Consider the following 131,883-nt stretch of genomic DNA (forward strand, 5'->3'; position numbering starts at 1 on the left):
GGATTGTGTGTCTCCATTCAAGGCCACTAGCTGTTACAAGCTATTAGAACTGGATTGAGACCATGGTGTGTGTGTTTGCGGGGGTGGGGTGGGGGTGGTGAGTTTTGGCAATTAGGCCATTGTTCTTTCCCACTGTCTACTGTTGTGAAGGACCAGACTCAGTATTGTGACCCTGTAGCAGAGGGATGATTTCTCCTCTGATCATCCTCCACTCGTCTTTCTGCCCTCATCTCCTGATATATTCCTGCCTGTGACTCTTATTTCTTCAACTCAACTACCCTAACATAAACAAACACCTCCACTCTTTCTACCTTGCTGTTAGTTATGTCTGGAGCTCTGATCTATCTGATCTGATGCCACCTGTCCTTTAAATCCTTTGTCAAACCCTACTTTTTCCACAAAGCTTTTGGCTTCACTTTTAACAGGCCTCACCCACTACAGAAATTAAAGCTTTATTTACTTTTTCATAGGTTCTCTCCCCTCCCATTCACTCTTTCTGTAGTCCCCCTGCCTCTTGAAAAGATTGTATACTTCTCAGGGCAGGGGCCTGTCTTTTTTACTTATAGTATTCTGTGATGCAACATATATATTGATGTCACTATAATCCTATAGGACATTACTTTATGTGTGTGTGTGTATGGTTTATTTATTTAATAAATTTGTATACTGCCCACTTCCAAGATCTCTAGGTAGTTTACAGCATAAAACAAACCAAGAATAAAACAAAGCAAGATTTTAACAGTTAAAAAACTGCCCAGAGACGCAGGTTTTGGGTGGTATTTTAAAAAAAATGTCAAACAAACGAACAAACAAACAAACACATAAAAATCAGATTAAATGTTTATAAAAACACACCAACTAAAAAGCTTGGCTGAAGAGATGTCTTTAGTTGTTTGCAGGCATGTATGTGTTGTTCTGTGTTCTGTGTACATGCATTCATTCATTTTCAAAGTAGACCTGGGTGTGCAGTCCCCCTCAAATGCAGGGTACGTATAGGAAGTGCATAGTTTATGTGCGTTATATGTGTGAATAATTGTATGCTAGCACACTATACACATTGTACATGAGTTAAATGTAACATGTGAATAGAATATATAAAGTGACAAACAAATATATAGACAGTTTTCCTATGCATGCAATGACTTCTGCTTTTTGCAGTAATTGTCTATCATGGTTAAGTCTTCTAGGAATTAGTTGCATCATTAAGTTTATCTGTGCGACATAGATCTACTTCCTCCCTTAATCCACTTGAGCTATAAATTGGATCCCATGCTCCAGTGTATTGGGCTATCTGCTGATCCAAAGACAGGGCTTGGTGTCTTCTGGAAAAGATAAATAAAAATTAAGGCCTAAGGCAGGGGTCCCAGCCTTGGATCCCCAGATGTTGATGGACTACAATTTCCATCATCTCCACCACAGTTGTTGAAGGCTGCTGTGGTTGGGGATGGTGGGAGTTGTAGCAACATCAGGGGCCTCAAGGGTGAGAACCTCTGATCTAAGGAAACCCAAACGTGTACATTCAGAATAGACTGTACAGATTGTATGGAATGTGGTGATGGCCACTAGCTTGGATGGCTTTAAAAGGGGCTTAGACAAATGAAAGACAGGTCTATCAACGGCCACTTCTAGCCTCAGTGGCGATGCCTCCAAATACCAGTTGCAGAGGAGCAACAGCAGGAGAGGGGGCATGCCCTCCCCTCTTGCCTGTGGGCTTCTCAGAGGCATCTGGTGGTTCACTGTGGGAAACAGAATGCTGGACTGCATAGGCATTGGGCCTGACCCACCAGGGCTGTTCTTGTTGTACAGCTGAAAACAACAGTTGCAGAATTTAGTCTTGTGCCTAATTTGTGGTATGCAGAGTTTGAAGTTGTTTTACCAAGACAAGAGTGACAGAGAGCAAGAAAGGAAGAAAAGTGTGGGCAGGCCACCAGGAGCAATTGGAAAAGCAAAGCGCTGGGCAGATACCAGGTCACTAGAATCTAAACTTGAGACTCCTTTTCTGGGATTTCCTCTTCCCCATCCGGCACTATGATGGCTAGAAATTGAATTTTCTCATAAAAACCAAGCAGGGTTTATCCAGAATACCAAATTCAACAGCAGCTAGAATACAGATTGTATAATGTACGACAAATTGTATATTGCAGGGTTTCTTCACCTTGGACCCCCAGATGTTGTTGGACTAAAACTCCCATCATCCTCAGCCACAAAGGGCATGTATGGGGATGATGGGAGTTGTAGTCCAACAACATCTGGGGGCCCAAGGTGAAGAAACCCTGGTATATTGCATCCTTGGGGATGACTAGAAATACACAGCCCTAGGCATATTGATCTCTGTCTCTTTTCTTGCAGGCTGGTTGGTATAGTTGACCAGACACCTTGCCTCCACCTAAGGCTGATATCTTTTTTTCCTAACAGTGCACCTGTGCCTTTGACAGCTCTGTAAGGGGTAGACACTGACAGTGGCAACTTTCTCCATCATTGCATCTCTATGCCTGGTTCTGATGACTTGCCTGATGGCCTTTCAAGGTCTTGTGGATTCCAGATTTTCCATCTTGATTTGGTATGTAATTTTCAGAAGACTGCTTCATAAAGCCCCCTATATTCATTTCATTTCTGTCCTACTCCCATTTACACAGTACAGGAAGCACTAGAATCTTCTTCCTAGAGAAGAACTGCCAGACTACCTAAAGGGGTGCTTCCTCCCCTAAGGTTGCCAGCCTTTAAGCCAAACACTGTAGCTCAACAGCAGCTTGATGTGGACGCCCATTTCCATACCCTGAAAAGCTTTGCCTGATCATCCCTGCCGATCAAGTTGTATAACCAGGCCAGGACACTTTCTTCTCTGCTTGTTGGTAGCCCTATCCTCCACCCTTGAAATAGGGTAGTACTCCCCAGAAGCAGCTTAGAAAACGGTGTTAAGAGATTTTTCCAGTTGCAATGGGAGTAATCAAGCAATAAGCATATCACATTTTAACCTTTCTTGAATTGATAGCTATTGTATTTAAATGATAAGGAGCCTCCATTTGAGAAAGCCAATCTTTGAGAGTTTGTTTACATAATCAAGTACTGACTGATAATCTGCTTGGTGCCAGATTCTTATTACTTCCCAGCCATTCTTTTAAACTCTCCATCCATGTCCATCAGTGGATAAAGTTAAATAGGTTTACAAGCAAGGCCAGTAATTTGTTGCAAATGACACATACCATTGAGGGGTGCCAGTCCCACATGGTATGTAAAGAACAGTATCCTTGTTTCCACTGGTAAATTCTGGATGCTTGAGGAACTCCTGAACAGCCCAAGATGCGGGCAGATGCTAGCTTATGACCTTTTAGTAGAGGCCAAACACAATGACTGCAGCATTTGATTAAAATCCTCCCACAGAAATGAGGACAGGTAGAGTAATTGTGCAAGGACAGGCTAGGTGCTTCTGTTAAAGTGTACATTTAATCTTTGCTGTCATTTGGTTTTAGAAATGCGAGCGGTCTGGTGGATTTGTTCTAATGATCATGACTTAGTGGTGCCCAGACTGAGGCACAATGGTTATCATACAACCTCATTTCTTCCTTCAGTAGTGGGTGGATCCTCATGGCTTGGGAGCAACTGAAGGACCTCTTTCCTCGGGGATGGACTGGGGAGCAGCAAACAGCAGTGAAGAATCAAGAGAGCCAGGGAGCAGGGATAAATCCAAAGGGTGTCTGTTCTTGTGGTGAAACCAGGTCTAGGTGGCGGCGAGGAGGGCTGTGCAGAATGCAGATCGGATCCCTTGCTAGGGATCCGATCTAGGGCCTGGAAGCAAGAGTGGCCCGCAGAACAAAACACAGCCAAGTGGTATGGCAAGTGTCTGCTGCAGCGTCCAAGTAACTGGTGACTCCAAAATGTGGAAACCAAGTGAGGGACACTGGAGTCTGGAGACCAAGGGGAGCACACTGGCTCAAGAATCCAGGGGCAGTTAAAACCCAAAATGTGTTTGGAGGGGACATTCCAGTTGACCTTCTTTCTTGACTAGGGCAGTTCTGGGGAATATCAAAAGATCCAATTGTCTCCTGTGCTGCTCTACAACACATTAAGGCTGTCCACATGGGCAGTGTGGAGAGCCTTAGAGGGTTCTTCAGAGAGAGTGGGTTTGGCCTGCATTTCCTGCAGATGAGCAGAGACCCCATACTGGGTGGCCAGATTGGCCGCCCAAACGATTACCGGCTCCGTCACAGAGCCGGTTGGGGTGGTGGGGATTGGGGGTGGGGCATTCTGGGGAGCCCCCCAATGCCGGGAGGCTTGTTGTAGCCTCCCTGTAGGGGGTCTCTGTGTGAGTCATCGCAGCATGGAGCCGCACTGTGGTGATTCACAATCACAAAAACGGAGTTAGCGGAGCACTCAGTCAGCTAACCTTGTTTTTTGGGGGGGGGGGAATTAAGTGGGCTCACTGGTTCACATGTGTGCAGGAAACTGGGCTGGGCTCCCTTAGCCTGGTTTCTTGTGCATGTGAAAATAGCCTCAGTGTGTGAATAGGTTAATGCAAGTGGAGTGACTGGATGTGCAAACCCAGGAACTCTTTTTGGTTGGAAAAACCTAGTAAACTAATCAGTGTTTTAATGGGTGCATCTCTGAGTTCCTATCACCCGTTCTAGCCTTCTTTTGATAAGGAGGGAATACACGTTTTCAGAGCCTTATCTGATTTCCCTGCTGAGGTAATTAGTTTTTAGCTCATTTGAGGTAAACCAAAGGAGGGTCAATTGTGCAGAGAGACCATGAATGGAAAATTAACTGTTGTGAGTTAACTTTGGGAGTCTACTTAAGTATCCCAGCATGGGGAAGGCAGGAGGCTAGTTCCCCTTCAATTTGTCTTTGGCCACTGCTAAATCTGGGGATAACTGTCCCACTGACTGCAAAGTGACTGTTCCACAACATGCCAGCAAACAGAGGACTCGCAATGCTGTGAGGCTCCTGAGCATGCCAAAAGTGAGACCAATACACCTGCAGTCTCAAACATAAGCAGAGAGGCTTCTGGGAGCCGGCAGAAAAGCAGTACTAGCAACAGACAGGCCTTCTCTGTTGCTGCCCCTGAGCTTTGGAATGCACTCTCTGTTGAAATACCACCCCATCTCTGTCAACTTTTAAAAGCCACTGAAGACACATTTGTTCACCCAGGCTTTTAATTTGATTTACAATTTTAATACTTTTAATGTTAGTGTAGTGACCACCATCTCCACCCTCTAAAGAGTTTACAGAAAGTGAACCGTTGTCTTGACTGACAGGCTGGCAAACTCCAGGGTTCAATCAATCAGTCGACCAGGTGGGTGGGACATGAGAGTTGCAGGGGGAATTCTGCGAAGAAGAAAGGAAGTCTGGGCAGAGAGTGCAGACTAGCATGAGGTCAGATGCCTCATGGTAGAGCCGCAGGATAATCTCTCAAGGTAAGAGATCTGCAGGAGGCTTGATTCTCATCAGGAGTTTGGTGAGTTCAAGGTAAAAGTAGCCAGGGCTTCGGCTTCGGGAATTTAGTCTAGGGAAAAGTTTATTTAGTCAGGCTTTGAGTTAAGGATTTCATTTTGCTTTCTGTGTAATGCTTTGCAATTCCAAATATCTGTTCTTTGCAACTGAGTAACTAAGATTTTGATGTGAGCAGCCCCAAAAGAACTGGGGTGCTTTTGAAGTTTTTTTGTAACCAACTAAGTATTTTTAAGTGCTTCTAAAAAGCTAAAAGCCTTAGACAGAACCAGTCTGTAGGAACTGAATAACAGTTTTCTCTGTTCTTTTTACAAGCCCCAGAAGGTTGGTTATTACCCAGCAAGTGGGGGGGGGGGGCGGCTATAAGGGGGGATTTCTCTGGTGCACAACACATCTCAAGATGAGCTCGGCCAATTAATAATTAACTCCATGTGCAGGCAAAATGCACGGGTGGGAAAGGTTTTATTCTTGCCTATTAGCAATGGGGAGCATATTCTTTTGTATTTGTCCAATTCCCAGTTACAGAGAGACTCTAGACTAAAGAACTCTAGTCCAAAAGTTGGATTATCTGAAAGCCTTAGAGTGCTTGGTGGCAGCAGTAACCTACCAGACCTTCTGGGCTTACCAGAATCTTTTTCTTAGCATTCTGGGTTTTGAAAGCTAAAGACTTGTAATCATCTGTAGGCACTTTCTCTGAACACACTGCGGAAATGACTTATCGCTGACAAGGAGTCATTCCTGAGCTAGTTGACTGAGAAAGCTGCTAAGAGCTGGTTAAAACTGGTTTAGCCAGTTTATTCATTAACTGACCTGAGTCAGGAAAGGAAATTCCCACACAGCAGTCTGCCACAGTTGGGTTCTAAATGATTTTAATGCTTTAAACACTTCTGATTTTGTTCCATTTGTATTGTTTTTTGTATGTGCGTGCACTGCCCAGAGATGTATGTTTTGGGTATATAAATTTTAAATTTTATATATATATATATATATATATATATATATATATATATATATATATATATTCCCCCAAGAGACACAGGCAGCTGGAGGGGGAAGGCGGGATCACTGAAAATTGCACACACACACACATACACACACCGAGCATGTGGGAAAGTGTTTCCTGCACTCAACTCTTTGTATGGATGTAGGCCATTATGACCAGCAGTGCATCATATGCAATAACTATTTCTTTATGAATGAATGAAAGATAGACATTCTTCAGGAGTCAGGCTGCAGATCAGTGCAAACTAAATGAAAGTCTTCCAAGGTGCTCAGAGAGTAGGACTCTGCAGATGGTTTTCCAGTCAGGCACTGCTCATGGCTCTCAGGGCTACATGCCCATAACTTCAGCAGCTGAACTTTATCACTGGCCTGCAGACCATTTTCTGAGCCATGATATCATTTAGATCTTTCTCCACTGTAAGAGGAAACCTTTGCATGTGCATCAGTGCCACATAAGCAATCTAGTCTCATCCACCACTTTTCTACCTCTTAATTACAGGCTTTCTATATAAAGCCCACGTGTCCTCAAGATTTCAGATCTCAACAACCTAATCGCCATGCTTCCTATGGAAGATTCCCCATCTCTAGCTATTGCCCCTGTTTCCTGTGTGTTATTACTTCTCCAAAAGCCAGTCTTTCCTGCTGAGCCAATTAAAGCTCTCTCAGCACTAGTCTGAGGGGATCCTGCATTCCAGACAGTGATGCATTTGAGTGGAGAAGGAACCGCAGTATCTGGTGCCAGTTTAAATCCCCAACCAGATGTTATTGCAATCAAGGGCCTCCTCCAGCTGTGCAGTTGTAGCTGCTCTGGAAAGTGGCTTTCACAGGAAAGGGCCCATCTTTTTTGGCTACTGAGAAGTGCTTCTTTCATTAGAATATTCTTTCTTTTTGAATTATCAATTCTTGTTTATGGCACTGTGAGTGTCTGGGGGTTATTCTTAAGTTTGGGGTTTTTATTAAAGTGCTGGTTCAGGATCTATAACTTAGGAACATTATTCCCACACACAGAAAACTTTTTTTTTAAAAAAAAATTCTGGATCTGATTTTTTATTTTATTTTCCTGGACCCCTGCTAACTGGGCAAAGAGGCACCTTTGAAAGTGGTGGCTTTCTTATATTTATCAGGGGAAGAACAAATGTCCTCATTTGTGCACAGCGTTCTACGAGTGGCTACCTCTGGTGTCTACCTCCAGACTATGAGCCCCTTTAGAAAAGAGAACCATCTTTTCACTTTTTCTGCTATGTAAATCACTTTGTCAATTTTTTGTGTGTTGAAAAGCTGCTTATAAATACTGTATTCTGAATAGAAATGACCTGTAATGCAAATGTAAAACCAAGATTTAAAATTTACTGTCCTGAATGAAAAACATTATTTCATTTTTTTGCCCAGAGGATATGCACTCTAACAGCCAGACTCGCCCACTGTCACTACCATTAAAAACATTTATATTGCACACTAACAAAGTAAAACAGGCTCAACATTTCGTTTGGTGTCATGGATGAAAACTCTCAGAGATTTGTATTGGATCATTGGCAAGACTCTGATCTCAGTTCCCTGCTTTAAAACAAGGGTAGAGATGGCCAATTCACATGGTATATCTGGCAGTTCTCCATGTGGACTGGAGCACAGGCCTGCACACAAGGAATGATGTACAAGTAGAAATGTTACCAAATGTTATATATGCTAGATTAGGTAGCTGATTCTCCACTCTGCTTTGACAGATTCCCCAACAAATTGGACAGGAATTTAATGGAATCTGATGCCACTTCCAGAAAGTTCCTCTCTCACCCCACCCGAAACAGGCACACAGACACAGAAGACCTTTGTGCAGGGAGCCTCTATGCATATGCAAAGACCTACATAGGTTGGAGATGTCAACCTTTCTCTCTATGTGGAGAAAGGTCTGTGGCTGCTCTGTTTTGGAGGCTGGATGGCAATTCTGGCTGGGGACAAGGAATGAGAATTCACTAGACCCTGGATGTAAAACCCCAGAACTAATTCCAGAGCAGAACCTTGCAGCTCTATGTATCTCTAGTAGAAAATGACATGTGAGTGGAACATTCAAGCAAACATTTATACCTCAATTTTCATGTCTTCATACTCCTTTCTGATTTTGAATCATGGAAATTGAGAAAATCCCACATAGAAATGTATGTACATGTAACTGATTTGCATGTGAATTCATGTGCAGACCGTGTCCCTCTTCACATATTGAATTTCTAGATGTTCCAATATGTGAACTGACTCTACATGTGCACCTCTTATTTGGCTAAGTGTGCATTTTTGTTGGCTTGCATTGTCATTGCACAATGCCTAACACCCTGGTATGCTCAACTGTGGAAGGAGTTTATCCGGAGTTAGATGTTCAGTTCCAGGAATTACAGTTCAAAAAAGATGTTGACAAATTGGAAAAAGATTCTGGACAGACTTGAGGATAATAAAAGGTCTAAAAGACAAATCATATAAGCAGACATTGCACAAACTTGGTATGTGTTGCCTGCTGAAAAGCAGCAGGATGAGAGATGCAGCTTTACAGCTTTCAACGTGTTTATAAGACTGTCAGAAGAAGAAGGGGAAACAGTTGCTCATTGTATCCGTTGACAGTAAGATAAGGAGCATTGCCCTTAATCCAAAATGTGGCTGTAGTTCAGCGGTAAAACATCTGCTTTGCATGCATGCAGAAGGTCCCAGGACTCCCAGGTCCGATCTCTGACATCTTTAGGTAGAAAGGGGAGAGCTGGTCTTGTGGTAGCAAGCATGACATGTCCCCTTAGCTAAGCAGGGTCCACCCCTAGTTGCATATGAATGGGAGGAGAAGGTTCCAAGTTCCCTCCCTGGCTTCTCCAAGATAGGGCTGAGAAATATTCCTGCCTGCAACCTTGGAGAAGCGGCTGCCAGTCTGCGAAGACAATACTGAGCTAGATGGAACAACGGTCTGACTTGGTATATGGCAGCTTCCTATATTCCTATGTGAAGTCTGGGAGACACTCTTGCCTGAAACTTTGGAGAGCTGTTGTCAGTCCGTGCAGACAATATTGAGCTAGGACGACCAATAGTTTGACTTGGTATAAGGCAGCTTCCTACGCAGGGCAGGGGAATTTAAATTGGGGGGATGGAGCTGTAGATAAGTGGTAGAGCTTCTCCTGTGCATTCAGAAGTTCTCTGGTCCCTAGTAACTTCTTCAGGTAGGGCTGGGAAAGAGCCTTCTCTGTTCTGCAATGCTGCAAGTCAAAGGAGACAATACTGAGCTAGATGGACGATGGTCTGACTCCGTAGAGGACAGCTTTGTAGGTTCATAAGCTTCTCAGCAACTCACAGAACATTGTTTGAGGAGTACACATCTAAAGGAAGGGCGGCCTTTGGGGATGGGGCCCTCACTCAGTGGCCGAGCATCTGCTTGGCATGCCAAAGTTCCCAGGTCTAATCTCTGGAAGAATCTCCAAGTAGTGCTGGGGGAAACTCCTGCCTGAAACCTTGGAGAGTTGCTGATGGTCAGTTTAGAAAATATTGAGCTAGACAGACCAATGGCCTGACTCAGTAGAAGGCAGCTTCCTTTGTTCCTGTGTTCCAGAAATGTGTGGGATGGATCCATGTGTGCAGCAGGGCTTTCTTTCTCTCCCATGTAGCACAGTGAAATGCTTTTCAACTTTCCCAACAACAGCTATTTAAATAAGATAGGCAAAAGCCTCTTTGTCCTCTCAGATGCTCATGTCCAGCTGTAAAAGGGTCTCCTGGATTGCTGCCCTTGTGGTTTCAATGGGAAGGAAGCCGATTAGGGCTCTAGTGATATGCACAATTAGGTTGCTTCCAAATTATAAGCCTTTAGCATTGTGCCTGAGGCATTGCTTTCCCACAATTAGCTGCAAGTAAAATTAAAACCAAGGTTCCACACAGTACTTCATATAGTACTTATGCAGTACGGTATATAAATATGCATAGTAGTAGTACTATATTATCTAGCCATGCTCGGACAGAGATGCTTACTCAAATAATTCACATTCATCATATGTCCTTTCCAGTGTTAATGAATAGCTTCCTGTTTACATATCCTGCCCATTTTATTGCCTTGATCATGGCTGGGAGATGAGTGATTAATTGCCCCTGAGTCAACTTCTGTTCTAGAGGTGGGCTTTAATTACTGGATTCCATACATCATTTATTTATTTTATAGCTAAATAGTGCTATTCCACTAGAAAAGAAATGGGGCGGGGGGGATAACACAAGGAAACCAGTAATGAAATCCTCTGCCCCTGGAACAAATATGATTAAGGGAAAGGAAAAGGACAATAAATCACTAATCTCTCAGTTGTGATCAAAAGGAAGCAATACTACAATCAGGACCTGCAAGCAGGAAGCTTTTAATTGAAGGAAAAATAGCCCTAAAAAGCTTCAATAGTCCTTTTCCTGTCCATGTGGGACAGGCTGGCATGGCAATTATTTTCTTGCCAAAAAAACCAAAGCCAGGTTTGAAAAAGCAATCACCACAAACCAGGCTAGGAAAACACATAAAACATTGGAATGCAACAGTCTGTCAGTGATACCATCTGGCTCTCTGTCAAAACTGAATGAACACATGATGACAATTCCAGGGGAGAAAGCTAATGTTGAAGCAACCTTACTTGGGAGAAAGTCCCTTTGACCTTGGTGGGACTTACTTCTAAGCAGGGCTGGTACCTGGTGCTTTGGGTCACGGGACAAAGCCTGGCTCTGCTCTTCTCCCATGATGTGCAAGCACAACCCCACAGCTCAGTGAGCAGGCAGCAATAGGAGTACTGGATCTCCTCCTCATCCTCCCTTAGTGCTTAGAGTTGGAGGCCTTTAGCAGTGAGTCCAAGCCCTGCCCCTCCCACTGGCCAGTAGCTTTCCCCAAAAGGCGCTTGTATGATCACAAGATTCTGGGGGAAAGCCCACGAGCCAGTGAGGATGAGACAAGCAGGAGTTGCTGCACAAGTTGCATATACAGAATAGAAAATTTAGTCCTGTGGTTACCATATTTTCTCATCTCTGCATGAGAGTCACATAAAAAGATGATACAAGAATAAGCCACTGCTTGGCTATACGTATATGTGGCTCATGTGGCAGCTCCTCCATTGTGAAGGGGTTGGGTTGGAGCCTGAGTGAGTCCTTGAATAAGCCCAATTCTCCCCCCTCCCCCCATGGCACCAGCCAGGGGCGTAGCTAGAGGAGAGGTGGCCCGTGTTCAGCACTCTCTCTGGCGGCCCCCCAGTGTGAGGGAGATAATGCAGAAAATAGGGAGGCGTGGATCTGGAGGGCCTTCAGGAGCTGGGGGCCCGTGTTCTTTGAACCCTTTCGTTCAATTATAGCTACACCCCTGGCACCAGCCTTGTTTCTAAGTAACGATGCACAGGAGCAGTCATCAGGCTTGAAGCCACATGGCACTCCGGAGGGTTTAGGGATGTATAATACAAGTCATATGCTGGGGCTTTTGAGGGGCAAGGTGTTAGACTAGATCAGGAGTTCCCAACCTGGGTTCCTCCAGATGTTGCTGAACTTCAACTCCCAGCATCCCCAGCCATTGGACTAGATGATCATGTGTGCGTGCTATCATGAGTCTTTGAAACATCTAGACTTTACAATAAGTAGCATAATATAAATACATAATATTGTAATAATAATTAGCATAATATAACAGAAAGGAGGACGGCATTCTTCCATTCTTCTCAAACCTGCAAGTAAAAAGGCAGCCTGACACCAATTCAAATATTATATTCCCCAACTTAAAATACCAATACTCTTAAAATAATATTATTAAATGTATTTTAAACAAAATGTTGTTGTTAAAAATCTTGCCTGTGTTCCATTTCTATACTTGCCCTGTGGTGGTTTGGCTGCTGTGGCTTCATTTACAGTCTGAGGATCCTTTATTTATAAGAGTGTGAACAGGGGCGTAGCCAGACCCCTGGGGGCCCAGAGACAAAAGCTTTGTAGGCCCCCCCCATTGCATGCACAAAGTGTACATGCCCCAAGCCACACCCCCTCCGTCTGACATCAGACGCAAGGAGCCAGGCAGCAAACATCTAGTCCCCACTGCTGCCCCTGCCCTGGCACTGCCCTTGCCCCCCCCCCCGCCCCCTCTTCTTATCTTTGTCCCTGTGATGGCAGCGGGAATGCAACTTCCATGGTCGAACTGCGCAGGCATGCAGTTCAGCTGGCCGGCAAGAGTGAGAGAGACACACTAGCCACAACTCCTGCTGCTGCACGGGGGTAAAGGTAAGAAGTGGTGATGTGCAGGGTCAGGGGTGGCAGGATGGTCTGCTTGGGGGCCCCCTGACCCTCTGGGCCCAGGGACTTTTGTCTCTGCTTCTCTAATGGTCGCTACACCCATGAGTGTGAATTTAAGAAGGAAAAAGGCATGTCTAATGCATGTGGCATGTAAGAATAAAGAATAAGCGGTGGGCTAAATGGGAGACAGCCCTCTGCACGGAATGCCTTCCTGTTTCACTTGCTTCCAGCTTTCTATGGATGACATCTGGACAAAACATCAGCATTAGCCAGTTGTCTGCCTTAAAACTACCTTCGAGGACATCTTGCTATGTCAAAGACAGTCTCTTGCTTACTTAGCAGAGCCACAAATTCCCTCCCTCCCTATTTTTCCCTTTAATACTGCAGTTTTCAAGGGCAACAGAGGGAATATTATCATCATCCTGTTTCTAGTACCAGCCAGGGTTGTTTTAAGTGGAGCCCGGGGACTGGGATATATTTACCCCAATATATATGGGGGTCCTTAACAGGGACCCCATGCTGCAGCACGGCAACAGGGACTCTTCTAGTTGTGGCAGGGAGAGAAATACGGATTCCCCCGACCCGGGGCCCCCCACACATTACTTTTGTTCTAGACCCCGCACAAGATATAGCCAGTCGGCTCTGGGGCGGGCCCAGTGACATTTTATAGCAATTGTGCACCCATCGTTAGAAGAACCCTCCTATTTATTCAAGGGCTAGGTTACTAAATCCTTGTACATTTTTTTAAAAAAGAGCTTTAGTGGCACAGAAGGGCTCTAGTGCCACTAAACGATTAATATATCTAAATCGTATATGGGAAGCGATCACTGCAGAAGAACCGCAGCAGCAGTAGGATTCCAAACGCTAGAGCGCTACTGGAAGGAAAGACAGGTAAGGAAGTGAAGGCGGGTTGTAAAGGCTTCTCGGCGGAACGCGGGCCGTCCGCACTCGGGTGCTGCGCAGAACTGAAGCGGGTAGGAGGGAGGGAGATCATGTGATTCTCCGCTGCGCTGGGTTTGCACGTGCATCTTTGCGAGGGGGGAGGCGGCTTCGGCTTCCGAGAGGTCACGTGACGCCCCCCCCCGCTCCCCTTCCCCACCAGCTGCAGAGACAGCCAAGCAGCTGGCTGGGAGGATTTCCAGCGAATACCGCAGCGGAGCTGGGAGGAAAAAGGAAGGGAGAAGCAGGTTGGCGGCCGCCTCCGCCGCCCCAGGTCGATCGTAGCCTGCAAGCTTTGCCTTGTCGCTGGAGATCGATGGCTGCGCCGTCCTCCTTGTAAGGCTCTCTGGGCAACGTCCCTGGAATTGGTGGCAGAGCCACGATGTGGAGGGGGTAAGTAGTAGTCTGGAATTAATTTCCAGCCGGGACATATGCCTGTGTCGGTGGGAGATACTTCCCCGGTTCTCTTGGCTTATGTTCTTTTTTCCTTACCTTCGAGATGGGCGGAATCATTCACTTTCCTCGGAGCCCTCCGTAAGTCAGTCCTCATTTCAGCGACCAGACCACCTACTCCCAAGTAAGCGTGCCTAGGATTGCAGTAGCGGGAGTGGGTTCAAGCGCTGGGGCTGAGTGATAGCTGAGTGACATCCCCCCCCCGAAGCTGTGTCTTCTTGAGGCTTTCTTCTGCTGTCCTCTCTTCTCCTTCCCTGCCCTTCGTGCATCAGGCTCTCCTGCAAACTTTCTCCAGGATATGCTGGCCAGGAATTTGGGGGAGAGGCAAAGGGGTAAACAAGAAAATGATCTGGATGGGGTACTTGGTGTGACTGCCTTCGAGTTTCCAGGATGTTACAAGTAGGAAGTCATTCACAACCCTATCTCCCAGAAGTTTTAATATGTTTGATGGGTGGTGGTTGTTTTTTTTAAAGGAAAGAAGGGCTTCCCAATAACCCTGTAAGGTATGCTACTGCTATTCCCATTTTATGGAGAGGGACCTGTGTGGCCGAGAGGAGGATGACCTGTCCAAGACCACTGAACTGCTTCATCCATGGTCACTGAGGACAGGAGTTACTGAGTTTAAAGTGGCGGGGGTGGGGGGAGGGTGTAGTTAGATTCAGTATTAGGAAACAGCTGTACTAATGATGAGAACTGTGTGTTACTTGAGGAGGCTCTAGAGACTTTCCCTTTTGAGATAATCAGAGGAGAATCAAGGGTATAAGGAGCTGTCTTGTACGGAGGAGCTACTGCCTCAGGGGCATAGCTGGGGAGAGGGGGCTGTTCGCCCCTCTCCCTGGAGGCCCCTCGGAGTGAGGGAAATAAGGAAGAAAATAGTGTGGGGTGGAGCTGGGGCCCCCAAGTTCTTTGATCCCATCCACTCAATTATAGCAACACCCCTGTACTGTATTGTCTGTCCTTAGTAGTGGTTTTCCCAATGTGTAGGAAAAAGGCTGGTGCAGCATAGTGGGGCTGGAGCTGTCGGTCAGTGGAAGAGCATCTGCTTTAGGAACATAGGAATCTGCCATATACTGAGTCAGACCATTGGTCTATCTAGCTCAGTATTGTCTTCACAGACTGGCAGCGGCTTCTCCAAGGTTGCAGGCAGGAATCTCTCTCAGCCCTATCTTGGAGAAGCCAGGGAGGGAACTTGGAACCTTCTGATCTTCCTGGAGCGGCTCCATCCCCTAAGGGGAATATCTTGCAGTGCTCACACTTCTTGTCTCCCATTCATATGCAACCAGGGCAGACCCTGCTTAGCTAAGCGGACAAGTCATGCTTGCTACCACAAGACCAGCTCTCCTCTCAGTTTGCTTTGCTTGCCAATGGCCAGGTTCCGTATGGGGCATCTCCGGGTAGGGCTGGGAGAGACTCCTGCCTGAAACCTTGGAGAGCTGCTGCCAGTCAGTGTAGACTAGACACTAGACCAGGGATTCTCATCGTTGGGTCCCCAGATGTTATCGGACTTCAAGTCCAGTGGCCTTTGGCTGGGGATTATGGGAGTTAATAACATCAAGTCCAATAACATCTGGGGACCCAACGCTGAGAATCCCTGCACTAGACAGTACTGAGCTAGATGGACCAATGGTCTGACTCATAAGGCAGCTGCCTATGTTCCTATAAAGGCTGAGCTGTGAACTGGGACTTCCCCAGTTCAGTCTCACCTCTGCTAGGTGGCCTTAGGCAAGCCCCTCCCACTCAGCCCCCCCCCCAATTCAATATGAAAATTTACCATGCAGGGTGGTTGTTGTGGATTACAAAAAAGATAATACATGTGAAGTGTTTTGAATGCTCAAAAGCGCTATACAAATATCACGTATTCTGTCTTGCCTAGTCTAGCTACCCAAGATCCTTTTTGGAAGATTTGTCTTCATTTATATAACATAATTGGTGTGCATGGTGCTTTAAAGAGGAATTTAGGCTTAAAGGAAAAGTTAGGTCTCTGCCCCAAGGAGTTTGCGATCTGGGTCTTGATGCTGTGTTTGTGTTGGGCAGCAGGGGTGGCATGTGTGGGACAGAGGGCAACAGGCAGAGGGAAGGGAAGGGATAGAGAAAGGTAACACAGGATGGATGTGAATAATAGTTTTATTTATTTATTTGATTTATATACCACTCTTCCAAAGGTGGCTCAGAGTTTTACATTAAAATCAAAAATACCTAACAATTAAAATTTAAAAAACCCAATTAAAAGCAGATTAAAATTACAATTAAAACTAGGTAACATTAAAGCATATAAACAGAGGCTTCATTTCAGTCATGGAGGAAGACTTCAGTGGCTAATCGAAGACCTTCAGCATACCCACGTTCTACTGGTGAAGCATGGAACTTTCCAAAGGCTGCACATGTCTGTCAGGGTTACGTGAGGTACAAGGTATCGTGCCTTTATTAGGCAATCACTCGGGTCTTTCAGCTGGAGTCCTGCTCCAGTCCAAGACGGTCTCCCACTGTTCATAACATTTTAGAGCTCAAAGGGACCCTGGAGGTCTTCTAGCCCACCCTCCCTGCTCAGTGCAGAAATCTGTTACAGCACAGCAGTCCTGAAGTCATGTTGACCGGTTGGTAGTTTTCTGACTCCCCCTCCTCCCCCACTTTTGAATATAGTAATAGTTGCATGTCCTCAGACTTTTTGCACCTCCTCCATTCTCCAGGAATTCTCAAAGATGACAGACAGTGCAGATCATCTCTGCAAGGTCCTCCAGTACTTGGGGATGTAAATCATCTGGCCCTGAAGACTTAAATTCGCCTAGAGGTAGCTAGGTGTTTTCTTACTATCTCTTTACCTATCTTGAGATATGATTCCCTTCTTTCTTAGTTAGTGCACTCTTGCCACAATGGGCCACCTTTCCCTTGTTGGAAAAGACATGTGTGAAGCAGGCATTAAGCAGCTTTGCTTTCTCTCTATCACCAGTTACTATTTTACCATTGTTTTCAGCGCAGCAGACCGCTCCCTTACCTTTCCTCTTGTTTTGGACCTATCAGAAACAAAACCATCCCGCAACGTCTTTATTGTTTTTTGGCACAATAAGGGCTTCAGGTTATTGTGAGCCTCCTGACATCATCCCTCCAGGTTTGGGTCACTCTTTTGTATGCTTATATGCCCTTCTTTCCATTTCCTAAATATGCCCCTTTTGCTTCTCAGCCATTCAGAGAACTCTCTGTGTATCCGCAGTGGTTTTTAAAAGATGTCTGCCAAGTTTCCTTCTAATGGTAATTGCTTGTGAATGTTGCTTCAGTATTTCACGAATCAGATTCTCCCATCCCTCTTGCACTTTTTTCTCCTTTAGGATTTGTAGCCCTGGAATCCTACCTCATTTTCCTCTGATCTCACTAAAATCAGCTTCTCTGAAATCCAGGATACATGATCTGACTATCCGTAGTTTCTCCTTCCCTTGATATCATGAATTCCAAGATGATGTGGTCACTTTCCAGAAGTTTTCACCACTTTTCCGTCAATACATTCTTTTCTGTTGGTAAGCAAGGTTGCCAGAACCTAAGGGGTATACTCATGGGTCAAATGGGCCGTAAGCCAGAATTTGGCTTTTTAAAAGCCAAATCTGGCCACCTAGTTGGTAAGGATTAAGTATAGAAGAACTGACCCTATAGTTTCTCCTTCCACCTTCTGAAAGATGAAGTATGCAGCAAGGGAAGTCAAGATTGTATTGGATATCCCACTCTTAGCTCACTTCCACGGATGTCAGGATAGCTGAAGTCCTCCATTGTTCCTATAGTTTATCTCATTTTGTCTTTTAAGAAGGTATTTTAAAAGCAGAAAGATGGGGAGGAAGGTTGTAGTTGTGCAACCTCAAGATCAGCTGTTCAGAGAACTCTCTGAGCAAGATCTGTGCAGCTTGGAGTCTCTTGGGCTGGCTTCTTCATTGGGTCCCTCATCTCCTTGGAGTCCAGGTCTTTTTCCACCAACAGACTAGACAACACTGAGGTTCTTCACATGATGAGGGAAAATTGGGCTAGTGGAGGCTAGCCCAATGTTCTCCCATTGTGAGAACCACCGGGCTCGGCTGCGAGCTCGGTGGTTCTTAAGCGGGTCACCCGCTTAAGTAGCCCTGCCCTTAAACCAGGTTTGCGGAGTGAGCACTCCACAAACCCGGTTTTTCTAATGGTGTGTTGCTGTGGTGCAGCAACTCACGGGTAGACCCCTGACCAGGAGGTTCAAAAGCTGCCTCCCGGCTCGGGGGTCTCCCCAGCATGTCCTACGCACTTGCGCAGGGTGTACTGGAACTTCTGGAGGCCGCGCAGGCCCCGATCCCCCCTAGCCCCCGCCGGCTCCGTAATGGAGCCGGCAGTCGTATGGTGGCCGGTTCGGTTGCCCGGAGCAGACTGACTGCTCGTGTGCGGAGAGAGTGGGCTAAGCCCGCTCTCCCCGCTAACCCTCCCGAGGCAGGTCTCCTTAATCATGAGACCCGCCTCAGTGACTCTCAAAAGAAGGCTACAGGTCTACTTTGCTCCCATAAAATGTCAGGTTAGTTGTGCTATCAATTTTGCTTGAGCATACTCTTATACATTTGGTGCTTAAATCAATCCATAATATGAATGTGCAACTTTCACTGGCTAGGACATGCATGATGTGACTTCTCTTCTTGCTTTTTGTCACATGTTAACAACATTCATATGTGGCAAAATGTTTGCATCTGAGAGAGGCTGAAAGGTGCTTTTAAAAATGTTTGGTGTAAAAACAGCCTCGGTCTAGATCATCCAAGCATTTCAGTGGCATTCTCAGGGGTTGTGTCCAAAAATTGCTTAGAACAAAGGTTCTGTTGGGATCTGGCATAAGGAAAGGACCACATTCTGCTCTTATTAAGGACAGAATTTTAGTGTGGACCAGGATTCAAACAACAAGGTTTTTACTGCACACGACAAGCTGTTTGTCTCTGGGAGAGGAGCTTGTTGCTGTGTCGGAACTTCATGCTCAGGACTGCAAAGTGTGGGTTAAACTCAGTGGTTGTCATCCTGACCAACAAAGCATTGGTGTAATGGAGGAAGCACCAGTACTTCTGAAGAATTCCACTAATGCTGCGTGTGTGTGTATGGTTTTAACTATCTCCCCTTTTCCTGGAAGCTCTGTGTCACCCAAAAACATGTTCCTGTGGGCTGCACTACCCTCAGGGACATGTTTTTGGGTGGCACAGAGTGATTCCTGGGGAAGAAGAGGCTGTTCATAATCATTTTATTTACGGCTGTAAACCAAACAAATTTAAAACTTTAGACAGTTACAATAGATAAATATACAGCATAAAATAACTAAAAGATACACAATCAGCCTCATAAAACCCCATGACGAGAGATCAGTTTCATAGCCTCATATAAAAATTTAGCAACCAGTTTAGTAATACCCACATTAACATCAGCAAGACATAAATTAAGATAAAATGAGTCAGGCCTGCCTGGGAACTGATCAAATGGGGGGGTCATAATTCTTTCCTTGAGTCACAAAACAGGGGGCAGTATAAAAGCACATGAGCAACTGTTTCTAAACAGTCCTCTCCACAAGAACATAGCCCCGAAACAGGGGAATCTTTGCAAAACCTTCTAAGGAGCAAGGCAGAGAGTAAAACATTCAGCCTGGCTCTTGCAAAGGCTGACCTCAGTTTAACCATGTGGAGTGTGGAGAGATATTTAGCAGGATGATTTTGAGCAGGGAGGGAAATTCCAAGATATATGGGAGAACAGCATCTATTCGCTAAGGAGACAAGGTGTTGATACTCAATGTCTCTAAGACGTTGGATCATAATAGCCTTAGCGCTGGTAAAACACAGAGACAATAAACTGGAGGGTGAAAGATTCTTGAAATTTGTTCACTGAGCCAACAGGGTTTCTTAGGTTAACTTGTTCACCAGTTGCACTGATGCACTGATTCTGTCTCCAGGGAGGAAAATGAAGGTTCTAAATATCAATTTCTACAGCTTTGCATCCTAGAGACCTGTTTCTTTTCTTGTCTCATCACATTCATTTTAGTATCTGTTGATTCATTCTACAGTCACAGTGCTCAGTTTAAGTTAAGGTGCCAAAAGGTCCTTGTGCAAAACTCTGTTTTTGTTATCTGGTGATGATTATCTTGCCTTTGCAAGACTGTGAAATGTGCAAGAGCAAAAGTTTTGAGAAGCAATTTGATGACTGAATTTAAAACGTTGCAGAGAGCCATGGGACTGTGTATTTGTATAAGAAAGAAGGTGAAGCTATGCAGTTTCCCAGCTTAAAAACGTCTTCTGCAGGTAAGTGTAAGAGAGAATGCATTACATGCTGCAAATGGCAAAGAGAGTTCATCTTTTTCATCAACTTAGAAATATTTCTGTTCCTGCTCCACAATGCTGCAGCAGCAAATTCAATGCTGATTTGGGGGAGAAATGATAAGACTCTGGCTCAGTCTCCCTGCAGAATTCTGCTGAAACAGACCCACAGGCATTTCATACAGGAAACAGCCCTGTCAGATCAGCTCCACAGGAAATTGGCAGGGCCCTTTGGTAAAAGTGCGGATCCTGCATATCCTTTTCCCTATTTTGACAGAATCTGATTTTTTTCTTCTTTTCTTAAAAAAAAAAAAAAAAATCTAACTCCTACTTCCCATTGTGAAGAGACTTATGATTCAGGCTGGCTTCCCCAATTAGTTTTGCAGAAAACTGGCTCAGGCTTCTTCCAAAGAGTAAGAGTAGCAACAGTCCAATGTGTGAACGTGCATCCTTTTCTTTCATTTGGCTGCTTCTGCCTAGTGAGAGTCATACAAGCAACTGATCATGTTCAGTAGATGCAAAATGGGTAGAGAACTGGAGCCGGGGTGACTTGCTATCATGCCATGCAAGGACAGTGAACTGTCTCGGCCATATATATTGGGAGCAGACGCATGAGCATTCGAGGCTGGCAGGCAAGGTCCACTCCCATTTAATTCATTGGGGCCCCCAGGTAAATGGGTGTAGGATTGCATCCTGTGCTGCCCCCCCCCCCCCGAAAAAGACAGCAGAACAAGGTGGATTTGTTCCAACTGCCTGATGCAGGTTAGTAACATAGCCTGCTGGCACAAAGTACTTTGTGCAAGGTGCACTTAAATGCCTGTAAGTGAGTGATGCACAAACAAGCTGGTGATGCCTCTCTTTCTGTCTCTAACTCTGTGCTGCTTCATCTCAAAAATGAGATCAAATTTCCAAAGATAAAATCCAAAACTTTATTTTGTGTTTCTTTGTTGCAACCAACTTGAGTTGTCAGATACTTCAATGTTCCTCTTGAGCTTTAAGAAAGCTCTCAAGTGCATGTGTGTGGGTGTATACTTGTTTCTAGAGCCCTAGCCTGTATGGCAGGCTTGGTTTTTTTTTATTCAGAACTGGGACAGCACTGGTGAACCAGTGTCTGGATGTGGTCTGGTTTATGATGTACGGGTCTAATGTTGTGATAATATAGAAAGTTATATATAAGCAGTCTAGCTCTAGACTCCTCTATCAGTGCTTCCGGAGTTCTTGGACCTTCATGTATTTTAATGACTCCCCAACTTCTCAAAGCGTGAGGGGGCCTTCGCAGCAAAGGAAGGGCTAAAGGTATAAACATGGGGTAGGGAAGAAGCAGGAGGGATTTGAAGGAAGACAGGGAAATATCACCATAAAAAGAAGGCAAGAAAGAGAGAATGTTTTTGGAGGCACAGGAACACTTCTTAAAACTAACCCAAGGATGGCTCCTTAAGGAAGGATTGGCTCCTATTTCAGGCCACCTTGAAAGTTCTCTGAGGTGGTCTATAAATAGATTAGATAAATAAATAGAAAGATAGGATGGCTTAATAAGACTTGGGAGCAGTTGATGCTGGTGAAATCAATAGCTTCTCAAACACCAGCAATTAAACACCAAGATGTGTAATTCAAATGTGACAACCTTCGTTATGGTGAATAAGCTTTCCATCTCAAGTGGTAATCAAGGTTTCATGAATTTGCAATGAAGTGTTACTTCCCTTTGTAGTTTAAAGTTTTGTTTATGTGCTTTTTTACAAAGCTGTCCTGCTCATATAAAGATTAAGTGTGTCGTCGAGTCAGTGTCGACTCCTGGCAACCACAGAGCCCTGTGGTTCTCTTTGGTAGAATACAGGAGGGGTTTACCATTGCCTCCTCCCTTGCAGTATGAGATGATGCCTTTCAGCATGTTCTTATATTGCTGCTTTTGAACTGGCAACCTCTGACTTGCTAATCAAGTCATTTCCCTGCTGCTCATATAGGGTTTGCATACATACTTTTTAATGGTAACCATAATAATTCTTCAACTTTCCACCTTTAAAAAAAACAACCACAGCCTTTTATTTTATTGTTACTGTATTTACCTCAATCCAAGACTAGTTCCCCCCCCCCGCCCAAATTCTTTGATATTAGAAATCAGGAGGTCATCTTAAATTCAGAGTCTTGTTCCTTTCAAGTAAATGCAGTTTACTGTATAACCTGTACGTAACCTCTACTTTTCAAGAGGATCATCTTCAATTCAGTCGTCTTTGATTCGGGTAAATATGGTACTTGAGGAAAGCAAACACCCCCACACATAAGGGGCTCAGAATGACACTGGTTTTCAGATTCCCACTTTTCTGTCAATGCTAAGTTGGTTAGAAAGAGTTTCTACCACAAATGTTCATCCTCTGCTTATTAGCAGTGTAACACCTATCCTGGAATATGGACCCTTAGTTGCAAATGTTGCATATGGAGCAGGGCAGGCAGCAGAGGGTAAGAAGCAGCGTTTAAGTATTCCCAGAGAATTGGCAGTGAAGTTGGTGTGGGAATGGATGGAAAATTTTCAGTACAACCTCTTTCTTTCCAGCTTTGCTATAGGAAGTGATTGGGACCTTAGCTATTTTGCTTAGCTGGCAGTGCTGCACAGTTAGGGTTTTGCTATTCCAGTTTCTTTGGAATAAATGGTGGGGCTTTCCTGTCTCTGCAAGCTGTGAAGAATGTGTGTTGCATGTGAGTCCAAGTTTAACCGTTTTCTCCCCTTACTTGGGATCACCTAAAACTGCCCTGCCTTAAATCGGTTAGACGTGATCTCTAGAAATCTCTCAGCAGCAGCAAGACTTGGTGGTTTGGGCTCTGAGTTAGGAATTTGCTTTGTAGAGATTATCTGCATCTAGACTTCAAGGTTGAAATTTGTAAGAGAGAACAGAAGCGATTGGCTGGATGATCATGGGTATGGCATGCTCTGTTGCAGACTCAGGATGGAGATGCAAACATGGGAATAATAATAATAATTCCCCAATGGGATCTCTAAAAGAGTTTTTTTAAAGGCATGCTGACTCAAACACTATTATTATTATTATTATTTTTACATTTATATCCCGCTCTTCCTCCAAGGAGCCCAGAGCGGTGTACTACATCCTTGAGTTTCTATTATTATCCATTATATGTGCACCTGTCGTGATACGTGTGTGGGAGCAGTTGTCTGCACATATGTTTGTGTGAATTACTTGTATTACCCTGCTAACTTGGCAAAGAGGCACCTTTTAACATGGTGATTCTCTTTATTTAGCAGGGGGAGAGTAACTGGCCCTATCCACCCCCAGCACAGTACTTCCAGTGACTGTTGCTGGTGTGTATCTTATGTTTCTTTTAGATTGTGAGCCCTTTGGGGACAGGGATCCATCTTATTTATTTATTATTTCTCTATGTAAACTGCCCTAAGCCATTTTTGGAAGGGAGGTATAGAAATCGAATTATTCTTATTCTTATTATTCTTATTCTTATTATATGCATTCTTTTAAAAACTGAGTCTGAGTGAAGGCCCCTTCCAAGGGATGATACAGATAGGAAGTGTACTACTGTATTATTATTTTATTTAATGTATTTGTATACCACCCAAAATGCAAGTCTCTGTGTGGTTTACAACATAACAATACAAACACCAAATAAAAAGGTTACAACATTACAATAATTTAAGATTTAAACAGCTTTAAAATTATTAAAAATAACCAAACTATTAAAACAGTATCTAATTAAAAGCCCGGGTGAACAAAGTCTTGACTGCCTTTTTAAAAGTTGTAAGAAATAGGGAGGCTCTTATTTCAGCAGGGAGCATGTTCCAAAGCCTTGGGGCAGCAATGGAGAAGGCCCATCCCCGAGTAACCACCAGATGAGCCAGTGGCAACTGCAGATGAACCTCTCCAGATGGTCTCAGTGGGCAGTGGGGCTCATAGCAAAGAGGTCAGTCTCTTAAATACCCAGGGCCCAAGCTGTTTAGGGCTTTATAGGTTATAACCAAGACCTTGTATTTTGCCCGGAAACTTATCGGCAACCAGTGTAGATCTCTTAAGATAGGAGTGATATGGTCTCTTCTAGATGATCCAGAGACCATCCTGGCTGCCGCATTCTGGACCAACTGTAGTTTCCGGACTACATACAAGGGCAGCGCCACATAGAATGCATTGAAGTAGTCCAGTCTGGAGGTTACCATCAGATGTACTACTGTTCTGAGCAGAGGAGCTGAGAAGTGGAGCACTTACTTTTGGGGGCCTCCTATGCCTGCCCTGCCACGTGGATCGTTCATTAAAAAAATATCTTCCAGCTGCCGCGTGGTTGAGGGGTGGCTGCTGGGAGCTGCTAGCAGTCTTTCTCACCCCACCCTCCGCTGGCAATGGCAGCGGCGACCAGAGAGTGATGTTGGCCTGCCGTTCGGCCCCACGTCTCTAATGAACTGCAAGGTGCGCCTGCGCAGTTTTGAGAGCTTGTCAGAAGCCTGTGACATCACGGGCTTGCAACAAGCTCTCACAACTTCACAGGTGCGCCTTGCAGTTCATTAGAGATGCGGGGCCAAATGGCAGGCCAATCAATCAATCAATTTTATTATTACAGCTTTAAGCCAACCAGGAAGAAAAATGATAGGAAGATTATACAGAGGTACAATAAATATCAAGAATGTAAAAACAAGCATGCAAATAAAGCTAAAAATACATTATAGAAAACCATGGCGGGATGTCTGTCTCATAGCCCCATAAATGAATTAGCTACTATTTTGGTGACTTCATCATTAGTGTCAGCCAAGCAGTAGTTAAGATAAAAGGAGTCAGGCCTGCCAGGGAACTGCTCTAAGATTGGGGACAATAATTCTCTCCTAGAATCACGATATAGGGGACAAGATAGCAAGATGTGAATGACAGTTTCAAGGCTACCCTCTCCACATGAACACAGCCCCAAATGGCAGGCCCAGCATCACTCTCCAGTCGCTACTGCCATTGCCAGCGGGGGATGGGGGGTGAAGGACTGGGGGACTACTGCAAGCAGTGCAGCCTGCTATGGCAGTGGAGGGAGGGAGTGTTTGGAGGCCCCCCCCCCAGGCAACGAGGACTGGGTCAGATCTCCGTGGCCCGGTCCTAAGAGCGCCTCTGGTTCTGAGGTCATTTATCTCAAGAAACGGACTGCGTACCTGTTCCTTCTGGGGAAGTGTGACCTCATCCAAAACTGGCAGATCAAAATCATCACCCAAATTGTATGTGTGTTGAACATAGAGGGCTGCTTTAAATCGTACTTTGGCTGCCAGCCTGACCACATGTAATAAGGATGTGTGCATGCTGTGAGTGCACATGTCCTTTCTCCTCCTGAAGCACCAGGGTGCCTTTCCTAATTGCGTGGAAGGGCATTTCTTCTGAACCACTCCTCTACACATGCTGTTAATACTTTGTCCATTGGCTAGCCATACTTGTATCCTCCGAACCAGCCCCGTATGTGAATAACTGTATGTATGTACAGATCTGTGCATTGAACATAGGGTTTCAGCATTCCTGGCAACTGCAAGCTGCTACGGTGCTAAATTTGCCAAGGCGAAGTTTGTCTGGGAGCAGCCTACCACACAGGGTTTCTAGAAGAAGAATCATTAGATCAATCCATTAGGGATTAGATTGCTTTTGCTGTAAACTAATTGGATAAAGCAGCACCTTTTAAAGAGGAGACTCTTTTATATTTAGCAGGGAGTTAGCAATTGTCCCCATTTGGCCTATCAAAGCATATCTTCCTTGAGCTGGTTTGGATGATATTGTTCAGGTTCACACAATTAAAGACACATTGAGAGTGCACCTGTCGTGATGTCTCTCGTGGACTTCCTGACACGGTCCCAGCACCTTCCTTTGTTGCATGGAGAGGCAGATACTGTAATATACACCACCACCACCACCACCACCACCACCACTCTGCCTGTAGTCCCAGTTTCGGTTTGGACAATCCACCTTGCTTTCGTGATAAAGGAACATGCTGGGACAGCAGCAGGATGTCCAAGAAAGACAGCATGGCAGGTGTGCTCTCAGTGGGTCTCCCTTTTAATTGAATGGGCTGGTCCTGGGGGTGGGCAGTGGGGTCTGAACCAGCCCCTTTTCTTTTCTCTCTCTTTTTCTTTCTGAGTATGAGCCCTTTTTGAGCAGGAAACTGTGTTTCATTTCTCTACTACATAAACAACTTCATGAACTCTGTTGAAAAGCAGTATGCAAATACTGGGCGGGATCCAGACTAAGTAACTTAAGTCCCATTACTTTTGGGACTAGAGTTAGTCATGACTCACTTACTTCACTGGAGTTTAGGCATGACTAATTTAATCAGGATTGTGCCTGATGATGATGATGATGATAGATTATTAATTTAAACAGCAGTGAAGATGGGGAGGGGGACTTGATTTCAGGAGGGGAGGGGCTGCTCCTGATCTAATTGATGTTAAGGAATTGGCCCTGTGAAGTGTCAGCGGATATACTAGCCCCAAGTATCAATATCTGTCATATGTTGGCTGTATCCTTCTTAGCAACAGGCTCAAAATCCATGAGCTACACATTCTGCTGTGATTTGGATGTCTACCATTTGTTCTCCAACTCATCCTGTTTGGCTGCCTCGCGTGCTGTTTTACTTGGAACTGAAGTTGGATTTGTAGGGCGAGTCTTGCCATATTACATTTCATACTCCTTTTTGCAAAACTAGTTCCCCTGATTACTTCCTTTCCTATTTGATGCATAGAAAATGATCCTGCTGTTCATCTTAAACATAACTGCCACTTACCTGCCTCTCTGCAGTTCCTATCGGTTAAACCCCATCTCACATCTTCCAAGAGATCTATTTACCTGTTTGTAAGAATCAACTGCTGCTTAAACAAGATGCTTCTGATGGTCTTGGACTTGGGACGTGTGAATTTGAAGTCATTAATTCAGCAGAGATGTCCAGCTGCTTGGTCTGTGATCAGGATCGTGAAGGTGGTTATATGCATACCACATGCTTGCCTGCTCCAGACCTTCTTTTTCAAGGTCTGATCTAATTTGGGCCATAATCTGACAAAAGCACAACCTGTATGTTTGTATAGATGCCAACTGAATAGCTTACCTTTCTTCCATACCCAAGTCTATGGCTGAGCTGTACACATGTTGTTTCTCTTGACAGAAACCACCATGTCTTCTGTTCTTCAAGCCTCTTCCCTATGGACCCCCCCCCCCCCGCCACGCCGCTCTCTAGGCATATTGCAGTGAATGTATTGTTGCTAACTACCTGGGTAGCACTAGTTTTGCAAACTTTGTGGTGTTTGCCTTTGAATTTATCCTGCAAAAAAGCCTGTACAATCATTCTAATCCCTGGATGGAAATCTGGGTCTGAGAAAGTCTGGCATTCTAGGCCAAAGAGGTGTTTCTTTTCAGGTTGCTCTGGCCAAGTCCAACATTCCATCCCTGTAGCCTTCTCTACAGAAGGATCTTCTGAGTCGTGGCTCAGTTTTGTCTTCCATCTCATTTACATGAGATTTTTAAAAAATCATACATATTTATAGTGCGTGCACACGCGCGCGCACACACACACACACACACACACGGACTAGGATGTTTTATTGGGAGTTGGCTGCAACAAGATCAGGCTCTGTACATATCCAGGGCCTTGTATGGTCACTCAAAGGTGCACTCCTAAACACACTGAATAAGGAGAAACGGATATGAATACGACGGAAATTTATATACCGCTTTTCAATAGAAGTTCCAAAAGCGGTTTACATAGATATAAATAAAATGGCTCCTTGTCTCCAAAGGGCTCACAATCTAAAAAAGAAGTATAAGAGAGACATTAGCAACAGCCACTGGAGGGATGCTGTGCTGAGGATGGATAGGGCCAGTTGCTCTCCCCCTGCTAAATAAAGAGAATCACCACTTTTAAAAGGTGCCTCTTTCCTCTTTCAGCAGGGATTAGAAAGCCTCACTGGAGATGATGGCACTTGCATCCAAGTGAACATGGAACTACACATTTGCATTCCTCTTTTGGCAGCCCTTATCTATGCCCCACAAACCTTGCAAAGGCCATGTGCTACTTATCGGCCTGTGTTTCCCCCACCCTCTCCACCCCTTTATAGAACATATCCTGCTTCTAAAAAACAAACAGAAATTAGGATTTGCTGTCTGCTGATGCCAACAATGTTCAGAGCTAGTTGTGCCCCATTTATCTGGGAGGAGAGCTGGTCTTGTGGTAGAAAACATGAATTGTCCCCGTTTCTAAGCAGGGCCTGACCTGGCTTGCATTTGAATGGGAGACTACATATGAAAGCAATGCAGATATTCATCTTAGGGGATGAGGCCAGAGGTGCTCTTACCCCTGGGCTTCTGGGGTGAAGTCCAGGGCCCCCATAGCCCCTGGGCCCCCCCAAATCCTCTTTAGTCTGACTCGGGTGGTGTGATTGCTTGACTGAGCATGATGATACTTAATTTGCAGGGGAGGGGCCTTTAGATCGAGGCTCCAAAATTACCTAGGTGCACCTCTGGATGGGGCCACTCTGGGAAGTTTCTGCTTACATGCAGAAGGTTCCAATTTCCCTCCCTGGCAGCATCTCCAAGACAGGGCTGAGAGAGATTCCTGCCTGTAACCTTCGAGAAGTCACTGCCAGTCTGTGTAGACAATACTGAGCTAGATGGACCAGTGGTCTGACTCAATATATGGCAGCTTTCTATGTTCATCTGTTTTACGTACCTTATTTTGACGCCTTTTTTCTTTATTTCTTGGGTGAATCAATTTGTTCTTCCTGCCAATCCATTCTTCCAAGGCCCCACTGAGGCGGACATCCTAAGGTATAGTTCTGACCAAGGGCAGATAATGTAGCAAACCTGTGCCTGCCCAGGACCACTTTAGACCAGAAGGGGAGTCTCCTATGATTAAATACTCCTCCATACAAAATAATATCCCTCCACATACCAAGAAGAAGAGGCAGTCTTGCCTTCTCCTTGACATGCTAGTTTTATTATATGCAGCGAATCTATGTGGAGGAGTACTCCATCATATGAGTATTTAAACATGGGAGCCTCCCCTACCTGCAGTCTGAAGCGGTACACATGTGCCACCTCATCTCCTGTTTGTGAGGACTAGATAGAAGAATTGGGGCTTAGTTTCCGATAACTGTCCCTACCATTCAAGCAGCAAGTGCTTGTTGTCGCCCGCCTTAACTTCAGCTGCTCTTCCATCATGAGAAATAACACAGAAAAACAGAGTTCTCCCTTCATTCTGGGGTGTGTAGTACCAATCAGTGCTGTGGATGGATATTTACATCTTTTCTTCCACTGACTGTTTCCAGTCTTTCGGCGCCATACTGAAGCCAGTCTGAGCCAAGATAGTCTTGCCCAGTGGGATATTTGCCACAATGCATTGGATCAAGTCATGCCGAATATTGTCCAGTAATTTCCCTTGGTTGCTCCCATCTCCATAGCCAAACACAATTTTGGAAACCTGTCCCATATTCCCTAGAAAGGAGAAACAGATACAACAAACTGGGTGGACCTTCTAGGATTTATTAGTGTGTTTTAGCATTCATGTGGAACTGCAGACTCCCCAGAATTTGGACCATTTCCAGCCCTAAATACAGGATTGGAAAATTTAGAGGGAGACACCCATCCTGTCCAGCTGTGTGTGCATGTGTGTAATTTATATGCAAAGTTCTCTGATCTGAGATGGTGGGGGTGGGGGGTTGTTATGCATATGCCAGATAAAGAATGGAAAGCAACTGGCTAGAGTACCTCTTTAGATGAGGAAACAATGAGCTGTTATAACTATATTAAGAGATCTCTTGCATCCACAGACTTTCTAATGGCCAGCCAGGTGTGCAGGTGTCCTGAGCATGTAGACTCAGGGACAGAAAATCTGGACATCAGAATGCAATTTGATTTCCTAATAGCTTGTACTAGGCCTGTGCAAATTCAGATTCAAAAATTTGGATTTTATCTGAAATTGCCCCAAATTGGTGAAAATAGGAATCCAAATTCAATCTTTTTTTGAAAATCAGATCAGTAAAGTTGGAATTAATTCCAAAATATTGAAATGAATTTCAGAAATACTTTGGAATTTCAGAATTTGCAAAATGATGCCATTTCACTCCATAGAGGTAAATGGGAAATTTAAAAAAATCACTGGTTGGTACTAGAGCCTTGACACTTGCTACACAAGTGGGGAAAGAGGTCAGAGACCCCTGTAGTGAATTTGAAAAGAACTGGTCAATTCTCTTTTGTAAAATTCTGGCTTAAAGCAAGTCAGATTTCACCATTTTTGAGCCATTTACATTTTTCAAAAAATTACTAAAAATCAGAAGAGTGACCCAGAGCTTTGTCGGGGAAAAGATAACACAGAGTTCTGCCAGTGTGGACTAATGTGCCAGATTTCTTAACTGTATGCTCATCCATTCTGGAAATCTAAAGAGGGGACGGCAGGTGGAATGATGATCCAAGGAGGGGCTGTAGATACAGAACTTTTTTTTTTGTAAAGTTCTGACTTCCCTCTAGTCAATTTTATTATGGTTATTAATCCCATCCCCCAAAAGCAAGTAAAATAAGTAAATATCAATAAGACATAAAATCCAATAAATCCAACAAACAAGTAATTAAAGGGAATTAAATTACAATTAACATTAGTAGAATGCAAAATAACTAGCTAAGAATCCTATCAACAATGTAACAAAATTTGGCAACTAGTTAAAAGAAAGGATAAATATGAGTTATCATCTGAGGCTGGGTATGAGACAAGTTCCGGGAAGATAAGCTCAGATCTAACGTCATTGTAAAACTGGCAGTGTAAAATAACATGGGCTGTATTTTCATTCTCTCCTGAGCCACAAGGGCACACACGGTCTTCCCGGGGGATACCATAAAACCTCCCTTCTAGCACCACTGTATGCAAAGCATTGCAATGGGCTAAAGGAGGTTCTGACTTAAAATATGCCAAATTTCACCATTTTAAGCCATTAAAAAAATAATAATTCAGAATTTCACCAAATATTGGGGAATTGACCAATTATCTTCAAATTCACTACAAGGGCCCTGACCTCCTTCCCCACATGTGTGTCAAGTTTCAAGTCTCTAAGATTGACAGGTGATCCCTTCCACCCTGACTTCCTCATTGACCACTATGGGGAGAAATCTGCATTTAACTTGGAATTTGGATTCAGATTCTGAATCCGTCCTGATATCTGACATTGCCATAGCCCATAGAATCTGAATCCAAAATTGCCTAAGTCAGATTGGGCTGAATTAGAATCTGAATTTTCTGAAGGCGCACAGAGTACCAATTCTTCCAAGCAGTGAGAGTGACTTCCACCCTTGGGGCAATGGCTGTGTTAGTCCTGATCTTGCAAAAGTAGTGTGATAACACCACCAGTCCAACCTGGCAGAGGCTACTGCAGTGTTGAGCCTTGCATAGGAGAGGGAACTAATTGTTTTCTAAAAATTAAAAAGATCTGTGCAGTCTAGAGCTAGAGTGGGAGGATGGACATCCCCTCTCTCAGATGAACGCATTCTAGAAATGTTGGCAACTGGCAACTTCCAAAGAGACAGTCATGCTAGTCTGTTGCAGCAAAAACAGCCCACAATTTTGTGGCACTTCAATGCCTAACAAATCTAGTATGGCGTAAGTGTTCATCGATGAGAGCCCACTCCAGCAGATGCATAAAGTGTTATACTCTGTTGGTAGGTGTTTGTAAGAAGGGAGAAAAACAATGTGGTCTGATGGCCATGAAATGCAAGAGAACAATCTGTAACAATTCTATGTGGGACATATATGTCTATAAGATTACCAGTGACAGTTCACAGCAGCAGTAATTGATGACAGCACAGTTTTTCTAGCTAGTGGAGCATTTTGTGCTGACAGAAGAATAGTCTTGAAGAATTTTTTGTTTGAAGGATCTCTCTAAAGTTTTTATCGTGTGCAGGTAGAGAGAAACAAGATCAGTTCCACATCAACAATAGTGTACTGTATGTACAGAATTCCTCTTTCTTGGAGGTGGTGTGAGGAGGGGAGGAGTTGTTAGCCCTCATAACTGCAGGAATAGTTTTAAAATGTGAGAGTAGTGTCTGCCGAACGTTTAGGAACTCAAGAGGCATTCATCAACGGAAGGTTGTCTGTTTACAAACACATGTCTGATTTGGTTTTATAGTTGTTTCATTGGTACCCTGCCCTTCCTCCAAGGTGCTCTGGGTGATGTGCATTGCCATTGAGCTCATGGCTGAGCAGGAATCTGAACCTGGGTTCTCCCGTCCTAGTCTGACACTCTACATGCCTTCCTTGGCTTTTCCTTGCTGCCCTCTTCGCCACCTGCCTGCAGATTTCGTTGGCCAGCCACCGCCACTATCTGCCCGGTGGCTGGGCCATGTTTCCTTTTGGCCGGCCAGTAGGCGGGCTGTAGAGGGAGTGCACTGCCCTCTCTGCCTCCAGCTTGCCGCCGCAGTAGTATTCTCACCCACCTGCTGCCACCTTCTTCCTCCACCCCCACCTGCCCAGTGCTGCTGGGTTTTTTCGCCTGCCGGCTGCCAGCCACCACTATTTGCTGTCGTTTTCCCCCAGCTGGGCAGCCAGCTGCCACCACCGTTTTCTTCCCCCGCCCCCACCCGACGCTATCTGGCAGCTGCTCGTGAACTCTTGCGAGAGCTGCCACACATCAGATTAGCAACGGGTATGCCTTAGAGAAATATATATAAAGAGGCGAGAGAGAGAGAGTGTGTTGCTCTGATAAATCTTTAAAAGTTCAGTTCAGACTTAATACAGAGTTTGGATTTTTCACTGAATGTCTGTTATTACTTTGAAGAAAAATACTCCCGTGCTAATTATCATCAGCCTCCTTGATGCCCTGATCAAGGGAAATGTGCGAGTTCACTGGAGGCGGCTTCCTTCAAGAGCACCCATATGATGGCCTCCCCCTCCTCATAGGAGTATGCTCTCCATTTGGCATTAGACACTGGCAGAAAGGGGGCTCTTTGGGAGAAAACTACAATTTGACCCCATACCATTATCTGCTTGGTTTCTGATCCTGTCATCTCTGCCCACCCATACTAGTGACTTTTTAAAAGTTCGTTTTTCAGATTGTTTCTTTACTTTGGAAAATGAGAATGTATTTTCCATGTGTTGAAAGTCGCCTTAAGTCATCCAGAGCTCATAAGTCTGTCTTCCACAGCCAGGCCCAGTTTGAGGAGACCAGGCAACAGTTCCAAAAGCACCCAGTGGTGGGGCAATGGAAGCCACTTGCAACTGCCAGCAGAGGCCAGGAGCTGCAGCAGCCAGAGCCCTCTGCCACGGACTTGGGAGGTGGGGATGAGAACCAGTCCGTGGCTCAGCTGAATGTCTCCCGCTTGCGCAGCTCTTCTGTGGAGATCCGGGAGAAAGGCTCTGAGTTCCTGAAGGAGGAGCTCCACAGAGCTCAGAAGGTAAGGTTGCTGGTGGGGAAAGGGAGGGCAGCAAAGTTGCATATCAATGCCACTGTAAACCCCAAGCATTTATTGGCAAATACAATGTACAGGCTTGTATACCTGTGGCAAGGTGAGTTTATGAGCTTCTTCTCAACTGCTCACTGATAAATGTTCTGCATGTTTATACTGGTGTGCATTAGGATATTGTTTTGTGGGGAAATTGACTTTTTTTGTCATACAGTCCTGCTTGCCTTCAGAGTCTTACAACACACTAGAAGCTAGTTTATGTCAATTCACAAAGAAGGCAGTTGCTGAGCAAGTGAAAGATCAGCATCCAATTGGTGATAAAGAACATCCAAGTTACCTATAGTGATAGGTTTAAGGGAGGACTAGGCCTTGGTTAGGGGCAGGGTTTACTGGACAACAGCCTATAGAGTAGTAGGGGAAGTGTGTGTTAAGAGTGCAGTTCTTCCCTAGAGGCCTCAGAGTGAGGTCTAATCTGCAGCTACCTTAGGGAAAGGGGAGAGTAACAGCCTTGTGCTAGGAATCAATTGGAAGTTCCTTACCTGGAAGTAAGTAGGAAGGTTAGGGACTAGTTTAGCTAGACACAGCAGGGAATTTATTTTTATGTGCTTGGATCTGACTGCATGGTTCTTGTAGTTCCTGGGGAAGGATTTTACTTGAATGGAAGCAGCAATTGTTGATGCCTCTCTAGTTTTCCTTATCATCCAATTATTAATATATCCTTATTATACTCTTTATCTTGACCTAGTCACAAGCTCTTGAAGGCCTATGATTGCTCAAGCCTTTCTTGTAGGGAGGGGTTTCCTACTTTACTCTCCCAGAATATTCCCCTGGAAGGGTGAATCTGCTCATATAAAAAATAGATGGTGGCAGCCCAGGACTCCTCACAGCTAGAGGAGGGATTTTGTGTCCCCCCACCCTTTTGATCATTACTTATCCTGAACTTTAAAAGGTAATGTAAGTTTCTGTGCCCTGCATCATGTGCCCACAGGCAATATAAGAGTACATTTTATATTTCTGATCATTCTTGCTGGTCTTTATGTCTAGTACCTGTGGCAATTTCCTTTTTTTGTTTGGCTTTTTATGTGAACATTTTGCTATTCCTTTAATTATAATCTTGTTGTTGCTTGTCAGTAAAATAAGGTTGTTACAGCTGGGTAATCATTTACTTCTCTCTGTTGCTTAAAAATAGTTTTGAGAAATGTGTAGGCAACAGTGCTAATTGGTCATGAGGGTCAAAAATGAAAACTCCATTTTCAAAGGCAGTCTGCTCCCGATTACCAAGTGCTGGGGACAATCGGCAGGGTATGATTGTTGCTATCATGCCCTATGTGAACTTCTCTGGTTGGCCACTGCTGGAGATGGTACTGAACTACACAGGGCCTTGGTCTCCTCCTGCAGGGCAGTCTATATGTTTTTCTGCGGCAGAGCTAGCAAACCATGCTGTTGGTGTTTTCATAACAAAATATCAGCATTGGCTTTCAGGATGTGACAGACTTCCCTGAGGAGGTGGAAGATGTGTTAGGGTAGAGGTGAGCTCTGATCTTGCTCTCCCGCTATCTCTTGCAGGTTTAGAGTGATGTTTCCTTTCTCTAGGCCAAGAGTGATGTTTAATACGGCCAGTTGAGCATTTTGGTTTCGTTCATGGTTGCATTTGAGGAAGCCCACTGATATATAGCCACCATGTCTGGTCCAAACAACACTATTCTTATTAACAAGGGCAACATCCATCTTGTGGAGCATAGCTGTGCTCACAAACTGAAGAAAAACACACTGAGCATGCTCAGCCCACCATACAAAGAGAACCTCGCTGAACATGCTCAACAACCCAAGTAAGTTAGGCTGCTAGCAGTCTAGAGGTAAGACTCCTAAACTACAAAAACACTACACCCACATTAGGGTAGGATTCTTATTTTCATGAGGACACCATCTTAGAATCCTTGAATCAGTAGTAGTAGGGAAGAGTCATAGTTCATAGTGAAGCCAAACTTTCTGCATATAAAAGCTGTTGCCTATTTCAGTGAAAAAGGACTTTGGTAGTAGACCTATGAAAACCTTTGGTTGACATTGTAAAGCTGCTGCCAGAGGGATGGGAGTATCCTAGGGTAGATGGACTATCAGTGTGGTTCTGTACAAGGCAATTCTTTTTACAATTGAAGTGAACACTATTATATATGGGGACAGAGGTGCTCTTACCCCTGGATTTCTGGGCCGATGTCCAGGGCCTCCACCCCCCCTGCCACCCCCACCCCCCACAATCCTCTTTAGAGACAGAGGAGGGAGTGGGGAAAGAAACATGTTAAGTTATGTGTTGAAATGTTTCTTCTAATGCGTATTTGCATATGTATACCTGTTCTAGATTCACTCATTCTTGTGAATTCAGTTGCTGTTTGTGCCCTCAAGAACCTGTGTGTTAAAAATAGAGGTGTGTGTGTGTGTGTAGGGGGATGATGCTTAACTTGCAGCAGGGGTGGGGGGCTGAGGCTCCAAAGGCCTTTAGGTCCAGACTCCAAAATTACCTATGTGCAGCTCTGTATGGGGAGTCTTTGTCTCATATGTGCAGTTTCACTTTGTCATGTGTTGCCCTCTGCAGGAGTTGAAGTTGAAGGATGAAGAATGTGAGAGACTTTCAAAAGTCAGAGAACAGCTGGAACAGGAACTGGAGGAGTTAACAGCAAGTTTATTTGAGGTATTGTTCCCCTTCTAACTGGAGATCAGTGCCTGAATCCCAAGGATGGTGGTGGTGTTCTTTGGGAGTTTAGTTCAAGGCCTCTCTCTCAAGCAACCAGCATACACATTGGGTGTATGTCTTTGTGCATGCACATGCACATGTGCATAAACACTCATTGTTGCTCTTGGACCCTTTTAGGACAGACTTTTGAATGAAGTTGACAATCTAATCCTCTACGTCAGGCATCCCCAAACTGCGGCCCTCCAGATGTTGCTGAACTACAACTCCCAGCATCCCTAGACACAATTTTCTGTGGCTGGGTATGCTGGAAGTTGTAGTTCAGCAACATCTGGAGGGCCGCAGTTTAGGGATGCCTGTTCTACGTGGTTAATTATAAGGCTAAGGCTCCTAACATTAAGAAAAATACCTAAGGGGGAAATGCTAATTGAATGTCATCTGTGATAATTTAGCTCAGTCCGAACCCCCTCCTCCAAATCCTGAGGTCTTCCATAGCAACTGGGGAGGTGCCAGCTCTGGCACTCACCTTTTAAGCAGCAGGAGGGATGCACACATGCGTCGGGCACTTCAGGTTTGACGCTGACCGGCGTGGCAAGGAGGTACGTTGCTGCACCGTGCCAGCAGTTTTGGTGAGACCGCTGGTGGTGGGAACGTGGTGGTGGTGGTGTGTGTGTCTGTGTTTAAGGACACCCTCCCTGCTCCTTAAAGGAAACCCCCACTGCTGCTGAACCGGCCGAACGCTGGATCGGTCTGGAAGTCCGGAAGAGACTTCTGAACTGGTTCATGCACATCCCTAATAGTAACACTCCTCTGGATCTAGGTTCTTTAAATAGAAAACCTTCTCCCACCATCTCTTTGTTTGCTTTGTTTTGTTTAATTTCTGCTGGGTATAAACTCCCAGAATGGCACAGAACAAAGAGCCTTCAGGAAGGGGAAAGGGAATGGTTAGAATATGTCAACTGAGAATACATAGAAAAAGTTCAAAGAAAAATGTTAATATATTACCAAAACTCACTAGCTCACATCCTGACTAAATTACTCAAGGGAAGTCCTATTGAAATTAAGTAATCCTTTGGGTAACTCCTACTTAGTACTATTGAGTAACTTAGTCGGGATGTCAGCCTCTTAACTTAATGATACTTATATCATCAATAAAAGCACAACACTTCTGGAGATATCTATATAGGTGCATGTTTTGGAACAGAAATGTTATGGCATTAAAGAATTGGATCTTAATTCAAATTTTTTAAAGTTACTTTTTATTGTTTGAAATATGATTCAAGGGCTCACTTTCATTAAGGTGGGGTTTTTTTGGTGTTTTTTTTGGTACCCAGCAACATAATATATTGGTGTAATTCTCTCTGTCTCTCTCTGCTACAGGAAGCCCACAAGATGGTGCGGGAAGCAAACACAAAACAGGCAGCCTCGGAGAAACAGCTGAGGGAAGCACGAGGAAAAGTGAGTCCAATTGACATATTTTCTGGTGTGTGAGGCACATAACTACAGGTAGTACCTTTTTATTGAGCCAGGTCTTCTATTTTTTTATTTTTTTTAAAGGGGGAAAATATTTTGGAATCGTACAATTAATAATCTTTGTTAGCTGCCCCATAACAAATTGTCCTCTGGACAGCTCACAACAAAGGATTGAAATATACAATAAAAACACATAACACATTAAATCATAACAGGGGGGAAAAGGTAAAAAGAAAATACAAAAGCAGCTTAAAAACTCATTTTAAAGTTAGTTAAAAATCAGAACAAATTTAAAAACCCTAATTTAAAAGACCTGTGTGAACAAAAAGGCCTTTACAAGGCATCTAAAAGAACAAAGTGATGAAGCCAGGCAAACCTCACTGGGGAGGTATTCCACACTTGGGGTGCAACCATCAAAAAGGCCCTCTCCCTAGTAGCCACCTGCCTCATCTCATTTGACAGGGGCACCCAGAGCAGGGCCTCCGAAGAAGATCTTAAGGTACGGGTAGGGACATATGGGGCAAGGAGCTCTCTCAGGAAACCCAGTCCCAAGCCATTTAGGGCTTTAAAGGTTAAAACCAGCACTTTGAATTGGGCCCAGAAATGGTCCAATGAAAACAAAGATTTTTCCTAGTTTAAAAATTACTATTAAAATATAGCTTTGTCAATCTGTTGCCTCAGTCTCACTCATAAGCCCAGTGGCCAGAGCACAATTTTTAAAAAATCAACTTTGTGTTCTTGCACAAGTAAATAGCCCACCCTGAGGATTTTGCTTTACTCCCCTTCCCCTTTCAAGGACAAAGAATGGGAAGTCAAGAGGCTACTTCTTTATTCCCCCGCCCCGCTTAGCCTATATGAATAGTCCAAACTCAAGAGGTCATTTCAGTTTTCTGCCAGACAAATCTAAATCAGATTCTACATCTTAAGAAAAAGGCTCTAGTTCCTCTAAGCTTTGGGGTTAGGAGTTAATTTTGAGAGGGGAGCGGTGCTTTGGGGAGGGAAGGGGAGTCATTACCTGGCAGTGGCTGCTCTGGAATCAGATCCCAATAACCACTAGCAGGGGTGTAACTACTATTAGGCAAGGGGAGGTGGTTGCCTGGGGGACCCACCGCCTTGGGGGGGGGGCCCAGAGACACCTCACATGACTCCCCATTGCCTCCTGCCCAGCCCCAAGGCCCCTCAGCCACCTGCCCTATTCGCCCTCTCTCCTGCTTGTCCTCCTGGTCGGCAGTCTAAGCAGCAGACAAGCTGCCTGCAAAGAGCTCCTTTTCTCCCCGCATCTCAGCTGATCGGTGGGTGGGTGGGGCTTCCAGGCCTCAGTGAAGCCTGAACTGGAGTAGGCTTGCAGGGAGGCCCCAAGCAAGCCAGGCAGGCAGAGTGGCCCCCACAGCTCTCTGCAGCAGACCCTCTGCCCAGCCCAGCATTTGCCAGGTAGAATGTGAATTCATTTTTGTGGTCACACACCCCACCCGCCGCCCATATATAGGGATCTACTTGCCATAGGGCTTTGATATGGAGGGGGGAGAGACTGAGAAGTCTCTGGATATTTAATTTAAAACAGCTTGGAAAATTTGCTGGCTTAAAAAAAAACTATCTAAAAAGTCCTATAAGTGGCTTGTTTCATGGCAGAAAATTATAAAAACTTCTGGAACAAACAATATTATATTCATTCATTCATTCATTTATAAATGCACTTATGCTCAAGTTGTTTTGTAACCCAGAAGGTCTGAGTGAGAACTGTGAAGCATGTGTGGTGCTTCTATTTTATTTTATTTTTCTTGTGTGTGAACTGCTCCCCAATAACTCGCAAGGACTTCAGGGTCAATCTGGCCAACATGTGAACGCAGCACCTCTATTCCAGAGGAGATGTGTGTTAAAGGGCTTTAAAAGCCTCCTGTGAAAAACCTCCTGCAATCAAACTTTACTGAATTTGTTCAAAATTCTGAGAAAACATACATAGGCTCACACTGCATGGTTGAAAGTCTCCTTTGCTAATCTGCAGCAAGGGGTCCATTTTAATAATTAGTGTTTTTAGTGTGTTCTAGGCATTAAAAGTAGCACAAATATATAGTACTCAATGCATATCACTATATATTGTGAAGTGTGTGTGTGTATTCAGTGAAATGTATTTCTAGGCAGCATACTTATATTGAAATATCAGACTTAAATCCTTGGGGGCCTGGGGTGTGCGGAGGCCCTGGACTTTGAAGGGGGTGGGCCCATTTTAAAATCTCATCTCTGGGCCCACTCCAACCTTGCTACGCCCCTGACCACTAGATTTTGTTTTTTTAAGGTAAGAAAAGGGGGCGCAGCCATTTTTGTTTGATCCAATAGCCCTCCAATTTCACACCTAGCAAAGGCAAATAAAGTTAAGTCTTCATAAAACTTCCTGCACTACTTCTTAAGACTGAAAAATTTCGGACCGGGTGGGGTGGGGGGAGTCTTTCCCATCATGTCCAACTCTGCTTGCCTTCATTCCACACACACATTCCCCATTTTGCTTAACACATTTCCTGATTAAGACTTCTGCAGAACTCAAACGCTTTCTCACTACTTTGCGGTATTTTATTTTATGAGCTAATAAGCATATTGCCTTTCTGTTGGATTTTTATTCTGAAAAGATAGTGTAACTACTGTGTAGATAAATGCTTCATTCAATTGCATTTCCAAGTAGCTTTTTGAAAATGATGAAGTAAGCCTTTTAATAAACATCACTAACTCTATTTCCTTAGGTTCAGTGTATGTTGAATCTGTGTACAATATACACATGCACAGTTCATACATTGTGTTCAATGTGTGTACAGTATTGCACTTCCTAATGAGAAGGCCTATATCCAGGTTCACTGTTAAAATAAACACATGTATAGTCGTTCACACAAAAACATGTACATGTGTACAGACACCTACACATGTACAGTATAATGTCTGAATATGACTTCTGTCTTGGTTCCATTAGATTCACAAAATGCTTCTAAGCCTAGGTATTCTTTTGTCCAACCATGCATTATCTTGCTTGTAAGAATAGAGGTAACTTTGGTGAATGCATTGGGTGGAGAGTGTGGTCAGTGGCTACTGCAGTGTAGCTCCACTCTAAAGTGTCTGTAGAATGTCTATGATGAGAATATCTGCGTGCATATCTGATTGTGACTGTGTGCATGCAACAAATAAAAACCTAGTGAATGCTGTGATAGTCTCTACTCAACCAGTGTGTGGAAGAATGAGGACGACGAATCATTGTTGAAGAGAAGTGATCCTTAATGGATAGAATAATCTTTGCAAACAGTTTCTCAGTTTACGCTGATCCAATAAGCTTATCTAGTACTCAGAGGCCTCTTGTAGGGATGTGCACGTCCGGAGCAGTCCGGACCGGCACCGAAGGGGGGCCTTTCTTTAAGGGCGGGGAGGGCTTGCTTACCCCTCCCGCCTCTTTGCCCCCTCCAGCGCCCGTATTTAACAGACAAACGGGGCGCTGGAAACCAGCCGCCCCGCCCCCCCCGCCGCGAGCAGATTTACCCTTCAAAGCAGCCAATACCCCTGCCGTCGCCCGCCAGCCCTCCCTCCCAGCTGCCCGCCCGCCCGAGGACTCACCCAATGCTTTAGAAAAAACGAGAGGAGCTACCGGACGGAGCTCCTCTCGTTACAAAGGCCTGCTGCATACTGAAGGTGCTTTGCGCGCGCGCACAGGCGCGCGCCACAAAGCACGCCGATCGCCGGAGGCCCGGTCTACCCGCCGGGAAATGGCCGGGTAGACCGGGCCCTTAAAGTAATACCCACCACCCAGACCCGGACCAGCAAGAGCTGAACCGGTCCGGCAGTTTGGCCATTCTTTAGAATGGCCGCCGGACCGGTTCGGACTCACCCCTAGCCTCTTGGTTTCTAAAAGGGATTTGAATGGATTCAGAATGCAATATTAGGATCCCACTGTGATATAGCTACAGCACCATCTGTTGGCAGGGCTTAAGCAATGCACTTGAAGCATTGTTTTTGTTTTTGTTTTTGTTTGACCTTTCAGTCAACCAGATTGGTGAGAACTGCTAAACTTGATAACCAGGTATCTGACATTTTTGTCTTTCCATCTCAGTGGCTTGGGGAGGGGAGCAGAAGGTGGATGGGACTCCATCAACTCAAATATGATGAACACAGAACTATGTTTAAAAAGCGTTTCCAAGAGATACACAGAACACCCCCTCCCCAAGAGATTTTTAGTCTCATTTCAGTTATTTGTGCTACCTTTGAAATGCTTCTCCTGAATGATCTTAAAACCTTGCTTAAGCAAACTTGGGTACTAGCTCTAGCTCCAAGTCTTCCCAGTTTTTTTTCACTATGTAAAGTTTTTTCACCAGTCTCGGACATTTAACAGGACAGATTGGTTGAGGAAGATGACCATGCCAGCCATAGCACAGACTGACTAATAACTCACATAAACATTTTCTGTGGATCCCAGGTAGGGACATTGTTGGGAAACCTGGGACCGACAAAAGGAAGTACTCTTTCACATGGCACATAATTAATCTGTGGAATTCTCTGCCATGGGATATAGTGATGGCCACCGTCTTGGATGGCTTTAAAAGGGGATTAGACAAGTTCATGACCTATCAGTGGCTACTAGTCTGGTGGCTATAGGCCACCTGCAGCCTCAGCGGCAAGATGCCTCTAATTACCAGTTGCAGGAGGAGAGAGGGCATGCCCTCATCTCTTGCCTGTGGGCCCCCCAGAGGTTTTTCGTGGACCACTGTGTGAAACAGGATGCTGGACTAGATAGGCTTTTGGCCTGATCCAGAAGGGCTGTTCTTATGGTCTTATGATGGGTAGGGACCTCCTGTCTCTGCTTTCACCCCTTCTGAGACATTTTTTATTTCTGCCAGTTGCGAGATGGGGCAAAAAAGCTCTGCAGAGCACTGAAGCTCTCATCACAGGAAGCCTTGCTCTGAGCCACCTTTTGACTTCTGAGCTCTCACGAGGCATTGTCCATGTGTGTTCAGTCTGATCTTTGCAGCTTAAAGGGCTGGAAACGTACCTTTTAGAGGAACAAATGGTAAGTTTCGAGACTGCTAGATTCTTCATCCATTATAGATCTCTGCATCTGCATGGAAACCAGGAATATATGCAGTTCGGGGTGCAGAGTTGGAGGCTGCTTAACTGTGCTCTTACCTTCCTCTTCTCTTTAGATAGGAGAACTGGCAAGCCATTATCTGGGATGGCGTAGCAATTAGGTGGGGTACCTGGGCTGCCTTTGAGCACCTGCTTCCTGTTTGGGCCCAGGTCCTCTGAGTATAGAGGCTGGTGTTGGTGACTCCTCCTTGGTCCCCTCAGATTGACATGCTGCAGGCAGAGGTGACAGCCTTGAAGACTCTGGTGATCACGTCGACCCCGTCTTCTCCAAACCGGGAGCTGCACCCGCAGCTCCAAAGCCCGTCCAAAGCAGTCTTCAGGAAAGGGCACGGGCGGAACAAGAGTACCAGCAGCGCTGGTGGTGTGGCTGCTGCCAGCCAGAGCCCTCCCTTGGAACCGGCCAGCAGTGAATTCAAAGAGGTGGGTCATTTACCAGCCTTTTTGCTTGAGGTCATGGGAGGACGGGCTAAGTACCATTGATTTCATCCTTCACATGGGGCAGCAGCATGAGATTCTTCTCTGCTTCATCACAGAAAATGACCAAATGCCCTTCACTGGTGTTCATGGACTGCATGAGCCTGGCCAGCTTCTTCAGCCAGGGTTGTCAGGCTTGGCTCCCCAGATGTGGTTGGCTTACAGCTCCCTCCATCCCCAGCCACAATGGCCAAAGACTGCAGATGATTGATTTATGAATGTATTTCTCGCATATATATACCACCCGCTATGAACTCTCTGGGCGGCTTTACAAATTAAAAACGCGACAACAATTAAAGCCTGAAATCACATAAAGCAAATTAAAATCATCACCAGAACTGTAAAATATGATAAACTAAATGAGGGGAGTTGTAGGCCAACAGCATCTGGGGGACCAAGTTTTAGAATCCCTGAAAGCCGTGACTCTCCTGGCGGTATGAATCGGGACACCTGAAATACAAGTAGGCAAGCACTTGAAAGGTTTCATTAGATGCTGTGCTTCGGATGCTTTAGCTCCTTTATGAATGGGGTCTTCCTCTTCCAAATCTTCTCTCCCTCTCACACCATTTTGCTTTCTCTCCCTGTCCTTCTGTCTCTCTCTCCTTTCCCCCCTTGTCTGCCTGTCTGTCTGATTCTCCCATTCCTCAAAGTCTGGGGTGCCCACTCTCCTCTCCCTGCTCCTCTGTATCGTCCCTGCGAAGGCAATCCACATCACCTATGAGCCAGGCTGGCAGACCCTGGCAACAGATTCTTCCTTCTCTTCTCCCTCACGGCAGGTAATCTCTCTTAACTTGGGGTGGCAAATAGGATGAATTGATGAGTAGGAGGACAGTGCTGCTGCATTTCTGTGTAGAAAAGGAAAGCTGAGCCGGTGTAGCTCCTCACGCAGAAAGGAGAAAAACTCCTGCTGCTACCATGCCTCTTCTGTGTCAACATTACAGGCTTTGGGGGCTCTGTCCTTTCCCCGCATTGGGTCATCCTAAAAGGCTTTGAGGTACTGAGGCTGGGGGAAAGGCAGTAAGGTTTGGATGCAGTAGCCTCTTGCACCTCCAGCCTTTTCCAGTTCTTTCTCTCAATACTAACACCCGCTTTTTTGTTTGTTTCTCTAATTGTTTTGTTTCCCTATTGTGACTCTGAAGTTGCCTCCTGCCATCAGGTGAGCCATCTCTGTAGAATAGTGCTTGTCTGCTGTTTAATCCAGACCTTTCTTGCGGGCTGGACAGCTTCATTCACTCTTATGTGCTCCTCATGCCTGTGGTGGTGGTTGCATACTGAAGAAAAGGCAACCCATTCTGGACTCTGCTGGCTCCTTCCAGATGTCCGCAGGCTCTGCATACTTCAGTAACTCCTGCTGCTAGTGAGCAGTGTGCCTCATATTCTGGGGTTTTCTGGACACGGGGATGGTCTTTTTTTAGAGCAGGGTATGCTGGGAATAGTTGGAGAAGCAAGGTGACAGCTTTCTGTCTGGAAAGAGGGGAACTGGATTTATTTCTGGATTTTGAAACTGAGCCTTTGGTTTAAAAGTGTGTGTGTGTGTGTGTGTGTGTGTGTGTGCTGGTCTGCTGAGTAAAAATCTAAAACTGCCGAAAGGGACCTCTACAAAAGGCAAGCAAGAATGTCTTGTCTGCCCCCCTGCATGGTGAAACCACGGCACATTTGGTCTTGTGAGCCCACTCCTGATTGTCTCTGCCATGTCCCACAAAAGGCCTTTAAGGAAGGGCTCCTTGCATCCTGCTTTTCCCTCCCAGCATACCTAGCCACTAACAAGTCCCATAACCTTCCAAACCCGTGAAAAACTCAGCTGTGAGCTTTTCTGGCATTGGGCCCAAGATCAGCCCGGAAAATGTTCAAAACAAAATTTCCTGAATGGCTTTTTTTTTTTTTTTGGTTCTTGATTTTGGTGACCCTTGTTTGCTAGGATGGGAAGTAGATCCTCGTTTCTGCTCAATGACTGAAATAAAGTATGATGAAGTAGATCCCCTCTGGTTCATGCAGGGTGGCAGGGAACCAGTTGGGGATTCTGGGAGTTGTAGTCATCAACATCTGGGAATCCCTGTTAGAGGGAACATTGGTGGCAGCTAAGCTCATGGTGGCCTAATGTTCCCCTTCCTTTTATGGGATGGCTGTGGAATTCATTCACGTTGTTGCTGTTACTCTTCTGTCTCCCATTAGCGGTTGATGCCGAAAGCAAATACCACAGGGAATTGAGCTTCCATGCATCTTGTGGCACGTTGAGTCCTACCAGCGTGGGCCTTTTACAGGCTTGTGCCTAAAGTTTCTCTTGCTTGTTTGAATTCATTTGGTATTCAGGTGTCTTGGTGGATAGACTCTGTCCTGATATTTTTTTCTCCCTGGCATGGCCCTCACTTCTTCTTGCAGTTAGTGTTATGTGTCGGGAATCTTCCAGATTCCTTGGCCATGTTTGGCCCACAGGTTGCCCTTACACTGCTTGTTCGCCTCACAGGTTGCACAGTGCTTGTTTTGAGGATCTTGTATACTAATGACTGCTGCCCCATTTGGCCCCCCCCTCTTCTGCCCCCCACCTCCCTTCCATATCTCTCTGTTGCTGCAGGTGGATTCCATCTTGTTTGCAGAATTCCAGGCTTGGAAAGAGTCTCCCACTTTGGATAAATCCTGTTCCTTCCTCGCAAGGATTTACCACGAAGATGTTGGGCCTTGTCTGGACTTCACCAAACATGAGGTAAGATTTTTAAAATGTGCGGGCTTCAAAGCCATAGGTGTATAGGAAAGGGCCTTATACTCAGACCACTGCTGTCTCTCGCTCTGGGTTTCCTCCACTGACTGGTGGCACTCTGCAGAGTTTCAGACTCAGGAGTCTTTCCTGCCCTATCTAGAGATGGTGGGGATTCTGCCTGCAAAGCATGTGCTCTTCCACTGAGCTCTGTCCCCAACTCCCCTTGCCATGTTAGGCCTGTTTCCACCAGCAGCTCCCTCTTTGGTCCTTTGCTTTATTAATTTGAATTCTTTGTTTCTTTTGTTTCATTTGCTGCAGTTATCGGAACTGATTCAGGCAGCTGTGGAGCAGAACACACTTAACATTGAACCAGTGGCAACTCAGGCACTGCCTGTGGTGAAGGTGTCGGCCATTGAATGTGGTGGACCAAAGTAAGGGAATATATATTTGGCAAATTTAATTACAGTCTGTAATTAATCTTCATCTTCTCCAAAAGCATTTTATTTCCATTTTTATTATATGTGAAGAAGGTGATTTGTTTGCCATCCATTGAGTCTGTGGAGAAAGTTTCCTGCTCTCTGATTGGGCCTTGTAGTTTTTGTCTATCAAGTGTGGAGCAAAGCTCTGTGTGTGTGTGTGTTTTGAATGGATTAGATTTGCAAAATCTAAAGCCATACCCCATACATTCTTCATTGGACAAGCCCTGGAACTGGCATAAATGACATCTTAGACTTACCTAAATAGTGATGTATAGAATATCACCCCCCCACCCCCCGCATTTCTGAGAAACAACTTTCTGCAAGTGAAGAGTTGCTGTTTACAAGGCAGGAATGTGAACAAGGCTACAGCATTTGGGGATTTTTAGTTTGGAAAAGAGGTGACTATGGGGAGACATGATAGAGGTGTATAACATTATGCATGGAGTAGAGAGAGTGGACAACATCACCTTAAGTGGCTCAGTGGGGAAATTCTTGACTAACAAGCAGAAGGTTGCTGGTTTGAATCCCTGCTGGTACTATATCGAGCAGCAGCGATACAGGAAGATGCTGAAAGGCATCATCTCATACTGTGTGGGAGATGGCAATGGTAAACCCCTCCTGTATTCTTCCAAAGAAAACAGGGCTCTTTGGGCACCAGGAGTCGAAATCAACTTGACAGCACACTTTACTTTACTTAGAGAAATTTTTCTCCCTCTCTCACAACCAGGGGCCATCCCATGAAACTGAATGCCAGGAAATTTAGGACCAACAAAAGGAAGTACTTTTTCACTCGGTGCACAATCAGTCTATGGAATTCTCTGCAATGAGATGTGGTGATGGCCACTAGCCTGGATTGCTTTAAAAGGGGCTTAGATAAATTCATGGAGGACAGGTCTCTCAATGGCTACTAATCTGGTGACTATAGGCCACCTCTAGCCTCAGAGGCAAGATGCCTCTAAATACCAATTGTGGGGAATATGCTCTCACCTCTTGCCTGTGGACTTCTCAGGGGCTTCTGGTGGGCCATTGTGGGAAACAGGATGCTGGATAGATAGGCCTTGGGCTTATCTAATGATGTGACTGCAAGCACCTGAATTTTCATTCTTCTATGCCTGCCCCTTCCCTGCTCCCACTTTTTGACAAAATGCCCAGTTTGTTTTGTTCAGTATCAGCCACACTGTATGTATGCCAATCCCAGGCCAAGAAGAATGCTGCTTGTATTTTTATCCTGATTTTGGTTTCCTCCTCTCTGTTTCTTCTCACAGTGGGTTCCGGTCCCAAATTGTAACGTAAGTGACTTCTAAAGCCAAAGATTAAAGGTTGTCTGCTCCACTAATAAGTTACTAACTGACCTGCTTACTAATGGCTTTGAAGCTGGAACTAGCCATACTCTCCCCCCACCTCTAAAAAAATAAAATTAAAAAAATCGTATGGTTACACCAGTGAAGGCATGAGCTGCCATTCTCAGATGCAGCTGTCTTTGAAACTGGTGGCCTGACTTTCTGTAATACAGGCTATAAAAGCTCAAAGGAGCCTCTGTGGTCTGTCTGTGCTTTTCAGAGTTGTTCTGGAAGTTTCAGTTGCTCGGCTTTGAGATGCTGGTCATTTCCCAAATCATAATGTTTCACTAACATAATTTCAAATCTTGATATAGGAAATGTTGAACTGCCTTAAAAAAAAAAAAAAAAAGTCTTCATGCAGTACAATCCCAAGCATGTTTACTCAAAAGAAAGTACCAAGGAAGTAAGTCCCATTAAACTACTTAGTGTTCTTAGTTAGGATTGCAGTCTTGATAATGTTTAGTCTTCCACGGGATTGGCCCTGTTGTGCAAAGTGTAATGGAAAGAGATGACACTGGATTATGATCTGTCTTGATGAGCAAGGGCTGGTCCTGACTATACTTCGTCTGCCAGCCTGACCACGTACGTGTGTGTGCGTGCATGCATGCACACACCATGAATGTACATCTCATATTCCACACCATCTCACCAGGTCAGGATGCCTTTTCTTAGGCAGTTCATCCAAACCATTTGTCTACACATGTTACAAATTCAAACTACTATTTGTAACATGAGTAGAAGGGTGGTTTAGACAAATTCCCGCCCCCGCACATGTGATTAATGAGTGGTGCCCCTGGTGTGCTGAGAGAGGAGGACGTGCATGCTCATGGCACATACGTGGCTGCTATTGTGTGTGGTCAGGTCAGTATCATCCAAACCAGCCCTGAGTCTCAGATGACACACCCATGAATTCTCCTGAATGCCACAATACTAAAATCCTTTACTTATTCCTGCTTTGGCTTGCAGCTTAGTTTGGTTCCACTATGTTGTCTTCCTTCAAGGAGCCTTCCTCTGTCATTGGTAAACGTGTTGCTTTTGTGTTCTCCATCACCTTCCTTTTTTACAGGAAGTGCGCTCTGAGTGGCCTGTCTCGAGCCTGCAGGCATCGCATAAAACTGGGGGACTCTGGGAATTATTACTACATTTCGCCTTCCTGCAGGGCCAGGGTGAGTCTCAGAGAGCATCTGCCCAGGGGTGGGATTGGAGACCCACAAATGAAACCATCTACTTCTCTGCTTCCATACAGACACATTAGCACTTAGTTTGCTTCTACCTTAGAGCCCCGTAGCAATGTGAAGACACTGCTTTCTTTTTTGCAGTTAGCTGGAAAGGAGGTTAAAATGGAGGATTCATACAGCTTGTTCTTGTTTTCAACAAAACCCCTCTGTGATAACCCCTGCTAACTTGGCAAAGAGGCAACTTTTAACATGGTGGTTCTCTTTATTTAGCAGGGGGAGAGTAACTGGCCCTATCCACCCCTAGCACAGTACCTCCAGTGACTGTTGCTGGTGTCTATCTGATGTTTCGTCTTAGATTGTGAGCCCTTTGGGGACAGGGAGCCATCTTATTTATTTATTATTTCTCTGTGTAAGCTTCCCTGAGCCATTTTTGGAAGGGCGGTATAGAAATCAAATAAATAATGATGATGATGATGATGATGATGTTATCAAAGAGGTTTACATAACATCCCCCACCAAATAAAATCTTCTGATCACCGTATCTCAAAAGGGACATTGTAGGACTGGAAAAGGTATAGAAGAGGGCAATCAAGATGATCAGGGGCCTGGAGCACCTTCATTATGAGGCAGGACTACAACATCTGGGGCTTTTTGGTTTAGAAAAAAGACTGAGGGAACACATGATAGAGGTCTATACAATTATGCATGATTATATAGAGATTATTTTTTCTCCCTCTCTCACAACATTAGAACCAGGGGTCATCTTGAAAAACTGATTGCCAGGAAATTTGGGACCAATAAAAGGAAGTACTTTTTCACACTGCATAATTAATCTATGGAATTCTTTGTCCCAGGATATCTTAATGGTCCCCAGGTTGGATGGCTTTAAAAGTTGCTTAGACATGGCTTAGGTCCATGGAGGACAGGTCTACCAATGGCTACTAGGTCCAAAGACTATCTTCCGGCTCAGAGTCAGGATGCCTCTAAATACCAGTTGCAGGGGAACAACACCAGAAGAGGGTGCGTGCCTTCATCTTTTGTCTGTGGGCTTCCAAGAGGCAGTTGGTGGGCTACTATGTGAAACAGAATGCCGCACTAGATGGGCCTTGGGCCTGATCCAGCAGGGCTGTTCTTATATTCACAGAGGGCTCACAGTCGAAGAAGACTCATAAGGTAGATACCAGCTACAGCCACTAGAGAGATGCTCTGCTGGGGTTGGAAAAGGCCGTTTATTCTCCCCCTGCTAAATATAAGAGAATTGCCACTTTGAAAGGTGCCTCTTGCCCAATTAGCCAGGACTATAGGTTCAGCCAATTTCAATTTCTTCTCTGGTTAGCACAGTTTTAGTACTGAGTTGCCCCTTGTTGAGTCAGCTTTTGTTCCCCTTGGGGGCTGCACAGTTTAACATTCCTAGATTATTGACATTACTCTCCCCCTCCAACCCTCCTTTCTATTGCAATGAAGAGCATAACTTCACTTGCTGGCCTCGTTGGATGATGTCATTCCCTCTGCTTTAGTGCTGGACCTGTTGGTTTTAAAAAATTGAACTCTGTGATAAGGAAGTTCCTCTGGGCTACCTCTCTTCCCTATATAGATACTGGGCCAGTTCAGATACGACTCCAGCTGACCCTCACAAACATGTCGGGGAGGAGCATGTGGTTGTGTCACCTCTCCCCACCTGTTGCGCCATTGCCTAATCACATGGAGGAGTCTTCTGAACCACTCTTCTACACACAGCTCAAGTATTGTAAAGCAATATTGAACTATACATACAAAGGCAGTTTGGATGAACTGGTCCTCTCCCCTGCCCTTGATTAGATGATGATACCCTGGGTCAAGGGAGGAGATATGCACACTTATGCTTCCCTCCACTGATTTGCGAGGGCCAGTCAGAGTTTTGTGAATCAACCCATGGTTCTCTTGTCCTCCCCGTGTTGAGGTCAAGTATTGCAAGAACTACATGAATGTGTAATTCCGTTCTAGAACCCCTTCCCCCCACAAAGAGGTAGACCTACCAGCACTTAGAATTTAAGGAGCTTCTTTCTCTCTTTCAGATTACAGCAGTATGCAACTTCTTCACTTACGTTCGCTACATCCAGCAGGGACTGGTACGGCAGGATGGTAAGTAACCAGTTGGCCTCCCTGCTCCTCACCTTTTGGGCGTGGAAGTCTGGCTGCTCCCTGTTAGCTTTAAAGGCTGCACAACCAGCCCACTTCCTGTCAAGAGGACCACTGCATTAGAGTTGAGCTCACAGCTTTTCATGCAGAGGCTTGGTAAGAAGCTCCCAAGAGGGGAACCTTCTCTTTGCCTCTTGGAAAGTTCACCAGAGGCATGGTGAGGATCAGTGAGTTATACATCTGCTAACTGCGCAAAAAGCCCCCTTTAAAAGTGGCTCTTCTCTTATATTTAGCAGGGGGAGAGCAGCTATCCTTAGCCAGTCCCAGCACAGCATCCATCCTGTGACTGTTGCTGGTGTCTACTTTGTGTTTCTTTTTTAGATTGCGAGTCCTTTGGGAACAGGGAACCATCTTGTTTGTTCTATGTAAACTGCTTTGAGCACTTTTGTTGAAAAGCAGCATATAAATATTTGTAATAGTAGATGAAATGGAGAGAGGATGTTCTTTGCAAGAGGTGGGTGATCTAGATAGACTCCCATTGAAACCAATACCCATGTGTTTATGGTCTTAATTGATTTTAATGTGTTTATATGATTTTATGGAGTTCTTAACTTTTATAAACCGCCTTGATACAAGTTTTATGAAAGGTGGTATATAAACTGAACAATAAATTAATATTGAAGAGAAGATGAAGCAGCAAGTGAAGTTAGGGTGGCTAAAAGTCATCCGGTTTGATCCTGATAGAATCGGGGCCCTTTGTGTTCAAGACCACTCATTAGCCAACAATTGCTATGAAGGTCCGGATCCACAGATACCTACCAAATCAGTGAATGTGCAAGTGTGGGATGGTGACAAGGCATTAGCTAAGGCAAGGAAAGGCATATGCTTAGGCAAAGGAGTTTATGGGTTTGAGTGTAGGGAGGGGGGAAATCTGTGGTGAACGGACTACACCTAGAGCATATTTGGGGTGCTGTGCTGCATTTTTGCCACAGAGTGGCCAAACAGTATAGAACTGTTCCTCTGAGTGGTTCTGAAGAAGTACTTACATTCATTTCTCAGGAAGGAAATATCCCTATATCCACTTCACAAGGGAGACGGCATAGCCAATACCGGGCCTTCCGTAGCTCTGTGGCAGAAGCAAGCTTAACAGGTGCTCCTTCCTGTGTTAATGGGGCACTTCAGGAGGAGACCACTCGCCAAACTTCTGTCTGCTCTGTGGGAACTCTCTGGATCATGTGATGACATTTTCAAAGGGAGGGGGCAAGAGTTTGTCTGCTGCATAGGTCTCTTACTTGCTTCCCTTCTTTTTCTTTTTTCTTTCCAGTGGAACTGATGTACTGGGAAATCATGCGGCTCAGAAAGGAAATGTCCATGGCCAAGCTGGGGTTCTATCCCAGTGAGATGTAGCCAGGGACTGGCACCCTTGAAGGTGATTGCCCTAGAGTCACTCTGCCAGGCAGACTAGTAGCCTTTCTGCTGGGAATGGAAGCTACCTGATGTCAGCTGAAGGTATTAGAAGCACACATTTCTCCACTGAATTATTTGCTGCTCTTCCTGACAGTGCCTACAAAATGCAGATCGGCCCAGGAAATGGCACAACTGAATGAGGACATCTCTGGGCTCTTTTTTCTATGCATCCCACAGCCAGATTAAATTGAGTCTTAAAAAAAATAAATTAAAAAAAATACCAGATCTGCTCTTGCAGCTCCTGAGAGACCTGTGCTGGCCTTCGGGCTCATTCTGCTTGCTGCTTCAAGTTACAATGACTCTCTGAGCATTCCCACACCACAGAGCGAGCTTTGAACTCTACTGCCCAGCTGCTAGCTCCAGCTGTTGCCAGAGTGTGTTTATTCCCCACATGTCAGTGCCATACAAAGACCTTGCTTGATAGTCACGAAGTGTGTGGTCTTCCAGTGTTTTTCCCCTGGCAGCTCTTCCTGAAGAGCCTGCAAGTGTTGGTCAGGGGAAGCAGAGTCACAGAGGATGCTTTTGATTCTGTTTACCAGCTCAGGGTTTGCCTTTTGGGGTTGTCTAATGGATCCCATACCTGTCTTGTGAAGGCAGGCACCTATTCTTGGCCAAAACGTTGATTGGAAACATGATGCAGCAATGAGGAAGTTACATGGCAGACAGTGACCCACAACTGTACCAAAGTCAGCTGTGTCTGGGGCTTTCAATGTTTTCCCCACATTGCAGAGAGGAAAGTGTTGGTTGCCATGTTAGTGCTCCAAGAAACAGCTCTTCTTTATTGACATCATCGTCGCCACTATACGGACTCCTCTACTTGTGCTTTGTTACAGTCTACATACCAGCTTGGAGATTGACCTTTACAGTCTTCCATTGGAATGCTGTGGAGTGTATTTCCACTCTGTTCTAGGGTCCCATTCATACTGACATCTGTCTAAAGATGTTATAAACTCAAGCTCTAAGTATTTGCTCTTTTGCATCATTAATATTAGAACTCAAAGTAATTTGCAACATGAGAATTGAGTTCAAATGGACAAAATCTCGCGAATAAAAATATCCTTTATTAAAGTGGTGGGCATGGGGTAGTAGTTGGATTTCAGCTGTAAGACTAAATGTAGGTTCCAGAATTTCTTTTGGCATTACAAAGAGCAATTGAACATGGATTCTGAATTTGAAAATCACAGATCTGGAAGACCTGTCAAATGCTGACAACACAAAGTCTCTTCTAGCTTTTGACTTGTCTCTTTTCAAAGAGACAGAGAGCTAAAGTTTCTCTTTGGGGCACTGTACTTAATTTCTAAAATGAGAGAAGCTCCAACTGTCTCCTTCCTGGAAGCTTTATCTCCTGTCCTGACAGCCATTCCCCTCTGTTCTCAGATCCATGGGGGAGTGGTTGCTGGCTACTTAGCAGTGAAGGAAAAGTACCTTATCCATGCTCAAAAGCACTCACTGCTGGTCTCTGAGGTTAAGCTCTGGGAACACATCCCAACCCACACCTGGATCCTCCCCCTAAAACAAATGGCATGAAATCATCTTGGCTGCCGTAGTGAGTGGCTTCATTTTCTCCTCAAGTTCCATTTTGCTGTGGCAGGGGGACCTCCCAGCTTGTAGGAAAGTGCTTTGAATACATAATTGCTGCAATTTATCTCTTGATGCCTAGTGCTATGTGATCTCTGTTGAATCTGGCATTCCTGAGTCCTCTCCCTGGAGGAGTGGCATTATATGAGCTTGAGTAGGAGATAATCGCCTTCCTTTGGTACGACATTGGGACTGTGTGCACTTTTAGCCTTTCTTGGATATTGTAGTAGTCTCTCCCGAGTACTACAGGTAAGTATGTCCTGTTGGACCTGGGGAAGGGAGGAAACCTGTATGTTCTTTGCTGCTCTCTCAGTGGTCCTGGCTGCTGTTCCAGGGCTTGGTGTCATCTTTACCACTTCCAGTAGCACTTGCATGCTAAGGATTATAGTAAATATATAAGGATATATATACCAAATAAAAGCTCTTCTCCCCATGGATGTATCTGGGAGAAAAATACTATTGGAATTATGCTTGCAGGAGAACAGATTGCAACCACACTTGCCTCTTCCTCCCCCAGGCAAAGCGTGCTTTAGGTAAAACGCCAAGTAGCACTCAAGTGGATCCCTTCGGCTCAGCTGCAGTGTTTTCATTCCACTTTCCACATCTGCAAGAATGGCCAAAGGCCAAGTAGGGTGGTGCCTAGTGCACCCCTTGCATGAGAATCCTTAGCATCTGAACCTTTCTGATGGGATTCTGAGGATCTGTTTCCTATTCTATACACCTGATTTTAGCATAAATATAAATTACAGCTATTGTCTCATTTCGTGAAACAGTAGTTGGGCAGGCTGAGTGTCATCTCACGTTCATACTCTTGTCATTTTACTAAATGCCAGACGTGTGTGTGTGTGTTGATAGCACAGGGAGAGAGATGCAGATGAACTAAACATCATCTTGCAAATGCTTCAGGGTGGAATGTTCCTGAGTAGTTTAAAATCATGGTCTTAACGCTGTCATGAGTGGACCTGGCCATGATGATTTTTATGGGGACCTCCAATCAGATATGAAATGGTTCCCATCAGTTCTTACCCTGAAAACATTCACTTTCATGAACGTTATGGTGCAGGTGCAGAATAGGAATCAACTCATTCCCAGTGCTCCAACCCATTTCAGCAATGAACTGTAGATACTCTAGAGCACTGCAGTAGGAAATCAAAAGGGACTACCCCAGAAGGTCCATGTGGAAGATGTTTACTTCCTAATAGTACCCCTGCTAACAGGGCAAGAGAGGCACCTTTCAAGGTGGGGTGAGTCTTTTTATATTAAGCAGGAGGAAAGCAACTGGCCGTCCAGCACAGCATCCCTCCAGTTGCTTTTTAGACTGTGAGCCCTTTGGGGACAGTAGATCACTTATTCCTCCTTATTCTTTTTTGAGAACTTTTTGTTGAAAAACAGTATATAAAACATTTTCAGCTCTAGTGGAATAAGATACAGTATCATCCAGTGGCAGGGATGATAGAATATCTTTCAGTCCCAAATTAGAGATTCTGAATAAACTGTATGCCCTTGCAGATGAAAATAGTGGCACTTTTGTGAACTTGTGATACCCCTGTTCTTGCTACAGGGCTCACTGTCTGAGAACCCCTGGTTCAGTTATGCATTTCTGAAGGCTCTTCTGTGCTGTGTGAATTTATTCTGCCTTAGCCAGCTCTGTGTTGCGTTATTAAACTTAATAGTTCAAAATGAGCCTTTCCCTTCATTGTATGTGTAAAGGTAGGCTTTGTTAGGACATAATGCCTTAGCATTCGTGTGCCTGCTTGTGCATCAGAATTTTAAAAAATGCTTCCTTGAAGAGCCAGAGGAAGGGCTGAAATCAGAAGAAAGACCACTCTAGTGCACAAGTGATCACACCAATTCAATGTTTTAAAAAGCTTACCCTCCCCACAAATTCTTCCCAAAAGCAACATAGGGGGAACTTAAGGACAGCTGGAGAGGATGTAATTGTTAGTGGCTGACATGATGTGCATGCTTACAGAGGTATAAAGCTCCCTTGCAGGGCTTCAGCAAAACCAGAAGATAGCCCTGATGCTTTTTTAAAACTGGCAGCTGTACAGGCAGTGTTACCACATCTATTCCCACTCACAACAATGGGGATAATCATGGTAACACTGTTTGAACCAGCCAGCAGTTATTAAAAGGGCCAGGGCTATCTTCCAGCTTGGTTGCAGCCCTGCAAAGGAGCCTTAAGGCTCTGTTAGTGTGCATATCATGTTGGCCACTGTCCCATGTTCAGTAAAGTTAGTGTTTGGGTAGGAAAATGCAAGATGAACAATGGAGAGATTTCTAATCCTTGGTGTCAATTTAATAGGACAGATGCTAGAATCAGGAACCCAGTTGATACTTTAAAAAAAAAATCCTTCAAATCATTCACTGTCCCTTTTCTTCTGCCAGGGGTTTCCCGTCCCTAAGATGTTGGGCTATAACTCTCATAATCCCCACCCACAATGGTCAAAGGGGAGTTGTAGTCTAATTACTCAGACTACAACTCTTGATTGGACCTCAGGTTGGAAACTCCTGGCTTATATGACTAGGAAGTGCCTTCATTGTAGGGATGTGCACGGAACCAGGCGTGCATGCGTGTGCATCTTTTTTTGGGGGGGGGAGGTGCGTTTCCCCCTCCCACCGCATTTCCCGTCAGCACTCCGTTTTGTTAAAGCTCCTTGAGGTGGCAGCATGCCTACCCGTCTCCCCGAAGTGACCGGAAGTAACAAATGCACCTGCGTGTGCCTGTCACACGCACATTGTGTGCACACCCACCTGCAGCATGTGTGCACCCATGCCTGGCACGCACAGGTATGCCTGTTTCTTCTGGTCACTTCCGGGAGACGGAGTGGTGGGGAGGTACGCTGCCACCCCCAGGGGCTTTAACAAAATGGAGTCCAGGTGGGGGAAATGTGGGGGGGAGGTTCCCCCGCCCTTAAAGATGCACCCCCCCTGCCGGTGAACTGGTGGAACTGCCCGCTGATCGAACTGGTTCGGAGGCCCATAAAGGGCCTCCGAACTGGTTCTGTGTACATCCCTATGTGTACATCCCTACGTGATTGCTTTTTACTGCTTGTGCAGAAGGGGCAACTGTTGATCTGTTCTCTTGGGTGCATTACTATCTTCTCTTGACCTGTGTGTTCCTATTTTAATAAAATATACTGATTTCTATTTAATAAATAGATTCCAGTACTGACAGTGAGACTGGTTCTTATTGCCTGTGGGCCGTTTTATTCCTTTTGAAGCCTGCATGTATTTCAGCTGCAAAATAAACAGCACATTTTGAAAGCAGAATTTGGTGGTTTTGTGTCTCTTCCCCCCTCCCCCGCCTAAGGCTCAATCCTTCAGCAGAGTAGAGAGAACCTAGCTCCCTGCAGAGCCAAGGTGTGCCAAGAATTAACTGAAGTACACAATGCACTTGGATCTCCAGTGGGGGTCAGGATTACCTGTCAGCTGGGGCTTGACTTGATTAGGCAGTAATTAACCAATGAAAAGCAGTGCCAGGCTCAAGCTGAGAAATCAAAGGCTTGAGGGTCTGGAGCTGGCAAGCAAACTGACACTTCTGCTTTGGCTAGTTCATGGTTGGGCAAATGGCTAAGAGGCAAACTAGGTGTGAAGTGCAAGTGTGTAATGAAGCCTTGGCAGACTTTTGCAAACATAATGAAAAGCAGCGTTGGAGCAGAAGAATGGGCTGGGTGGCTTAACCTTTCCCCAACCATTTCCCTGTGCAGAGTCCCTTGCTTCTAGCTGCTTCTCCCTTTTCTAGCAGGGTTCTCCAAATGCATCATTTATCCTTGAAGTACACACCTGACTTGTCTATGGAGGGCAGGAAAGCAGCTGGGGGTGTGAGCAGAAAAATGACCTGTAGGCAAAGGGCACAGCATCCTATTTCTCTGCTATCTTCCCCCCCTCTTCATTCAAAATAAGCTGTTCACGACTTTGTTTCATGTATTTTCATGCAAATCTAGTTTCCCTCCCTCATTTACTTTGATGAGGCCATCCATAGGCCTTTCTCTGCCTTGTTTCATTTTAAATATGGCAGACGTTCCTCCCTCACCTGTGTATCTTCTTTTGGAATGGGGAGAGCAGAGTTGGGCTTTTTCTTTGTATGTAATATGTCCCCACTAGTTGACAGCTAGGGGTTCTGCTGCATGGCCACTTACTCCAACTTGAGTGCAAATTCTGACCACAGGTGTAATAAGTTGCCCACCACTTGATGCTCAAGGATGTGTAAGTTTGGAGGTGGAGAGCTGGTCTTGTGGCAACAAGCATGGATTATCCCCTTTGCTAAGTAGGGTCTGTCTTGGTTTGCATTTGGATGGGGACTGCATGTGAGTGCTGTCTGCTGTTAAGGTATTCCCTTTAGGGCAGGGGTAGGCTGTGTGGCTTGCCAGATGTTGCTGAATGACAACTCTCCTTGCCCCCAGCTGAGGAGGATGGGATTGTAGTTTGACAACATCTGGAGAACCACATGTTGCCTCTCCCTGCCTTAGGGGGCGCTGTAGTTCAGTGGTCAGGGCCAGACTGGGGGCACTGAGAGGGCGGTGGAATGTATGTGGGGAGGGTGCCTGGTTTTGAGGAGAATGGGTACTGAAGGGTGGGAGTATTCACTGCGGCCGAGCGCCCCACAGGAATATGCCCTGTGGATCAGTCCGAGCCTGTCAGTGGTAGAGCATCTACTTGCATGCAGCAAGTACCAGGTTCAGTCTCTGGCATCTCTAGGTAGGGCTGGGAAAGATTCCTGCCTGAAACCTTGGAGAAGGACCAATGGCCTGGCTCAGCAGACAGCAGCTGCTTATGTTCCTAAATTCTTAGTGCCATCTGTTGACAATCTGATAAAGCTGTACTGAAAACATTGAACCAACATTGGAAAAAGACACTGCTGTTTCACCGGTTGTCAGGAGATGGCGCTAGGAACCTATGCAACACCCTTGAAAATCATGTGGAGGACTCACTGCACCTCCTGTCAGAATTTGCTCAGAAGTACTCCTGTGGGGAATAGAAAAAGTCTATTTCTATTCCCCACAGGTATTGGGCACAAAGGTTCAACTTCTGGAGGGTCAAAACACACACAACTTCATCTGTGCTCCAGGTGTCTCAGTTTTGATTTGTAATTAGCACATGCAGGGGTGTGCAAATTGGATCCAAAGTGCACTGTGTGGGAGAGTTTAAAACTTTACCTCTGCTACAGTTTCAATTTGGATCCTGCTCCCCTATTTGCATTAAGAAAAAGCTTCCATTGGAGCAATGCAAGGTTTTCCCCAATGAAAATAGTGGCCGACATGATGTGCAGGAGACTGTCGCTCCACCTCAGGGCTTCTGTGGATTTGTAATCAGCCCAGGCAATGTTCAGAATGAGCGGTTGTACAAGAAGAGCCACCACAGTTTTCCCCATTTGCTGCAGTGGGGAAACTTGCAGTAATGCTGCTTGCACAGCATCAAGTCTGTTTACAAGTCTGCAGCAGCCCCAGGGTGGAGCATTATGGCAATGGAGCACCTGCACATCATGTTGGCCAGTATGCATGATCTGTACCAGAAGCATAGTGTGGCTAAGTGTTAAAAGCTCCCAGAAAAGTGCACACACACGTCTGATCTGGTTTGCATGCTTGCATGTTTTTCTTTATATAAGACAATTGAAATATCCAAGATCAATGGATGCATTTAAAGTAACACCTAATTTGATCCTGAGAATCTCAGGCTTCCCTCACCCACCCCCCTTTAAAAAGCAGATTTTGAGCCTGATCTATGGCAACATCTGCTGTTTGTGGTTTCACTGCCATTGACCACTACACTTAAGAGGGGTTCTGATATAATACTGTGGGAGTTCCTGCAACATATGCAGTTAACTCTGGCGCTTTCTAGATTACCTGCTGTTCAGTGGTAGTTTACTTTAGCTTGGCAGAATAGTCTGAGAATTATTTTGATATACTGTAAATAGAGGTTGTTATGCAAAGCCACCAGCAGGGGGAGCAGTCTCTTCTAACTTGTGCGAACCTCCCTGAAACAGGAAAATACAGTTTTTTGGTTTTTCTCGGTTCTTATTGCCAGGGACATCTCCTGGGTTATCCCCTCCCACTAGCTCCGAGACAGGACAGAATCTGATTGGAAGATAGAAAGATACACGCCCACTCGGGGCTGAGGAGGATAACCCCACCCCAGTTCTTTCTGTCCTCGCCTAGCTCCAGACAGCAGTTTTTCCTTCTCCTCAATTCTTTCTCTGAATCCTTTATCATTCCTTATCCTTTATCTATTCCTTGTGTCTTTTCTCCTCGATCTTGTCCTTAGGGGGGGAAAAAAAGAGTTTCCCTGCTTTCGGACTTCCCCCACTTCCCCCCTCCCTGCCCCGCTGTATGGAGTGTGGTTTGAGGGGGAGAGCAGTTTTAGTGCCGAGGGGAAAGCAGCGCATTGGTTTCGGGCCAGGGCTTTCAAGGGCCCTCGGAGCTCCCGCTTCTACAAGCTCTGACAGTGCAGAGGCAAGCTCCGTCCCCGCCGCAACTATCGCTGCCGCCCAGCCGATTCCGGCAAGCCCCACCGATGCCACAACGTTCCCGACCGCTGGGGTGAGGTCTAAGGCTTCCGTTCAGCTGCCCGCTGCTGTGACGGTGACGGCCACCTTGGAGCAGTCCGCGCCGTCCACCGCGGGTATCCTGCCTTTGGGCCGTGAAACTCGCTCCTCAGCGGCCTGGCGAGCAGCCGAGAGGGACACCGGGTCCTCCACTTTCCCCTCAGAGTTCGTGTGCTCCTGGATCCCGTGCGCCAACCCTCCGCCTTCCTCCGCTGAGATAAGAGCAATTTCGGTGGCACAGAAGCGCTGTAGGCGCAAGATGGTGGCAGAGGGCTCAAAAATGGCACGAAATGACGCGGTGGCCATTTTGAGGGACTCTGAGCGAGTTTTGGCGGGCTCCCCGTCTGTGGAGACTTCTCTCAGGGAAGTGACTGGGGCCCCTAAAATGGCGGTTGGGGAGCAGGAGGTGCCTGCAGCCCCAATGGCTATAGCAATACCAAAGACTGTCCTCCCAGAATGGCAGGCTTGGTTTAAAAATGCAATTATCAATACTGTTTATCAGCTTAAACCGCCTAAAAAAGATAAAAAATCCTCTCGTAGGAGGAAGAGGGACCCATCCTCCTCGGATAGTGGTGCCTCTAGTACCTCCGCTAGCCCCCCCCCCCCAAAAGGCCAAAGCAAAGCGAAAGCATCTTAAATCAAAGAAGGTCCTCCCATGTAAGAGTGGCACACATTCTTCTGATATCTCTGACCATGAATCTGGAGACCCAAAGCCACTGGACCCCAGGCCTCTGAGGAAACCTAACGTAACCCCCTCCCAGCCCTTGGAGTCGGAAGGGGAGGAGGGACCCGTCAGGAACAGGGACTCGCCCCAGGATCCCGAACTCCCTGACATAGAGGATGGGGAATGGTCGGGAGGAGAGGAAGGTGAAAATGCTTCTGTCTCCCAAAGACTTTTTGTAGCTGAGGACTTTACTCCCCTAATGACTAGGGTCATAAAGACCATAGGGCTTCACCAGAATGCGAATTCTGACACGCAGGCTTCTGAAAAAGGGGACTGGGTGTTTCCAAGAGCAAAACCTAAAGACATTTTGTTGCCTTTGCCAGATTTATTTGCTGAGGTAGTAAAGCATGAGTGGCAATCTCCGGCAGCTAATAAGAAACCGTTGCCCATTTCTAACCGCTATTATTCTTTCCAAAAGGAGGCTTCTGAAATATTCAAAACGCCTTGCACAGATGTGCCAATCGTGCAGCTAGTGTCAAACTCCCTCGTCCCACGGGACGGAGAGGTCACGCTCAAGGATCCAGCCGACAAGAAAGCAGAAGCAGCCTTTAAATGTGCCCATGATAATTCTGCTCACTTGATCAGAGCAGCAGCAGCTGCATCCATGGCATCAAGGGCTTCTCTGCTATGGTTGGATGATCTGTTAAATGATCCTCCTACAGATAATGTTAGGTTTAGGCAACAATTGGTGAAAATACAGAAAGCACAGGCTTTCATTGCAGACGCTACCTTGGACTCTATAAGATACTCTTCACGGGTAGCGGCGGCGTCAGTACTGGGGAGGAGACACCTGTGGCTTAAAAATTGGGCAGTAGATAACACCTCGAAGAGTAACCTTACGGGGGTGCCCTATGATGCCACGAAACTGTTCGGGGAGGAAGCCTTAAAGGATGTGCTTGTAGAGTCTATGGACAAATGCAAGACCATGCCCACGGCCGTGCGTAAGCCTGACCGGCCACCCTTTAAGAAGAATTTGCAGCAAAATCAGCCCTTTCGAGGATTCCGGTCCTTTAGGGGCCGGGGCAGGGACAGTAGACCGCAAAGAGGCTCCTGGGGTCGTCAACGTGCCTCCTACAGGGGTACAGGGAGTTTCAGACAGTCTTCCACCCAGTCTAAGCCAAAACCCCAGCAATGACTCCCATCCAGTTCAGTTAGGCGGCCGCCTGACAAAATTCCTCCCCGCCTGGGCCTTTTCGGTAACAGACCATTGGGTACTACAGGTAATCCAGTACGGTTACAGGATAGAACTGGATGCTCCTCCTCCCCGCAGGTTTCTTCCAACTCCGAGGTCCCGCTATTGGCAAAAACATTCCGAGGTGCTTCAGGCCATCCATCACCTCTTAGAGATAGGGGCGGTGGAACCAGTTCCAACCTGCCAGGAGGGGAGGGGCGTTTATTCTATACTGTTCACCGTTCCCAAAAAGGACGGCTCAAGAAGGCCGGTGCTGGACTTGAAGTTCTTAAACAAATCCGTCAAAAGAGAGCGATTCCGGATGGAAACACTGAGGTCGATATCAGAAGGCTCGCAACACCGGGACTTCCTAACATCTATTGATCTAAGAGAAGCTTACCTACACATGTCGATACATCCAGAGAGCAGGAGACTGCTACGCTTCAAGTACGCAGGACGCCACTTCCAGTACACAGCACTACCCTTTGGTCTGTCAGCTGCACCCAGGATCTTCACCAAGGTCCTGGCACCTCTAGTGGCGCATCTTCGTCTGCGCAGGATTCATCTTTTTGCATATTTAGACGACTTGCTTCTGAAATCAAGCTCAATGGACCAAGCAAAAAAGGACCTGGAAATGACTATCGCAGAACTGGAGTGCCACGGGTTCCTGATAAACCGTCAAAAAAGTCAGCTAACGCCAAGCCATCATCTTCGCCACCTGGGTGTTGTAATCAACACAGTCGAGAACAGTCTGTTTCTTCCGTGGGATCGTTTCACGACGCTTACTCAGGAAGTAAGGACTATCCTTGTCCCCCCATCTGCCCCCCTGGCATAACTAGCCAGGGTGTTAGGGCTAATGGTGGCAACTATAGAGGTGCTTCCTTGGGCACGCTTTCACCTACGCCCACTTCAATGGTTTCTGCTTCCCTATCAACAAGAGATAGCTCAAAAGAAAAGACTAAGGTTCACCCTTACGCCTCAGCTTCGGGAGGCGCTACGCTGGTGGCTCCGTCCGAGCAACCTGTTCCAGGGAAAAGAGTTTCTGGACCCTCCAAGTGTGCTGATAACCACGGATGCAAGCGACCGGGGCTGGGGGGCGCACTGCCTCCACCTCTCAGCACAAGGCCGTTGGAACAAAGATGAAAGACAGCACAGCATCAACTGGAGAGAGCTTTGGGCCATCCGCTTGGCTCTGGAGGCATTTTAGAACACAGTCCGGGACCGTCACGTCGTCATCAAGATGAACAATGTAACGGCAAAGGCCCACGTGAATCGTCAGGGGGGAACACGATCAAAGTCACTAAGTCTGGAGGCCAACTTGCTGCTCTCATGGGCAGAGAAGAACATCAAGTCCCTCACAGCATACCACCTGAAGGGGGAGCTGAATCGGGTCGCAGATTTGCTCAGCAGGGAAGATATCCATCCCGGGGAATGGACGCTGGACCAAGCCATCTTCAAGCAAGTAACGAAGTGGATGGGCACGCCCATAATAGATCTGTTCGCCACTCCAAAAAATGCACAGCTGGAAAACTTCATGGCAAGGTTTCCCTGAAGGGAAGCAGCGGCAGTAGATGCGCTGTCCAGTCCCTGGCCAAAGGGCCTGTTGTATGCCTACCCACCTACACCCTTGCTGGCCAGGGTCCTCCGAAGGGTGCGGATGTTGGAAGCACACATCATTCTCATAGCACCCTTTTGGCCCAGGAGACCGTGGTTTTCGGAGTTGGTGCACCTTGTGGTCGAACCATCCTGGGAACTGCCGATCAGCGAGAGCCTCCTGTCCCAAGGACCTGTTTCTCACCCCAACCCGGGTTGGTTAAGGCTGACCGCCTGGAAACTGAGAGGGTTCTCCTGAACCAGTTTGGATACTCTTAAGGGATCCTTCGTACTATGTTAGCATTGCGCAGACCATCTACCAACCGCATTTATCAGTATACCTGGTGAGCTTTTCTGCGTTGGACATCAAGGCATTCCATACCTAGGGGCACAGCAACATTGAAGCATCTCCTGCAATTTTTACAGGAAGGCTTGGAGAAGGGGCTGAGACCCAATACCTTGAAACGCCAGGCGGCATCATTGGTCGGTATGGTTTCCAAAGGAGCTCGCTCTTCCTCCCAGGCTGCTGCCCACCTTCAGAGGTTCCTAAGAGGGGCTACCTTGCTGTCACCTCCGGTCGTTCACAGGTTTCCCTCATGGGATTTGCACCTGGTTCTGAAGGCTCTACAACGATCTCCATTCGAACCTATTTTGTCTATACCACTCAAGATCCTGTCCTTTAAGTTAGCCTTCTTGGTGGCAATCACCTCAGCCAGGCATATTTCAGAACTGAGGGCGTTGTCGATTGGAAAATCTTTTTGTGTTTTCTAGAAAGAGGCGGTCCGGCTGATCCCGGACCCATTCGTACGACCAAAAGTTCCATCAATTTTTCATCAATCTCAAGATGTATTCCTACCGTCCTTCTGCCCGCACCCGCTCCACGAGCAAGAAAGGTTATGGCATAAGTTGGACGTTCGCTGGTGTCTGAAGAAGTACATCAGTAGGACTGCGACCTTTCGTACCACTGACTCCTTGTTCATATCGTTCAATCCGCGATCGATGGGGTCAGCAGTTACTTCCTCAACTATAGCTAGATGGATCAGAGCCTGCATTGTGATGGCATATGAGGCACAGCACACTACACCACCAACACATATCATGGCGCATTCTATCAGAGCAGCAGCCACCTCGGCGGCTTTTTCTTCTAACGCCCCAGTGCAGGACATCTGTAGGGCAGCTACCTGGTCTACGCCATCATCATTCACCAGACATTATAAAATTGAATCCTTTGCCACCATCCAGGCGGCCTTTGGCAGAAGGGTTCTACGGTAGGTACTTCCCCAGGAATAATCAGGGGCGCCCCCGCCCGGGGTTGGCCAAGCTGTGGTATGTCCCAGGAGATGTCCCTGGCAACAAGAACCGAGAAAGGAGCGTTGGTTTCACTTACCGTGAAGGCTTCTTCTGGTTCTTGGTGCCAGGGACATCTCGATCCACCCAGCTGGGTGCTTTCTGCCTATTCCTGGTCAAGTTCCTTGTTAGCATGAGTCTGCAATGTTACAGTTCGGTTAACACGTACACATTTTTTCTTCACCTTGAGGGGGTTGAACTGTTACTGTTGTTGTTACCTGTTTTCCTTACCTATGGTGTCAGTCCGTCTCTAAGATCTGTAGAGAACGGCTCGGCCGAAAGAACTGGGGTGGGGTTATCCTCCTCAGCCCCGAGTGGGCGTGTATCTTTTTATCTTCCAATCAGATTCTGTCCTATCTCGGAGCTAGTGGGAGGCGATAACCCAGGAGATGTCCCTGGCACCAAGAACCAGAAGAAGCCTTCATGGTAAGTGAAACCAACGCTCCTTTTTATAATATAGCACTGTATTGCAAAGATAAAACCCGAAATAAGGCATCCAAAATGTGAACGACACCTTACTGATAGTGCAGGGACTGGGATGTAGAAACACAGGCAGTACTGAAGGACACTTTACAGACACGTAGTGGCACTGTTCTGGTGTCCAATCTGGAAATTGCCTCTGCTTTGCAGAACAGAAAAGGGATCTAATTCTCAAAGCATTCTTGGTCTTGGTTAGGACTTGATGAAAAAATCTGATTCATTCCCCATAATTCTTTGGCAAGAATATTTTGTTTTTGTCTTTCTTTTAACTGATGCTGTAGCTACAGATCCAGAGTTGCTGGGATTCCTGAGATGCCTGGGCTGGAGGACAGTGTGGTTCAAGTTAACTAGAGCTGGGCTTCTGGACTTTGTTGGAGTCACCGTGAGGGCAGTTAGCATCACTGGAAATAGCTACATTCTTCCTGCTCCGGGAGCACCTGAAAAACAAGTTGCAAAGGATCAGTCACAGGAGAGGGATGGCTGCTCTAGCATGTTGGGCTCTGAAGATCAGAGAAGCAGGAGTATTTCAGTTCACTTTCTAGTTCAGTCCCAGATTTGGGTCAGCTCAACCTCAGGAACATAATTAAGAAGCTGCCTTCTGTGGACTCAGAGGCAGACCATTAGGCTATCTAGCTCAGTATTCTCAACAATTGGCAGCATCTCTCTAAGGTTTTCGGCAGGAGTTTCTCGCAGCTATACCTGGAGGTGCCAGGGATTGAACCTGGGACCTTCTGCAGGCAAAAGTAATGCTCTAACTCTGAGCTACAGCCCCATCTCAACTTTTGCTATGGTTTGCTGTGAAACATATCCTTAGCAAAGAGAGGATTATAAAAACTACATGTTGGCAGGAGAGGAGAGCTGGTTTTCTGATAGCAAGCATGACTTGTCCACTTAGCTAAGCAGGGTCTGCCCTGGGTGCATATGAATGTGAGCACTGCAAGATATTCCCCTCAGGGGATGGGGCTGTTCTGGGAAGAGCAGAAGGTTCCAAGTTCCCTCCCTGGCTTCTCCAAGATAGAGCTGAGAGAGATTCCTGCCTGCAACCTTGGAGAAGCCGCTGCCAGTCTGTGAAGATAATACTGAGCTAGATGGACCAATGGTCTGACTCAGTATATGGCAACTTCCTACGTTCCAGGGATACATTCTGAGAGAAAGGTGAAAGAATGTTTCTGTGTGAAATCTAATGTTGTGCACTAAATTTACTAAACCAATGCTGAGGTCAATTTACCACAGATGGTGATGTCTAAGGTTGTAAGCTTATGTGGACTCACCAAGGAGTAAGTTCTATTGAACTCTTATGAAACTTACTTCTGAGTAATCATGCTTAGAGGACTGTAAAACATTTTGCACAGTTAAAGCTCATTATAAAAAACGACTCAAAAAATAAAGCGGACACACAGTGATACTGAAATGGGCATTCTTTTTCAAATCTGAAAAGGATTTGTGCAAGGCAAATAATGTCTTGCTCAGGAGTCACTGTATTTGGTCACTGTTCTATAGCATCAGGGGCGTAACTATAATACGGCAAGGGGAGACAGTTGTCTGGGGGCCCACTGCCTTGGGGGACCCCCAGAGGCAAGTCACATGACTGACTCCCTCAGCCGTGCACCCGCCCCGGCTTCCTTCAGTTGCATTCATCCTCCGAAACTGATGTGAGTGTTAAGACCTGGAGCTACCAGAACAGCTTGTCTTTCTCTAGTACCATTAAATGACTTGCATCATCAACAATCTACAAAACCTTTTTTAAAATAATTTAGGATGATGTTCTATTGTGGCACATAGGTTATGTATATATACATTTTACTACGCTTTTTGTTACCACTATTCAGCCTCATTTAAGATTTCTTTACTTCATGAGCTGAGCTTCAGTGAGGCGGGGCCCATTTTAAAATCTTGTCTCTGGGCCCACTCCAACCTTGCTACGCCCCTGTATAGCATAAAGGAGAGAAGAATGAACTGCAATGTGGCTCAGTGTTTGTTTCATGCACAGCACTCTCTGTTTGCAGTATGACAAAGATGCCCTGGTGTCTGCAATAGAACCAGCACTCAATGCAGCTCTGTCAGGCCAGAAAACAAGCACCACTTCTGTTCCTCATGAGCCCTTCAAAGGATCTCTAAACACAACACTTGCTCTTCTCTCTTTTAGGCCCAGAGCAGTAGCCCAACACCTCCACAGTAACACGTAGTTGAAAATGCAATTGCATAACAATCAGAGTTTCCCTGCTTGCAAGAGATGATATGAGACAGAAGCAGGGAACCTGTCTCACTACAAGTTCCTATGCATTACCATGGAGATGTGCGGGAGGTGGGGGGAAGAGAGAGAGAAATGTGAACCGTTGGCAGCCACACATCCCGCATAACATGCAGTTTGAATCTAAGCCTGCAATTTTAAACATAGTGGCTGACATACTTTGCAGAAAAGCACAGGCGTTTGGAGCACCACCTGTTCTGGGGTGTTTGTGCCTGTAAAGACCACCGATGGTGTTGCAGAACAGGCCTCTTGTGCTCCAGCTTAAAGTTGTGCAAATGAGACAGTCATTGAAAACAATCCCCAGGCTTTTCTTTGCATCCCCTGTGGATGAATCTTGCAGGTTTCATCCAAAGAAGGGAGAAGAAATATGTATTTCCTCACTTTGCATGAGAGCAGGCAGTGGGGACAGTGGAAGAGTACATCACTCATGCTTTCCTCAAATATCCAAAGAGGCACAGGTCCATTTAGTTCACTAGGAAAGCCACAGAAGCAGGATATGACTGAAGGGAAATTAAACATAACGAAAATGGAGGATTTCCTTTAGTTAATTCAACCATACCTTCTGTGTAGCATCACAGCTACAGTAATGAGAATAATTGCTCCAGCGACACCGGCTGCAGCTATGGTCAGTGAAGTTACAGTGAAACTTAGACCCCCTAGAACAGAAAAGCAGGAGCATGTTTAGAGTAGGTCTCTGCACCTTTTGAGGGACTCGGTTGAGGGATTCCAGTGGAAAGCCATATGCCCAAACAACTAGGACCCGAATTGTACTGTTGTGTACAGAAGTATGGTCACAATAAATCTAGACTGTGTTGGAAGTGAAGGACTATACGCTGTCTCTTGTCTCAGTGACTATCCCTTTGGAATGTAGATTGCTACTCTGAGGGACACTTCCTTCCTTCCAGCCACTTCCTTCCTCTCTTCCCTTTTTCTTCCTGTTCCTTCTACCTTGCAACATGCAAGCTCCTCTCTCCTGCACCATGTGTGCAGAGATGCAGAATCTATCTGCATCCAGCTAGCTAGATAGATTAGAGATCCTAACTCCTCACTTTCCTGTCTAGAATGGAGTTCTCTAATAAATACTACTTATATTGATTTGAAACTATGAACTGGCTCCAAGTTACTTTACTCTCAGCATACACACATGCCTAACTAAATTCCGCTGTGTTGTGCCTCTGTGCACTCTGCTATAATGAAAAAGGGTTTTCTCCTACCAGAAAGAATTCTCAACAGACTGCAGACAATGTAATGGGGATATTGATAGTTTACACCTGATGACCGGGAAAGTGGGCTTACTGCTCAATCGCTAGTCCTGATGGCATCTCTAAAGGCAGCTGAGCTTTGTAGTTTTTCTCTACATTGTATGCTTCACTTTTCAGAAAGATGCACATTACCATGTCCCTTTTTACCAGCGCACCTCTGCATACCACATCAGCATGTAGTTGTCCTACGCATGCCTTGTGCTGGTACTGTAAAGATAGAAATGTGTGGTCAAAAAGACATGTGGTCTGTTTTGCAGGTGTGCCTCTCTGTGTGGTGTGGAACATTATGCAGAGACAAAATAAGCTCCAAAGTGAACTTGTGATGTCTCCCTAATTCTGGGCCTCTGTCATTGCCACGACTAAGCCAGACTAGCAATTCTGACAATGCAGGTCCTGCATGTTTCTGCTACAGCAGCATTTCCCGGCCAGTGTGCCATGGCACACTTTAGTCTACTCTGGGACACTGTGGTTTTCCGTGCAGACTCACCTCATAATGCAGGGGTTCCCAACCTATGGTACTCCAGATGTTGCTGAACTACAACTCCTATCATCTCCAGCTATGGAGGGGGAGGAGGAGGAGGAAGAGGAAGAGGAAGAATATTTTCAGTGTACTGCTTAGAAGAAAAAAAAGTAAGCGTGTCCCATGTCAGAAAAGGTTGGGAAAGTTTAGAGGAAAAGTCAAGCAATCACTGACCACGATGTCTTTACATATGCAAGAATCTTCTCATCTCAAGGAACAATGGCATTGAATATTATATCACAAATATTTTGAATGAGGATGCTGATATCCACTGAGAAACCTTCCAGGTGACATCCCTGGGTGAGGAAATTAGTTATGCTTAAGTGCTTCATTCCCCAAAGCTTCCAGCTTTCCCCAAATCCAGCCCCTGAACGCAAACCTACTAATGCAGGTGGTGCCATCCTGAGACAGGGTAAGAGAACCTTCACAGGTGCATCTGAAGCCTCCTGGCATGTTCACACAGAGCAGGGAGAAAGGGCATGGGTTCACCCGGCTGGGCTCGCATTCATCAATGTCTGAAATGACATAAGAAACAAGAGAGAAAGAAGAATGGCTTTTAGTACTGCTCATTTGGGAATTTGTGGTGTTTGAAGCCTACTCTGAGAACAGCAGAAGTAGGTAAGCAAGCTTTTCTAAATAAAACAACATCAAGCCTTTTCCCTTCAAATTAACAGGAGGAGGGGGGATTTTGAGGGGCTGGTTTCTCATTAAGGAAGAAGTGTGTGTGTGCTTCTTGCCAGGGCTAGCATTTGCCAGGGCTTGCATTGGGGGCTCTGTGGCACTTAGTTGTTTCTCCCTGCTTGGAGGGGAACAGAGGGAGGAGTCAGCTAGTGCTGTAGTGAGTCATATCTGGTGGGAGGGCCCACATTCCTGTGAGCGATATTCCTGTGTCTCAGTTTGAAGCCTACTCTCTCTAGAAGAGGTGAAGGCCTGAGAGCTTAGCCAACAGGGCATTGGAGTTTTGTGTGGAGTTTAGCAGGGAAGTATGCAGGGGAGCCTGAAATAAGTCCCCTTGATCACAAGGAGCCCAGTGGGAAGAGAAAGTAAGTACTACTCCCTCCTTCATATTCTTGAGAAAGGAAGTTTGAACAGTTAAATAGCTGACCAATACAGCTAAGACCTAACTTTCTAATAAACTATCTCTAAATACAGTGGTCCCTCGACTTACGAACTACTCGACATAAGTATTTTTCGAGTTACAAACGGCAGTTTTAGATCCGGTTTTAGATGCGGTTTTTTCGACTTACAAATTTTTAGATGGGGTTTCCTCGACTTACGAATTTTACATGTGGTTTCCTTGACTTGCCTGCCTGTTTACTGCCTGTTTATTCTTGAAAAGAAATGTTTCTGTGCAGTTTGCAAGCCTTACTGGGGGTCTGGGTCTTTTTTCTAGGCTCCGGAACGCATTAATCCGTTCCCAATGCATTCCTATGGGAAACAGCTTTTCGACTTACGAACTTTTCGACTTACAAATGTGCATTCGGAACGGATTAATTTCGTAAGTAGAGGGACCACTGTACTGTAAACAGCCAACAAAACCAGTTATGATGATAGAAAGCCAGCAGGGGAGGGGGCACTTCCCAGTGTATTGAACAGTGTCGCATGTATGACTATTTGCTCCTTGAGCAGAAGTCATGGGTGGATGCTTGGTGCAAGTTGCTCTTGGCTCTCAGGGAACAAGTTTGTTCCCCTGAGACCAAGATGGCAAAGGGAGGACCTATTTCGCTGCCGTCTCTGCCGGGATGAAAGAGGCCATCCCTCAAGCCCGGCTTACTCACAAATGACACAGAGTGGATAATTTTGGGGCTCTGCGCATGCGCACGTATACGCAAAGGCCTGAAATCGCCCATTCTGAGTCATTTGTGAGTAAGCCAGGCTTGAGGGAGGACCTCTTTCACCACCATTCTCCAGTGCCCAACCTCACCTCCTGTGATGGTTTAGGAGGCGGGTGGAGCCTCCACTGCTATACAGAGGTATTTTTAAAAGGTAGGAAAAAAAGAATTAAGTTTACCTCCAGATGCTGCTCCCCAAGATTTGCTGCCATAGGTGGCTGCCTACATTGCCTATGCGGTAATCTGCCATTGCATAAATGATCTAGATTCTAGAAGTTGGAGTAAGCAGTGAGGTGGCCAAATTTGCAGATGATACCAAACTATTTATGGCAGTGAAATCCAAAACAGATTTTGAGAAGCTCCAAAGGATCTCTACAAACTGGGTGAGTGGGTTCAGTGTTGGCAAGTGTAAAGTGATGCACACTGGGAGAAAAAACCCCAATTTCACATATACGCTAATGGGATCTGAGCTGTCAGTGACTGACCAGGAGAGGGATCTTGGGGTCGTGGTGGACAGCTTGTTGAAAGTGTCGACTCAATGTGCGACAGCTGTGAAAAAGGCCAATTCCATGCTAGGGATCATTAGGAAGGGGATTGAAAATAAAACGGCTAATATAATGCTCTTATACAAAGCTATGGTGCAGCCACACTTGGAGTACTGTGTATAATTCTGGTCATCACATATAAAGAAGGACATTGTAGAACTGGAGAAGGTGCAGAAGAGGGCAACCAAGATGATCACGGGCCTAGAGCACCTTCTTTATGAGGCAAGGCTACAACACCTGGGTCATCCCATGAAATTGATTGCCAGGAAATTTAGGACCAACAAACGGACGTACTTTTTCACACAATGCATAATCAACTTGTGGAATTCTCTGCCACAAGATGTGGTGACAGCCAACAACTTGGATGATTTTAAGAGAGGTTTGGATAACTTCATGGAGGAGAGGTCTATTAACAGCTACTAGTCTGACGGGTATAGGCCACCTCCAACATCAGAGGTAGGATGCCTCTGAATACTAGTTGCAGGGGAGTAACAGCAGGAGAGAGAGCATGCCCTCAACTCCTGCCTGTAGGCTTCCAGTGGCATCTGGTGGGCCACTGTGTAAAACAGGATGCTGGACTAGAAGGGCCTTGGGCTTGATCCAGAAGGGCTGTTCTTATGTTCTTATGATTATGAAACAAGTTGTTGTAGCAAGAACTAATCTGCCTACTTTCCTTTCACTATCTCTACAACTGGACTAAATGTTTGTGCCTCAAACATTCATGTATTCGCCATCTTGAATTGAGGTGGATGGCATCATCATAGACTACATGTTTGAGTTTACTTTCTTCAGGATTCATCTCCCTCCCCAGCAGTGTTCTCTCTAATTTTTTTCATCTGTGTGTGGAATGAGTTTTGTTCTGGGCAGGAATATCAAGGCAGTGTGTGCACATATGCATTAAGAATGGGACCTTCCTTATTCAACCTGAGTGGGATCTAAAATTAACTGAGTGGACATAAAAAATTTTGTGAGCACAGGCATGTGCACATGCCTTAGAGGGAACACTGCTCCCCAGAGTATAGAGAAATTAAATCTCCAAGTGGCTGGGTGACGTCTCTAGTTCACCTGCATGTCAATGGGTGCACAACAGCAATATACCATGCAATGCGCAGCATATAGTGGGTGGAATCCAGTCTTCAGCAATAGTGGGTGGGGGACTTGGGTAGTAGCCCTTAGCATGAAATTGATGGATACAAATGTATCCTTATTTCATTTGCGTGATGTGGGAGCAGGGGCGGTGCCACCATAGAGCGAATGGGTTCAAAGAACCCGGGCCACCATGCTCTGGGGTCGCACTTTGCACCCTAGCCACAGCCCCTGCACCTGATGTCAGACACTGATGTCTGGCGTCAGATGCAGGGGCATGGCTAGGGGTACGCTGGCCTCCCTACGCGCCTGTGGGATGACAATGGCTTGGCTCATCTGCTTTGGTAGTCTGGAATAATGTGTTTTGTGTGCACTTTATCATCTGCTTTCTTTTGGTGTCATGCTTGTAGTCAGAACTGTACACCATGCCTCCCAAGTTGCCTGGCCATGCCTCCTACACATTCACAGGCATGACCCTATTTTTATCAATTAAATGTTGGAGGTTATATAAGATGTGGCCCTTGATTAACAGTGATACTACAAATGAGAATACTCAAACCAGCAGCAGACCGCATCATAAAGCAGTGTGGGTTGCAGGTGGGGATTCCACAGAGGCAGGGTTTTTGCATGCAATGGGTTGTTTTTTGTTTGTTTGTTTTGCATGCAGTCCTTGAACCACAGAAGACTCCTGCACTTTTAATAGCTGCAAAAACATGGAGGAGTTGGATAGAGGATGCTGTGATTGCATATGCTGTGCCAAAAGAACTTCTCCACAACAAATAACTACTAAGGCACACAAGCTAAGCATCAGCAGCCTTGCATGCATCAATCTTCTCATTGCACAGTTTCATAAGGGACCATCCATAAGCTGGGACAGTAAAGTAACAACACAACATAGAAAGGGGCATTCATTAAAAGTGTGAGTGAAAAGCAATGAGGGATTTAAAATGCCATACTTTATGGATAGCCTCCACTGCTTTTCCTGCCATGGTAAGCCTCACCTCGGCAAAAGGGCAACACGGTGCTCCACTCCTGACCCTCAATGTTGCAGGTTATAGAGGAAGGACCCTCCAGTAGGTAACCAGGCTGACACTCAAAGAACACGGAAGCTTTGCACTGAACAAAGAAGGCACCTTCAACCAGAGGGATTGGCCCACAGGGCGTGTCTGTGGAGACAAAAGCATCCAGGAAAAGGACTTGCCAGGAAATGCATCCATCTGAAGGCTGTATCATGTTGGAATTAATTCCCAGATACAGAAATTACTGGATGTTATATAAACGGAATGTATTTCTGAGTTTTATTTTAATGTTAAGAGCAAAATTTTAAAAAATGAAGCCAAGATATGATGACTTCAACCAAGGGCAGTATGTGTGCATGTTGTATTAGATATGCAAAACACAACGCAAAATCATTGCCACTGTGTGTAGGCATATGTTTTTTTTAAAGGACATTTTGTTGAGGCTTTCCAAGTTTCCTACAAAACAAAAGCAGAGTGACAAATAATGATTGCATATATAAGGGACTAACCCCTTCTGTATTCTCCCAAAGAAAAACCCAAGGGCTCTGTGGTCGCCAGGAGTCGACACCGACTCGACAGCATACTTCACCTTTATTCCCACTCAAAGATGCCTGAATGTTGCTGAGAATGGGCTTTCCCTTCTAGTTCAACGAATTGGGTATTCCAGGTTCTACCTGCTGGATCTTCTCTCCATGCAGTCAGGTTCACGCTTGGAATCTGAGGGCTGTTGCAGGATACAAAATCATCCGGGAAGTGACTGTTTGAGAAGACATCTGCAGGGAGGTGGCGAAGGTGGGTATTGTCACAGAGGATCCGGAACAAAGTCACCTTTGCCAATTCTTGTCTCTGGCGAGGAGTGAACACTTCTTCATTCTCCCACCAAAACCTGTAAAAGAAAATGCAGGGAAGCACGATTCTGTGCATGGACATATCACTCAACCACACGATCAGCTTCGCACTGTTACGTTACCTTTGCTAACTGAACAGAGGCACTTTTGAGGGGTCGATTCTCTTAAATTCAGCAGTGGGAGAGCAACTGTCCCTTTCCAGTTTCAGCATAGCGTCCCTCCAGGGGCTGTTGCTGGTGTCTACCTTAAGTTTATTTTTAGATTGTGAAATAAATTTTTTGGGACAGGGAACCTGTTTATATATGTATTTTCTGTGTAAACCGCTTTGAGAACTTTCGTACTAGTAGTAGTAGTTGTAGTAGTCATCATAGTAGTAGTACACTAGCCCAGAAAGTGTATAGGGAGAAGGGACCTTCTCCCTCTCTTTTGAAAGGAGTCATGCAGATTGCAGAGCTGGTGCTGATGCCTTGGCATGATGGGCCTATGTAGCTGCCGAATCCGGGGCCCATTGGGCCCTCTTGCTCAGTACTGACTGCACTGACTGTCAGCAGCTGTCCAGGGGTTCAGGGAGAGGTCTCTCCCAATCCTACCTGAAGACACCAGGGATTGAACCTGGGCCCTTTTGCCTGCAAAGCCTGAGCTCTGCCAATGAGCCATCCCCTTTGGCAATTCCTTTGATGGTGTGGATTGCCAGGACCAGGCAGCCCACCAGCAGCCCTCTGTATGTGTCCTGCCCCACTGAAACCTTTCCAAATGTCCCTGCAGTTGAGCCTGAACACTATGAAGGCTACTGTTTCTCCAGGAGCGGCACCCGTGTGCCATCCAGCTGTGCCACTTGCAAATACGAGGGTTGAAACTGGAGCCTCAGTAATGTGCACAGCTGAGACGGATATCTCTGGGTGAGCTGTGGTATGAATGGCAAGGATAAAGTAGACACTTCCCGGGCCTGTATTCAGGCCATGCTAGTTTTCTCTGTGTGTGGGTCTGTTTTTTTGTTTTTGTATTTTAAATGGAAGAACATTCAATCACAGGAGGCCTCACCTGCAGTCTGGACAGCCCAGACACAAGTGTAGCACCTCAGTGAACTAAACCTGCATCTGTTCATGCATCCCTTGTCTGTCCTTCCTCTCTTTCTGTTGGCTACTCCACTATCAGTTTTAGATTGGAAAGCCCTTGGGGGCAGGGACCTATTCTTCTTTTTTCTTTTTGCATATGTAAAGTACCATATACATTACTGGAACTGTTTAAACAACAATCACCATGTTTATTATTGCTCTCAGAGGGGAACAGTGACGTTATACATATCCAAGTGTCCTGCATCACTGTTGCCAGTGCAAATTGTTCTTCACCAACCCACTATTGCTGCTTTCTAAAGAAAACTACTTTGAATCGATCAGCATTTATTGTGCTACATATGCAAGACTACTGCTTTGAACTCAGCATACATTAATATTGTCCCTGGTTGTGTACTCACATACACCCACATGGTTAAAAGAACACCCCACTTCACTCATAAACATGCATTGTGAGCTAGAGAGAAACCCCTTCTCGCCACTCCCAAGCAACTCTGACTGCCGGCCCTAGAGGAGAACTGCTTTAAGCCCTACCTGTCCCCATCCCGCAGGACCCGGAACTGCCTTCCCAGCAAGCAAGCAAGCAGTTCTCCCACTCGGGCATCAGGCAGGAGGGGTTCTGCTATGGCACCAATCCAGAGATCAATGTTCTCGGGTGTCCCATACAGCTTGAGCAGTTTGTGAGCCAGGTAGCTGCTGTTGAGAATATGTTGTAGGTCAGAGAACGTGTGAGCCTCAGGGAGACCACAGAATCTCCTCCAGGAGTTGTAATCTGTAGGGAGCAGCAGGAAATGGCATTTGAACCACAAGTGTTAGCTCCAAGTCCACTGCCCCTGACAACTTCTTTCTCTCTTACCTGTCCCTGCAATCTCACACACCTGGCAGGCCATGGTCTCGGCCTCTTTGCAGATCCAGTGCAGCCAAGTCAAGAGCCTTCTTGGGATGGAAGAGCTTCTCCGTCAGCTCCTCTGGCATCATCTGAGTGGGCGTTTGGAGCTTTGCGAGGTTGAATATCTCTCCCCTCAGGATAGGGTCAATCCCTCCTAAAGTGGTTGATAAAAGGTGGGACTGAAGTAGGCAGTCATTATGGCAAAGCTCTAGAATGTAGGATATGGATGACTTATCATGGAACATTTTGTATTCTGAGAGAGATATGTACAAAATGAGCAAAATACATTGTATAGGCACCTGTTGCTACAAATCCACCTACGTAGACATTAGGGATGTGCACAATTTTTTATTTTTTGCAATTTCATTCAACCTTGAATTGAATTGCAAAAAGAAAACGAAGAAAGAATCAAATTTGAAATTTGCAAAATATCCGTGAATCGCCCATAGGGAACAATGGGGAAGTTGAATCACCCCACTGTTCCCCATGGGTAAGTCCTAGGGACACAAAGCAAAATAGGGGGGGAAAGTAGATACTTCTGTACAAATGGTGTGATAGAACCAGTACATATAATATCTTAATATGTCATCTTTCAATCTATTAAACCATGTTGCAATAGATTACGGTTTAACAAACAATGTGCAGTAAGTCTAAATAGCTCTAAATCTTGTTTTGTAAGTCTTTTGGAAGATAAATATAAATGTTCAAAGATGATTCTATATGCAATTTTCTGAAAACACAATATTGAATGCCACTTGAAATGACTGCAGAGCTGATAGTTGATGAAAATGGCTGTGAGTTCTTATGGCTGCAAGAGCTGATGAATGTTAGGATAGCTGCGAGTTCTAATGTTTGCAAAACTGGTAGCGCTAATACTCTTTCGTGCAAACTCCTTCAATTACAGTCAAAAACTATTAATACAGTTCTGTGGTCTATCATCTTCTTAAGGCTGTAATGTTTGTTTATTTACTGATTCTCCTGTTATTTTCTTGTAACCTTAAGAGCCTGTAGTTTCTGGAATATGCCAGTCCGGACCTCGGATGGAGGCCATTTTTGTGACCTCAGAGCATGCGCAGAGGCCATTTGCATCACCATGGGCTGCCACGGGCTTTAAATTAGAGATACATTTACTCCCCTCCCCCTGCCCACATGTTAGGGAATCTCCCTTTACTTGTAAAGGGAAATCCTCATTGGATTCCCCTTTACAAATATACCCAAACTGGTCTGCAAACCAGTTCTTAGAACCGGGGGCCAGTCCAGCTCAAACTCAGACTGCCCAAACTGGGCGGGTTCAATGTCAAGCCAACTGCATCCTCCTCCATCTCACTATGCAGCACATGAGGAGCACAGTGTATTGGGGGAGTTCCGACTGCAGAGCACTCTTGCTGTCCAGCTCTGTGGAAGTTCGGGCGGCCAGCACATGACTGGGTGGTGAGGTAGGAGGGTGCACACACCCCTTTCTACCTCGCTTTTAGCCCAGGTAGAAAACCCAGGCTACCCACTGGAGGAATGCCGAGATTGGTCCCAATTCTGGCAGTTCTCATAAGAACAACCCTGCTGGATCAGGCCCAAGGCCCATCAAGTCCAGCATCCCGTTTCACACAGTGGCCCACCAGGTGCCGCTGAGAAGCCCACAGGCAAGAGGTATGTGCATGCCCTCTCTCCTGCTGTTACTCCCCTATAACTGGTATCCAGAGGCATCCTGCCTCTGAGGCTGGAGGTGGTCTATAGCCCTCCAATTATTAGCCATTGATAGACCTCTCCTCCATGAAGTTATCCAGACCCCTCTTAAAGCCATCCAGGTTGTTGGCTGTCACCAGAGGTGCACTTAGGTACTTTTGGAACCTGGACCTAAAGGCCTTTGAAGCCCCCCTCCTTCCCTGCAAATTAAGCATCATCATGCTCCACCAGGCGACCACACCACCCGAGACAGACTAAAGAGGATTTGGGGCCCCCCAGGTAGGGTTGCCAACTGTCCCTCATTATGTAGGATGTCCCTCATTTCAGGGATGAAATGTTGGTCCCTATAGGGACAGCATTTCTCTCTCATTTATTCAATAGCATATAATTCAATTACATATATATATCAATGACACTCAGGCTCTTACCACTACATACACTGCCCAACCACCCCAGTCAGCTCCCCCAGTCAGCCCTCACAAACTCCTTCCTTCCTTCCTTTATTTATTTATTACATTTTATATCCTGCTCTTCTTCCAAGGAGCCCAGAGTGGTGTACTACATACTTCTATTTCTCCTCACAACAAACTTGTGAAGTAAGTTTAGGCTGAGAGAGAAGTGACTGGCCCAGAGTCACCCGGCAAGTATCATTCTGGAACTTGGGTCCCTCATTCTGGAACTTGTGTTCCTTGTTCTGGCAATGAAATGTTGGCAACCCTACCCCCAGGGGCTGTGGAGGCCCAGGACTTCTCATGACCAGCCCTACCCAGACTAGTGCTGTCCTATCTGGGTAGGGTTGGTCGTGAGAACAATCTAATTATCTAACATCAACAGCCTATAGGTGCTACTTTGCTATTATTTTTAATGCTCAGCCTCTAAATAAAGTGATAAATAAAAAACCAGCTTATTTCTCAGGACTGCTGTTTTTCTAAAATAAAAACAAACAAAATACATAAACAAATAAATAAAATAAAATATGGCAAACCCTATTACTGTAAGGCACTCAGATTCTCAAACCAGATGCTTTGCTCAGTGTGTCACCTCAGGAGCCCCCAGGCAGAAGGAATCACCAGCCTGCTGCCTACCTGCTGCAAAGCAGCGCCTCCCATACAATGGGCAGAAAAGGGACTGCAGTTCTGTAACTCGGGCAACTTGAGGAACCAATAGTGGCCTAGACATTCCTATATAAGTCGCTCCAGGCTTGATTTCTCAGTCTGAGAACAATGGCGCTTTACTGAGTCTAGGCGAGTCTAGTCAAGCCATCTGCCCATGACCATAATTTCTGCCTCTGCCCTTTCTCTACCTGATTTGACACTTGACCACAATCCGTCTTGACCACAGCTGTTGCCTCTGTCCCCTTTGACCCTCATCACAATCAGATCCTCCTAGCAGCAGCCTGCTTTGGAGTCAGGCCAAGACCTGGCATGGGTGACATGCATGGCTCCTGCCACCAAGCAGGGTCTTTGGTAAGTATGTAAGGACTTGCCCTGTGGAATCTTATATGCACATTGTGGCAGAGGCTTCCATAAGATGTTTCAACAGATGCAGCTGATGGTCAGCTGCAGATTAGGTTGTGAAAGCTCATGTCACCATAAATTAACTAAGGTGCTACAGGAATTCTTTGTTGACTGCAACGACTGATAAGACTACTCTGCTGGAAATCATAGATTTGAGAAATTGCTATGCTACAGCACTAACTCTGGTCAGCAGTTCTTAGGCATTGCTAGTTATTGGGACGCAAATGATTTCAGAGCAAATAACACTGGCTGATACGGCTGTGAACCAGACAAGTCTTTCTCCCTCCCTCCACTTCCACTGCTCTCTATTCTGTACCTTCCTCGATAATCCTCCATGGAGAGAAGAATGACTGATGAAGAGAGATGCTGGGGTGATGGGGATTCTCCTCATAGTTTTCATCCAAACGGGAAAGGAAAGGATTGATGGTTACATGGGCAAAGCGAAATGCAGCTGTGGCAAAGACGTTGGAGATACGGGGGTCAACAGACTTGTGGTAACCAGAGTACAGAGGAAGGTTAGCTTTGGTGGCTTCTGGGCCAAGAATCTTTGGGACATAATCCCTCCAGTTTATAATCTACAGAGAGAGAGAGAGAAAGAGAGAGAGAGAGAGAGAGAGAGATCAGTCGGTTTGATCTGATGTCTAGTGAAATGAATGAAAACTATTTCCGTCTGCTTTGGACTAGGCCGAGTCCAGTACAAATGAACATAGGAGAAAAAGGGGTGAGAACACTGCATGAAGCTGACTGAGAAAAAGAGACTTTCTTTGCGACTCCTAAGAGATAGGGGTGATCATTAATCAGGTGACATTGTACCACAGCATGCCTGTTAACCACTTTTTTTGTTGGTTGCCTGTAGCATGGAAAGGAGAATTCGACCACATATCAAGGGTAGATGTGTGGGGAAATGGTTGTGTGTATCCACCGTCCACAAATCTCTTCCTTAGCAATGCTTCTGCTACCTATTTGATAGTGTTCAGGACAGAAGTCTCAAGAGGGCTATACAGTGATGTTCAATAGCAGCCATAATGTACCCAGAATGTTGGGGGGCAATATGCTAAATCATTGTAAACCGCTTAGAGAGCTTCCAGCTATAGAGCAGTATATAAATGTAAGTGCTATTGCTATTGCTATAATTATATTATATTATATTTATATTATATTTATATTATATTATATTTATATTTATATTATATTATATTATTTAAAATATTTCTATATCACCCAAAACTTGTGTCTCTGGGCATTTTACAGTTAAATTACTCCTGGACCCAGGCCTCACCCTGGTATCTCAGGTGGAGGCCATGGCCAGGAGTGCTTTCTATCAGCTTCGGCTGATTCGACAGCTGTGCCCATTCCTTGAAGAGGATGACCTCAAAACCGTGGTGCATCAGCTGGTAACCTCCCGGCTTGACTATTGCAATGCGCTCTACATGGGGCTACCTTTGTACATAGTTCTGAAACTTCCATTAGTTTAAAATGCGGCAGCCAGATTGGTCTCTGGGGCAACCTGGAGAGACCACATTGTGCCGGTCTTGAAAAAATTACACTGGCTGCCGATATGCTTCTGGGCAAAATACAAAGTGCTGGTTATTACCTTTAAAGCCCTGAATGGCTTAGGTCTGAGTTATCTTAGGGAGCGCCTTCTTTTACATGATCCCCACCACACATTAAGGTCATCTGAGGAGGTCTGTCTCCAGTTACTGTACCACCGGTGCGTCTGGTGGCGACTCAGAGGCGGGCCTTCTCTGTAGCTGCTCCTGGGCAATGGAATGCCCTCCCGGCAGAAATTCATAATTTGAGTTCATTACTGTCTTTCAGTAGAGCCCTTAAAACTTATCTGTTTGGCTTGGCCTACTGTATTGTCTGTAAACTATTGTAACTGTTTTAAACTGTTTTAAATGGTTACCCTGGTTTTCCAGGGTTTTTAGCTGTTTGAATGTTTAAATTGGTTTTATTCTGTTTTTATAGTTTTGATTTTAATTGTTAACTGGTTTTAATTGTTTTTATTCTGTTGTAAACTGCCCTGAGCCATTTTGGAAGGGCATATATACATCGAATAAATAAATAAATAAAAAATAAAATCATTTAAAACATTAAATCAATTAACAAAATCATTTAAAAGATTAAAAACATTTAAACCCCACTATTAAATTTCTTTTAAACTATAAATTTAATTCAAAGCCTGGATGAATAAATGTGTCTTCAGTGCCTTTTTAAAAGTTGCCAGAGATGGGGAGGCTCTTATTTCAACAAGTATAACCAAACAAGTAGGTCAATGAGATGTTGATACTATGCTCAGGCTAAAACAGGAGAGAAGAAATAGTGGCAGCTCCATCATACAGTTGCACCATGAGAGATGCAGTTCTGCTGGGAAGAAATATCACGGGATAACACGCCTTGAACTGGGCCAACCAAGGAATGTAACAAATCGTACATTAAAGCTTGATGGAGGCTCTGGTTTCAGTCCTTGCTCCATCATGAAGCTCACCAAGGTTTAGGCCAAATCATGGGGCGACACCCAGATGTAGTTAGTCATGACTAAGTCCCATTAAAATTAATGGGAGTTAAGTTAGTCATAATGACAAACTTATCTCATTGATATTAATGGTACTTAGCCATTACTAACTTCATCTGGATGTTGCTCATTATCTTTCAGCTTAACCTGCCTCACAGGATTGTTGTGAGGATAAACCATTACAATTACTGAAAAGCAATTTTATGCTGGAAAGTGCTATTAAATGGACATATACTGCTAGAACAACAGTGCCCACAAAGCAGTTTGCTTGACAATTATGCTTAAAGCAAAAACTCATAGTTGGGAGCTTGCCAGCTTGCCAACGTGCCATAGTTGGGAGCCAGAGAATTGCTTGATTAGTTCAAATTCATATGTGAAACTGAACCCACACCTCCTACTCACCTCAGTTCCCCGTCTCCACCTACCCTTAGAGGTGCACCTCGGTCATTTTGGAGCCTGGGCCTAAAGGCCTTTGGAATCCCCCCTGCCACCCCACTCCCCACTGCAAGTTAAGCATCATCCCCCTACACACACACACACACACACCCTGTGACACATGCAGTATTTTCAACACATGGGTTCTTGAGGGCAGAAACAGCAACTGAACTCACAAGAATGTAAGAATATAAAACAGGTCTATTGATGCAAATATGCATTAGCAGAAACATTTCAACACACAAATTAACATCTTCCCATCTTACATATTTCTCCCCACCCCCACCCCGCCTCTGTCGCTAAAACAGAAGTCACGCTTGGCCGTCCAGCGTAGGCCACAGTCACACTCAGTTGCCCAGCACAGTGCAGGCTGGCGGTGCGGTGACCACACCACCCAGGACAGATGAAAGGGAATTGGGGGCTGGGGAGGCCCTGGACTTCGGCCCAGAAGTCCAGGGGTAAGAGCACCTCTGCTTACCCTTCCTATATGTTCCTGTTTCTCAGTCTATTGGCTTCTTTTCTTCTCCCTTTCTTCAGCTATCTTACTTCTGGACTCTCTGCCCTTCGTGTTACTCTGCTTCTCATGATCTCTTTTTTAGCCCTCAGCCTGCCCTTCAAAGTCACCCCTGTCCCTAGTGTGATGTTTTAATCCAATCCAAACTGATAACTTTCCCTCCCCTCAAAAAACCAGGGCCACAAATATTCTGTGAGGCTCTCTAAGCACTTGAAATGTCCCTGACAATACCATGCACTGGCTCAGCCCATCAACCATGGCAGGCACAGTGCAATAAAGACAATCTTAATGTTTAAAAGACATTTAGATTTATGAGAAGAAAAGCACTTAATGTTAATGTTTTCTCTCAAGAGTCCGTCACATTTGGTGAAGCTGCATGCATGACGCATTAGAGAAAACAATTTGTTGGAAATGTTCCTTCCATCCCTTGTAATAAGCACCTGCAACCACTATGAAAGGGTGTTTGCATTCCAGGAGAGAGCTCAGTGTTTTGCAAGTGTTTGAAAAGAGCTTTTCCATTTCCTTGCCAACTGCACTTTGACCCCGACATTAGCTTGTGGTTCTTGAATATCTTCCCAAGAGGCCTCCTGAGATTAGAGCTACTCTTATACAAACAGAGCGGTGCATGTTAAAATTGTTGAGTGCTTTCAGTGTTACAAATTCCTCTTATCAGATAAGAGCAGATTCTGCAGAACAAGGTAGTATGCAGTGCAAGCAACAACAGTAGTACTGATTCCCTCATTCATCAGGGCCAAACTGGACATTATGCTGAACTCAAGGTTGCCCCCCGCAAATGCCAGCTGCACATTTAGGCCCCCACTGCTCTCTAGAACTTCTAACAAGACTCACTCTTGTTCTGACATCACAACTGCTGTGCAGTTCCCTGCCCCTTCTCCGTTTCATTGGCTACCACTGGCAGGAGAACACGGAATGTCATGATGTCAGGAGACAGGTGATTTCAGCTGGCATTACAGAAGGGAAGGGGGAACCAAAGGCACAACTGCAGTTTTTGGTGGCAGAGGTGCATTTAGCAGCATGTTCACGTATAGTTTGGCCCTCACTGGGAACTAAATTCTGTGAGATGCCAGTAGTGCAGGGAATAGTGAAGCAGGGCCACGCCAGATGTCCTGACCTGGAGGTATGCGCCGATGATTTTACGTGTCTCCTGATACAGAATTTCCCCACTCCACTGGGGGTTGAGCTGGTGGAGCATTGTAGCAATTCTGTTGCTCTCCCTCAGGAAGACTGTATGCAGAACTTGCATTCCTAAATGCTCATTGGCCCGGGAGTCTCCTGGAAGGAAAGAGAACACGAAAGCCTCCGTTTAATGTTCTGGGTAAATGGAATAACATCTATGTGTCCTTTGGCAGACTTATGTGTTCAGCAGAAATTAAAAATGCTATGTGTTCTGGACAGCACTAACAGAACTGAATGCTTTTATCTTTCACTTGTTCTGGCTTTAACAGTTGCCCCAGCCCACCCCCCCTCTCCATCCTCTTGGATCCCATTGTCCATAATTCCTGCCACCACTGGCATATACAGCTCCCTTGTAGACAGAGTCAATTCTAGCCGAGGGTGGGGGGAGCCACATCCACAGCCAGTAGATGGCATTCTTGACTTTTTAGCACAGGGGTAGCCAACTTGAGGCTCTCCTGCTTTGGTTTGACTATAACTCCCCAGTTGCAATTTATTGACGTTGAGGACGGTGGAAGCTGTAATCCAACAGCAGCTGGAGGCCACCCCTGTTTTAGAGGGTAGAAAGAAAATACAGTCTCCTTATACACTCCTTCTGCATGGTCAGAGTTGATCCACAGATAGCGAAGGACTACCAAGCGCAACAGCTTAAAAATGGCTTCTGATTCTCAGTCTAACAACAACAACAAAAGACTCCCATGTGATTGATAGGTGATTTTAACACATCTTATTTAGTGCTATACAATGAATAGTATCCAGAGCACTGTTAGCATTTTGTTAGTGTTTTGACAGCATGGCCACCAGAAGAGCCTACCTGGTGGTGGAAAAGGTTGACAAGCTGACATTTCTGAGAGCATGCATGACCATCAAAAAGTCCTGCTGGTTGGAAACATTGCTGAGGTGCTGCACCTTACCTGCCACAAAGCAAGGGATGTCAGAGGCATTGGCAAGACAGGAGTTCCGAGTCAAGGCACAAGGGTTTGGGATTTTTTTCTCAGCAAAGGGCAGGAGCGGGAGGCCGCCATCGGAGAACTCTTGGTTGATGGACAGCAGCCCCAGTTCCTGGGTGAAATTGCGGAGCTTTCTGGCCAGCGAGGCCGCACTGCCATAGATCATGCTGCCATCCACAAAGGAGGTGAGGCTGTTCAGCTGCTCCCGAGGCTGTAGCTGTCCCAGGAGGAAGCTGGATATGCCACTGCCACAAGCTGGTGAGGAGCGGATAAAGGGCATGCACTCCATTGCCCCCAAACTCCGACGGAAGTCACCAGCAGGGATCTGGCACAGGAGAAGCACAGCGGTGAATGGATGCCTTGCTGCCTAGCACTGCAGAGAGATGCTAGGAGGGACCAAAGGTCCTGTTCCCTATTGAAAGGCAGTGGGGAAGAGTTGATATAGAAGTTACTGCTAGAGCACATTTTCTGTATAAAATGTCCACGGCTCTGTGTCCCCCCACCACCCAGAGTGTTGAAGGGGTATCCATGATGTACACAACAAATATCTATCCACTCATCCCTGTTCATGAGTTTCGTAATGCTTCAAAAATCTGCAAAACCTGCTTGATCAGAGACCATAGCGGAACAAAAGAAATGAGTACAGGGAAACAAAGCCCTTGTCATGTCACCTCCGGATCGCTTCACAGGGACTGCCTTTTCCCAGGCACAATGTTTGGAAGAGGGTGTGAACCAACTGCGGTGATCAACTCTATTGATCTTCCTGGTGGTGGTAACCCAAGAGAACTAGCACTTCTGTACAGCAGCTTGGGCACTGGTCCAAGGGCTACTCCAAAAGAGATAGATGAGGGAGACACTGATCATTGGTGCTAATCAGCAAGTTTTGTACATAGTGAGAAAGTAGGAACAAAACCTACTCAATATGTAAATCTGGCAGTAATGGAAAACTGGTGAAAATGTTAGCCTAATGGGTGACTGCATCCAAGGATTTAATTCATATGAAAGTCCTGATCATCACAATTACATGACTGCAATCTTCCCCCTCGTACAAAGTCTTCCATTCAAGTGCTGGGGAAGGAAAATGACAGGGGGAGACCATTCACCTCCGGATTTTCCATCTCCTCCGTTCAGAATTCTGCATGGCAAAATGTCTCTTGCGACACTCACTTCTCTTTGGGGGTGAACACTTTTGGATTTTTGGCTTTAGTTTGGGGCTTTTCTTTAGGGGAAAAAAGAGTTCCACAGCTGTTGATGGTAAATTGTGAGCTCAAGACCAGTTAGGTCTGATGGGTAGGAGAGAGGAGCAGGGTTGTCAATCCCTGAAAATGAAACCTGTTTACAGACACATTTTTACAATAGCAAGACTCAGTTCATGTATTTACTTTGCAGCTGTAGGTCCCTAGGAGAGATCCAGCCCCTCAGGGGTTATTCTCTTCCCTCCTATTTGCCTCAGAACTCTGGACTGAAGTTCACCACCCCCGTCCCCCCCCCCTGGGTCTTCCTGTTCACCCAGGCTTTAATTAGATATTGTTTTAATTCTGTTTGAATAGTTTTAACTTTTAAAATTGTAATTGTTGAAACATGTCGATCTTTTTATTGTTTTATAAACTGCCCAGAGAACTTGTGTTTTGGGTGGTATAAAAATGTTAACAAACAAACAAACAAACAAAAAACACTTCCTTGGGCTCTTAAAGAGTACAGCAGCTCACCAACATTTCAGGCAGGAGTCTCTCCCAGTTCTACCTGGAGATGCCAGGGAATGAATCCGGGACCTTTTACATGCAAAGCAGATACTCTACCACTGAGCTATGGCCCCATCCACTAAGGTAGGGCTGCACTACATCAGCCCTCCCCCTGTTTTTGGACTACAACTCCCATCATCCCCAGCTACAGTGACCAACCATCAGGAATTATGGGAGTTGTAGTCCAACTGAATATTTTACAGCAGACAGTGCTCCCATGTGGTCACTATCCAAATACAAACCAAGGTGAACTCTGCTTAGCAAAAGGACCATGAAAAACATTCATGCTTGCTACTGCAAGACTGGGTGTCAAAGACAACTGATGCAGCTCTTGCAAGAAGCCAATGCCGGGCTTGGAAGAACTCAGCCTCTCATGCCCCAGTGCAGGAGTCTTCTGATCTCCTCTCTCTGCCTCCTCGGCACTTTCCAGATTACATGCTAAACAGGGGTAAAATGCTTCAACTTGGCAGGATCATATTGAGAACAATCCCCAGAATCTCAAATAGGAAAATACAGCTATTTTTCTGCAATGGACTTGCAACGTTGTAGCTCTAAAACACAAAGATAAAATTGGAAATAAGGCGTTGGAAATTTGAACGGCGCCTTGCTGTCAGCGCAGGGACTGCGGTGTCACAACACAGGAAGTACGGAAGCACACTTTGCAGATCCATAGTGACACTGTGGTAGGGGTTAGTCTGGAAAGCGCCCTCCAGAGCATATTTCGGACTGGGCCAGGGCCCAGATGCTCCAGCAGCTGGCTCAGCTTTTTCTTTCCAGATGCGACAATTGGGCTGCCCCTCAGTGTGAGGGTGTCTGCTGCCTCACAAGAGCTTGCATAAATCTTTTAACATATCACATACATGTCTTAGTACCTTTGCAGACATCAAAATGTTTTCCCAAACTTTATGGGCATGTCCAATTTTAGCTCATATTTAGACTCCGTGAATCAGAGGTGCTCTTACCCCTGGACTTTGGAGCTGAAGTCCAGGGCCTCCACAGCCCCTGGGGGCCCCCAAATCCTCTTTAGTATGTCCTGGGTGGTGTGATTGCCTGGTGATGTGATTGCCATGATGATGCTTAATTTGGGGGGGGGGGGCTCCAATGGCCTTTAGGTCCAAGCTCCAAAATTACCTAGGTGCACCTCTGCCATGAATTTACGGACAGCTGGCAACCCTACAGAAGAGGGAATCGAGAGTTCCACTCTTTTCATCATCCATACTTTCCCCCAAGACTTACCCCACTCACCTACTTATTATTATTAAGAATATGTATATATTACTTTTCAACCGGTTCTCAAATCAGTTTACATAGCAAGAGAAAAGAGAAGATGGCTCCCTGTTCTAAAGGGGCTTAAAAACCAACTGAAGAAACTTCTCCCTACACCTCCAAGATGCCCAGTCCTCACATCCATCACTGAAATGATGGCCTTAAGTGGAGCAAGGATTCAGGCCAGGTCCCTTGGCTGCCTTCCCATCATACCTCAGCCAGGCTTGTAGCCTTATATCAGGCCTGCACAATATAAGGCCGGGGGCTGGATCTGGCCTGCAGAGACCATTTTGTTCTCCCGCAGGTGGGAATATAATGCAGCAACAGCAGGAGCCATGAAGAGCTCTTGGCTGACGAGCAGCAGTGGCTCAGTGCAGTTGGTGGCTTGAGGCCAGAGGCCCCCTGTCTGCCTTGCTGGCCCCCTGACCCCTTGGGCAGAGCCACCAACACCATTTCTCACCCCTCTTTTCCCTACCTCTGATTCCAACCCTCTGCCCCTTCCTCTCATTAATATTTTTGACAATTCATTCTAATATAATAATTAACATGCTGAACATTGACCTCGGCCCCCACACATCAAGCTGAGGCGGGTTCCAGCCCACTGGGCCATTTGGACTGAGTGCACCCCTGCCTTATATGAATTGGTGCCTCCATCTGTTGTTTGTCAGGATGCAGAGATGGCGGCAGCTTGAAAAAGAACTACAGGCCTCTCAAGGGTATTTGCATGTAATAAACAGATTATGTAGAGCTACTGGTCAGCACAAACAATGCCTCTGTGTAAGCCTTGCAGCCTAGCTGTGAGCCCAGCTGCCTCTGAGCATTGCTGCATGTGCTGGAAAAAGGAAGGGGTAAAAGCCGTCACCATCAACTTGACTGACAATTTGGACTTGTCTTCTTCCCAGCTGCAGGGCAAGTCTTCCCTTGTTTATCACCACCAACCCCATTTTGTTACCTGGATGGGGAAGCATGGATTCTGGTTGACACATGCTTGGGAACAATCCGTTCCATCCATGAAAGAAATGGTGCTGGCGCTCTGGGGTGTGAGATCCATGTCATGATCAATCCACTGGCCCCACTCTACCAGCATACTGGTGTAGGAGCTGTCCAGGGAGATGTTTTCATTCCGGGTATGCAAGATTTCATGGGAAACCTGACGCACCTTAAAGAGCAGAGATTACAACCATCAGAGGCCTATACAATGTCTAAGCTGCACTTCTTTGAGCACAGATGATGAATTACAATTGTGGCTTTGTGTAAATTTAATTTCATGCCATTTAACTGGCACAAATCAGCCAGGAGCTCGCTTCATTTCAACTGAATAGAAGTTAACAAGAAGTTAAATGATAATAAGAGTACAAGCATTAGCACTGAGGGATTTTTAAAAGCCTGTCATATACGAGGCTGGGTGATTTCCTCCAATACTACAAGTCACTTACAGAGAGAAGTGAACTGAAAAGTATCCGTGCACATCTTACCCAGTGGCTTCAACTGCGTTTGTGAGTCAATATGATCAACTGGAATTCCTGCTCAGTCAGAATTTTAAGGCTGGTCTACAAGCCACCTAATGCCGCAGTGGGGAAATGACTTGACTAGTAAGCCAGAGGTTGCCGCTTTGAACCCTGCTGGAGTGTTTCCCACACCTATATTGTGCAACAGCAATATAGGACGACCTATCTAGGCAGCAGTGATACAGGCGAGCCTGGTGGTTCTCTGGTGGCTAGCCCGCCAAAGAAGCCCTCCCCTTAACCCAGGTTAGCAGAGTGAATGCCACCGGGAGGCTGAAACAAGCCTCCTGGTCCCGAGGGCCTCCCCAGGATGCCTCACACACTCGTGCAGGGTATCCTGGGACTTCCGGGGCCGCCTGCCTCCTGATCCCTGCCGCCCCAACTGGCGATGTGATGGAGCTGATAATTGTGTGGGTGGCTGATTGGGATCACCATCACCATCCCACCCAGGGATGGCTTGGCGATCGTCCAAGGGGAGGGGTAAGTTAACCCACTCCCCCTGCAGACCTGCCAGGAGCTCTTCTCACCAATTGTGAGAAGAGCTTCATTGAATAGAAGTTGCTTGAAGCAGGACCTCTTATGTGTAAACCCATTTGCCAGAGAGATGCATGCCATTTCCCTAGCAGCCGATGGGGAAGAAGTCACCACAGGCAGGTGGCAATCCATATGGTGTGTTATGTGGCAGCTTCATGTTACAGCCAGCACGAGCACTTTCCGGTGACTCTGTGCAGTGATTTAACAGGCACACCTGCCTTTATTGGATGATCTCGGAGAAATGTCTTGCCCGAGCTAAAGTTGTATGTATGATGTGATATATGCACAATGTTCCTTCACATGAGAATTCCCTATTTGTGTTAATGGAGGAAGCTTATCTGAATGGACAAAACAATGAGAAAACAGGACAATTTTCTCTGTTGAAATTAACAAGAAAGCCATTCCCAACACAGGAGCTCATGCCCAACACAGATAGTTGGATCAGAGTGTATTATCTCAGAGCTTCTGTTCTCCACCATGTAAAATGGGGAAATGAATGGCTTATTACACAGGCCTGTTGTAAAGACAAAAGATTTAATGAGTGGAAGGTACTCTGCGTACTAAAAATGCTTTTGAAGTGGAAAATAATAGACACCACATTTTACAGATATAGCCTGACATACCGATTAAGAGTTGTGCATAGAGAATGCATCTGCAAAAAATTAAGGACCATCAGTTATTATGCTAGACATACTGAGCAGCAGCTGCTTGCAGGAAATGGTTCCACACATGCTTGGAGGGGAAGGGTGATTTCCAGCTGTCGCCCCTCCCCTCTGCAGATGCTTGTGGTTCTCAAAAATATGCACCTCAGAGCTCTGTAGCCCTCAGGGAAACATTTTCAGGAGGCACAGTGACAGGCCACTGCAGTGGGAAGAGGGGTATGGCTGGAAATCACCCTCCCTTCTGTGCATATCTGGTAGTGTTTTCTATGTGCAATTCTTACCCATAATAGTTGATTACCCTTAATAATATTGCATACAACAAATTGAAATTTGAGAAGTGCTGGTTTTACTTGGGAAATACAATAATACAAGCATAACTGTTTTACTTTCTGTGGGAAAGTCATCTTATTACATTCATGTTTTCTGTAGAAACTCTGAAGAAACATTTTTATTATTAGAAATGAAATTCGTATTTATCACTAGATGTCTCACATGTCCTATCCCTAGCCTGAGAGGGGCAGTTAACACCCATGTGAAGCTATAAACACACACCATGTACACAAGATTTCCATGTACAATAGATCATACAATAATAATTATATGCAATATATAATATAAACCAAGGTTTTGCTTCATGTTTAAAATTTCTTTTAAAGTGAATGCTGGGAGGAAAAATACTGGGTTGTCATGCCTCTGGAGAGGAAGTAATTAAAAATATATATATATTTAGAGAAAACCCCTATTCACAAGAGTAGCCCAAGCTTTATCAATTGTCACATACCAGAGGCAATGGGAAGCCATTATAGGTCTTTGTTGCATTCCATCCTTTTGGTACGGAGAATCCATCTTCATAATGTGCAGGGAGCCAGCGGATGTATGCTGTGTTTGCTGCTCCCCAAAGAGGATTTTTCCTGCATACAGGAGGGGAAAAATATTCTTTTTTCCTCCCAAAATACTTTTAAAACAAATTCAATATAAGTACAAATATACAATGACCATAAAAGAGAAAAAGAGCACAATGCTATAATAAGGAGAAACCATCATACATATTTATATCTATGTTATATTGTGTTTTCCAATATTCAATAAAAGGTTGCCGTTGTTTAAAATATACTGATTTTTTTTTTTTTTAGTCTTCCATCCCTTAGCCTGAGCTCTGTAAGTTTAGTCAGTTGTGCTGTATTCCATACTTTGTATGGAAAAGAAAATCAATTATATTCAAGCAGATGAACATTTTTTTCTCCAGTGTTTGGGAATGACTAGTTTCTTTTGCTGCGGTTAACAAATTAGATATTGTTCTATACTGCTCGGAAACTGCAACAAGCAACTGTGGTAATAGCTGTATATAGTTCAGGGCCACTAGATGGAACTGTGTGGGGAGAGGGAAAAGGTTTGGAAAGGAAAAATAAAAGTTCCTGTTTCGGCTCAACATGATGTCCAGGCTCTTTGTTATCTTCACAGTAACTCTACTAGCATTACCTGGGGATACATCTGAAGCTCAAGTCCAGTCATTCTTTGGAAAAATATACTATCCTAACCCACAAAGTGAAAAATTGGGATGGTGGCAATTTATTTACATAAATTGCAAATGAGGAAACTGTTCCTGGACTACACCACTTGAGCCTGGAAGTAGGGTCCTCCATATCAAAACAAGGCAGCTAACCAAAGATAGCGAGTGAGAACCACTTGACTGAACATCTTTCCATATCAAGAAGGTAGAGTGAGACCAAACAGGGCTATAGCATAGATTCATTTTCAGAATAATAATGCTAGAGAAGATGGAACCTTTTGGAAATATGCAGAAATGACACTGCAACCCTCCACGATTTCTTTATTTATTTATCATATTTATATACTGCCGGATATGTGTATATTTAGACAGTGTACATAATTTAAAACAAATATAAAACAGAGTAAAACAAAACAATTTCACAGAATATAAGAGTTAAAACAATTTCATAGGATAAAAACAGTTTAAAATTAATTTAATTTAACAGCCTGAGAAAACAGGTGTGTCTTGAGGGTCTTTCTAAAAGCAATCAGAGATGGCGATGCTCTTATTTTGACAGGGAGCATATTTCAAAGCCCCAGGGCAGCCACAGAGAAGGCCTGGTCCCAAGAGAGCCAGCGTGGTGAAGTGCTGGACTAGGACCGGGGAGACCCGAGTTCAAATCCCCATTCAGCCATGATACTTGCTGGGTGACTCTGGGCCAGTCACTTCTCTCTCAGCCTAACCTACTTCACAGGGTTGTTGTGAGGAGAACCTCAAGTACGTAGTATACCTCTCTGGGTTCCTTGGAGGAAGAGCGGGATATAAATGTAAAAATAAATAATTAATAAATGAAGTTGTCACCAAACGAGCTGGTGGCAACCATAACTGGAGCTCTTATCTTAATAGATGGCAGGGTTCATGACAAAGACGGTGCTTGCTTTCTTAAGTACCCTGGACTAATAACCAGGTGCAGTTAAGGAAATGATCATAAACTTGTTAGCAGCAGCTGCAACGCTGGAAATCCCCAGATGCCCCAAGAATTTCACATTGGTTTCATAAGGTCTGCAATGTGGCAGTCATGTAAAAATAAACTGAAAAAATTCAAATACCACAAGAACACCAAAGCTTTGGATTGTATTTGGACAGACCCCATTGCTAGCATACACAGATATAACAGCAAATAGTGGTTATACCACAATGGAATAAATACCAGCATACACTACAAACAGTAATGGAAAAGGAATGAGAATGAGTGGAAAGATGAAAAGAACTGTTAGAAGGAAAATTCTCCTCTGTATCCCTCTTGTCTCTTGGTTAGGTATTACACTGGACATCAGTAGCAGAGTTCCAAACAAAGCTTTATTTCAGTTGCTAGCAAAAATCTTTGGGTGCAGCCACACCAACAGAGACGTAAGTTTGGGGCAGTATAAAAATATGTTAAATAAATAAAAACAAAACCCCCTTTTATACCATCAAGTAAACAACTTTTGCACCTATGCATCACCAAGCTAAACAGTTACTTCAAACACTAAGGTTCTGATTGGCTCACAAGTTTTATTTTATTTATTTATTTATTTATTTATATCTATCTATCAAATTTATACCCCGCCCAAACTTACGTCTCTGGGCGTAATGTTATCTTTCCTATACACTCTCATGGCTTGCCTGTCCTCTCAAAAGGGCCAGGCCTGGGTTTCTCCCCTTTGGTACATACATTCAGAGCACTTCTGCCATAAAATACCCTCAAAGCGTGGGGCTATCAATAAGCAAATACAAGCTTCATTTCCAAGATGCATGCCATATTTAACTAAGTGCTATGCAAACAAACTGTACTTTTAACTGTTAAGAGCTACTGCAAATAATACTCCAACAGAACTAACCACCATTATTTATTATTATTATTATTATTATTATTATTGATGCATTTAAGGCATTTGGGTAAGCAGGTCAGGGAGTTCAGCCTATTGTACATATTATTTTTAATTTATTTTATAATATATTTATATATTTATTAATAACTTAATAAAATACATATAAATAAACCAACACACACACATATAATACATATAAGTAAACTAATAAAAAGTTGTTTGAAACAGTGGGCAGGTTCTCACGGTTAAAGAATGCTCAGTTTACCAGGAAATTCCAATTATCAAACTGTGTTCGCTTCTGTGGAGTGCGTTGTAAGGAATCCAGATTTCTTCATTGATCCCAGATCAGTGCTGCTAATGTCTGACTTTTAACTAGAATCCGTCATTTTATATCAGAGCTTGGCTTGTTGATCCTGGTTAAATTTTGGGTGTTTGCAGCACCAATCTGGAATCGATAAAAATGTTTGCATTCTCATGACATGCTCCATGGGACTCAATGACTGGGATTAGGTTGAGAGAGGTGGGCTACCCACCCAGCTACTTTCATGGCTGACTGTCTCCCAAGTCCTTGTCTGACTCGCTGACCACTATATCACACTGACTCTACATACTAATTTATCATTTTAAATTATTATTCCATTGGAGGGGTGATATTGGGTTATTTGCTTATTTGTGTTTTCAATCTGGGCATAAATTGGATGTATGATTTGAGTGAATAGTTGTAATAAATTGGGAGGGTGAGTCTTTATTTTGAAGAGTCCCCAAACTGAAAGTATGACCACCTACCTAGCGGAAGATTGAGAAAGACTTTGTCAGTCTGTTGAGTAGACTTCAAGATTACTTGCTCCCTTTGGATTCGAGGAAGACTTTGAAATGTGATTATAATTAGAAATATAGTGGCTGGGTTATTGTTTGTAATTCATCTGACTGAGGAAGATTTCAAAATCTTCCTCAGTTTTAGCACTACAAATTTCATATTGTTCAATACATTGTCTAATCTCAGCTTTTTGTTATTTGTATTACAACTGAAAGGATTACCTATCCTATATTATATTATTTCCATCTTAAACCATTTATGTGCATATTCTTATTCCATTGATAATACAACTTATTTAATCATTAGTTACTTAGTGGTTTTTTTGTTTTGTTTTTTCTTTAGGATTGTAAGTAACAGGTTGAGAGAGAGAGTCAATCAATGTCTTATTGCTGTTTTCTTTTTTTGATTGCTATATGATGGAAATGTATTTTAATACACTGTTAGTAAAATAAAAATAAAATTAGAACAATATGAGGTAAAACCAGTGTATTTAAACTAGGCATCTCCAAGTATTCTCTCCTCGTGAGGAAATTGATGAGCTAGAATTATTCCTTGGAGCATCCTAGTGTGAAAGAAAAGTAGAGATCGTGAAACAATCTCTGCACTATGTCTGCTTTCGCTCTGCATATAGACTAGACCTGTTGCAAAGAAGACAGTGCCTATTATTATTATGCTATTTACACACAGTCTACCAGATGTTATTGACTGGATTTGGTACTTTAATTATTGGGCCCTTTCCAAGAGTCTAGGATAACTAGAGAAAAATTAAAGATATCTTCATAGTATTTGTGCTGTCCCAAGTAGTGTGGCCTTCTGTAGTTGATGTGTTGTAATTTTATTGGTGCCCAAGGTGTAGAGATGGTGTTCAAATTCTTTTGGTACTGCACCAAGGGCACCAACAACTGTTGGCACCACTATTGTTTTCTTTTTCTAGAGCCGCTCATTTTCAATCTGAAGGTCCTTGTATTTAGTTATTTTCTCCAATTTTTTTGGTTGACTCATCTATCCCCTGGGATTGCAGTATCAATGATCAGAACCCCATTCTTCTCAATGAATGTCCGATCTGGCGTATTGTGCGCTAATGCCTATCAGTTTGTATTCGAAAATCCCAAAGGATTTCTGCCTCTTCATTTTCTGTGACATTCTCAATCGGATGATTCCGCCAATTCTTGCTTGCTGGCAATTTGTAATTCTTGCCACAGTTCCAGTGGATCATTGCAGCAACTTTGTTGTGTCTTTCCTTATAATCAGTCTGCACGATTTTCTTACAACAACATACAAGGTGCTCAACCATCTCATCTGCTTCCTTGCATAATTGACACTTACTGTCTTTCTGGGTCTTATCAGTTTTTTTATTGATAAGATTAGTATTATTATTATAATCAGATTATTATTATGATGATTACTAAATAATAATAATAATAATAATAATAATAACTATTATTAGGCATTGTGGTTGAAATATGTTTGAGTTTCTCTGTCATGGGCAGGCTGATGGGCCTTTTTGGAAGTCCCACTTTGGGAATCATAACATGGCCAAATGTTTTTGCAAGCTGCAAACTATTTGTAGCTTGCAATTAATTTGCAGACTGGTCAGATTTACCTGTTGTTGCATGTCCCATCGATGGCTCTGTACTTGTCAGTCAAACAGGAATCTGAGCATTTGATTGGCTGGAGCTGAGCAGCACAACCTGTTAGTTTTGCCAAGATGGAGAGATCACGAATGCTTAGGACCCCTTTGGAAGAAAAGGAAGAAAGAAGCTGCTGCTCAAGATGGCCTTGAATGAGTGTATACTTTGGGGGAAGGGAGTGTAACACACACCTGTCATGTTGCTGTACCGCTTCTCCCGTGTGTAAACAAGCTGCCGAATCAGCTCTATGGCTGTATCCATCAGTTCAGCTGCACGAACTGCCACGTTGGTCTCAGCCTCTGGGTGCTTAAACAGACTGAGGAGGTCGCTGGAGCTCAGTGACCCCTTGGACAGCATTCCTTTCCCTCTCTGGCTACAGAACCAAAAGGAATGGATGGCTCAACATAGGAGGCTGAAATATCCCACACGGTCTGGGACACAGGCATGGTGGCATGGATTGGAAGGGGGGAGACAGCAAGGGAAAGGGGGGAAAACATGTGCTCATTGCTGGTTTGATCATTTTGGATCATTTTGATCATTGCTGTTTTGAATCATACCTGTTTCTAGAGTGATTGTAAGCAAAAGAGACCAGTTGCTTTGCCCGTTCTAGGGCCTCCTTCACCAATGGACTTTCAGGTGTGCAGTCATTTTCTGAGGCTGAGGAAACACAATAAGCCACAACATGAAAAGCAGTTCATAGTCTAACTGTGCTAAGTCTTTGCAGAGTCATCTAAACGTACTAGAGACAATTGCTGTGGGCATCTGAGGAAGGTATTTGACTCAAGGTGAATGTTAATACCTTGCTTTGGAATGTGTTAAGAACACAGAGTTACCTGCGTAGGTGGGGTGGCCATGAGAGGCCATTAGTGATATAATCAAGACTGGAACAAGTCCAGGTATCATCACTTGGATGGAGAAGGCTATCATGGAGTGCTGTGGATTGAAGCCAATATGGATTAACAATGGCTGCAGTGCTGCAAATAAAAGAGCAAAATATAGATTTCCCATACATTAAAATGTACATATAAATATGAAAGGTTTAAAAATGCAATATTAAAAAACCTCTTTGTCTTTATCAAAAGATAAAATAACACACACAAAATCAAGAAGAACCCCTCCTCCTTTCCCCATTGCCATCTCAAGAGGAGTCTGTATAAAGAAAGACCAGACCTGGAAACAGCTGCCATTGGGAAGGGGTGAGAATCCAGACTGATTTTTGGAACCTGGAATGAAAGCAGCCAGACAGGAGCTGCAGCACTTTAGGATGCAAGGGCCATCCTGGGTGCTTTCCAGGCTGGCTGCTCAACAGCAGCAACATGTCTCCATTCAGGCAAGTCTCATTCGAAACATAAACAGCAGGGGGAGCAGTCTTGTGGAAATGAACAACCTGAAAAAACAGCAACTTTCTTATACCTTGAGATAGGACGTCCTAGCTCTATATCTCAGCGATTAAATTCGAAGCAAGGCATCAGGAATGTGAACGACACCCTCCTATCTGCGTAGGGACTATGGTGTCACAACACAGGAAGTGTGGAAGCAGACCTCCGAGATAATACGTGACCTCCTTACAGGGTTTAATCTGGAAAGCACCCTCATGTAATCTGTAGTAGTCTTTTAGGAATGCTCCACTATTTCCAACTTCATCTCCTACTCAGTCTGTGTAAATAAATCAAATATTACAAAGTTACTTAAAGAGTCTGTAGTGGCTCTCCTTCTAATGAAAAGCAGAATTCAAGGCATGTTGAAAATCCTTGGAACTTCTTACTACTCAGGGGGAGACACCATCATAATAACAATACATATTTATTGAGGTATTTGGATTTCTCAGTCATTCACATCAGAATAGTCATGTCAGCAACTTCATTTTTGCAGACCATTAACAGTCTGAGAAGTTTAGCTGAGCTTTTTCCATCTTGTTTCCAATCTTACTTTCTGTCTTGTATTATCATAGGAACATAGGAAGCTGCCATATACTGAGTCAGACCATTGGTCTCTCTAGCTCAGTATTGCCTTCACAGACTGGCAGCGGTTTCTCCAAGGTTGCAGGCAGGAATCTCTCTCAGCCCTATCTTGGAGAAGCCAGGGAGGGAACTTGAAACCTTCTGCTCTTCCCAGAGTGGCTTCATCCCCTGAGGGGAATATCTTACAGTGCTCACACATCAAGTCTCCCATTCATATGCAACCAAGGCAAGACCCTGCTTAGCTATGGGGACAAGTCATGCTTGCTAGCTACCACAAGACCAGCTCTCCTCTCTGAGAAAGTTACAGAATTGCTTGTGAGCCCAGTTCCCCTATCTGTAAAGTTTCTTTATCTGTTATCTCATGAGCAATTTGTGAAGCTAGATTGCATGAGTATTTTATTGCAGTCGCTCTTACTGGGGTGCTCTAATATTAGCAACTTTTTATCAATAGCAGTCACCAAGATAGCTGGTAGGCTGAGGTGAGAAGGTGAGCTGGCATGTAGAAAAGGAGACAACTAGTCCATTAGGCAAAGAGGTTCCTTGTTTGACTGATGTAGTGTCCTTTTACAAAATATTACAGACTAGCTGGCCCGGGCGCAGAGCATCTACACCTCTAGTTCTCCCTTTTATCTCCCCCCCTCATTCATGGCCCCTTTTTTTTCGGCCCTCTTCCCTTTTCCTCCCCCTCTCAGCTCTCCCCCATTCTTGGCTCCTGTCCCCTCTTCTATACCCGACCCCTCAGTTCTCCCCCCATTCTTGGCCCATTTGGAGGTTCTCTGCACTGGTGCTTCCTCACCCCCCCACACCGTTCATCTTTTTCCCCCCGGCTGGCTGTTGCTTTCTTTCCCCCCAGCTGCCACTTTCTCTCCCTCCCAGCTGCCACTTTCTCTTCCCCGCCGCTGCTTTCTCTCACCCTTCCACCACTTTTTCTCCCCCAACCTTCGCTTTCTCTCCCCCCAGCCGCCACTGCTTTCTCTCTCCGCCATTGCTGCTTTCTCTCCACACCGCTGCCACTTTCTCTCCCCCGATGCTGCTTTCTCTACCCCGGCCGCCACGTTCTCTCCTCCCCCCGGCTGCTAATTCGCACCCCCAGCCATCACTTTCTCCCCCCGCCTGCCTGTTCACGCCTGCCTGCCTGCTATTTCTTCCCCACTGCTGTTGTCTCTTTCCTCTCCCTCTCCCGGCATGCAAACTCTCTCGAGAGCTGCCATGCATGGGATTAAGCATGGGTATGCCTTAGAGAATTATATAGATAGATGTTGATTGTACAGAGTATTCACTGCAGGACAATGTGTTCAGCCTATCCTTCTTGAGCATCTGAGACATCAGCAGGCATTAGGGCTGACAACTAACCAAATGAAAAACTTGCCTGCTTTAGTGTCTTTAACAGGAACTCCAGCTCCAGAAATTAGTAGCTGAAGCCTTTTGCACAGGGATTACTCCAAGAGGTAGTGAGGGTAGCAAGCACTCCCCCCCATATTTCTCACTCCCCCTTTTCAGAGGTGCAGCTAGGTAATTTTGGAATCTGGACCTAGTGGGTCACTGGGCCCCCGCTTGCAAAACAAGCATCCTCTACATATACCCACACACCCCTACAACCCCCCCCCCTTGGTTTTACATAGCTACCTATTAGCACAGACTGGCAGAAACAGGAAAGCAGGCACAGACTGAGGCAGCAGCGCACAGAACACTCTACGTCAGCCAGATCCTCCCATCCACAGTACAGCAGAAGGATCCACACACCTTCTTGATCATTCATCACAAACCCACAGGTCTGGGCCAGAGTGCATTTGTAAAACCACCACCACCACCAATGGATTCTTGACTATTCACAAACCAACTGGGACATAACATATGTCCCTTGCACCACAGTTCAAACACACACCTGGATCACAAACCAGCTTGGCTATATAGTGCATCTGTAAGGAAAAAAGTTAAAACCACAACACATGCCCTTGCTTCACAGTTCTTATTCAGACCTTCTGGATTGCAAACCAACTAGAGTATAGTGCATTTATATTTTTAAATAGTTTGTTTATTCAGATGTTTACAGTTAGCTCCACTTTCACTCGGTGTGAAGTAGGGATGTGCTGTGGAATGTTCTGACTGTGGAACGTTCCAACTTGAAACAGGTCATTTTGAATGTTCTGAGCTTAGAACAGAACACCCTTCAAATGAAGGTCCTGTTCTGAGCTCCAAAATGGTGCTCTTCTGGCCTCTGCAAACATGCAGTGGCCATTTGTATGGCCAGCACCTCCACACAAATGACTGCCATGTATGTGCAGAGGCCAGAAGAGCACCATTTTGGAATTGAAAATGGCACTTGGAACTTTCTGAGGCAGAGCGGGGTCATTCTGTCGGACATGCAGCAGCCATTTGTATGGTCAGCACCACCTCGCAAATGGCTGTCACACATGTGCAGAAGCCAGAATAGCACCATTTTGGAATCCAAAATGGCACTTGGAACTTTCCGAGACAGCTTGGGGTCGTTCTGTCGGAACAACCAGCTTGCCCTGTTGTTCTGACAGAATGATATGGGGATTTTGTGTTTCGTTTTGAACTGGGAACGGAACACAAAATCTGTTTCATGGACATCCCTAGTGTGAAATACTCTATCAATAGAGATAACTCATTCTGGCAGCTTTATTGCAGTAGGGATTTTTTCCCATTAAAAACCAACGGATTGACCAATCTGCTTCAGATTAAAAATACAGAGCCCACACTCCACCCTGCCTTACATCTGTGCTCAGTATCAAAGCCCTGTGCCAAGTCATTCCAGGTGATCAAAAGGGTGGGGCAAAAGGGGGGTGCTTTACCCTTTTGTATGAAAGCAAAGGTTTGATTCCTCCACATGGGGGTAGAGTGACGGTCCAAGGTGGGGACTTCAGTTCCAAATGTTTTTGTAATTTTCTGCCATGAAACAAGCCATTTATAGGACTTTTAAAATATATATATTTAGAAAAAATCCAAACAATTATTAAAACCCAATAGATTGACCAATCCACCGCAAATTAAATATACAAACCCCTCCCACCCTGCCCCACTTCTATGCCCAATATCAAAGCCCTATAGCAAGCCATTCCATAAATATATATGGTGGGGGGATAACCACAAAAGGGAAATCCCACACCTTCCATTGCTAGCTCTGAGGAGGAGGTAGGCACAGGTTCAGTACACCAGGGCAGGGCAAGGTATGCAGGGCAGGGCAAGGTATGTGCAAAGCTCTGGTGGGCAACCAGTGCTGCCACTCTGCCTCCCTTCTTCATTGCCGCCTGCAGGCAGCTTGCCAGCCCGCACTGGAGAGCTTCAGGGAGGCCAGCAGAGAGGCCCCCGGAAGTCCTGTCCACCCTGCAAAGAGCTGATAGTGGGGTGGGGTGGGGTGAGCTGTCGCTGGCATCTGGCCCCAGCATGCGGGGAGCCTTCTAATGGCAGGCAAGCCTCCCAATCATAAGCAGCCCCATGTTGCTGGCACGTGGGGTGCAGAGAAGGCATTGCAGGGCCCATGCCAGCTGTTGGGCAGGGAGGCAGGTGTGCTGGGGCCCTCCAGCAAAGAAAGACTACCCAGCCCTGGACCTGTGCCCCAAAGTCTGGGGCTAATGGCATCTCTGCCCCTTTCACTCTTCCATCCAGCAGGTTGGAACTTTACAGCACAGTGTCCGACAGACAATGCAGTCATCATATATTGTGGTCCCCTTGCGCACATTAATTATTGTTTTAAGCTCCATTGTTTAAAGATGAGTTATTCACTCACTCCTCTGCTCCAGAACAAGCAGCAGAAGCCAGGACAGCAAGGTAGGCAGGAGACTCGTAGAGCCTGCCAGGAGCCAAGCCAGCCCCTTAGTTTCCTTTCTGGCTAGGAACTGGGCTGGATGAGCCCATGCATGCAAGAAGTGTAGGCTCATTTCCCGGGCAACTTTCAGCTGGCTTTGTAGTGACCTCTCCCCCACCTCAGTCTTCCTTGCAGGGCCGCATTAACGTAGTAGCAAAAGCAGCAAATGCTACGGCCCCTGCGTTTTCTAGGCCCCCCCACAGCTTGTTATCTTATCTCGGTTATCTGGCTCTGCAAGAGCTAAGAGATCGAGCTAATCATTAGCGGAGGGGGCAGGGATGCGGAGCTTCCTGAGCAGGCATTGAAACAATGCTATGGTTGCAGAAGCTGAAAATCAGTGAGTTTACGCAGGAGGCTCCCTTCCCTTTCAGGTTTCCTCCCTTCTCCCTGCTCTCTGTCTGCTGTGGACGCTGCTGTTCTGCTCAGTCTGCTGAGCAAACAGTCTCATTTCAAAGAGAACTAAGCACCATTTCCCAATCATTCACTCATATTTCAAAAAGTGAGCAAAAATGGAGGGGGATGCATAAGCGGGATGTTTTGTGAAATGGGGAGATATCTGGCATAAAATCACTCTGTGTGTCTGTGATTCTGCTGGTGGCTGTGACTGATGTTTACTTTGTTTATATTATTATCTCCTAGTAAGAAGTTGGGATGACTCCATATATACCATCCTGTTGTCTAGCTTGAAATGCCATTAGTGGTTGCATATATATTGGCTAAGGCTAGTAGGCAACTTCTCTTTCTGTTTGGCATAAATGGCATTGAATGGGATGCATTTATTGGAGACATGTGGCTATATGTCAGCATAAATGTGAATATGTTGTATGCACATCATGCATATATATGTTTTGTCATGACACTTGCATCCTGCCCTTCCTTTAAGAGGCTCAGTGTGCATGATTCTTTCTTCCTACTTTTATTCTTACTACAGTCCTGTGAGGTGGGTTAGGATAAAAACCTTTGCTGTAAATTGTTGTTGTGATTGCTTAATTGGTTAAATGCCTGCCAATAAACAGTAAACTTGGCCTAATAACTACATAGCCACCCCCAGTGTTCCCTCTAACAGGGATTCCCAAATGTTGGGTAAAAACAGATTGAACAATCTCACTCTAATGAACATTGAACATGAACTTCTTCATGAAATAAACATTTCAGATATCATCAAGAAATTTGCTTATGCTAAATCTAGAAAATGTAACTTCTAAATTGTAGTTTTCTTACTTTTGACATTTGAAATTGATACCTACATGTAAATGTAAATAATAGTATTACTGAAATGTCAGACATTTGTTATATTATCTGGCTGTATAGCAAATGAAAAAATTGAATTACTTTACTATGTAAGTAAATAATTTATGTTTTAATATTTATGTTCATTTTTTAAAATTTGGGGCCCCTTCATAACATATGCTACAGGCCCCGCACTAGCTTAATCCGGCCCTGTTTCCTTGCCATGTAGTCTTGGATAGGAAGAGAAAACTCTCCTGGAAAGCAGACTGGAAGCTTGGGCCTAATCCGCAAAGACAGTATTTTCTAAGAGTAATCTGGCTGGTTTTCTGAATAAGGTTGTAAATGTCAAGCAAGCTTCGTTTATAAGGGAAATAAACTAAAATTAATGAATGTATCTCTACAAGTAACGTATAGCAAAACCCTTGCTCCCCTAACAATGTCCTTTGCTCCCCCAATGCAATTGTTCTAGAGTTGCCCCTGCTTTTACAGCATGGAGAGAAGCACGAGCACTGGCTGCGGGCCAGTATCCTTGTGGGTTCCATTCGCCACATCAGTCATGTAGCTGACTGCACAATCTCTCAATATAAAATAAAGAGAAGGAAAGAAAGGAGGACGTATTGGAGAATGCCTGATAGGAAAAATCAAACAAATGCTCACTGAAACAAATGAGTTTTAAGATGTGTCTTTAAAGCTAAAGGAGGTTGAATGAGACAGTTCAAACAAAGGGGGCAACCACCCAAGGCAAAACTGAGAATGAGGAAGAAATCTTTGGCTTAAAAACAAAACAACACAGAAGACAAGAGAAGGGAGGAGAAAAAAGTGAAAGCAAAGGCGAAAGACATGGGAACAATGGAATGGATGCACTCAAAACCTAACGAGCTAATGAACTGGCTAGAGATGGGACAAGATAACCCATGAAGAGAAAGTGGCAGAAGGAGGACATGATCAAATTTACAGGTTGGATAGATAGATAGATAGATAGATAGATAGATAGATAGATAGATAGATAGATAGATAGATAGATAGATAGATAGATAGATAGATAGAATCAAAAGAATGACAGTACTGAGCTGGATGGACCAAGGGTCTGATTCGGTATAAGGCAGCTTCCTATGTTCCTATAAGACAGGGATTCTCAACGTTGGGTCCCCAGATGTTATTGGACTTCAGCTCCCATAACCCCCAACCAAAGGCCATTGGGGCTGGGGATTATGGGAGTTGAAGTCCAATAAAATCTGGGGACCCAACGTTGAGAATCCCTGCTATAAGAAGCCAAAGATGCGACAAGTTATCCCAACATGCAGAGGCTTCATCTGCCTCTAGCCCTTTGCAGGGGGCCAACCAACATGTCTAAAAGTGTGTGTGTGTGTGTAATAAATCCAGATTGCACCTCCTGGTCCCAACCACAGCCCCAACGCATTGAGCAGAGCTTTTGTACAGGGGCCTGCACACGTGCAGTGCACCCCAGTGTGTATAGGCTCTCCAAATACACAACTGGTATCCTGCAAAGATGGAGAGTACAGGACTGCCTTCTCTAAATGCCTCAGTCAGGGAGGGGCGGGAGTGAACAGTCACCCTAGGCTGCCTCTGCATCTTACTCTCTTGGCTTGGCTCCTCTGCAGGAGCACAAGCTGTCACCAGAGATCTCCCTTGCCTCCTCCTCAGTGCCACCCTCTTCTGCCCTTAAAAGCTCTACACGGCACCGGCAGTCTTGTGAGAACTCCTTCCTGTGAGAAGCTAAGCAAGCCCTGTGAGATCCCATGGGGCCTTCCGCCCAGCCTTGCCTCTGCTTCCATAGCAGCATTCCTGGGCCTGCCCAGCATTTGCCATGCTACCCGTTTGCTTCCCTCTCCCTTCCTGCCCAGGAGTGCCAGGAAAGAGCCAGCCTGCACTCTGCTCATAGCCCTGCTCCCTTTTGTTGGGTTCCCAATCCCCGACAGGGTATATAAGCCCCAGCACAGACGTTCTGACCAATGCATGTGTGTCAGGAACAATAGTCAGCAGCCTCATACCCCAAGTCATCTTCACAGGTACATTTTTGCACACTTTGACCTTGTGCAGTCATAAATAGGCAGCAGATGCTTTGTCCATGAATATGTGGCTCAATGTGTCTCCCTACTGCTAGTTAAGCCATCTAATGGCACAGCGGGAAAATGACTTGCCTAGCGAGCAAGAGGTTGCCGGTTCGAATCCCCGCAGGTCTGTTTCCCAGAATATGGGAAACACCTATACCAAGCAGCAGCGATATAGGAAGATGCTGAAAGGCCTCATTTCACACAGCGTGGGAGGAGGCAATGGTAAACCTCTCCTGTATTCTACCAAAAACCCCACATGGCTCTGTGGTCGCCAGGAGTCAACACCGACTCGAGGGCACAACATTACTGCTAGTTAAGCCTTTGCAGGGCTATCCCTCCACTCCAGGGAGGCAGTTGACTTACCCCTGTTCTTTCTCCTGCCATCCATATGTTCCCCCAAGCCTCTGAAGGCCTTACAAGGTCTGAGGTTCTTCCCCAGCAGCTGCCTTTCTTTTATTTGCTGGCTACTAAGGAGGCATTTCCAGAATGTTATAATCTTGCCAGGACAAAACCCTTTCAAGGCGACTTCAAAGCGACCTAATTAGTTTTATGGGGTACAAGGATATTCTAATTCAACTGCATTTAACCCCTCAAAAGGAAGCAAAAGCTCATCTCTCTGGACACAGGATAAAATAGTTCAAGGTCAAACAAAATGTCTAGAAAACAGCTATTTATTTTGAAAAGTGTCAAACTTCACATGCACAATAAACGCAGATGAGCAGCTCCAGGAGTCCAATAATATTGCTAGCCAGCAGGGGGAGCTTTAGCCTGCAACTTGTGTCATTGTTTCACTTGCGCCTTATTAGGCTGGCTGCTCAGTAACGAATTAAAACACTGCACATAAGGATGCTAACATAACACCCCCTGGCTGCCCATCCTATGTCATTTTGCAAGCTTCTATTAAGTTTAAAAATGAGTTTTACTCCTACTCTGAAGTATTTATTCACCCCTTCCTTCTTTTCTTAAAGTTACAAAAAGCAGTAAGGCATTTGAGCCATTGTTTTGTAACAAAAAAAACTCCCCGACTTTTTTTGTGTGGGATGTACAATATCATTATAATAAGCTATAAATAGGATTACATTTATGTCCTGCCCTTCGCCCAAAGAACTCCGGGCAAGGTACATGTTCTTTCTCTCCTTTTTATCCTCACAACAACCCTGTGAAGCAGGATACTCTGAGAAACAGTGAGCTTCATGGCTGAGTTTAAGCTGGGATCTCTCCAGTCCCAGCCACCAGGATAGCTGTCTTTAAAACAAACAAACCAGGCTTTGCTCCAGTATTTTTAACATCAGTCCAACATGATGTAACTGTTTTATGTTCATGTCTGGAAAAATGGCACATGCTGCATTTCGGCATGTCAGACTACTGCGAAAGGCACAGGAGGAAGGCAAGTAAAATACTGGCAAACCTACACATGAAAAATAAACTAATCACACAAGAGCTCTTAACATATTCTGCGTATTTGCAATGTATTAACCTTGAACATATCCAAGTGCAGGCCTTTGGACCTTGCTTAAGCACCTGACTCCACCATTTTGAAATCTGAAGGGTCACCCAGGAGCAAGCAGCAGCCCATCTTCCTGTACCAAATCTGGGAGATGGAAAGTTACGCCCTTGGCTCTGGGCTGTGGCATACAGAAGTATTACGTTACTGCTGCTTGCTTGGGAGGAAGTCCCATGAAACTCAGTGGAACCTACTTCTGAATAAATGAGCACAGAGAATTGAGCTGCCAGGTTGCAGTCCTACACACACTGAAGCACTGGTGACATGTTATGTTCAAGACATACACAGCCTGTGAGCAGTGAAGGAAAATCTGTACACATTTATAATTTTTCACCCGTTATGTTCAACATGTGTTATGTTCAACACATTATATTCAACATTATGTTCAGCACAGGTACATTTCCTATCTCTGCCCTGCCTTTGAAAGGGCCTGTATCCAGGTTCAGTTTTTAAATTAACGGATATACAGTAGTTACGGGTATACAGTAATTCACACAGTACATGTACATGTACATATACATATACATATACGGATATACTGTAGGATGTAACGTATATACAGTAATTCATACAAAAATGTGTGCATGTATACAGACTCCTGTGCAATGTAATGTCTGAATAGGGCTTTACTTGGAAGTAAATTGCACTGAACTCAGTGGGTTTAGCTTCTGAGAACATGCATCAGATCAGGATGTAAGGGCACAATGCTGACAGGGTACCGTTTTTGGTTTCTCAGAAAGGACCTTGGAGACTAACAGCATGATCTGATGCATTTTTACTCCAAGGAGTAAGTGTGCATAGGATCGCTGAGTACATTCTTCCACAGCTGTTGCTGTCATGCAATGAAAGTCCGAAAGACTCAGAAGTTGGCATGAGACAGCTACTGGTACTTGGATGCCAACAACTTTACATGCTACAAGAAGAATCTAGGAGGCACCATAGACAGCAATGGAAATAAAAAATGTCTGCCTGACAACATAGCAAATGAGGAGCCATGTGAACGACTTACTGCACGGGCAATAGGACTCCTGAAAAAGGAATCCTGAGCATGGTTCATTAATTAGGCTCCACTTAATGCAATAATGATATGACTGGAGTGGGGGAAACAGCTGCAGATGGACACAGTTTAAACCCCAACCGGATGTCAAATGTAAATCTCTTCAGAAGCTGGAATAAGGCTCGCAATTCACTGAGCCAATGGCTCTCTTCCAGAAAATGGAACCTCAATGGGAGTCCTAAAAGCCAAGGAAAGAGTTATTAATTACAAGTGCGGACAGCTCTGTGAATGACAGCACGTTTGAAGGAAGCAAATTCCACCGATCAAGCATTCTCCAAATACATGGGCTGGATCCAGATTAAAGGGTAAAGGCCCATTGGCACATCTTTCCTGGACAGAAAGCCAAGCACGCACGTGTTGTGACCTGAAACAGCCTCCAATGCACTCCCTGATCTTTCCCTGTACCAACAGGGATTTTGACCATCATAGCATTCAGCAGGTACTCAAGCAGAGGTAGGAACAGGGTTCAAGGAAGCAACAACAAACGGACTCAATAAGCAATCAGGGGCCCTCGCTCAGGTGCACTGTCTGGTTATTATACCTGACCAAAAGCTCATTGAATCCATGGCCTCACTTTATGCATTTCCCCAGTATTTTTCTGGATATTGGAGCACATCCTGAACCTTCCCCTTTGCGCTATCATGATGGAAACTACTGCTGAATCTTTTGATAGTAATTACAGCTCCAGCCTTAAGCATGTTTACTGTAGAACTAGTCCCACCGAACACAGTGGGGTCCTCTTCTAAGTAAATATGCATAGGAAGATCAGACTGCACACTGGCTTTTCTTAGCCCAAATACAGCAAAATACAGCTTGTGTGTAGCCATGATTTTATAAAACACATGAAAAGAGTTAAAATCTTAAAATTAATTCTGAACAAATAATTATTATAACAATAAAAACTTATTCTGATTAGGTATCAGGCTGGGATTCTCTAGCCCCCTGGGCAAAGGATATTTGGGTATAAAGGAGACGTTAATTATTTAATGAATTTTGCACCTCACACCAGCTGTTTTCTTGTGGCACATAGCTGGGGAATTAGAAAGAAAAGGGGCCATTCACAGGACCAGGCGGGCGGGGGAGCTGGTGGGCAGGGTAAAGGCTGCACGAATCTTAATTTCCCCCTCAGACAAGCCATGTGTAGGGGAAGAATGGCAGTTCAGTCACCAAATAGCAGAGTAAAACCAGTTTGGTGAGACAGCAGCAAAGCAAGAAGTCTTGAGACAGTTCTTTAGTATTGAAGAACTACAGGGATTTATTTAAAGAAAAGGTTACCAACAAATGTGAAAGAGCCTGCAGCTGTTGCTCATGGCTTAAGAGAGAGACCAAAACAAACAGCCATCTCTGGAGAGACATAATAGAGACTAACACTAGAAAAATAAAGAGGGGAGCAGTCGAGCACCTTTATCCATGACCCTAACACACACACACACACACACACACACACACACACACACACACACACGCATGCAGTGGTCACTATGAGACATTGCAGCCGTGAGAGCTGATGCTGCCAGGGTCCTAGCTCCAACACCATGAACATTGCTGGGAGCATGAACCACACTCCCGATAATCCACTGCTGTTCCAGGCAGCGTGGAGCTCTGGAGGCTGGGATGATGTGCTCTGGCCTCTGAGTAACCTGCACTGCACTGCACACCAAGCATGTTGCATTGGAGCATACCCTCAGGAGATGGGCACCCTAGGTGCCCATCTCTGTATTTCCTTGGGCTAAACACAGCCCAAGGAGACACACAATCCCAGAGCTTGGGTTAATGGTCCACTGGTGCCATTAACCCAGGCTAAAAGCCGGGCTAGGTAGGCCTGAACCCAGCAGTTCTCATGCAAAGCTGAACCCTGGCTGGGCTTCCTGGGAATTCCTGGTTGTAGATGGTGGATTATCCTGATGCCTCTGAGTACGAGTTGCAGGGGAGTAACAGCAGGAGAGAGAGCATGCCCTCAACTCCTGCTTGTGGCTTCCAGTGGTATCTGGTGGGCCACTGTGCAAAATAGGATGCTGGACTAGATGGGCCTTGGGCCTGATCCACCAAGGCTATTCTTATGTTCTTATGTAACTAAGCATGCTTTAAGAATTGTGAACTGGCTATCAAACATTTGGGATTCAGGGGCTCTGTCTCCAGAGAAATGTGTTTACTTTGCTCAGTGGCCAGCAGGCAAAACCAAATTGAAATAGCTGCTTTGTTTTTCTCAAGGCTTGCAGACTAATCTTCTTTCCCTGCCATAAAGAACATACTTATCAAGATTTGTCATTAAGATTGGGGTGGTTACTGCTCTTTATAAACCATGTTTCATGCCACCTGCCCTGGCTGGTGCTGAGCCTCTTAACAAGCAAGGTGACAGCATGTGATTTGCTTAACCTCTTCCTAACAGAAGAATGTAGTCCCTAAACTGTGTATTGTGTATTATTATTATTATTATTAGTATTAGTATTAGTATTATGCTATTTACACACAGTCTACCAGATGTTATTGACTGGATTTGGTGCTTTAATTATCGGGCCCTTTGCAAGGGTCTAGTATAACTAAAGAAAAATTAAAAATAGCGTCCTAGTATTCATGCTGTCCCGAGTAGTGTGGCCTTCTGTAGCTGATTTGTTGTAATTTTATCAATGCCCAAGGCGTCAAAATGGTGTTCAAGTTCTTTTGGTACTGCATCAAGGGCACTGTTGGCACCACTACTGTTTTCTTTTTCCAGAGCCGCTCAAATTCAATCTGAAGGTCCTTGTATTTAGTTATTTTCTCCAGTTGTTTTTCATCGACTCATCTATCCCCCAGGATTGCAATATCAGTGATCAGAACCTGATTCTTCTTGATGAATGTTAGATCAGGTGTATTGTGCGCTAAATGCCTATCAGTTTGTATTCGAAAATCCCTAATAATGATGATGATGATGATGATGATGATGATGATGATGAAATCACCATCTATAACTGTAGTCAAGAAGAAAGAGAAACAAGTTAAAATAATTGACATAGCAATACCAGGGGATAGCAGGATAGAAGAAAAAAATAAAAATAAAATCACAAAATACAAAGATCTACAAATTGAAATTGAAAGGCTGTGGCAGAAAAAGACCAAAATAATCCCAGTGGTAATTGGCGCCCTGGGTGCAGTTCCAAAAGACCTTGAAGAGCACCTCAACACCATAGGGGCCACAGAAATCACCATCAACCAATTAGAAAAAGCAGCTTTACTGGGAACAGCCTATATTCTGCGACGATATCTATAACAATTGACAATAAAATTCAGCCATCCCAGGTCCTTGGGAAGGACTCGATGTCTGGATAAAACAAACCAGTCAATAACACCTGTCTGACTGTGTAAATAAATAATAATAATTATTATTATTCTGGGGGAAATTATGGGACAATCCAATAGATTATAATAAAAAAGCAGGGTGGGTAAAAGAGGTCAAAAAATGTAACCAACACATGCCAGATCTAATAATAACACCAGAATTAATAAGTGAAAGAGCAAAGAAAATTAAAAATTGGACTGCACCAGGCGACAATGAACAGCATGGCTTTTGGCTTAAACACCTAACAAGCCTTCATAAACAACTATCAAAACAGTTCAATCACATTTTGCAAGGAGGTGATATTGAACAATGGCTAACAACTGGGAAAACTCATCTCATAATGAAAGACCCAGCAAAAGGTGCACTTCCAAGGAGTTATAGGCCGATAACCTGCCTGCCAACCATGTTCAAATTATTAACTGGAATAATAGCAGATGAAGTGATGCAACACTTATTAACTAACAAACAGCTTCCAGTTGAACAGAAAGGAAATTGCCCGAACACCAGAGGCACAAAAGACCAGCTGCTGATTGACAAAATGATTTTAGAAAATTGCAAGAGAAGAAAAACCAATCTAAGTGTTGCATGGATTGACTACAAGAAGGCCTTCGACTCATTGCCTCACACATGGATACTAAAATGTTTAGAAACAACTGGTGTCAGCAAAAACATTCAGATATTTATTTTTAAAAAGCAATGAGCATGTGGAGTACACAGTTAACAATCAATGGCAAGACACTTGGACAGGTTAGCATTAGAAGAGGTATTTTCCAAGGGGACTCACTATCCCCTCTGTTGTTTGTAATCGCCATGACCCCACTTTCACAAATACTAAACAAAACAGGCCTTGGATACCAAACATCTAAAACATCAAGTAAAATCAACCATCAGCTGTACATGGACGATCTGAAGTTGTATGGAAAGTCTCAGTCAGAAATCGAATCACTGCTAAACACTGTCCGTATATTCAGTAACGATATAGCAATGGAGTTAGGACTAGACAAGTGTGCTGCATTAATAATGAACAGAGGGAAAATAACAAAAACAGAAGGAATAGAACTGCCCAATGGAAGCAAGATCAAGAACCTGGAAGAGAAAGAACATTACAAATACCTGGGCATTCTCCAGGCTGATAACATCGCACACACTGAAGTTAAAAGAAAAATTGGAAGTGAATACATCAGGAGAGTTAGAAAAATCCTCAAGTCCAAACTCAATGGCGGGAACACCATGCAAGCCATAAACACCTGGGCTATACCTGTTATCAGATACACTGCAGGAATAATAGACTGGACCCAGGCAGAGCTAGAGACGCTAGATCGTAAGACCAGGAAAATCATGACCATCAATCATGCTCTACACCCCCGCAGTAGGCTATACCTCCCTCGCAGCTCAGGTGGAAGAGGAATGCTGCAAGTCCATCAAACAGCAGAGGAGGAGAAGAGAGGCCTTGAATAATATATAAAGGACAGTGAAGAAGATGCACTTCAAATGGTCAATAAGGAGAAGCTATTAAACACCGATGAAACAAAGCAGGCCTACAAGAAAGAACAAGTCAAGAACCAAGCAGAAAAATGGAAAAATAAGCCACTGCATGGTCAATATTTGCACAATGTAAGTGGAAAATCAGACATCACCAAGACCTGGCAATGGCAACTTGAAGAAAGAAACAGAGGGTTTAATACTGGCTGCACAAGAACAGGCACTAAGAACAAATGCAATAAGAGCAAAAGTAGAAAAATCAACAACAAACAGCAAGTGCCGCCTTTGTAAAGAAGCAGATGAAACAGTGTCTCTGTGGCCTGCCACTCTCATGAGAGAGTGGCCTTTGGGAGAAGGGGCATTGTCACACATTATTAGCGATCCAGCCCCCAGAACCCCAAGATGGTTCTTCTCATTAGTAATGCCATAGAGTCCCTGCTTGTCCACAAGGGGAAGGGGCTGGGCCCCACTTCCCCTACTAATTAGTACAAAGAATAGAGCAGAGCCACTCAAGAATTCTAGTGGCTGCCTTTCAACCCAGACCCTGGGTATCACTCCCCTGACATGTGTTCTCTTTCTTGGAGAATTACCGGGTTGCCCAGTTTATGGTGCCACCGGAACTCCATGTGCTTGTGCAAATACTTCTTCACCATTTCATTTGTGGAGACCTCTCTACATCTTGTCATCCCATCCCCTTTTCCTGTAGATTGCCAAAGGGGGGAACATGGAACACACTGGAAATGGGGCATCCACCAGGGTGGCTTTTCCCTTTAACATGCTGTGAAGCTTGGGATGCTGCAACACGGAGTTCCTGTTGCCAGGCAATGGCTGGAAGATTGCGGGGACAGCGGGAGATGGGGCAAGTGCTCGGAGAGGAGGCCAGTGAGAAGTGTGGCAGGCATAGAGCTGGTGTGTTTCTGGGCTGGTCTGAGCCACCCTAGGTTTTGTGCTGTGTCTGCTGGTTTCAGCAGCAGACACAGCACAAAACCTAGGTTATGGTGGCAGCAGAATTTGGATGACACGATGCTGCCTTCACAATGTTATTGAATCTGAGCCTTCAAACCTCAGGTTGGAGCAGTGAAACTCACTACAAACGGAAGGTTTAAATTACAGTTTTGGCTCAAAAACCTCAGGTTGCTTTTGTGACAAAACTGTGGCTTCACGCATTTAGATGACTACGAAATGGAACCTCTGGCTTCTCTGGTTTGGCGTTATGTGTGGAGGCAGCCTAGGTTTAACACTCGTACAAGTGTACAGTGTACACAGGTACAGATTTGTACACAGGCACAGTTATTCTCATGTTATGTTGAACACAGATACAGTAGTGCACTTACTATCTGTACTATGTATTTGGGAGGTCTGTACCCAGGTACACTTTTAACATGAACTCAGGTACAGTCATTCCCACAAAAACATGCACAGAAAGCTGCACACTTGTACAGCATAACTATTGTTAGGTATGGGCTATTGTTGCTATACAATACAGATTGATTTGATATTTACATTTTTATCCTGCTCTCTTCCAAAGAGATCAAGGAAGTGTACATGGTCCTCCCCTAATTTTATCTTCCTAACAGCCCTGTGAGGCAGGTTATTATTTATTTATTTAACATATTTCTATACTGCCCAAAACTCGCATCTCTGGGCAGTTAGACTGGTTAGACTGGAAGAATGGCTGGCCAAAGTCCCCCTAATTAATTTCATGGGTGAGTGGAGATTTGAAGCCAGGCCTCCTCAGTCTAAATATAAATCACTTGTCCATTTTTGAGAGGACAGAACCCAGAGCTGACTTGAATAGTTGGGGGAAAGAGGGAATTTCAAGAGGTGCAGTTTGCTATGAGAAAAGCTGTGAGAAGAGCTCTCATTCCAATAGTTTGCAGGGTGGGTTTTTTTTTTAGTTACTGCATGTGTGTTTTGAACAATTTATGAAGAAGCTTCTGGCCAGTTTTGGGAGTCAGGTTACTATTAATTTTATGAATTATTCCCAATGCACACGAAACTTCACTTGTAACAAGCAAAAAGGACAGGTTTCTGCTGCCCCCAAGAAGCTAACCGTCTCAGTTTCAAACAACAATGGAGGAGCGTGGCAGGAGGGAAAGGCATTAATCTGGGCAAATGGAGTTGCACCTGCTTACCCTTGGCAGCAGCTGGGGATAAGGAGCTGAGAGGAAGGCCTTGCAGAAGAGGAGGCTTTTGAAGGAAGATAGAAAGATGGTGCACATGTGTAGGAAAGGGCAGCAAAGGTGGAGTCATTTAAGGACACCTTCAGGCAGTTGATAGAAAAGGAGCCCATAGAAGAAAAGGTGGCAACTCTGTTCAAAATATTAGGATTGCCACCTGCTAGATCTCTGGGGTCTTTAACAGCGGCATGGCAGGCATGACAAAAATTCAATAGCTGAAGTGTCCCCATTTCTGTTATCTCCATACCAGGAAACCTTCACCTGTTTAAGGTGCAGAAGCCTTCTCAGAACAGATGTGGCAACCCAGTCCATACTTTCCAACCTGTTGTGGTAGGGCTTATTTCAGCAAATAAGAGGGACCAGGGGAGAGAAGCTTATCAAGTATGAAGAGTGTTGCAAAAATATTTTGCTGATCTACTTTTGGATAGGGATGGAGTCATAGCTCAGGACAGAGGTGCACCTAGATAATTTTGGAGCCTGGACCTAAAGGCCTTTGGAGCCACCGCCCCACCGCTGCAAGTTAAACATCATCCCCCTACTTACCCACACACACCTTGGCAAACACAGTATTTTTTATTTATTTATTTATTTATTTATTTAACACATTTCTATACCGCCCTAACCCAAGGTCTCAGGGCGGTTCACAACACATGGATTTATTTATTTATTTATTTATTTATTTATTTATTTAGAGATTTAATATACCACTCAATCCACAGATTTAGGGTGGTGTACAAGCAAGAGCAGCATCCGAGATTTAAGCGGTGGGGAATAAATAAATAAAATAGAAAATTAAAATTAAAGGGCAAATGCCTGGCAGAAAAGAAATGTCTTCAATAAGGTTTTGAAGGCTGCAAGGGAGGAGGCAGACTGAATCTGAGGGGGAAGAAAATTCCAAAGTGAAGGGGCATCAACAGAGAAAGCCCTTCCATGGGCCCGAGTACTATGCACCTCTCTGAGACAGGGGGCCGAAGAAGGGCAACCTGAGAAGATCTCACAGGAAGGGACAGGATGGCCCGGGAGAGGCGGTCCTGCGGGTAAGCAAGTGCTAAGCCCTGAAGGGTTTTAAAGGTGAGAACCAGCACTTTGAATTGGACCCAGAAGCAAATAGGTAATCCGTGCAGTAATTGCAAGAAGGGTGTCACACTATCATATCTCCTAGCACCCATAAGCAGGTGGGCCGCCGCATTCTGGACCAACTGAAGCTTCCAGGTCGTCTTCAAAGGCAACCTCAGGTAGAGTGCATTACAGTAATCCAGATGAGAGATGACAAGGGCATGAGTTACCATTGCCAGAGCCTGCCGGTTGAGATAGGGCCACAACTGGCGGACCAGCCAAAGCTGGGCAAAGGCACCTCTGGCCATGGCCTCCATCTGCTGCTTGAGCAGGAGCCGCGAGTCCAAGAGGATCCCCAAGTTATAGACCACCTCCTTCAGGGGCAGCACAACCCTGTCCAGGAAGAGACTTAGACTCGGCAATTGGCCAGATCGAGGAGTAAGCAAGAGCAACTCTGTCTTGGAGGGATTAAGTCTCAGCTTGTTTTGGACCATCCAGACCCTGACAGCCTCCAGACACTGGGCAAGCACAGAAACGGCATCTCCGGAGTGGCCTGGGGTGGTAATATACAACTGAGTATCATTGGCATATTGATGGAATCTCATCCCAAATCGACGGATGACCTGCCCCAGCAGTTTCATGTAGATTTAAAAAGAATGGGTGCGAGAATTGAGCCCCGAGGCACCCCACAAAGGCAGAGCACAAAGTGGCCACAGGGCAGAGCACTCACCACCAACTCACACCGATGCCCACTAAGTGCCCCCAAAGGAAGGAACGGAACCACTGCAAAACTGTGCCCCCAATACCCAACCCGCGCAGGCGCTCCAGAAGGATACCAAGGTTGATAGTATCGAATGGCCCTGAGAGATCCAAAAGGACCAAGAGAGGGGCATTACCCTCATCAAGGCCACAATACAAGTCATCAACCAGAGTGACCAATGCCATTTCTGTGCCATGACGGGTTCTTGAGGGCACAAACAGCAACTGAACTCACAAGAATGTAAGAATTTAAAACAAGCATATTTATGCAAATATGCATTAGCAGAAACATTTCGACACACAACTTAACATATTCCTATCCCACACATTCCCCCCCCCCGTCTCTAAAGCAGCGGTCATGCTCGGCTGCCTGGCCAGGTGCAGGCCGGTGGCACAGCAACAGCACCACCCGGAACAGACTAAAGGGCATTTGGGAGCCGCCGCCCCCGGGCAGGGGGTGTAGGTCCAGGTGGACGTCCAGGTGCGCTTCTGGCTGAGGGGGTGTGGAGGAGTGTATACTTTATATGCAGAAGGGAGCCCAGGTTTACTTTCTGGTTTCTTTAGCTCAAACAATCTCAGGTAGCAGGGTTAGGGAAGACCTCTGTTGAAGACCCAGGAGTGCTGCTGCTTTTCAGAGCACAGAATACCGAGATAGTTGAACTCATAAGGCAACTTCATGTGGACATCTTAAGCATTTGGATTATTTACTGTACTCCATTTTTATCCAGGATAATCATGATGGATCCTAAAACAGGCTGAAAGTATTGTGAGAAGAACCGCTTCTGATCTGGTCATCTTTTTCCATCAATAATTTCAGTCTTTGTTTTGAAACTAGAAAGAAGCAGACTTAACCCAAAAGAAAATACGGGTCATTCCTCATGTAAGGTCTGCCATTATCATAAATAGCCCCTTTGGACTGCCAGGTTCCTAAAACTGGCTCCACTGCCTGCTCTCTTCTATTTTTGTTATCAAGTGATTTACAAGCTAAGTATGGTGTTAATCTTCATGAGTATTTGCACCTGGAAGCAGTGATCTCGCCTGGCTTGGCTTATTCCCTGCCCCCACATATGGTTTGCAGGCAGAGAACACTTTCCCTATCTTGTGAAATGGAGGGACTGAGCAGAATGGGTGAAGCACAAAAAAACAGCCCTGTCTTTTCAGTCCCTAATCTGCTCTTTTTGATCTCAAGGCAGTAATTTATTTCTCAAAGGCAACAAAATAGCAGTTCTGAATGTGAAGGAGGTAATGTTCCACTGATTGATTTCCCATTCGATTTGTTTCAACAAAAGGGGTCTTGCTTTCCTCAAAGGAGTTTTGAAAAAATCTATACACAAATCATAGAATTTTAGATTTTAAATCCCCATGCAATAAGATGCAACAAGACAACATTTTAAATGTGGTGTTTAAATATTCTGATATAGTTGTTATGGAACTAAAATGGTTTTAAAAGAAAATGCATTGATCTTTGCTTTTTAGATTAGAAACTGCACTTCAAATAAGAGAACTCACCCAAGATCCTCTACTCTTTTGTCACCAAGAGTTGAAGGTGAACAGTGGAACATGGTAATTCAGTGCAAGAAGCAGGCTTGGGTGGCTCAGACATCACACCTATTGGGAGAGTGTGCTCCCAGTTTCTGATATTTGACTTAAATGTTCCTTCCTTACTGGCTTGCTGGCAATTCTATGAAGCCACCAATTATATCTAAGGAGTACTTTCAGGTAAGATCACAACAGCTAGAGATAATGAGACATGATTGAGGTGCTACTTAAAGGCCATCAGCTAGTCAGCCCTACTATAGATTGTAGAAGACAACTACCAGAGCTGAAATGAATTGACAGCAGTGCTGCATGAAAAATAAGACTTGGAACTGCACTGTGTTGGTTTCAGAAAAGAAATTTGTGAGATTACAGTAGTGTATGGGAGATTTGAAGGGATTTGCTTTGTTTTGTATGAGTATGTATATGCGTATGTATTTAAAAAAGCTTTTTAAGTGGGATATCAGGTCTGGATGAAGTAGCTGGTCATCACTGTCACTAATCTTGCAGAACTATCTTAGCTGCCCAGACCATCCTCCTAATGACACTGAAGATTTGAATAGATTCTAAAGCAGGCAATCTGTTTAAAACAGATCAGGTTCTCACTGGGGATGAGATTTGTGTTACAGGGAAGCATTTACATACAGTGAATGTGAGAGGTTTCTGAGAGGGGAAGAGGAACATTGAACAAAAATGTTCAGTAGAACTTGCTACTGAACAGTGAAGTCAAGTAGTGTATTTGCTTTGAACTGGGAACATTCTACAATCCTAACAATTTATAGTTCAGTCTAAAGCCTAAACTGGTGTTTGTAGAGAGCCTAAAATGTGAAGCATCTTTTCATCTGAATTGTGTGTTGAGTAGGGAGGGAAGGCTAACCTCCATCAGTTCATGGACCACACTCTTCTCCAGACAGTAGGGCTCACTGGAGCATTTTCCAAACAGAGATGTCATGAAGTTTGAAAATATTTGTTTTATAGGAACATTATTGCCATACCTTGTTCAAAACTAGTCAGGTCACAATGGGGGCCAATAAACTTGCTCCCTTAACCATTTCCAGCTCATGGACCACTGATGTAGAGGCATGATGTCTTAAGGTTGAAATGTAGTGCCAAGACAGATGTACATAAATAAAGAGGCTCAAGTTACAGCACTGTGTGAACTCTCTTTTGAATGTATGTGTCTGGAGCACATAAGTACATACTACAGTCACTGGTTGGTTGCTCCATCACTGTCACCTCCTCCTCCTATTGAAGAATGAAGCACACTACAGCCAATTGGAGATGGAAGGAGATAGTGCTGCATCAGATATCTGATTGTGGGCCATTCTTCACTCCCACTCAGCAGCAATGATAGTGAGTTCTTCCTTTCTCTGCTCCCTTTTCTGTTCCTCAAATTTATATCCTGCCTTTCTTCTAGCCTGGGACTCATAGCAATGTACATGGGGTTCCCAGGTGGTCTCCTATTCAGGCACATATGTTCAAAAAAGAGCTCGGAGTGTGTTCCTGTTGAGCCTCTGTTTGTAGGAAACAAAATCTCACATATGAATGGATGTTGCATAGATGAGGAAATTTTCTTCCCAAGCAAAGCAGACCCACTTTTAATTCCAGAATGAAGGTTACTGCTCTTTCTGAATGGTGTATCTTTTCCTTGAACTTAATACTGAGCACTCTGACCTGATTCCCCCACAGGATGTCTCAAATTAATGCAACCCCACACCAGCAGCAGCTGTCACTATCCTTGAGGGATAAGCAGCTTGAGTTGGTCATGTCCTGATAGAAAATAAAAAGAGCAATTACATTAGCTCTATGCTGGGTCTCTGACAAACTGTGGATGAGAATGGGAATAGTAAATGAGTTTCCTTTTTCCTACATTGCTGATTTAAGAGACTTCAAGAATATGGTTTCGTATTCGACATGCTCCCCATGTGCTGAACTCTGTTGAAAATTTGGGTAGCTAGAGTAATGCCAAGGTATGGTGGGAGATAAGGTGCTTTGGAGTACTTGAAGAGATAAAGCTACCTTATACTGAGACAGGCCATTGGTCTGTCTTGCTCTGTAGTGTCTCTATAGAATGGAAGTGGCTCTCAAGGGTTTGGGGCAGGAATCTCTCCCAGCCCTACCAGGAGATGTCAGGAATAAAGCTGAGACCTTCTGCATGTAAAGCATTTGCACCTTGTCCCAATTTTTTAAAATATATAATTCTCTTCCCAAAAGTTTGAATGCTGAGATTCTGGCTCAAACAAGGCCTCTATCCATGATACTAGGTCTACTTAATATGACCAAATAATGCAAAGATATAAATAGGCATTCTGAGGCCTGCTTCACTTTTACATTCCCAAAGAGCTGGCTTTTAGAGTGTGAAAGAGGGACATGGCCTGTCCCCAAAGGTGACTCACTCATCGTCTTTCTGCATGAGTCACTGTTCTGAGCAGGCCTCCTGAAAAATGGAAGGCTACAGGGCCCAGAAGATTGAATCATGCAGGGATACAAGGGTGCAGAGTGTATGAACATATATAATGCTGCTTTGGAGTAAATCAGACTATTGGTCGCTTAGTCTAGTATTGTCAGCACCGACTGGCAGCAGCCACAATCCTCTAAAGTTCACGGCGATCCTTAATTACTTAATTTACTGTGCTAGGTGGTTGTTTCTGTTTCTACCAGCTTTTGCCTTAATAGCTCCAAGGAGCTGCCAAGCATGGGGCTACCCCACAGTAGCTCTTCCGTTGTCCCCTAGGGGATGAAAGAGCGATGCAGGTAAATGGATTACTGCAGCTGCTGTCTTAAGGAATGAGGGTTGCCAGCTCACCAGGATTGGCCTGAAGTCTCCAGACATCAGTAGTATCATATTCCAAGTCACTATTGAAAGCAGTCTTGGAGATTTTAGTGCCTTGATATTGTAGAGAACATTTGGGGGTGTGGGTGGGGGAGCAACCCTACGAGCTATGCCAGAACTATTAGAGCAATAGGCACACTGCCTCCCAATCAACAGTTGTAAAACTGATGCCCGGACTAGGGAACTACAGTGGACATGGGACAGTGTTAATAGCGATGGTAAGGGAAATGGGAGAGGTGGAATCATGGATAGAGGGGGGAAATGTGCGAGTTTGGAGGGCAAGAAGGTACACATGTGCAAGGTGGTCAAGGATCTAGGGCTGGTTCGCGGATGGTCTGTCCTTTGTACCATCATTATCTGCTGGAGCAAGAGATCAGTTATGCTTGCAGTTGTTAAGTGTTTAAACAAGGGCTATTGGGCTATTTATCTGGTTGATAAAAGATGATAATCCTGGAATGGAAAGGTCGCCCCAGCAGTCAAGGCAGCTGGACTTTGTGCTGTCACATAACTGTTCTCCAAAAGATGGATTAACGTTAACAGTGTACTGGAACTTATGTAAATGTGAAGTCACCCCACCAAAGCCAGCCAACAGCATCCTTCAGAGGGAAGGGAAACACTGCACCATAATAACCTTCACAGTAATATAGTCTTTATATCTCAGCAATCTGACAGACCCTTGGATCCAGCAATTTCCCAAGAAGCTGGGTTGGATTCCCCCCCCCCCCGCTTTTGATTTTTTGCTCTTTCAATTTATCTCCAGCTTTGCCTCTCAGATGAGGGTTCAAAGTGGGTTACATTAAGAAAAGAAATATCATAAGACAGCAACAATGATGTCATCATTAAAACACACTATATAAATCAAAATAGCCATAACCAGACACTGGAATTAAAATCAAAATTTTAAATTATTAAAGTTTGAACTAAAACAAAAATGCTTTGCTCACTCCGTGGAAATTGACAGCACGATCCTATACATATTTACTCAGCAGTATATTCCACTGAGTTAAATGGCATTTACTTTCTAGAAAGTGTGTTTAGGGCTGTAATTCAGAATTAAGCTTAGGAGAGTTTATTTATTTTATTTATAGTTAAATTTGTATACCACCTTTCATTAAAACAATCCTAAGGTGGTTCACATTGAAAAATTAAAATAAAACTATAAAAATTACACAAATATTAAGATAAAATATAAAAACAGAGAACTAAAACAATATTACAATACATGCAAAAAATAACCATACAAAATACAAAGAAGCAGCAGTAGAGACAATCACATAAAAGCCTGGGTAAAAAGCCCAGTTTTCACATGCTTTCTAAAAGCTGTGATGGAGACTGAAGAGCGAATAGGCACCGGGAGAACATTCCAGAGTCTGGGGGCAGCAACAGAGAAGGCCCTGTCCCACATGCATGACAGCCAAGCCTGCCTCATTGTTGGCATCCGGAGCAGAGCCCCCAGATGACCATGTCAAGTGGGCAGCAACACTTGGGAGCAGGAGGTCCCTCAGGTATCCTGGGCCCAAATTGTTAAGGGCTTTAAAGGTCAAAACCAGTGCCTTGAATTGGACCCGGAAACAAACTGGTAGCCAGTGCAGCTCTTTCAAAATGGGTGTGATGTGATCCCAGCGGGCAGCTCTAGATAAAATCCTAGCTGCCGCATTTTGCACTAGCTGCAGTTTCCGGATATTCTTCAAGGGCAGCCCCACAAAGAGCGTGTTACAGTAATCCAGCTGTGACATGACTAAGGCATGGGTAACTGGCCAGTTCTGCCTTCTTGAGAAAGGGACGTAGCTGGCGCATTAGCCGAAGCCGTGCAAAGGGACCCCTGGCCACCACCTCCACCTGAGCTTCCAAAAGCAGAGCCAGGTCCAGTAATACCCCCAAGCTGCATATTTGCTCCTTCAAGGGGAGTGCAACCCCATCCAGGACTGGAGTTCAATTAAAAGATGTCTGATAAAGGGGAATATACAGTTACTAAATATTTTTGTGAAATCATAAGTTTGGAACGGTGGTAATTTCCTGTCCAAGGAACAATAACCTTTCCAGAACACAATGCACCACAAATAGACCAAAGCAGTGAACTGGGGGCACCTTATGAGTGGTGCTAACAAATAAGCAGGACCAGCGATAGGTGCCCTAGACCAAGAATGATTCCCCCACTCCCACAACATTCTGTTAACATTATATTATGTATTGTACAGAATATAATTATAACTGATTGTGGGGGCAGTGGGCGGTGAGGAAGCAGATTATAAGAGGTCATGCTGCTGCCATCTGCACTGCTACCCAATTCTGTACAAAGCCCACCTCTACTGCTCAAGCTGGCTGGTGTGCATGCATGATGGTCACTTGAGGGGTCATTCCAGCCATGCTTTTTAAGCAGCTGGCCCCTCAGATGGCCGTCATGCATGCATATTGGCCAGATAAATACTGGCTAAGTTCATATATTGATGAGCTAAGTCAATATATTGAGCAGGACACATGGTTGGGGCAGGCTCCACACTGAGTGGGGCAGGGGGTGGCACTGGCTTCACTGTCACCCAGCTGTCCCAGGGAGCCACAGCTATTCTTTGCAGGGGGCAGCAGTGCTCACACCTGTGCCTCCCAAGGTTTGGTGCCCTAGGCGACTGCCCAGGTCTGCCTAGTGTACAGGCTGCCATTACAAATGGGAGATCTCAAGAGAAATTAAGGATCTAAGTCCAAGCCATATGCTAGAGCAGAAGTGGGGAGGTGAAGGGGAACTCAAACCTAAATGTTCAGAAGCAAGCTGAGCTGGAAGAAAGTTTCTTTCTGAGACAAACTGACAATTTAGGCCCAGATAATAAAATCTTACAAATGTACAAAGCATGCTTACAGATCACTAGAATGTCCTTCTCTTTAAACATGGATTGAAGAGGTGCTTTTAAAAAAAAGCATATAGAAGTGAAACAAAATCATTAAGAGCTATAATCCTATATACTGGGAATGTCAAAAGAAAATCGTGAATTAATATCATCTGTAGTAGAAGCAGTCTTTTGCTCAAAAGTACCAGAACAATATAGCAAAGATCATCATGAGATGCAAGACAAGAGGACAAGGCAGAAAACAATGGAGTATAGTATATTGCCACTTATGTCATCTGTATTCTCAATAAAAAGTGAAGAATTTCTAGACTAGACTAAATGGCTAAAGTGGAAGCAACCTTGGATACTTTAACAGTAAACCCACACGGGGTTACTTGATGCTAGCTGGGTCACACTGGGCCGGTCACTTCCCTCTCAGCTTAACCTACTTCACAGGGTTGTTGTGAGGAGAAACCTAAGTATGTAGTATACTGCTCTGGGCTCCTTGGAGGAAGAGCGGGATATAAAATGTTGTTGTTGATGATGATGTTAATAATAATATTAATGATGTTAATAACAACAACAACAACAACAACCCATATAATAATAACCAATAAAAATAATTAATAATAATATTTAATAACAACCCATAGGGGCCACAGAAATCACCATCAGCCAATTACAAAAAAGCAACTTTAATTGGAACAGCCTATATTCTGCGATGATATCTATAATAATAACAGCAACAATATTGATAATAAAATTCAGCCATCCCAGGTCCTTGGGAAGGATTCGATGTCTGGATAAAACAAACCAGTCAATAACACCTCTCTGACTGTGTAAACAACAACAACAACAATAAATAATTATTATGTTAATTTATAGACTTAGAAGACAGAGAACTGGAATTTTACATCATTACAATAGCCAGAGCCCTCTATGCAGTTATGAATGAATGAATGCCGAGGACCATGCTTTCATGGCAGAGCCAAATAAGGGCATGATTCAGCCAAAGTTGAGCCCATTTAAGTCCCTTTGATCTCAGTGGGAGACTTCCAACATACACACATGCTGCGCATTACTTACACACAATTATCCTGGCCGCAGCCTGACAGGGCAATTTCTACAGATTGTCTGTGTTGCAAAGAACATAGTAGCTAAAGAAAAAGAAACCCCGAAAACTGTTGGGTTGCTTAAGAAGATGATAATGATGATATTGGTTAGCATTTCCCCGAATGTTCCATGTGCTCCACGTATAATATCTCAGTACGTTTTAAGGACAGCATTATACTGTAGGTAGGGAGCAAGTAAGTAGCCTGCTTCAGACCACTCAGGGAGTTTGTGTATGAGCGGAGATTTGAACTGGAGACCTCCCAGGCTGGGACTTCTAGTCTGAACCACAACTCTACCAGATCCACTATACCAGGTGTGGTCAACTCAAGGCTCTCTAGCTTGTTGCACTACAACTCCCATCATCCCCAACAAGTACAAAGCTATAATAAGGGCAGGTGGTGTGGCTGCACATGGGCAGCACCTTCCCCCACTGCCTGCTGATGGCTGCCTTCACGGCTCACCCAGCCATCGCCACCCTGCCTCCTTTTGTTAGGCTGTGCGGCAATCTGATGACATCACTAAATTGGCACCTCTTCTTACTGAGATGGGGGCAGCATGACCCTGCCAGCATGGCGACATCCCTGGACCACGTTGCATGCAGCCTGGCAAAGGGGAGGCAAGCTGGTAGTAGTAGGTGAGTGGCCAGGGGGTAGCTGCTGCAACCTGCCATCAACATCACTACACCACTGATCTTCAGTCACAATAAACTGTAGCTGGGGATGATAGGAACTGTAGTCCAACCACAGCTGCAGAGCCTCAGCTTGGCCACCCATGCATTATGTTTCTTCAGCTTCAGATGTGGCTGACTCCTCAAGAGTCCATGTAGGCCTTTACAAACTTTGCAGGATTTGAAAAGACAGGTGCTTTTTTTTTTTAAATAATAATAATTAGATGACTTCCAGGATATTTCCAAAATAACATGTCCAACTGCAGGGCTGACATTTCCTGTGGCCACCAAGCCACTTTCACTCAGCTACGCTCTTTGGACTGGACTCCTGGGACAAAGTCTGGTCCTCTGCACCGGAAGGGGGCCTCCAAATGTCTGGGCGGGGGGGGGGGCTCCCTTCAGCCCACCATTGTGCCTGCTGCACCCACCCCCACGGCCGCCACACCAATCATGAGATGCTGGTTGAGCCAAGCACCAAATAGGTCTCCGCTGTGGCAGCAGCCGCAGCTGCTAGGCCATAGGTCCCAGGCTGGGCCTGACAGGGCCTGCTGTAGGCCTGAGCAGGCGAGCCACTTCTGTGCACCTGCTCAGTGTGATTCACAAGTGTTGCAAGCCTGTGATATCACTGGCTTGCGACACTTGTGAGTCACACTGTGCAGGTGCACAGAAGTGGCTCGCTCACTCAGGCCTACAGCAGGTCTGGCCAGGTCCAACCCAGGACCTATAGTTTAGCAGCCGCCGCCAGCACTGCTGTCATGGAGGCCCACTCAGCACTTGGCTCTCAGCCCCCACCCCCAGCTGCGCATACAACGTGCAAGAGGAGATTGGTGTGGTGGTGGGCTGCAGGGACCCCTGCCTCGAGATATCTGGAGGAGACTGCAGGGAGAGGAAAGCAGCAGGTGCGCCGCATGAAGTGCAAGTCAGCTCAGTATGTTTCCCCCCCTTTTTTTCTTTTTAAAAATCAAGATTCCCCTAAGTGGGGGGGACTCGAGGGGGCTCCAAGTTATGCCCTTTAGGCCCAGGCCTATAGTTGCCTAGGTGCTCCTCTGCTTCCACTCTAAACATATTGTTAGAAGGGAAATTACTCCCTGCATCTGCTCGTCTCTTCGTTAGGTATTTAACCGGACACCAGTATCAAAGTTTCAAACAAAGCTTTATTTCAGTGCTAGCAAAAGCTTTGGGGTGTGGCCGCCTGCCCAGTCAGGCAGGGCATCCCCCTTTTTATACCCTCGAGTAAACAACTTTCACACCTGCGCATCACAAAAAAGCCAAAATCTTACTTTAACCCCAAAGGTTTTGGTTTGCTTCCAAGTATTATAGTTCCCATTTACACTCTTAAGACATCTGGCTTGTGGCCTTGGTTTCTCCTCCCCATTGAGACATTCCTTTAAGCAGTGCCATCATCAAATATCCTCATGGCGTGGGGCTATCCACCAACAGCTGCAAGCTTCATTGATAAGCCGTGTAACTAAGTGCTGGGCACACCAACCGTGCTTTTGGGCTGTTTGAGAGCTAATGCAAATAATATTCTAACAGAATGAACCTTCTTCAAAGGGCAGAACAAATCTCATCCAGGCAGTGCCTCCCTGTGTCCTCAACTCCCTTGCGACAATGAGATAATCTTTTGAACATAATCATCTTAAAGAGTTAACCTTGAGGTTCCTTTTCAATGAAAATGTCAGTTAGGATTTAACCAAATCGCTTATCCCACCTCACTTCATCAGCAGGAACTCTCCCAGATAGCAAGCTTTACTGCAGGTTTTCTGTGAGATTTATTGCAAGTTCAAAGTTGCCCCCCAAAACCAATGCAAAAAGTGGATTTTTTTAAAACTCCAGATATAAATCGGGCTACATTCTAATGTGCAATTAAAAAAACCCAACGTGAATTGTGTGTGAAGTACTCCCTGATACCTTGCAGGGACTTTGAGGTAAATTTGGCCAATATGTGAATGCACACCTCCATTCTGGAGGAAATGTGAAGTAAAAGCTGGGTGTGACAAACTTCCAGGGGAATACATGTCTCTTGGGAATGCAGAGGATATATGCCTATCTGCTTTGTCTGACCAATCAACAGAGAAACGAAAGAAAATAAATATTGTGTACATATTGTAATGTTATACACTGCTTCTTCTTTTTGCATAGATACAATTTGGAAATATTGCAGCCAGCCGTGGAAGCCAACTAACAGGAGTCTGGAAAATCAAGGTTTATGTTAGCTGTTGTTGACATTAGTGGCAGGACACCATTTCAATATGATGGAATATGAAACCAACGCTATGTAGAATCCACTGACATGCAACATGTGAACTGCAGGCTTCTTGGTTTTTGTCAGACCTAGTTGTGCTGCTGGTCTCCTCAAAGGTGGGTCCCATTTCCAGGGCTTGTCTTCCCAGTGTGCCTGGTTATGTGCTGATTGTAAGATTGGATGGAAGCCAAATGCTGCGGAGGTGCCCTCTTCTAGCTATTGATTACCTAGCTCTGCAAAATGTGGTCCAGCAAGCAAGATACACTGTAGATGTGTCACTTCTGTCTCTTGTGGATGCAACTCTGATCCTACCCTCTCTGCTACAAAACAGCCTGGCAGGTTCCAGGGACCCGGGGGCTGGCTATGGACTAGGGAATGAAAACCTGCAGAAGGGAGAGGAGGAAAAGAGGAGGTAGGGATCAGGGCATGTTGTCTTCCACAAAGTAAAACATTTCACTCCAAGGCCCATCTGCACAACTTTCATTTATGCAGTGCATAGCCCCAGTCAGTATTTGATTTCCATATTACTGATGGGTCAACTAGCAGCTGAAGAGCAGTGGATGTGTGTGCCCTGTCTTAAGGCTATGCAGCAAGGCCTCACATTCTTGCTGTTTGGATCTGGATATAACCTTGGATCCATGGTAACCCAGTAGACACGTGAATGCACAGTCCATTTCAGTTATTAGATACTCACTGTATAACTACTTCCTCTCCCTGCCCCCCAAACCCAATAACCATCTGCCATAGATGGCAATTACTGACAGTACTGCTTAGATCATTCAGGTGTCAGACCAGACAAAACGAATTTGCAAAAAAACATATCTAAGATATAAAGGAAGCGCTGCATTTTGTTTTCCACTCCAAAGTTTTCAGCAATTCCATTTCAAAGCCTCTTTTACTTTTTAATTATGAAGGAAACCAATGTAAAGCTTTTAACATAATTGATAAATGTATGCATTGATTGGTATGAGCCCAGAATACAGCCTTTCTAGTTCAACAAACTTTTAACAGTAGTTCTAAATAGAGCCTATTTCTTTGTAGTGGCCATTGTCCTTCATACTCTAGGTGTCTGTGCATGTGCAGAACGGATCTCGGAACCTTCCCTAGCTAGAATCCTTTTAGCAGCAGCCCTGCCCCTCTGGAGAAGCAATCTACCTCTACAGAGGATTACCACTCAGGAAGCTGGGTCTCACGATCAGTGAGACCCAGTTTGCAGAGCTGAGTGGGGAGAGCGGGCTAAGCCCGCTCTCTCTGCACACGAGCAGGGCGGGAGCCCTGGGCGGCCAGATCAGCCGCCCACACAATTGCCAGCTCTGTGATGGAGCTGGCGGGGGCTGGGGGGAGCGAGGGCCGATTGGCCCCTGGAAGTTCCAGCATGCCCTGCGTGAGCGCGCAAGGCATGCTGGCGAGACCCTCGGAGCCGGGAGGCAGCTTTTTGCCTCCCCTCGGGGGGTCTTCTCGTGAGTAGCTGAGGTGCGGCGCTGCGCTGTGACTACTCAAGATGTTAAAAAACCGGATTTGTGGAGCGCTCGCCAAACAACTTCCCCAAACAACCATTCTGTGCTTGGTGGGAGTGCGGGGCACATTCCCCGTGGCTCCGCCGAGTTCAGTGCACTGGAGGATTCCCCGAGGAGATCCGTCCAGTGTCAGCGTGAGCTGCAAGCAGCTCGTGTTGCCACATGATCCCTGCAGCCTAACCTCACTTAAGAGGCAGGGTTTGGTGCTTAGGCACCACCGGGATCCGGGTGGATCCCTGCGGTTCTGATGGGCAGCCAAGCCCAGATTTGACTGCCTAAGCCTGGGTGTAGCTGCTCGTGAGAACAGCCTCAATGAATTTTGTGGTTCTGGCCATTCCAAACCCTACATAGAAAATTCTGGTCATCGTACCCAAATCCTCTATGTTTTTGAGATCTCTGCCTTATGTGCATCCTGGAGCAGAAGGTTTTTTATCAGATATACATCAACGAACACTATTATAACTATTGCTACATTTGTTACAATTATTCTAACATGTTCAGTGTAGGGTTAACCTCAAATGTGTCCAGAAGCTTCAGCTAGTCTAAAATGAGGCATTCAGGCTGTTATAAGGGGCACATTTCAGGGACTGGATTATTCCTTCGGTAGTTCATCTACACTGGCTTCCAGTTCATTTCCAGAACAATTCAAGGTGCTGATTGTTACTTTTACATTCTTAAATGGTTTAGGACCTGGATACTTATAGGACTGGAAGGAGAGGAGAGCTGGTCTTGTGGTAGCAAGCATGACTTGTCCCCTTAGCTAAGCAGGGTCCACCCTGGTTGCATATGAATGGGAGACTTGATGTGTGAGCACTGCAAGATATTCCCCTCA

General features: G+C 45.1%; 3 protein-coding genes across 11 annotated transcripts; 1 reads left to right on the forward strand and 2 right to left on the reverse strand.

Annotated features, from left to right (window-relative positions):
- Positions 1–13,666: 13,666 nt before the first annotated feature.
- On the forward strand, positions 13,667–57,636 carry RAB3IL1 (RAB3A interacting protein like 1). Of its 9 annotated transcripts, XM_053285210.1 has the most exons (13): positions 13,667–14,022; positions 33,505–33,754; positions 36,354–36,449; positions 37,830–37,907; positions 43,236–43,454; positions 44,159–44,284; positions 46,081–46,209; positions 46,522–46,634; positions 47,948–47,971; positions 49,089–49,188; positions 51,255–51,321; positions 52,378–52,468; positions 52,643–57,636. In XM_053285210.1, exons 1-12 carry the CDS (start codon positions 14,012–14,014, stop codon positions 52,419–52,421), a joined length of 1,257 nt encoding a protein of 418 aa, XP_053141185.1. In that variant the 5' UTR covers positions 13,667–14,011; the 3' UTR covers positions 52,422–52,468; positions 52,643–57,636. The 9 variants fall into 9 exon arrangements, with proteins under 9 accessions (XP_053141185.1, XP_053141183.1, XP_053141184.1 ...); XM_053285208.1 differs by lacking the exon at positions 52,378–52,468; XM_053285209.1 differs by lacking the exons at positions 47,948–47,971; positions 52,378–52,468.
- An 8,560-nt stretch (positions 57,637–66,196) lies between these two features.
- On the reverse strand, positions 66,197–90,403 carry LOC128339342 (thyroid peroxidase-like). The gene is made up of 11 exons (XM_053283074.1): positions 90,313–90,403; positions 86,317–86,677; positions 85,341–85,501; positions 81,061–81,319; positions 77,537–77,701; positions 77,193–77,430; positions 75,412–75,623; positions 74,720–74,884; positions 70,639–70,770; positions 69,033–69,129; positions 66,197–66,659 (listed from the first exon to the last, which is right to left on the reverse strand). Exons 1-11 carry the CDS (start codon positions 90,370–90,372, stop codon positions 66,566–66,568), a joined length of 1,944 nt encoding a protein of 647 aa, XP_053139049.1. The 5' UTR covers positions 90,373–90,403; the 3' UTR covers positions 66,197–66,565.
- On the reverse strand, positions 90,382–119,886 carry LOC128324895 (thyroid peroxidase-like; the record flags this gene model as incomplete). Its single annotated transcript, XM_053250082.1, has 7 exons — positions 119,831–119,886; positions 98,706–98,805; positions 98,430–98,529; positions 98,064–98,245; positions 97,845–97,977; positions 92,843–92,972; positions 90,382–90,519 (listed from the first exon to the last, which is right to left on the reverse strand). Coding segments are annotated over exons 2-7 (777 nt in total), but the record flags the coding sequence as incomplete, so codon positions are not given.
- Between the last annotated feature and the right edge of the window lie 11,997 nt (positions 119,887–131,883).

This window comes from Hemicordylus capensis, chromosome 1 (genome assembly GCF_027244095.1).
Source record: "Hemicordylus capensis ecotype Gifberg chromosome 1, rHemCap1.1.pri, whole genome shotgun sequence".
Classification (NCBI taxonomy): Eukaryota; Metazoa; Chordata; class Lepidosauria; order Squamata; family Cordylidae; genus Hemicordylus; species Hemicordylus capensis.

Bases quoted from the DNA above. Each gene is read 5' to 3' on its own strand.
- RAB3IL1 (XM_053285208.1), top strand. The intron at 33,755-36,353 runs GTAAGGTTGCTG...TGCCCTCTGCAG, and splicing joins AGCTCCACAGAGCTCAGAAG to GAGTTGAAGTTGAAGGATGA. The intron at 51,322-52,642 runs GTAAGTAACCAG...TTTTCTTTCCAG, and splicing joins GGGACTGGTACGGCAGGATG to TGGAACTGATGTACTGGGAA.
- LOC128339342 (XM_053283074.1), bottom strand. From the start codon at position 90,372: ATGGATGGAACGGATTGTTCCCAAGCATGTGTCAACCAGAATCCATGC. The intron at 77,431-77,536 runs GTGTGTGAGATT...TGCTCCCTACAG, and splicing joins CCGAGACCATGGCCTGCCAG to ATTACAACTCCTGGAGGAGA. The intron at 69,130-70,638 runs GTAGGTTTGCGT...TTTCTGTTCTAG, and splicing joins GGATGGCACCACCTGCATTA to GGGGTCTAAGTTTCACTGTA.